The 121,896-nt window shown below is 38.5% G+C and overlaps 2 protein-coding genes across 8 annotated transcripts; both read left to right on the top strand.

Moving 5' to 3' along the window:
- The first annotated feature begins 2,812 nt into the window (after positions 1 to 2,812).
- Positions 2,813 to 17,923, top strand: NSMCE4A (NSE4 homolog A, SMC5-SMC6 complex component). Of its 2 annotated transcripts, none has more exons than XM_083364959.1 (11): positions 2,813 to 3,054; positions 4,872 to 4,952; positions 7,983 to 8,113; positions 9,026 to 9,177; positions 10,095 to 10,194; positions 13,811 to 13,901; positions 14,444 to 14,538; positions 15,124 to 15,172; positions 15,329 to 15,417; positions 16,101 to 16,186; positions 16,297 to 17,923. In XM_083364959.1, exons 1-10 carry the CDS (start codon positions 2,904 to 2,906, stop codon positions 16,164 to 16,166), a joined length of 1,005 nt encoding a protein of 334 aa, XP_083221085.1. In that variant the 5' UTR covers positions 2,813 to 2,903; the 3' UTR covers positions 16,167 to 16,186; positions 16,297 to 17,923. The 2 variants fall into 2 exon arrangements, with proteins under 2 accessions (XP_083221085.1, XP_083221084.1); XM_083364958.1 differs by having other exon boundaries at positions 16,101 to 16,189; positions 16,295 to 17,923.
- Positions 17,924 to 19,845: 1,922 nt separating this feature from the next.
- On the top strand, positions 19,846 to 99,143 carry ATE1 (arginyltransferase 1). 6 transcript variants are annotated; one of them, XM_083364408.1, is made up of 13 exons: positions 19,857 to 20,063; positions 21,999 to 22,062; positions 23,703 to 23,765; positions 25,218 to 25,321; positions 28,033 to 28,269; positions 29,568 to 29,764; positions 32,167 to 32,295; positions 35,722 to 35,850; positions 41,479 to 41,511; positions 51,660 to 51,841; positions 61,488 to 61,587; positions 81,592 to 81,712; positions 97,861 to 99,143. In XM_083364408.1, exons 1-13 carry the CDS (start codon positions 19,958 to 19,960, stop codon positions 98,037 to 98,039), a joined length of 1,644 nt encoding a protein of 547 aa, XP_083220534.1. In that variant the 5' UTR covers positions 19,857 to 19,957; the 3' UTR covers positions 98,040 to 99,143. The 6 variants fall into 6 exon arrangements, with proteins under 6 accessions (XP_083220538.1, XP_083220534.1, XP_083220533.1 ...); XM_083364407.1 differs by having other exon boundaries at positions 28,030 to 28,269; XM_083364409.1 differs by lacking the exon at positions 19,857 to 20,063 and adding an exon at positions 20,114 to 20,193 and having other exon boundaries at positions 28,030 to 28,269.
- Positions 99,144 to 121,896: the final 22,753 nt, after the last annotated feature.

The raw sequence follows: 121,896 nt of genomic DNA, 5'->3' as shown, positions 1-121,896 counted from the left end.
AGGTGTCCATCGCCCCTGCGGTGTAGGCCAGAGTCCAATCCCAGTTCTTGGCAGGAGTTGTGGACTCTACAGCCTCTGTCCCCTTCATGGAAGATTCTTTTGGGTTGCCTTGGGGCTTCCCCAGCTTTTTGGAAGATGATTCGTCTGTTTTGAGTGGGGGGGGCTTTCGAACGACATTCTGCAGCACAGTGGCCCTCTCTCCCGCAATTGAAACATCCCTTTGATTTTTTAGCCGTGGCTGGTGGGTTTTCCCCCTCACGTTTGCTCGAGTGGCAGGCGGCCCCATGGTTTTCCTCTGCGTTGTCTCTTCAATAGGTCTATTTCCACTTCTTCCGCCAGGACATACCAGTCGTCGAGATGGTAGGGGTCTCCTTGAGGCAGGCAAGGGTCATACAGGTCGTAGTTTAGACCGTCTTTGAAGTGGCTAAGGAGGTTGTCTTCTGGCCAGTTCAACTTGCTGGCAATGGTTTGGAATTCTTGGGTATATTCGGCCACTGTTCGCCTGCCCTGCCTCACCGTTTTGATTCTCTCCCGGGCCTTCTGGTCATCCAAGGGGTCCTTGAACTGCCGCCTCAAGGATGACACGAATCGGTTGAAGTTGTTGAGTTCTGGGGCATTGGAGTCATGCAGGTTCACCACCCAGTCTGCAGCTGTCCCATCCAGGGCAGATTGCACAATTCGAATGCAGGTTTTGTCACTGGGGATATCCCGTCCGTATTCTTCCATGTAGCTGAGGACTTGGGTTAGGAAAAATCCCAGTCGTGATGGCTCCCCCTTGAACTTTGCTTCCAGGGGCAGGAATCTTTGACTGGAGCGTTGTCTGCGCCGCGGAGGGTATCGCTCCTCATCTTGATCCCCATCTGTGGGTGGGGTACCACTGAGTCAGCGACTCCTGTTCCATTGGACAGCCCCGGGGTTTCAGGTACTGGATCCCCTCCGTTACCTCTCCAGTTGCAGCCCCAGGCGTTGCATCGGTTGCGGTTTCCAGCTCTCTCTCCCCTTAGTGAGCTCAGGGTTGCTTTCATCAGGTCAATAGCTTTTTCCAGAATCCGCTCTTCCTCACTGGCGTGCAGGGAGCTCTCCATCTCTTGCCTCCATTCCGGTTGGTGGTTGCTCCGTCTCAGGGTCACTTCTCCCGAAGCCTTTTCCCACTCACTTTTTCTTCCGACGCCCATCGACCACTGGGGTTTTCGGTCGTGCTGCTCCACCATTTCCTCCCAGGAGGAATATGATGCTTCAGCTTCTCACTGTTTCTGGGATTTTGGTTGGGAGGAAGACTCCTTCTCCGTGGGGCTTCCCTCCTCTCTTGCTTCGTCGTCAGACATCATGTTTATTGCAAAATCCCCCGGTAAGGTTTCTCGCTTCCAGGTTGACTGCAGATCCTGTCTACTGTCAGGACCCACCCCAAACCACATCTTAGGAAGGCAAAACTCTTGGAGCCAATTCTAGTCCAAAAAGAAATCTTTACTATGACATGCTTGGCTGTGGGAATACAAGACAGGATCTAATATTGTTCTACAAATTGAAACCTTATAAAGAGTTCCCTGTTCAACCCCCCCTTCCCTAACCCCATTTGGTCAGCCCCCCCCCATCATTTACCTCGTGTCATCCCTTTTGTGGGAAAAGGAACTTTGGATTTTTATGGTTATTGCTCTTTCCCTTACAAATTCAAAAGGAGACACAAGCCAGATGCCTTTTACCCTAACCCTCCCTTTTGTTCTCCCAGTTCAAAAGGCTTCTCTGAATCTTTGAAATGCCTAAGGCAGGCTGAATCCACATTCGTTCCTTCTTCCTCGGGAGATGGCAGAATCCACGGAATAATGTTTTAAACATACATTTATGAATATGATATAAATGGATTCTGGCAGTAGTATTTCTTGTTGAAAAGGTGACCTAAAAACCTACCACTATGTGGTGCTGTGAACCAATGCCATAAATAATTACCTTCGTTTGGAAACATAGGCATGGAAGCAACTGAACGCCACAACCCTGAAACAAAAAAGGTTTATTTATATATCCAGTGACTGTGTCATCCTCCAGCATTTGTGGAAACAACAGCCCCAAACTAGTACGTACAGAGGAACACGCTATATTTACTCGCTGGTCTTGCCGAGAAAAGACGCACAACTCCTCATTCTTCCAGGTGAGCGTTTCTCAAATTCAGCAATAAAATGTGTGGACTTCAACTCCAAGATTTCCTGAGCCAGCATATTGAAATTCACATATCTTAAAAACGGCCGAGCAACTGATAGGTGATGGGGAAAAGACCCACCGCTATCAAACTTTTCGTAAATTGCAACCTTCGCGTTCTGGCTTGAAACTTCCGACTTGCCGTCGACGTTTTCAGAAAGCTTCCGTGGATCGGATCCATAGCTTTAAGCCTTCACAACTTTACAAGTTACAGAGCCATCTTCTTTTTTTGTTAATTTAGAGCTCTCCTACCGTTTACATCTATCACTACAGCGAGATTTACAACCGAAAATTTCCGAGGGCTGTTCGCCACTTCGTTACCAATTGAAGACAGCTAAATGACTCAGCCACGTTCTAAACTCTAGTCCAGGGGTAGGCAACCTCGGCTTTTTTATGACTCATGGACTTCAACTCCCAGAATTCCTGAGCCAGCTATGCTGGCTCAGGAATTCTGGGAGTTGAAGTCCACGAGTCATAAAAGAGCCGAGGTGGCCGACCCCTGCTCTAGTCTATTGTGACAAGAGAGACTTTCCTTTTTGGCATTGAGGGTTCTCTTTTCATTCTTTTATCTCTATGTCCAACTTCGCTCTTCCCGCCTTCTCTTCCCGGCGTTCAATGCGCGAGAAGGAACAGCTGGCCCGCGAGAGCGTGTTAGGCCGAAGGCCGGGCCGGAACCCGGAGAGTTGCCTCATCTCGGCCCTCGCTGAGATACTATGCAGGGTCAGCCGGCTCCAGAGCCGGTGATTGCACCCGGAATGTCCGGCCGGAGCCATTCCGAGGAAAAATCTTCCGGGGGGGAATCGGACGAAACGACGCAGCGCTTGCTCCGCCAACAGTACCGAGAACTCATTTCTACCGTTCAACGTAGGTTCCTCCCCACCGAGCAGGAGAGAAGTGGCGCAAACTAATCCGGGATCAGGCCTCCGTCGAGGCCTTGGATCGGTCGCTGCCGCTTAACTCTTGTTTACGTGGCGGGGATGATTTGGGGTGGGGGAGATAAAAGAGGGAAACTCCTTCAGGCTGTCTTAGGATCGAGGGGGCTCCTTGTTGCCCTCTGAGCTTGGTGGTTTTCTTGCAGACGTCTCTTTGCCCAAACTAGATAACATCATCAGTGTTAAACTAAATGTGCCTTAAGATCATGCCAGACAGCGGTGCAGTATATAAATAGGTGCTCTTCTCCCGTTTTGGGATCCTTTTTCCCGTCTGCGGAGACATGGATGGATGGAGTGCATTCCAGTCGTGCATCTTTTCCATTCCCACTTTGCTGTGATCTGGAGGTGGAGTTTGAAAGCTCCCACCTTTCTGAGATTCCCCCCCCCCCAAAAAAAACCCTTCATTCTTCTAACGTCTAAATGCCTCACTGGGGGGGAGGATGTCACAATCTTTAAATATATATATATATATATAATATTTATATTTATATATTATATTTATATATAAATAAAAGGTAAAGGTTCCCCCGCACATGCGTGCTAGTCATTTCCAACTCTAGGGGCCGGTGCTCATCAACGTTTCAAAGCCGAAGAGCCAGCGCTTGTCCGAGGACGTCTCCGTGGTCATGTGGCTGGCATGACTAGATGCCAAAGGCGCACGGAACGCTGTTCCCTTCCCACCATAGTGGTCCCTATTTTTCTACTTGCATTTTTATGTGCTTTCGAACTGCTAGGTTGGCAGAAGCTGGGACGAGTAACAGGCGCTCACTCTGTTGGGCGGCACTTGGGATTTGACCTGCCAAACTGCTGACCTTCTCATCGACAAGTTCAGCATCCTAACCCACTGAGCCACCGTGTCTATCTATATCTATATCTATAATATATATATCTATATATATATATATATATAATGTATCTATCTATCTATCTATCATCTATCTATCTATCTATCTATCTATCTATCTATCTATCTATCTATCTATCTATCTATCTATCTATATGACAAATGCTTGTTAACTCTTAGATTACCTTGCTAGGCCCCAAACATGGGACAAATCTTTATCTCCTGTGTCAGGCTATCTTGAAGGCCATCGACAGGTATTAGTCACACCGGTGACAGCTCATATTTGTGTAATTTTTTTTTTAAATTGCTAACAAAGAATTAAGGGAGACTAATATGCATTTCAAACTTATTAGTTTTCATCAGTCAGCCATACCCTTCTGAGATTCGGGATTATCAGATGGTCGGCAGTTTGGCGGGTCGAATCCCGAGTGCCGCGTAACAGAGTGAGCGCCTGTTACTCGTCCCAGCTTCTGCCAACCTAGCAGTTCGAAAGCACGTAAAAATGCAAGTAGAAAAATAGGGACCACTACGGTGGGAAGGTAACAGTGTTCCGTGCGCCTTTGGCGTCTAGTCATGCTGGCCACATGACCACGGAGACGTCCTCGGACAAGCGCTGGCTCTTCGGCTTTGAAACGGAGATGAGCACCGGCCCCTAGAGTCGGCAACGACTAGCACGCATGTGCGGGGGAACCTTTACCTTTACCTTTATACATATACACACACACATATAAAAAACAAAAAACATGTTTTTTTAAATCTAAATCTTAATTGGAATCTTTGGGCATGTTGTGCTTCAAGAAGTGGAATTCTGCCCTGCAAATTAGCGTGTATTCTAGTTTTAACAGGGCGGGCTTTTTGGTTTAGGTATCTCAATGATTAAATATGTTTTTTCCCTGTTTTCCTAGAGAACCATGAGCTGATGCTGAGCACCAGTAATGATAAATTGACAGAAGCTCTAGAAGATGCTAATAAACTATTTATTGGAGGTAAGAATTGCTCCAAATACTTGCCATTTCTTCAGTGCTTGATTTCTTTCTAGAAATCGCTTCAATCAAAAAAAGAATACGTGTCACATCATCACTTTTATTTAATCAACTTATTCTAGTGAGAAAAATATAAACCATTTTGTTTACTAAGAGTAGCCTTTTGTATTTTTCAGAAAGCGTGAAGAGTAACTTTCTATCAGCCTGAAGGAATTAGTAGAGGCAAGCAGAGAGGAAAATTACTTTATTTCCTTTTGTAATTAAAGTAATTGAAAATCCAATCTCTTCTCTCTTGTCTTAATGATACACTACTTTCTTTTTGATTGATAGGCATCCGTGTCATTTTTATTAATACTTCATGTTCAGTGGGCAGTATATGTTACATCAAGTGATATAACATGAATATAAAGTGATAAAGTATGAAACTCAGCAGTAAGAACAGTTCTTGTTTTAAGTATTTAGAAAAACCCAGAGCATGCTTTTACAAGACAATAATGTAATAATAAACATAAGTAATCACACATAGGATAAGCAAGCAATATGCTAAGTGATATAAATGAAAAAATGTTACCAGGTAATATCAATAAAGAAATAATCTTTGTTGCCTTTTCAGTTACAAATGGCTATATAGTTCTGACTGATAGTGGGCTTTGTTTTGGTCCCTTTTGTAATGACACTAGTGTACTTTGGAGACAACCTTTGATTGGTAAACCTCAAAGCTTAAGCTTCAAGGCAGGATTTTTATTACTTTCCAAAATATGTGAGGGTAAGGGAATTTAATCTTATTTCTTTTAAAATCCAGTACTGAGAATAGCTAGCCTTATTAATGTTTGGAAATAAAGTGTCAGAGACACAAATCTGTAATTTTTCAGAGGCTATTGAGGCTCTGTTCTATCTCTAACATTTATTTCATTTGGAGAAAAATGGCAGTTTCTAGTACACCTGCATGCTGTTGTTTTTAGCCAGTAGAAAACACTTGTGTTGCTGATAAAATATTATAAACTTAATTGTGAAATGTAATTGTCATTCTTGACACTGCTCTCCATCGATTCACTTTGTTATCTTGAAAGGTTTTAAAATTAAATTTCTGAAGTTTAGGACATTTTCAAAAAATATAGAGCTTGGTATTTGTGAATCTAAGGCCTTATTCTAATCTTATCAAAGATTTTTTAAACAAAACTTGGTAGAGAGTCATTGCCACATTATCATTCCCATTGTCATTAAATCATGATTTAAATCACTAGTAAAAAGGCTTGATTTAAATCAAATTGATTTAAATCATAATTTTTAAAGAGCAACTGTCATCTCTGTCCTGCAGCGGCTTCTCTGACCTGCTGTTGACTCACCAACAGTCCCATTCATTTTAATGGGATGGCTGGTGATGTGGCAGTGACACAACAAGGTGAGGGATGTGACGGGCAGCAGGTGAGTGGATGCCCGCAAACAGGCGCTGCCATGATGGATCTGAAATGACAGGCGCTTTTTAAATGTAAGGACTCATTCTTGCTGGTAGTTAGAATCTTTAATATTATTATTTGCAAACAAAATGAAGGTTTACTATTTAGAATAATAAGCTGGTTAGTAAAACAGAGATACCAGAACCGATTTTAGGTTAATAGGTTAATCACACATACCGTGTTTCCCCAAAAATTAGACCTACCCCAAAAATAAAAGACTGATTTTTTGGGGGGGTGGGCCAAATATAGGCCCTATCCCAAAAAAGTCCTAATTAGGACCCTGCCCACTCCATCCCACCTCGTTGCAGCAATGGGTCAGGAGAGCGCATGTTGCGCCGCTGCCGCCACGAAGCAAAGCAGGTGGAGGGGTGGAGCTGCCCCATGTGCCCTGCACCTGCTTACTTCAGCCCCTCCCCCCCCCCCAGCCAGACCATTCCTTGATCGGCGACCTTCCCTTTCATTCCCCCTCCGAGTCAGACTACCATGCTACGGAGGATGGGCGAGATAGACCCGGTCCCCCTCTGCCATTTTGGAGCTAGGGGGAGTGATGGTGAAAGGCTCTGCTGCTGCTGTTTGCTGCTGGAGGGGCTTTCTTCATGCTTCTCCCCATAGCTCACTTGCCCAGTGGCAGCTGCTGCCTCCTCCACTAACTCTCCTGTGGCTTGCGCTGTGACAGGGCAGCGCAAGCCTCCCCTGCTACCTCCCTCTGCCAGCCCTCCATCACTGCTACTGGAGAGAATGGGGAGGGGAGCGGCTCTGCGCAGCGATGCAGAGCAGAGAAGAGCACTTGCTTGCCGCCCTGCATTGCCTGCATATCCCTTCTTCGTTCTGGAAATGGCAGCCCTGTTTCCTGCAGCTTCTCCTCCTGGCGCTGCTGTAGAGTTTGGTGCACCACCACCCAGCTCCTCTCTCTTCCTGGAAGTATTTCTTCACTAACCTGCTTTTCAGCTCTGGCGCGTTTCTCTTCTGCTGCGGGGAAATGGAGTTTCTGGGACTAAAAAAACTTCAATCAGACTTTCCAACTTCTCGCAAAAAAAAAAAAAGATCTCATGAGAAGTTAGAAGGGTCTGACTGAACTTTTTTCTTCAAACAATCATACAGTTTGTAGTGTACATAGATTTGCAAAACAACGGGATAAAAGAATATTCCTGAACTTTGTTTTATGATTCATCTCATGGTTACTGTGAAATTGTGTAAGGCATCAATGCAGTGCATGTTATCTCAGGTTGCAAAGCTGAGTTGGAAACGACTAGCACGCATGTGCGGGGGAACCTTTACCTTTACCTTATATTAAGATAGATTTTTACTCCAAAAGCATTTTATTAAAATAAATTTGATAAAAATAAATCCATTTAATATTTTTTTTAAAAAATCGATTATTATCCACCCTGTATACACAACATATTTCTCTTCACAAAAATGCACTTTTTCTTCTAGCCCATTACATTGAATTTTTAATCTTATTTAGTTAACTTAAATTACAGGCATCCATCAGAAGTTGAATATTAATGAAAATTATATTATTGTGTTCAATTCCCTTTGAATCTAACAAAATATTTTTCTTCTTTCAAAACAGTGTCCCGGGCAAGGGAGGCCGCTTTGGATGCCCATTTCCTAGTTTTGGCATCAAATCTAGGAAAAGAAAAAGCAAGTCAGTTACACTCAGATATGACAGTATTTGATCCATCTGCATTTGCTGAAGATTTAGTAAGTTTGCAATGATGAGCTGTATCGTAATATAAGGTTTTTCTGTTTTATTAAATGGAACTTTATATGTATGTATGTATGTATGTTTAAATCTTTCACTCATATAAGCTGAAATATAAGTTTTAGAGTCTGAAGCCAAAACAAGTATGCAGTGCACTTGAGGTCCTTGAGTTCATGAGAACCAGACTATTAGCTTGCTGTTGCATTAATCATATATTTTAATAGGAGTTAGAACCCCTTTGCTTATTTTAAATATAGGCTGTAACTCTTGGGCTATCACGCTCTATAACCTCTTCCCTGGTTTTTTCACTAACTTCAAATTAGTAAATTCTTGCATTATTGAAAATTAAACTATTTTGTATCAAAAATGTAGTAATCTAGATATGTTTTTTTGATCCTGCAGAATTATTTTGCTGTACTGAGTAGTTAGAATTGTAACTACTGTTAATAATTCATTTTTGTTCCATCAGCAGTCATGAGGCAAAGAAAATTAAAAATTACTGCTCAGGATTCTTTAGAGTTAGACTTTCATTTTTTTAGCTGGCATCACAGACTTGGGTTTGAAAAAAACGTATTTGTCTGCTCGTCTTGTCTGGAATCACATATTATAGTAGCTAAGACAATTCAAATAGTTCTTTGTATCACTGCAAAGAGAGAATTGGCTGCCTCCTCAGTTTAAGTTATGTAAATAGTTCTGCATTTTTGGAGAGGATGGTGAGAGAGGAATGGTTTGTGCAAAGGGATAACATATGCCATATATTTTAAACTGAATTTCCTGTTTAAAAAAAACAAGATAATTCCCTAAACAGGATGTTGTGCACCTTAATCTATTTCTTACTGAATTCTAAATTAATATTGTCATGCGTTTTGTATAAAAATGCAAATTGATATCATAATATATTTCTTCTACAGTTATCACTTATGGGTCTAAATCGTTTGGAAACAGAAGAAAGTGATAGTGAAGAAGAACAGGTTGCTAGTGGATTCTTACCTCATAATGCTTGGCATAAACTTGGTGAAGAAGCAAAAAAATACTTTAGGAGGGCACCAGTTTTCCATTTCATGTGAGTTTATTTGTGGTACCCTTCCATTCAGTCTAGTGTGATATATTTCACAGGAATTATGCTATAGATTTATTGTAGCTTGGGACTTGAATAGCACAATTAAAGCAGCTTGCACAATGTACTTTGAGATGTGTTTCTCTACTGCTGTCTTTGAGCTTTGATAGCAGCACTTGCACTTTGGGAAGCCTCATATATGTTTTCTGAGGACGTTGAAGTGAGCAAAATAAACTAAAGACCTTTTATTAAGTTATCATCCCTATATGAGGACCCAGATTGTTGGGGGCAATAAGCTGACTTTGTAATAATGCCGCTTGTGGGGGCGAAAGCCCTAATAAGCAGGCATATGCATAGAATGAAGGCTATTGCTAAGCACATTGATTGTAAGCTGCCCTGAGTCTTCGGAGAAGGGCAGGATATAAATGAAATTAAAAATAAATAAATAAATAAAAAGTATTCCATGTGACATACATCAAATGGGTTTGGGGCAAGAAGGTTTCTGAATAGAAAATGCTATTGACCCTAATTTATTCTGTAATTGGAACAAGTTATTCTTTCCAACAGTGCTTTAGAGGTCTTCTATAAATGTTTCCTTTTATTGCTCTTAGATAATAGCGTTTTAAAATTTGAAATAAGAGCAAGAAATGTGTATAATTGAGAACAACCAGACTAGGATTTTGCATTCATATGCATTAGTCTGACATGACTCTAAAATTAAAACATTATTAGGTCTGAAGGCATGAAGCTGAAAGAAATTCTAATCTCTCAGCAGTTCAAACACCAGGGTGTTTTTTTTTGAGGCTTATGTCGCTATATCCTTCTAGTTTGTTAGCCGTGTTTGCAAAATAGAACTACAGTGTTACATTTTCAGATTATTTGGAATGTTACATAAGAAATTTACAATGTTTTCATTGGCTTAGGTTGGGCACATTTACTCCTGATCCTCCTGTTGAAAGGCCACGCATTGAAAGGCAACGAAAGAAGGCAACTTCAGATGGAAACAGAGTAATGCCTGCACAAGTGAGTTACCTGTGATAAAGCCTAATATTACTTTGGGATGAGAAACTTTCAACTGAAGGGGGCTTCCAGTTTGCCACCATGGACGGCTGGGAGACTTGCTCTCTTTCTCCCGTTCAGTTTTGGATCACTGGGGCCCCCTGAAAAGGGCTGAAAGTTGACCCGAAGAGGCAATCAGCAAGGAGGGGGTCTTGCTGGATCACGGGAGAGCAGCAACTCTCTGGTTGGAGCTGGCGATCCCTCAAAATCAGTGGACGAAAGGACAGGCCATAGAAATATGGCTCGTCCCTAGGCTGCAAACAGCCGAAGTCACACTCACCATCTGGCAACTTCAAAGCAGTGTGAAAAGGACTGGGTGAGATCTTAAATCCTAATTGCTCTTTTGTACCTATTCAAAAAAGCAATTAGGATTTAAGATCTCACCCAGTCCTTTCCACACTGCTTTGAAGTTGCCAGATGGTGAGTGTGACTTTGGCTGTTTGCAGCCTAGAGAGAAGCCATATTTTTGTACCTATTCAAAAAGGGACGCAGTGGCTCAGGACGCTGAGCTTGTCAATCAGAAGGTTGGCAGTTTGGCGGGTCCCAGCTTCTGCCACCTAGCAGTTCGAAAGCACGTAAAAATGCAAGTAGAAAAATAGGGACCACTACGGTGGGAAGGTAACAGCGTTCCGTGCGCCTTTGGCGTCTAGTCATGCCAGCCACATGACTACGGAGACGTCCTCGGTCAAGCGCTGGCTCTTTGGCTTTGAAACAGAGATGAGCACCGGCCCCTAGAGTCAGAAACAACTAGCATGGATGTGCGGGGGAACCTTTACCTTTACCTATTCAAACTGCTAAGTACTTTCCCCCCTGTGGAGAGGGAATGGGGATTTTAGCCCTTCCTCTAAAAACAGCAGCGACTGAATATACAGGGGATCTTTTTTGAAAACGTTGAAAAAATGATTGGATCCCAATTGGAACTTTATTTCCTAAAGCTTGTGGTTTAAAAGATTTTTATTATTTACTTTTTACTTCCTATTTTTAGTTGAAAGTCTGAGTTTTTCCTCTTAAAATAGAAGAAAAACTCCGAAAGGATTGAAATAACTGATATTTAAAGGAATTCCTTAAACTGTGGAGTGACATCTTGTGGCTAAACCTGAAATTGCAATTTATTATTCTTAAAGAAAAGAGACTTGGATGATAGTTCAAATAATAAGATAAGTTTTATGTGACCAGCTGTGAGAGTTTTAGTTCTGTTTTTTATTTACTGGGAGGAAAAAACTGTAAAAGTTTTCAATTCAACTCATCACTATTGAAGACCAGATCTTTTTTATGGAAGAAATGCAAAAACGAATTTCTGCTATATTGAAAATAACTTACCAAACTCTTCTTACAGCTGATGATGAAATAAGAGCTTTTGGGAAAAAATCAAAGCGTCTTAGATATGAAAACTCAAACTTTGACTATAACTAAAACCTATCTATACAGAATACAACAGAAAAAAATGAACAATTAAATATTATCACAGAAGACCTAACTGCCCAACAAGTACAGACAATAGAAAATTCAGGAAAAAATCTGATAACTTGGATGGAGGAAAAAACCTGCTATATAAATCAGAAGGAATTTGTAGATCAAGAAGAGAAACAGATAGAAGGAAAGATAAACAGTTCAGGACAACTATGTCAAGAGGAGAAAATAAAGAGACGATTTGGTAGTCCTGCCAGATCTCTCAGCCTTTCAAAAATGGCGACTGGATGGTCATCTCAGTATGACATAATATATACAATAATACAAGAATTCTTTGAGGACCCTGAAGCAAGGACAAGGAAGATGATTTGGCAAAGGAAAAAAGCCAGAATAAGACTGAAGAAGAATGGAGTGTGGACATATTTAGGAGGTTTAAAATAGAACATACTTAAGTAGACAAGACCCTTATTTTGAATATGAGATATTGTTATGATGTGAAGATAAAGAAAAATGTTGGCTAATTAAAACCTAGATGCATAAATATCAACAGTTAAATTGAAATATTGAGTTGTGTATAAAGATAAGATAAAGGTGATTAATTTTGGCTATCAAATCTATAATATTTGGAAATTATAATGAAAACAAGAATATCATATTGTATTATTAATCTGTTGATATAGAAGTGAGATAAAATATGTATCTGGAATACTAGATGGGGGAATTGCAACAAAGGGAATTGGGGTCATTTAAAAAATTGGAAATGATAAATATTACATGTTTAATTTAAATATCAATAAAAAATTAAAGCTGGGAAAATTTATAAGGTTATTGATGGTCCAAAAGATGAAATGTCAAAATAAATAAGACATATAAAATTATTAAGTAGCTGATAGAATAAAAAATATACTAATTTAAACAAGAGACAGTATGTATTAAGGGGAAAAAGAGAGGAAATATTTAATTTAATTTAATTTAATTTAATATTTCTATACCGCCCTTCTCCCGAAGGACTCAGGGCGGTGAACAGGGCAAGAATAAAAATACAGGATTACAAAAGTTAAAAAATAAATACATGCCCATATACTAAAAATACATCTTAAAACCCCAATAAAATGACAATAACAAGCCCCCCCGTCCCCTCATAAGGCCAGGCCAGCTTGTTCAAAAAAGTATGTTTTTAGCTCGTGGCGAAAGGAGCGAAGATTGGGCGCCGTCCGGAGCTCCACCGGTAGCTGATTCCATAGCTCCGGGGTGCCCACAGAGAAGGATCTCCCCCCGGGGGCCACCAATCGACATTCTCTGACCGGTGGCACCCTGAGGAGACCCTCTCTGTGGGAACGCACAGGGCGGAGGGAAGTTGATGCCGGCAGCAGGTGTTCCCTAAGGTACTCCGGACCCCTGCCATGTAGGGCTTTGAACACCATTACTAGTACCTTGAATCTCACCCAGAAGACAACTGGTAACCAATGCAGCTCACGGAGCAGAGGTGTGACATGGGAGTATCGGGAGACTCCCAACACAACTCTCGCGGCTGCATTCTGTACCATTGGCTGTAATAGTTGGAGATGTGTATTAATAATATTTGTATATAATGGAATTATTGTAACTCAAGACACCACACCACGTTGCTTTTCAAAGATAATTGTAATATTGGAAAATTAATAAAACATTTTTTTTAAAAAAAACTTTCAACTTAAATTCATAGCACAGTAACAGAAGAGGAAACGTAAATAGATTTTTTTTGTCATAAAGCACTATGGTGAAAAATGATTTTTATGCAGATGTTTGGTTCTGGCTTAATAATCTAATATAAATACATGGAAAAATATTTATTGAATCAGCTGATTCTTGTAATTTGTAAATGGTGCATAAAGCTTTAAATTCAATTTTAAAAGCTTGTTTTATATATCAGTAGAATTATTTCAGGTCAGTTCTATTTTTGCACATTCTCCTATCTTTTTAAAAATACAATTCATTTATCCCAGAAATCAAGTTTATGTTGATAAAAGTATTGCTGATTATGAGGCACCACAATAAAATACACTTTAAGGAACCACAATATTTTTTAAAAAAAATTCAGAATATTATAAGGGAACAGGAAAAGTGCTATAATATTATCATAAAATATAGCTATATTAATAATAGCTTGTTAAATTAATTCCTTTTTTAGTTAAAGAAAATGGAAGAATCTCATCAAGAAGCTACTGAAAAAGAAGTAGAAAGGATTTTGGGATTCTTACAAGCCTATTACTCAGAAGAGCGTAAGTTAATGGATTTCAGCATTCTCACAGTTGCGTCTCTTTATTGTTATGGGGGCTAGGACAGAAAAAGTATGATATTGAGAATGCTATGTAAGGACAAAAATATTTGAGCAGAAAAGATCAGTTGAAATTATAAAGAGGTTGTGTGCTTCAAATATTTAGCTGTATTTTTTCTGTAATTAGCTTTAATTTTCAAGGTGATATTTTTACTGCAAATGCTCATTTATATTAATTTGACTCCATATGCACATTTCTCAATCTGATATTATGATAATACCTTTCTCTAGGAAGTATCATTCAGACAGCATATAACATTTGTTAAGAAAATTCAGTTTACATTTCTCATTCTGCTGCAAACCATAATTAAATGTCTTTAAATAACAAACATTGAATACTGAAATATTAAATGTGGGCTTAGGATTTTTTTCCATTCATAGATAAATGATAGCTAAATGATATTGAACATAGAAAGTAAACTAGAAATAGACTGAATAGCTAAATGAACTTATCAATATCAAAAGCATGTTGTTTTTACATTATAGCTGATACACCAATATCTTTCCTTGAGTTTGTGACAGACCCAACTTCTTTTGCACGAACTGTGGAAAACATGTTTCATGTCTCATTCTTAATAAGGGTAAGGAGAAACAATTTGCTCCCTTAATTATAAGCAAAATGTATTGTGCCACAAATATAAGCACAGGATCTCAACCATCCATGTTGAAGGGCTACTATTGACTAATCCTTATTTCATCAGTTACGTAATACAAAGCTTGGTGTATGTTTATAATTTACTAACCCCTTCCCCCTTTTATATACTATTTTTGTCCTTTTGACAGTTGTAATAAATTGATTTTGAAACAAGCTTGATAATTATAAAGAATTTAATATATTTAGGCACTTGAAATATGGATCATGCTGTTTTCGTTAAAAAAATGATTGTTTTTTTTCATAATGGAAATAAGTTGGTTTTAAGTCTTATATCTATCTGTTTAAAAGATTAAAACTGGAAAATGAATTCCTGAATGACTGATTTTTGTACTAAATCATAGCAATCATGGTTTGTTTCATATACCATAACTGGCTGTAATCATACAATCCACTTAATCAAAACCAAACAAATAATTGGTGGCTAAATTTGTTTACCATTCTTATCACTGTTGAATTAAGCTCGGTAAAAGGGTTTGCTATCTTAGAAGTAAATTGAACTTTTTTTTTCTAGGATGGACTTGCAAGAATAAAACTGGATCAAGATAAGCTTCCTATAATAGGTAATGTTGGAATATTTCTAATACTAGGAATTGTTTTAAATAAATGTCTTTATGTCTCTTAATTTGATATATAATTGAATTTATATTGTTTTAGTGAAATGGCATTTTTGTTTTTTAAATATAACACTGTGTCCCCAAAATACAATATTTTATTAGAACCTTTACGTCCAGAAGGAGTAGAAAATTATGAGGATACTCACGCACGAAAGCAAGCAGTCATATCAATGAGCTATCAAGAGTGGAAGGTATAATTAAATATTTTATTTCCTGAAGTTATTTTAACAATCCCTGAATTGCATTTCTGTGCCTAAAATGCTATAACTAGGATTAGCGCATCTATATTATTTAGATCTTAAAAATATGGAAAGGCAAGTTCCTGATTCTGTAATTTGGAAGGGAAAAATATATATTCTTCCTTCACAGTTGGTTAAAGTAGCAATGTAATTCATTCATGAATTTTGTACAGTCTCCCATCTGAAAAAAAATTGCAGCACTTTACCAGAATTTACATTGTAAAAGTATGATAAAAATAAATGGTACTCAGAAGTTCTGTTAACGCGTAATATACATAACTGCCCCCGACCTTCGTTCATTTCGCTGGGACCTAAAAACCTGGCTCTTTGAGCTATCTGGTCTGGACTGAGGGGTTTAATGTTTTTAAATTGTGATTTAATTTTTGTGGCTAGATTTAATTTAATTTATTTTAATTTTATATTGGATTGTTTTTAAATTTTGCCTTGTAAACCGCCCTGAGTCCTTTGGGAATAGGGTGGTATATAAACCGAATAAAATAAATAAATAAATAACTTTGCATTTAACAGCTTAATATTTTAACTAATAGTGGTTGAAAAGGTAGATGTGTTTATTAATGCATGTTTTTATCTATAATACTATGAATTAAAGACATTAAATTTTTATTTTCACATAGAATATTGTGGAGATATTTGAAATTTCACACGCAATGATTCCACCTGCTTCACAGTCACAGACATGAGATGAAGCTCATCTGAATATAAGGTACTATTTTTTGTTTAATTTCTCTGATATCATTTTTGTTGTTGATATTCAAGCATAATAAATGCTAGTTTGGGCTGACTTGAATTCTATCTATTTTTTTTGCAGATTTCAGTCTCATTCTTTTACACAGGTATCCATAATTCTGTAGGAACCAGCCTGATCTTGGAAGGAGAATGGAAACGAGCAAAACTTGCCTGTTTAAGTATTGCATATTTGCTTGAATAAGGGGAGTGCTTCCAGGTTTTCTAAATAACAATGTTGTATTATACAACATACTGTACATTGTTTATTTGCTGTAACAGCAGATTAGTCTCACGTTGTAGCTTACATGTTCTGAATGTGCTTTGTCTTGTTATAATTCATTTGGTCAACATTATGTTGTTTCACTTTGTATTTCACCTTTCCACAAAGCAAAAAGAAGTTAGCTAACAATAAAAACAAAGTATGATTCTCAGTAAAATAAGACATTTGATCAGTCTTCAGAGGTGGAAAGAGAGGTGGCTTGCCACCGCTCCCAAGGGTGTTTGCTCTGTATTTTTGGAGTGACACAGAACGTGCCTTCTTTTATGTGCCTGACAAAGACCACTTTAAAGGTCCTTTAATGTCCAAGCAGATTCATACTGAGAGACACAAACAGTTGTGCCTGAAACCATTTAGATGTTAAAGGAGTAGAATAGCACTATCCCAGTTCCTTTTGTGTTGCAGCAGTATGTGTTAATTATATTTTAGTTTAGGAGAATATGCACTTTTATAAAGCTTATTTATAGTTCCATAGCTAGATTAGCTTTTGAACCTCATTACTTGTGAATGATGTTACAGAGAAGAAAAAATGGGGAGTGGAAATGCAAGACCGAGAAGAAAAGTACATCAGGCTCTCTACATCATAGAATGTACTTAACTCATTGAAATACTTTGCTTTCCTCCATCACACTATTTTGGTGTAATTCTGCATTTAACATAAGCATTCAAATGTTTATGGTAGAATGCCTTTGAGAAATGGCTTATAAAAACAAAATAGCTTCTATCGTGGAAGTCATTCCATGTTATAGACTATTGAAACTTGGGCAGAAGCATCCATTTATAATTAAAACACTTTGAAACACTTTTGCAATGGTTATGTTTCAGGATTAATAATTTCAAATGTTTCTGTAGTCATTTTTGAGTTATGCAAACCTGTTAATCTTTAAATAATAATATAAATATTAAATATAGATAACATGGAAGCTTTGGCTTCAAAAAGACTATTTTTTGGACTAAAAATGCAATCTAGTAGATCCTGGGAAGCTGCCCTGCACCTTATAAATTACTCTTTGTAAGTATTTTCTTGGAAAGTTGCATGAGATAACAAAGTTTAGTGCTATTATAGCTGATACAAAAAATATGTGGAACTGTAAACTTAGTTGTTAACTTATAAAGTTCTATGGTGTTCTTCTACTCCTAGCATATATTATTCTGTCACTAGATTTCTAACAGTAATATGCATATGGGCATCATACAAATCATACATAAAATAAATGCATCAAAGAGATTTGGTTTTGAATCCAAATGAGTTTAGACAATTGTAGCCCGATTGTATTAATAAGTGCAAAGAATGTAATCTTGTCAAACTAAACTACTCAGCTATATAAGGCAATAATGTAGGATTAATGGGAAAAAATAGGAATGATCCCTCCTACATGCATGTATACCTACTACAATTATTGTCAACGCTGCTGACATCGGATGTTCTTGCTTTGACAAATGTCCTCTCAGCTTCAATACATGACATCAATAACTGAATCCTACTGCTCTGATTGGCTCATTGCCAAAACAAGATGACACCTAATTGGCTCTCTAAACACTCAACCTCTTTGGCTACAATCAGATGAAGGAAAGCTACCTGATATCAACCTAAGTGTTGTGCTTCCTTTTTCGGGTTATTTGGCTACAACTTTTCATAGAATACAGTACAGATAACAAACAAACTTTGTTGCATTACATCCTTGATTAAATTATCTTTCCATTGATAAATAATTTTATGGTACTACTCCCCCAAAGTGTTATTAGCCATCAAACCTCAAAAATACATTTCCCAAAAGGTTTCCACAATTTTGGCCACTAATGTACATGCAAGGTATTCTGGTTTCTTCATTACTTTTATATGAACAGATATGCTCTGAAAGGATGAAAAACAAGTTTAGTGGAAACCATCAGACAGTGCCATTTGTTGTGGTTTATTGCTGCTGTACTGAAATTGATAATATTGTTAAATTTAAAACAGCAGCAGCAGCACATGTCCCATCAAAGATAATTCATTGTCCTGAAAAGATCTTAAGAAATATATTTAGTGCTGGGTGATTTCCCACCACCACCAAAAAAATAAAATAAAAAATCACTTGTACAACAAGGCAAGTGAATCCTCGACTGTGAGCTGAAGCAGGATGAAGGTTGAGGAATGAAGCACATTTACTTTCCTGGATCTGTTGAAAATACATAGAAAGTATGGGAAAGCACTTCCTCTGAAGACAGAGAATTAGGCAGTTGGAAGGCAATGACTGTTTATTTCCTAATGCTGAGGGAACCTCCGCACTGGATCTATTTTATAAGGGTGCAAAAAAGAACCTCCAAATGGCCATTGTTTGTTCTCTCCTATGTAACAATCAGCAGTGACTATTTGAGCACATACCAAGCAATTGTCTCTTGGTTAGCAAATGTAGCCCAAAAGAAAGATGGAAAAAGGGTACATTAATTGTCCATCTGTTAGCCAAATTTCTCCTCCAAGGCTTCATTAAAAAAGCCACCCAATGCCCAATAAGACGATCAGCCTTATCAATAAAGAGTGAGTTTAGAGATGTGTGCTACCAATCCAAGGGCAGATAAGTTAATATTACAAAAGCACAAACATTATCGCAATATGCACTGGCTTTATTAATTTAAAATTAGGCTAACAGGGCCTAGGGTGCCTTCCTGAAGCAACTGGCAAGCGTTTTCAAATGTTCACAAAAAAATTGCACCCCTTCAGAGCATCTTGGCACCTGAAGGAGAAAAGGCCTCAAGTTCTTCCTGGTCTTTAGCAGTAGAACAGAAACATTACCTTTCATTATATTTACTTAGCTGAAGATAAAGTTGACCTACCACAAGCCTGCAACATTTTACTTTATGCTCTTTTGGATAGAGCAAAGTGTTGTTTCTAAAACACTGCAAAGAAGAGGTAGAAGAACTAGTGGTTCCTGAACTTCTAATATGTATACATATATAAAACTCCTAAATAGATAAAGACACATTTGAACGTCACATTTTTAAAAAATAACCTGCACTTGTTTCTGTGGAATTCTGCCTGTCGGAACGTTTTTGAAGCCAAAGCCCAGTAAGGCAGCCGTGGCTAACGCTTTTATTATAGCTTTATCTTGCGGCGAGATGAGCGACAAACAAATTTAATAAATTAATAAATAAAATCTGCCTGGTTATCTTGAACGAGGATGCGAGCCTTCTGGAGGCTTCTCACATCGAAGCATAGGGATAAAAATCAATCAGCCTTTGATGAGTTTTCCCCCTTTCTAGCTTCAGGTTTGGCCCCGCAAATGGAAGCTCCGTGCTTTCCCTTTGGCAACCGGAAGATGGGCTCGCAAGCGGAGGCTCTCCCCTTCGCTCGATCGAGCCGCCTTCTGCCCTTCGTTAAAATGGCGGCCGCAGACGCCGCTGCTTAGGGCGGCCGAGAGGTCCCTGGCTGGACGGGTTAGGCACGGCCGGGTTAATCGAAAAGCGGAGGCAGCCGGCCGGCCGACTAAGATGGCGATGATGGGAGGAGGATTCTTGAGCATCGTGGAGTACTTGGGGGGAGACGGCGGCTACCGCTGCGGCTATTGCAAGAACGACACCGGCAACTTCTCCCACGGTAGGAGTCGGACACGGGAACAGAGCAGAGCGCAGCGCCGGAGAGGCGAGGAGAGCCGAGCCTTGCCATCATTTGCCTCAATGGCGAGTCTCTCGGTTGCCGTTTGAGGCTGCGATATTCCTTTAAAAGGGTAGGCCGTGCTTAAAGTGAAGGCGAGGAGTCGGAGCGGGACAGCTGCAGGCCATGTTAGGCTTTCAGCCGAGGGCAAAAGGCAGCCGGCGCTCGGTGCTTCCTATAGCCCGTTTCTCCAGGCGCCTCTCGAAGCTATCCTTTTAAAAAAAGTTCACGGAGCGATGTCACCACTCGCAAAAGGTGCCGGGCCCTGCCTGGCCCATTTCTGGTTGGAGCCCTTGGCTGCAATTTAAGTTATCAGAGTGAGAATGAAAAACAGAACGAGGGAAACGAAGCACCTGTTTGCTTCTGGCAAGGACCATGGTGTCCGTTTTCAGGCCGCGAGCTACAAGTTATCTGATGCTTTTCTGGTCTTAATTTTGTGCCCTGTTCCTTGACTACCAAAGGACATTCCTGCCCCTGAATTGGAAGAAACTGCCTTGCCTTAATAAGAATCGCAGGGGTGGGAGCCAATAGAGTTAGTCCTCAACTTGCAACCATAGTTGAGCCCAAACTTTCTGTTGTTGAGTGAGACATTTGTTAAGTGAGTTATGCCCTGTTTTTACGACCTTTCTGGTCATAGTTGTTAAGTGAATCACTGCAGTTGTTAAGTGAATCTGGCTTCCCCATTGATCTTGCTTGTCACAAATGACTCTGGGACACTGCAGCCGTCACAAATATGAGTCAGTTGCCAAGCGTCTGAATTTTGATCATGTGGCCATGGGGATGATTCAATGGTCATATGTTAAAGAAACAGTCATAAGTCACTTTTTTCAGTGGCCACTATAACTTTGAATTGTTACTAAATGAACTGTTGTAAGTGGAGGACTACCTATATGAGTCTAAAAGCAGATGTTATAAAAACCGATAAGCCTTTGTAAGCCCCAGCATATTTTCTCAGGAACATGGGTACAGATATAGAATGGGTTGGGTATGTGTGTGAAATATTTGTTGTTATTAATGTAAAGATGCACAACAGAGAGAGGGGCAAGAAACCAGTGGAAATTAATAGAAATGTTTAGCATTCCCACCATACATGGAACTAAACTAACCAATCACTATATACACTCAGATTGTGTTTATTATACTTTTATGCATCATTGTTTTGTGCAAACTCCAATTATTAAAGAGAATAATAGATTTTAAAGAAAGAAATAGAGTTGTATGAATTTGTTGTATGGGAAACAAGGTAACAGTAGAATAGAGGATAACAGAATAAATAAACCAATGACAGATATTTACAGTAATATTGTTTTAAATTAAATTTAAAGGAGTCAAAGGAGGTCTTGTGGGAAATACTGTTGAAGTAGATGGGGTATTGAGCTGAACTGCATTGTCAGATCCACTGACAGTGTCTTCTGCTACATAAGTACTCTTCAGAAATAAGAGCATTAACCCAGATTTTGTAGCAATGTTCATGCTGGTTGGCAAATTATGGGAGTTAAAACTATCATATCCGGAAAGTGCTCAGATTCAAGAAGGCTTATTTGAGAACTGTATTTTTGTAGCACACCAATCCATGGCTCATTTAATAGACCCAATTGTTTGGGTCATCTAATCATAGAAGTAATCTAATGAATAAAAATAAGTACAATGTGTTGAGGAAGCCATATATGCTTATAGCAGAATATAAGGACACATTTCTTTAATGTTAATTATGTATTTTACTTAATGATTTTGAAAAGTTTCAGTCATACTTTTAAACATTGGGTTATTAAGACATGTATGTGGGGAGGTTTCTACAGGGGCAGATTTTTTCATGATTCAAAGCAAAATTCTTTCTATATTTTGTATGAATATTTTCTATATGAATATTTGTACCAGGCATGTGGGCTCATTCACTGACTGTTCAAGACTATCAGAATCTTATAGATCGAGGATGGCGAAGGTAAGTGATTAATTGAATATTCCTGTTCTGATCTTTATTTTGGTCCCAGACTAGTATAAATAACATGGAATCATAACCAATCAAATATTATTTATATCCTATAAAATATATAAAATCACTAAGTACCCCCATATATTTAGACATTACTTGCTACCAATTGCCATCTTGCTATATGAAGTAACTTTCCAAATATTATCTGTGTAATTAAAAGAATTTTAGAAGTGCAGTGTAAAATGGAGAGTAAGAAGTTATACCAGCATGTATTTTAAGTATTAACAGTAATACGTATAAACAATTAGCACTCTGGCTAGATCCACATGTAATCTACTGCTTCTTATTTGTAGTGTGTTCTAACAGAATGAATATTGGAAGAGGGAATGCTTTATAGATCAACCTGCCCCAACTCCATAGGCATGGGTATTCCAAATACCGGATCTTCTTAATTGCTGGTTAAACATTTAATCACAAGTGGGAGACCAGATTCAGGTGTACCTCAGCTATGGAAAATGGACATTCTCTCTGAGCTGAAAAACTTACAAGGTTGTGGTTGGGTTAAAATTGGAGAAGACAATACTTGTAGATTCCTTTTAGCCACAGCAGGAATGTTGTGATATACATCAACCAATAAAATAAAATTTGGGGACTTTTTAAGGTATGGTACACGGGAACTTTCTCTCTTTGTTTATCAGGGAATTGAACTTTGGAATGGAATCCTATCTAGATTACGAAGTTTACCTCTCTGTATCATATATTTATTGCTTCATTAGAGAGGAAATCTTAAATTCCAAGAAATTTAAGTAAAAGGGAGATAGAATTTGAATATGCTGAACCTATCATCCACATCTTTATAAATAGGTAGTCCTTGACTTACAACAGTGACTGTTCAAAGTTACAGTGGCACTGAAAAAAGTGATTTATGACCGTTTTTCTTCTTACGATTGTTGCCACATCCCTATGGTCACATGATACTTGGCAATTGGTTCATATTAATGACGGTTGCAGTATCCTGGGGTCATGGACAAGCTTTTGTGACCTGATAAGCAAAGTCAATGAGGAATCCAGATTCACTTAAAAACCACATTACTAACTAAACAAACGCAATGGTTCACTTAACAGCTGTGGCAAGAAACTTCATAAAATGGGGCAAAATTCACTTAACAAATGATTCACTTGGCATTCACTTGGCATTTTGGGCTCAATTGCAGTCGTAACTCAAAGTCTATCTGTAGTTTGGAAAATGTGCATTAAAGTTATAGGAGCTAAATTGCTGGGGTCTAGGATAACTAGCCAATATTTGTATAGCCGTCCAAAATATTATAATATTGTAGAAATATCAGAAAATGAAGACATTGTTTTTAGCAGCATCATTTCATCGAAGGGATGATGAGATTGCTTAATATTTTAAAGCTCAAAAGATTTATGTGATGTATATTCATGCATGAAAGATTTGAATGGCTTCTGTAAAGCTTATAAATTTCTTGTATAATTAATTATGTAATTGTGATTGTTTATATAAAGCTTTTTCATCTCGTAAGTATGATGTATATATTTTATTAATATTTATTTATTGAGTATATATTTTACCTTAAGAACAATGTAAGAATTCATTAAAATATGTTCATCATCTTTTAAATTCACAGGAGTGGAAAGTATGTTTATAAACCCACTATGAATCGGACATGTTGTCCTCAATATACAATAAGGTAAGACATGCACAATACTTAATATTTTTTCTAATTTACTGCCTGTGTTGTGCAATTGATAGATTCAAATATCCATTTAGCATTACATGTTTAGCATGTCCCAGCCTAATTTGTCTTCTAAGTGAGTGAGCAATTATATAGCAGAATGGTTTCTAATTAATAATTCCCATAGAATGCTGTAAGTAATCATTATAAAAAATGCCTACATGAAACTGCTTTAAGAAGCTTCAAATCTCATTATATATCAAAATCTTGCAAGATCTTAATATTTTCACTCAAAATACCTGTGAGAGTTTTGTATTCGTGACTAAATTCTTGCAAGATTTCAAAGATGACTAACTGGAATATTGTTAGATTTGGTGATGTTGTGAGATTATATTTGTTTTAATTATTAATAATAAATTTTATTTAAAATTGGGATTCCACAGATTTCATGTTAGGGCACGTGTGCCGCGTTACGCTGTAGGATAGTTAGCAAAGACTTGCTATACGATGAAAGTTTGCATTAAAATCTTTATAAAGGCAAACATCAGATACTGTTGACCTAGCTAGTCGAGAAAAAAATATGTAATTATTTATCAAACTCACATGCCTCAGAATTTTAAGACTTACATAAAATTAAATGAGTAAAACCAATGCAAAACAAACAAACTACAATAAATCAACTACCATACTAAGCAGCTAATTTAAAAAAAATAGAAATAAAAACTGGCTTCAGATGGTGCTCAATCTGTCCCCAAGGCTCTCTGGAACAGCATGATCTTTACTACTTTCCACTGAGGCCACATTGAGGGAGCTTGTCTATATATATATGGAAGATGTTTCAGAAAAATAGCATTTTTGACCCCTGGACAGAGCGCTCTTTTCCAGACTTGTTATTTGTTCATATTAATAACTTTTTTACATTTTACTCATCTTCTGGAAGATGCTGCCCTTTTCCCCCCTTCAACAGTTAATTGCATTGTGATGGTGAGAGCAGAGGAGGGTTATCCATCATCTTGAAAGATGCGTGATTTCTAGACTAAACCTAAGACAAGATTGGAATATTCTGTACCTCAAGTTTACCAGTTCATTTACTCCTGCTTGTAGTTTCTTTCTATCCACAGATAACAGATAGAGACATTTACATCAGATTATTCTGTGTATACAGTGTTAATAACGTGCTTAAGTAGCCCTTTGTCAAAATGCTGTGTAAATATTGATAATATTGTACATTAAAAAAAACATATTGAGTAACTTCACTGGATTTTAATTCCAGAAAAAATGCTGTTGTTTAAATATAATTCGTAATTCCAATTTATGCAAAGAATAATCACAAGTTTTGACGCTACTAAGCATATGGCATGTATTACTAATAACTATATCTACCTAGCTTTATCTACATAAGTATGCTTATTTACTATATTACTTAGGGCATACCTTGATTGCACTTATTCTTTTTTTTCCTTTGAGATGCCAAGCATTACACTTCCAACCTTCCAAATCACATAAAAAAGTTTTGAAGAAGGTGTTAAAATTTTTAATAAAAGGAGAACATTCTAAAGCAGATGTTGAAGGTAAATTGTTTAGTGTTATTTGTTGCTGTATTCTGGAATTTTTTGAAAAAGCAGATAGTTTTAATTGAGCCAGTAATATAAATACTGTACAATATTTCTGTATCAGTTTCAAGTTAGAATTTTGGGGAAAATTTATAGATTTTTTTCATAATTGTCATTTTTGTGACTTGTTTCTTTAAAATTTCCATCCAGTTGCAGTTTTTATGTGTTCTGTCTCTGTCATATCTGAGTAACAGTGTACACACATACAAGCCCTGATTTATTATGTCCCATTAAGTCATTTTCAACTCCTAGCAACCACATAGATAAATTTTCTCCACAATGGTCTATCCCTAATCTGTTGAACATCTTTTGTTATTATTTTATTTATTAATTTTTTTGCAGCCTATCTCACCATGGGTCTACTCTATGCAGCCTTATCCAAGGCCTTCATGGCTTTCTAGCAAGTATTAATCTCTGGCATATTTCTTGACTGTTTGTTCCTTAACTGCTCATGGTTGATCCTAAGGCAGAAGTGATCCACTATTTTGATATTTGCAGTGTGTGTTCTAAATATATATGCTTTAGTAAGTGGAATTGATTTTGTATGAGCATTTTAAATTCTATCATTTTTCTTAGAAGATCCCTGTCTTTTGGGGTCAGTTTTTATTATTCCAGCAATTTGGGTGTATAACAATCGTGGTGTAGTCCTAGCTTTAATGAAATTGTTCTTCATTTGCTTTGGTATACAACTCCATAATAATTGCCAAAATAGACAAATCATATAATGCTGAAAATGCCTTGAGACAGAAGAAACATTTTATCATGTGTGGTAGACCAGGGATCCCCAACCTATGGGCCACGGTCCACTATTGGCCACCGGGCTGGATGAGAGGCTGGCTGGTGTGTGTGTTTCTGTGTACACGAGTGTCGTCATTCACAGTCCCACTCATGCAAGCATTGCGAGCACTCCCAGCCCCACTCATGTGAGTAATAAGTAATGTGCACACGCATGCATTTACCCCCCCCCCCCAAAAAAAACCCCGTTCCTTCTTTCTCCCTTCCCCTATAGTCTGGGCCTCTAACCCCGAAAGATTGGGGAACTCTGTGGTAGACGTGTAAAAAAAATATTCCTTAAAAGTATTAGAACAAAATGCATAACATTATTCAAAACATTTTAGAAGTCAAATTACAATTGCTTTGATAGGACATAATTCCTGAAATATATTAATTAAAAGATCACATTGTATTAAAATACATATTCAAGGCCGTAAAAATAAATTTAGCACATCGTTTGCAAAGAGATATGTTACCAGTGATTGGGAATTTAAACTTGGAGAATATGCTGCAGTGTCAAAATTAACAACAGAAGTTTAACAAAGTTTAAGCAAGAACAGCTTCCAAACATTTATATATTACACAGCAAAGTGTAATATATGAAGTATTTGTAAGTATAGTTTTTAAAGAGGAAAAAGAACTGCCTAAAGGACTGAAATTAGAAATTATAAAGATTTATCAACTGTAGATTATTTGAGGTTAGAGTTAGGGTATGTTAGAAACCAGTATTATTGTATATTATTTTAATAGATTATGATTCAGATCTTTTTTCACATTGTTAAAATAATTTAATTTTGTTTTTTTATGGTTAATTTCTCATTATTGATATATTGAATACAAATCATACTATCTCGATAATTCTTCTGTCTAGCTACTGATATACGTGTAGTCCTTGACTTACAACCACAATTGAGCCCAACATTTCTTTTGTTAACTGAGACATTTGTTAAATGAGTTTTGCCCCATTTTATGACCTCTCTTGCCACCATTGTTAAATGAATCACTGCAGTTGTTAAGTTGGTAACCCGATTGTTAAGTGAAACTGCGTTCCCCACTGACTTTGGTTGTCAGAAGGTCACAGAAGATGGTCGCATGACCTTGGGACACAGTAATGGTCATAAATATGAACCGGTGGCCAAGCGTCTGAATTTCGATCACATGATCTTGGGGATGCTGCTAAGGTCATAACTGTGAAAAACGGTCATAAGTCCCGTTTTTCAGTGCCATTGTAACTAAACGGACTGTTGTAAGTTGAGGACTACCTATATTTCTTGCCAACTATTTTTTTACCTTCATAACAGAAAATATTTCCTAATGTAGAAGTTAAGATATCAGCTTATTTTTCCAATTGGGACTTAAAAAGAACTGTTACTGCTTACTGTTTTTTTTTAAAGAAAACTTGAGTCTCAGTTGCTGGATTCAAATAGTTGCCATGTTAAGAAGACATATATGTTGTTACAATTCCACTTTAAAGGTGGCTCCTTTGTTACAGCAGGTTGTTGTTCAGTCTCCTAATAAATTGTATGAGGTGTCACCTAAATCCATTCTGTGTATACACTGTGTCTACATAGCATGGGTGAAATGATTGTACAATTTCTCTTGACAATAATGTATTTTTTTAGAGTCTTGAGAGTCAGTCAAGATATAAATTGAATTTATTTTGAAAGTTCAATTATTTATTTATTTATTTATTTATTTATTTATTACATTTATATACCGCCCTTTCCCGGAGGACTCAGGGCGGTTTTTATATTGTGCGATCCTCTGTATATGCTAAAACTGAGGTGAAAATTGTAATTTGTTCGTGTTAAAGTAGAAATACTAATCTTTTATTAACATAAAATTTGAATTTTCCTACTTTGTATGTGTGTTCTCTACATTATTATTTACAGTAGATCCCATGGAGTCTCATAACAAAGAAGCTGACGACTGTAGTTTTCCCTTAAAAAATCCACCTGTCAGAAGCCAATCTGAATTGCAGCCCCTCAGCACTGACCCCATAGAAGAGGAAGAGATGACAGAAGAAATAAACGTAAAGGAAGTGGACTCAAACAATTCTGAATTTTGTAATGAAAAATTGAATGCCGATTCTAGCAGGTCATTACAGATAGCAAAGATTACTCCCAAGCCAGGTAATGATAGTGAGAAAAACAGAGGCTAATAATTGCATGATGAACCCTATCATTTGAACAATTTTTTTTGCCAGTGTTGACTGAAAGGACGGGCTTAGAAAATCCTCTTTTCCCGAAAGGACATATTGGCATTGTTATTTTACATGAGTCTTTACCCGGTATTAACTAATTTATTGTAGCTGTCTCTCAGCCAAACATAAGAAAATGTATTTCATCCTTTTACTAATTTTTTCTCCTTTTTGTTCAGGTTTTCCTTTTTGCTAGAGAAAAAGACACTAGAACTAATTGTAGCTGTTTAAACTAACTTAAGCTCTGCTTAACTAAGTTCTAACATTAAATGTGTTATGCCTCTTTTATTTATCAAGAAACTTGCTAAAGATAAAAGGTAAAAAAAATGTTACAGTATAGCTGGCTATCTTCACCAGTTCATTAACTCCCTCTGATAAGGAACTTGTCAGTTTGTTAGTTCACAATTTTCAGGTTTATTTCATTATATTGGATATATAAATTTGCATCTTCGTCTGGGTTCAGCAAATAAACTTTTGTGTTTTTTACTTGTATCCAGCAGGCATTCTGCCAGAGCAGTGTTTCTCAACTCAGCAGCTTAAAGATATGTAGACTTCAACTCCAGTGCTGATGGGAAATTCTGGGAGTATATCTTTCAAGGCCAAAATTGAGAATCGCTGTACTAGAAAAAGGAGGAAAGTTTTCATTTGCCAAATAATTTTTGCGCCTGCTAAAATATGCCCCAGATGTGCCTATTTTTCCCCCAGCTAGCATAGAATAACACTGATGCCTTTTTTTAGTTCTTCTGATGGCTGTGGTGTTGCTTCTTTCAATTCCCCCTTTTTTAGGAATATGGATTTTGTTATTCAACAATTACGTAGCTAATCTTGTATATGAGTTTTTGAATATAAACCTGACTATTTAATGAAATAACTTAGAGCAGAAAAAAATTCTCATCCTCTATCAAAGCTTAAATATAACCTTGATCACAAGGTCCTTTTTCTGTATAGAAGGCAAGTTTTCTGTTCTAAGTCATAATCATTATATAGTCCATTTTTCTGTACAGTTAGATTGCATGCAGTAGCTTGCAGATATATTAATAAGAGGATACTAGAACCTTAACATTTCAATGGGTAGTGGAATCGCAACAATCAAAACATTACAGAATGCCTAACTTCTTTTAAAGAAACACTTTCTTTGTGGACAGTCATATTAAAAGTAAAAAAAAAATAGATGACTATGGTTTCCTTTAATATATGCTTTTCCCACTGAATAATATATTGGCATTCCAGGCAGAGGAGCTGACTTGAGTAAACCACCATGTCGTAAAGCAAAAGTCATACGGAAGGAACAAAAGTTGCAGAAAAAACTTGAATCAGGATCTCAGAGTTTGACCCATCAGAACTGTCGTCCTAAAACAAACCAACCCAAATCGATCGAAGACTTCATTTTTGCCACCTTACCTTCTGAAGCTCTGCACCAGATAGAGGTAATTAAGATATTTCTATTGCTTGTGGCAAAGGATTTTTGCATTGTTTGCTAATGTGAAGCAATTCGATAAGCAAAACATGAAAGTTGTTTTGAATACAAAAGCAGGGAACACTGCAAAGTTTTGAATGAGACAAACATAAATAGTGTCACTTGTACAGGTAGTCCTCAACTTACAAAAGGGGACATTGCAACTGTCGTAGATATGAGTCAGTTGCCAAGCTTCTGAATTTTGGTCACATGACCATGGGCATGCTGAATGGTCGTAAGTGTGAAAAATGGTCATAAGTCACTTTTTTTGGTGTCTTTGTAAGTTCTAACGATTACTAAGCCAATTGTAAGTCAAGGACTACCTGTACTTGAAAAGTTTCATGTTCTTTGCAGAAACACAAGGGGGTGCTGTGGTTCCACCTAAATGAATTAAATGCTACAGAGCAAAGATATCTGTACCTATAGCTTTAATGAGAACCTAAAATGTACCATCCTTGGAACAAAATGATAAAAATGACTACAGGTGTTTTGATTTTTAAAAAGTGGAAGAAAGGAATAGAAGTATATTTTCAACCATTTGATGAAGCCCGGAATGAAACATTTGTCTATGAATGTAGGCATTTTTTAGGTGATAATGTCCTAGCTTCACTAGATGTGTAAATTTCTGTGTATTATATAACCATTACTTTTGCAACAATTGTTAATCATACTATTGATTTAATTAATTTTGGGTGATGTCCCAAGTTATAGCTAGGAGGCAATTGTTTTGATGGCAGTTTTTTTGTTATTTCTTTGAATATCAAAAAAAAATAATGCTTGTGGGAGAAGGACTTTGCTACTCAAATTAGTGATTATACCCAAACAAATATTTTTAAACTTGATAAGAAGAGAACATCTAATTGTAAAGAAAGAAATTTCTAAAGAAAGAGAGGTGACCAGTACCTTTAATAATGGAAATTCTCCATTTTTACTAACATGGCAGGCATTCATTAATGTTAAATATGCTTTACTTAAAGAACTATTTTAAATGAAGATTCCTTAGCAGTTATGCCAAAGCAGTAAAGTACATAGTTTTTAAGACCCTGGCTTAAAAAGGGTGTCTTGTTAACTTTCAGTATCAATTTAATGTTTTTTTTTAAAAAGATATATAGCCACCCATATTGTAACAGCAAACCTGGGTGGCATAAAAAATATTAAAACCAACTAATCCCCTCAAACCAGAAATTAAATCACATAAAACTCTACAAAAACTCATGGCACCATGTTCACCATGTTGACTGTCCTTTATTCCATTTCTAGTCTTCTATTCCTTCCAGGAATTTATTTCTTGCCACATTAATTTCTGACACAATTCCACTACTACGTATGCTGCTTCCTGGATTTCACCTAGTCTTGTTATTGTTTATGCTGTCTCCAAACCAAAAGGATGCTTAACCTGACTTTCTTGATTGCTACCAAGCATTAATGTGACCTCTGTGTCACTTGCTGTGTTGATTTCTATCTGCCAGGGCATTGAGACTCACTGTTCAGTGTAGCACATGGCAACAACAACATGTTTGCTTGATCTTTTGAATCTTCATTGTCCATAGCCAATGCCATGTTTTCCAGTATCAAAACATTGCTTTTGATAGAGTGAAGGGCACATTAGTGAAATTTTTAAAATGATATTTAAAATTTTCAAAAATAATATTGTAGAAATAGCTGATTCCAAGCATGAGATTTTTTGTGCTTCTATGACTTGTGGACTTCAACTCCCAGAATTCTTCAGCCAGCATGCCTGGCTGAGGAATTCTGGGAGTTGAAGTCCACAAGTCATAAGGGCCAAGTTTGAAGACCCCTGTTCTAGGATAATATAAATTTATGCACATGAATTAGCTAATGCAACCCTAAACAAATTTATTTCGCTCCCCACTGAACTTCGCGACGCTTCACATTAAACATGTTAAAGAATTCACCAGTATTGTATTTTAGTACATTCAAACTTGAGTAGGTATCCTTAAAATAATCATCATAAATCTAATATACAATTAGATTTAAGAAAACCTAAAAAAAAGTTGTGTTTCAAAATAGCATGTAAATGTTAATTGACTACCAAAGTCCAAACTAATGCTAATAGGAGTGTTTGTGTGGTACGTGTGCATGAGCATATATGTTACATTTACGTTTACATTTGAACATCACATGACTGTTTCAGATCAGATTTTGTCTACAATCTTTTGAAAATGGGCAGCGTGGTTGGAACTTGAGCTTTGAATAGTGACAAAAAGTAAAGCTAAATGTTTATGAAAAATATCTATACAATGTTGGGTTAAAATATGAACAAGAATAACTTTAAATGTTATCTATATTGCTTTCAAACATTTAGATTCATGATGTATATTATTGCAACAACTGTTTTTAATTCTTTGGAAGGTGAGGCTGGTGCGATCATCTCCACAAAGTTCCCAGTTCAAAGCCACATTTCAGCAGTCTTACCTGGTTTATAAGCGTTACCAGATGATTATTCACAAGGACCCTCCTGGTAAACCAACCGTCAGTCAGGTCAGGCAGCGTACTGTTTTAGTCTACTCTGAAAAACCAAAAGCTATTTTTTTAAAGTATTTTAATCATTAAAATTATGAAAATTATCTCACTTATACTAAATTGAATATCCAGAAAACACAAGCAGCCTTTGAAACCCATGAGTGCCACAAAATACATTTAGAAGGAAAAAGAGAAGCAATTAATTTCTCATAAATATTAGTAATGCTGTCTAAAGAGGAACTCAAGTGTAGTACGCTGTAAATTTTCTAAACGGCATCTAAGATTTTCTAGACAGTATTTATGTCACTACTGTGAGCTGGAATTATATTCAAATGATATTAATACAAATGCAGAGTGCTACCATTGGAAAGTTTCTTTGGACTAAACTTGTGATGAAGGTCCTGTTCATAAAGTATATTTCACAGTAAAAGCATTAGACAAAGTGGGGAAGGAATATCTGAAATATTATCCAGATGAATGTATCCCTTTCTTTCTTTCTTTCTTTCTTTCTTTCTTTCTTTCTTTCTTTCTTTCTTTCTTTCTTTCTTTCTTTCTTTCTTTCTTTCTCTCTCTCTCTCTCTCTCCCTCCCTCCCTCCCTCCCTCCCTCCCTTCCTTCATCTCAAAGAACTGACTGAGTGGTTAACAACAGTTCGAAAAATAGCAAAAAAAACCTCCTCACAAAAATGCAAAATAAATAGTCAGCAGCTGTGATTAAAAACAGCAACGTACCCAGCCACCAATACAAATACAATACAGGTAGTCCTAGACCTAGAACAGTTTATTTAATGACTGTTCAAAGTTACAACGGCACTGAATAAAGTGACTTATGATCATTTTTTACACTTATAACCTTTGTAGCATTACCAGGGCCATTGCTGTGTCCCAAGGTCATGTGATTCCCTTCTGACAGGCAAAATCAATGGAGAAGCCAGATTCACTTAACAGTCGTGTTACTGCCTTAACAATTGGAGTGATTCGCTTAACTATGTCAAGAAAAGGTCATAAAATGGGGAAAAACTCATATAACAAATATCTCACTTAACAACAGACATTTTGGGCTCAATTGTGGTTGTAAGTTGAGGACTACCAGTGCAGATATTTCAATAAAAGTAATTCATAGGCTCCAGCAAACTCAACCCCAAGTTCAAGCCCATGTCTTGTGAAAGATTAAGCGAGTTTGGGACCATCTGATCTCCAGGGCAAGTGCTGTTGAAAGGAAAGTCTTTCTTCCTGGATCCTACCAGGTAGCCCTCTTTCATAGTATACCTCTTCGGTCAGATTTGACGGAACGGGTAGTCATGTTTGAGGACAGAAAATCCTGCCTACAACCTGTCCCCATGTCATGAAGAATTTTGTTAGATAACCACCAGGATGTTGAATTTGACTCAGAAAGATACTGGAAACAATGTAACTTATGGAGAAGCGTCTATAACTGTCCATACTGCTGCATTATGTACCAACTGAAGCTTCTAGGTATTATACAAGGGCAGCCTTGTGTAGAGCACATTGGAGTAGTCCATCTGAGAGGAGACTAAGATGTGAGTGATTATTGGGAGAGCCTTCTCATCTAGAAAAGGGTGCAATTGGTGCACCCTTGATTTTTCTGGTTGCCTACTAGGATTTTTCATTCAAATGCTGTTTTGCTAGTTCTTCAGGGGTGCTATAAATGTTTCATAAGAGTCACAGATTAAGGCAGGCAAAGAATAGAATCTACAGTTGGTATTCAGTACCTGTAGTCCCTGACTTATAACCATTCCTTTACTGACCGTTCAAAGTTAACAAAGGAACTGAAAAAGTGACTTGTAGACCAGTCCTTGCACTTATGTAGCATCGCCACAGTCACATGATCAAAATTTGGGTGTTGGCAACTGCAGTGATTTGCTTTACTAACATGACAAAAAGGTTGTAAAATCAAGTGTGACTCACTTAACAACCCCCTTGGTTAGCAGTGGAAATTCTGGTACTATTGTCATAAATTGAGGACTACCTATACAGTATTTTTTCTTAAGAATCCTACTGGTAGTAAGTGATGCTGTTTTGCCCATAATGCAGTTTATTATTGTGTTCTCTTTCATTCTTTAACTGTTTCTTCTTTCCCCATCACTTTTCTGTTCTCAGCCGATTTTCATCCTACATTATGCTGTCTGTCTCATGTGACAGAATATGTAGATTCAGTACAGGAAAAAAAAACTTAAAAAGTGACCTGGTAAAGTTTTTATAGCATGTGAAAATTAGTTGAGAAAATGTTAGTGCTTTTTAAGGTTAGTTGAATTAAAGCCCTTTTAAGGTAATGATTGGTATTGTGTTAATTGTGTGATAGGCTAGGCTAGAATGACTGGTTACTAAAGATGTGTCACAGATTATAGATAACTCCTTTGGCATTAAGAGCATTCATTATCAGCTCTTATTTTGGCACATGAATGGAATGGAATAATGGCAGAGGTTCAGAAATTACTAGAAATTGACTCTGATAATTAACATTTGGGTTGCTGCCCCAGCTACATTCCATATTTTTGCTTATAGCTTGTTCTGTAAAATAACAGATGATTATGTCTTTTGTTCTCATTTAAAATTAAAACATTCATTTACTTTTGGAAAAAGATTTTTTTTTTGAGAAACATTTATGATAGCAGCTTTGATTGTTGGAAAATTTCAGATAATATCAGTAGCTCGATATTAGCAGAGTCCTTAAAGGCAGAATCAATTCACGTGGAGAAAGTACCCTTTGTTAGACGTTATTCTGTGTGTGTGAACCGAGGATGTTCCTTAGAACACATTTATCACTCATTGACAAGTAGAGAATACTGCTCTCAGTGAATTTTTTTTTAAATTCCATTTATATCCCGCCCTTCTCCGAAGACTCAGGGCGGCTTACAAGCTTAGCAGTAGCCTTCATTCTATGTATATGCCTGCTTGTTAGGGCTTTCACACACACCCCCAAGCGGCATTATTACAAAGTCAGCTTAATTGCCCCCAACAATCTGGGTCCTCATTTTACCTACCTCGGAAGGATGGAAGGCTGAGTCAACCTTGAGCCTGGTGGGATGCGAACCTGCACTAATTGCAGGCAGCTGGTCTTACTTCAGGAGGCATTAGCATTCACATCCCAACTTGAAAACTGAAGTATAAAAGTTAACTGTCACAAAGCTTTACCATTTCATCTGTGTACAAATTGCGTTTGATCATTTCTGCGTAGTATTTATGTACATTTATAGAGATACTGTACTTGTATGCTGCCTGTTCTATGGAGTCTAGGCGTGGACTGTATTAACACGGTGGAAACAAGTTAGCATGTAAAATGGGAGGGGGATTTGTGGTCATTGAGGGTTCCTTGTGTGTCTCCGTGGTAGAGGCTTTGAAATGGATCTGAGGAGATGATAGCCTGGCCTACCCTTCAGGAGGACAACTTTAAATAAAATGTTGTACTTTCCATTGCTCTGAAGGTGAGGTTAGTACCAGTTTCTTTTGAGGACCCACAGTTCAGTTCAACTTTTACTCAGTCCGCCACTTTATTTGCCAAGTATCAGATGACCATACACAAGGACACTCCTCTTGAATGTGACGAGGACCAGGTACAGTTTACTGCATGTATTTTTTTTGTCCATATTATTAATATTGTCATCAATAAACATAAATGGACTTATTTCCAGTCATTTGGATCGATCCAATCTTTCAAACCAATATTTTTTCCCAATCTTGCTTAAACTAAAAACAGGAGCCCAAATAAATCCTGGTATGGAAAAAAAAGTCCACAGAGCTTCCAAGAGTAACAGCACCAGTTGTATCTAATCAGAAATGCTTTGGTTAATATCTGGATGGGAGATTGACGGGGAAATCCAGGGTTCAAGTTGGAAAAATAAAGAAAACGATGTCACAGTATTTTCCTTACTGTTACCAATAAAATTTATCGTCTCCGTGAAATCATTAGGAGCTGAACTCAGTTTAAGTGTTCTTTACCGAAAACAATATATGAAAATATCTGAATTATTTTTTAACAGAAACATCCAATACACGTCATACATCAACAACTGTAAACGTTGGAATCAGTTAAGTTAGATATATGCAGCCCTGAATCTGCTTGCACATGACCTAAAGAAGGAAATAAAACAAATATTCAGACTGCAGCTGGGGTGGATCTGTTCAAGAGGTACCTTGTGGTCCTATGGAATTAATAGAAATTAATTCTGAATAGACATGTAGAGGATTGAGGAAAATTGTACTGGCCCAGATGGTTAAAGCAAGCAAGAAACTTTGAATAACAATACTAATTGCAAGAAGTAGAATGGTGATTCCTGTGCTCTGTGGTTAGATTCAAATTAAATGAGATGATCTGTGAATTCAATAAAATTTATGCAATTGAAGTTACGGTAAGCTAATTTTATATTAATTTTAATGGAACTTAAATGTAATTAACTATATCACTTTTTAGTAAACTGAGACCTGGAAAAAGTAAGCTGTAAGAATATGATGATCCTATGTGGATTTCACTTGTAACTAAAACAAATTGAAAATAAATGAATTATTAAAAAAGTTCTACCAGATGGATGACAATAGATAATGGATTAATGATAATTGGCCAGCTAATGTGATCATTAGTCCCTGGTATCCTGGATCAAAATTGTTCCATACAGGATGTCCTTAGTTAATGAGCACAGGTGGGAATGGAATTGCTGTCACTAAGTGATTTGGTAGAGCGTGACATCACGTGACTATGTTATTTAGCAATGGAAATTCTGGCACTCCTGGTTGCTGTTAACAAATCATTGTGAGTCATTAAGTGAGGACACCACGTGGTCATCATTTGTGATCTCTTGCCAACTTCCTCATTGATTTTGCTTGTCGGAAGCCATCAGAGAAGATTGCAGATGGCAATCACATCACTGTGAGGATGTTGCAGAAGCCAGAACTCTGAGTACCCATTTGTTCAGCACATTGCAAGTTTGATACTGAACAAGTAGTCATTGATTGAGAACTACTTATAATGCAGTTATTTTAAGAACTGACAGCTGAAGACAGGTTAGATTGTTTTTCATAGATGTTTCATATTATTACTAGAAATTAATTGAATTAATAGAAACAGCTGCATCCAGTCGCCCTAACTCAACCCCGAATAGGGACTATAGGGTCGTAAAAAGGGAGGTAATTGAATTAATAGGAACATTTATAAAGTACACATTTAACAGCTACAGTACATCAGAATTTTGAAATAGTTCTAATATTACCTATCCAAATACCTTCCATGTTTTCTTAGGCAACCTATGCCTGTTTTAGTTACCTGCATGTTGTCCCTAGTCTTTCCCTTCATTGATCTTGGAGTTCACATACTAAGTGAGTATCAGCAAAAACCTTTAGGCTCCTTGGTCAGATCTGTTCTGCAAATAACACAGAGTTTCTCACAGGCAAACTACTAAACTTTGATATAGTACTTTAAAGGAATGGAATTTCCTCTGAGATGGTACTGTAAGCAAACCAGGGTTACTTCATGGCGGTCAGTGTTTTTACAGTTATTTACAATTTGTGTTTGAAAGGGTTGTACTGAGTGCTGGGTGCTATACATTTTACCAAAGGCAGGTGTATTGCTCTGCGGTTTACTACTTTACTACTCTGAATGGTTCATTAACACCATAGAGATCCTTGATAGTATAAAAAGAACATTAAGGTTGCACTGCTAGTGTATCATCTCTGATGGATCTCTAGATCAGGCATGTCAAACTGCCAGCCCATGGGCTGGATGCGTCACACCAAAACCATGCCCACCCCATTGCCGGTAATGGGGAAAAAGTCCCGATACGTTGCGTGACATCACATGACGTCGCGAGTTTGACAAGCCTGCTCTAGATGATGATAATTCATCATAGGCTTTCAAAAGGAAAATGTGTTTAAAGTATTTTTGTGCAAATATTGAAGATTTCGGGTATATGAAATGAGCTCACCTTTCATTCTCTTTCTCCCTGCCCTTTTACTTTTTCAATGAAAATATGATCAAGGAAATAACATTAAAGGGATTGGGTATGTAGAAAGCTTGAATTCTTACAAGTTTGGATTACTGCCTTGTTTCCATCTTCGCCACATTTGTTAATTTTAATATTTATGATTTTAATATTTTAATTTTAACATTTTGCTGTTTTTATTATGTTTTAAGCTGCCTAGAGTTGCCTCTAGGCCAGTGATGGTGAACCTTTTAGAGACCGAGTGCCCACACTGCAACCTTAAACCCACTTATGTATCATCGGGTGCTGGGTGGGTGTGGCCCATTGGGTGGGTGTAGCCAATTGGGTGGGCGTGGCCCATTGGGTGGGCGTGGCTGCAGTGGTAACGGCAGAGTGAGTGGGACTAAAAAGTTCAATCAATTCCTACTTTGCAAGATCTTTTTTTTTCCCCGCGAGAAGTTGAAATTGATTGATGGATTGAACCTTTTTTTTTTTTTTTTGCACAGGGCGGTGGATGCCTAAAGCGTAAAGGTTTCATAAAACCCAGCTGAAGGCCTAGGACTGGGGCAACGGCGCATGTGCCCACAGAGAGGGCTCTGTGTGCCACCTGTGGCACACGTGCCATAGGTTCGCCACCACGGCTCTAGCCAATACGGGTGGCATATAAGTTTAATAAAAAATAATAAAGATATTCCCTTGCAGCTGGACAGTGTGACCTTAATTTTAAACGTCGTTTGCTTCATTCTGTCAAGTAAATTGAAAGTTCTGACACCACCAACCACGATTGTTCCCAGAAAGCCTGACTTCTTATTAAAGAATACTCTACAATTTGCTATGACTGAATTGTTTGTAATTCTGTCTTCAGAAAAAAACTTTAGCTGGAGCATGTAAACAGAATACATTTAGTATCCATGATGCTATATTGTAGTGCTGCTTCTTAATGAAACTTATAATGTGGGATGAAAGTTGTGCTACTGCTTGAGTTGATTAAGTGTGTATCTGATTACAGATTTTTAAAAAAACCTTAAAATATATTTCTGTCTTTTTAAACTGCATTTGATAATACAGTGTTACTATTTTGGGGCTACCATGCACAGCTTCTGTGATATTTCTGGTTATTAAGACCCTTTATGGTGCTCTATGTCTTCTTAATAAACAGGGTAACCAAAGCAAATCAAATGGCAATTGCACCAGTTAGAAAACATTTCCAGACATGATCATAAGTTGGTGGATAGTTCTCTTAAATAGCCACAGCAAACGATTTTATTGCAATACTTACTTAATGGAGCAAGCATTTTCACCACTACTTTGGGTATATTTCATAATGACAGGTTTATAGAAAAAAAATACTACGTAGCTCAGTTTCCATTGCAAAACTGGACAAGCTCCTTACCTTGAGCTTAGTCAAATATTTGTTTTGGAGGGAAATTTATTTAAAGACCTGCAAAATATTCTCTGTCCAAAACGCTGTACCAGTGTGACTGAACTGGTTATGAATAGTCCTTTCCTTTCTTCGTTACTCTTACCCCACCCCTAACATACAGTTGAGTTTAAAAATGTTTAAAATGGGAAATGGAACGTAAAGGAAAAGAAAGCAGTTGGGAGTATGCCGCTCTGCGTAAGAACATATTTTCCCCCCCTTCCCCCTTAGGATAGAAATATCTGAAACAAATGTGCATTTTAAAACATGCTTTCTTTGTAAACCATTAGCAATTGGTCCAGATATTTATTTACTATACTTCGATTCTGCTGCATTCACACCAGGTTAATGATGGTATATAAGATACAGTTATATGACAAAACCAATTAATAGGCATTTAGATAAGTAGTTGTAGTTAAGGGATCTCTAATTATAGTATTAAATAATTTGTGTGCTCTCAAGAACCCAGAACCATGATTAGATGTTATAACTGTCATCTAGTTATCTTAACAATAAATAGGTCTTCAGGACTATTTCTGCATTCTAGTGAAATGTGAAACTCCATCCTTTTTAAAAAGTATGCTTCTGAGTGGATTATATTGCTTCTTCTGTCTTGCTTCTGTGTAGAGAGCCACTTGGGTTTAGAGATTAAGGCACCAGGTTAGAGAGCAGGAGACTGTGAGTTCAAGTTCCCTGTTACCCATGAAAGCCATCTGGGAGACTGTAGGCCAATCACTTTCTTTCAGCCCAACCCACCTCACAGGGTTGTTGTGGGGAAAATAGGAGGAAAAACGTATGTTGGATATATTCACCGCCTTGAGTTATTTGTGAAAGTAATAAAGGTGGGATAAAAATAAATAAAAACAAGGAAAGCAGGAGCGATAAGCTGTTGAGATCAAGGGAAGAGCATGTTAATTAGTACAGGTAGTCTTCAACTTATGGCCAGTTCTTTAACAACCTTCCAAAGTTATGATGGACTTTTTAAAGTGCTACTTATGATCCATCTCAAAGTTACAACTGTCCCGCCTATGGTCATGTGATCATGTTTTGGGCAACTAGCTTGCATTTATGACTGATTTCAGTGTTCCGTGCTCATATGACAATGGTTTGTGGATCATAAGTAGTATTTTAAGAATGAGGAAAGGGCATGTTATAAATTCCAGGCGCTATTGTGGTGGTAAGTCAAGGCCTATCCATAACACCAGAACTTTGTCTTTCAAGCAAAATATTAAAGCTCATTTTCAGCATTACTGGACTATAATAGAAGCCCACACAGCATTTCATAGAGGATATCTAATAAATATCCTGTCTTGACAATAGTCCTTACAGGTTTTATGTGGTCCCAGTTTGTCCATCTGATTGCCTCACAGTTTTGAATTTGTAATAATATCATAAAATATTCTTCTGTGCACTGAATGAAATAAAAACCACTTGAGTGCTTTTAAATGCATTTGTTAAAGTAGAAATACCAAAATATAATCTAATTCATTGTACATGAATAAGACAGCAGGCAGCAGTTCCAAAACAGCATAGCAAAAGTTATATATTTTCAAGACCTAAATTTACAAAAATATTTGTTTGTTTATTTAGCTGCTCATCTCAACAAGTGACTTGTTAATATTCAGACAAGAACTATCTGTCTGTATTGATAGAAAACTTTGAAATAAATTGTTGATTTATTCTATCAATTCACACAGTTAATAACAGTAGTGCTAGGCATCTTTTCAATGATATATAACAATGCATTGCAGATAATATTAACTTATTTTATTCTCTTTGTGTCTTTCATTGTTTCATGTTGATATGACTCTTCTGGTGATTTGGACTTCGGATAAATACACCAATGACAGTTTACGCGATTTCTCTGTGATTCACCACTTGAGGTATGGAATCACCTTTAACACTAAATCTTTATATTATTTAAATACAATAAATAGTTTCTTTTCACTCTCTAATGTTTGCTACTATATTTATAATAGAGAAATGAAATGTTCCCAATTCCATTAATTTAGCATTAAATTAATTTTCTTAATTTTGTTATTGTTGATTTAATTCTTTGAGTTTCACTTGAAAGAAATTGATGAATTTTACTTTATTTTTGTTTTTTTGATGAATATATTACTTAAGGTTGAAGTGCACATTCTTTAGCTTCGTATTTCTGTCTATCTGTAAACAGTTGAGCTTTTTAATACTTGATTGACTATTTTATTTTATTTTATTTATTTTACGTCTTGCTGAACAGGTCACAAACATAAACTAGTCATGTGTTAGTCCGACTTCAAAGTTAAGCAACATTTGTGGGTTTTTTTACAATAGGTGATATAGGTGTATAGGTGATTCCTTAGGAACTGTAAACAGAATCTATGACATGCATAAGGGAGGGAATGTCAAAATGAGTATTATATCAGTGCAATGTGACTTCTGCCCCTTTTGCATTTATATCATAAAATCACAAGCACATTGTCAGATTCTGCAGATTCCTCCAACTGAGGAATCTGATGAATACATGTTCAATAAATTTTATTTACCTGGAGCTATAATTTAATATAGTCATAATATAAAAGATTACAAATTAGCAACAATGGTATATTAGAAGATCTGCAAGAAACACCATTTGCCTGGAAGCAAGAATTGGTGGAATCATAAAACAGACAAAGTAATACAAATATAGAAACCAAAGTGCTCTGGGACTTTAGAATATAACAATTACCTGCCACATAATACTCCAGACTTAACAGTTATTGCAAAGAAGGACAAAAAAGTTTGAATAGTGGACATTGCAATACTTGGAGGGAGTAGAATAGAAGAGAAAGAACTGGAGAAAATCACAAAATACAAAGATCTACAAATAGAAGTAGAATGAAAGTGGCTAAGTAAAGCAAAAATAGTACCAGTAGGCACCATTTTGAATATCATCGGCATTGACAAAATCACCATCACTCAAATGCAAAAAGCAATTTGCACCTTTAAACAACAATATTTGTCTGTCCCAGTTCCTTAGATGCACACACACAGACACACACTTGTCTTCTTTGATCAAATTTAGTCTGTTGTATCTCCACAAATAACTCTAACATGGGTTTGATTGATGTCAGTTTGCTGATCAATTCTTATCTACATAACATTCCTATACAATTATAAGTGGCCAATTTAAAGTTTGAGAATAAATTGAGCTGAACAAGACGTTTCTACTGAAGTCCTACTAATGATGTTACCTACTCTGGTAATGCAATATTTGGGAGCTAAATGGCAAGCTGTAAACCAGTGCCTAAGTTGAGCTTCTTTCAGCATCAAGACCGTTAATTATTTTTTTCAGATATCATTGAATTTTATTTATTTGTTTATTTGTTTGTTTCCATTTGACTGCCTCTTGAATCCATCCAACTCTGGCCAGTTCACAACAATAAAAGCATAAAAAGGAGAAAAATATAGAAAATTAGCCAAAACAAGTATAAATATTACAAAATGATCACAATCCAGCAATAAAACAAAATGTACATAAAACATCACAAATGTCCCATTCAGCCTAGCCCAATGACTGGATAAAAAGTTAGATTAGTAAGGCTTTCCAGAATACCACTATAATGGGAGTTGAAAGGATATTGGGGACCTCATTCCAGAGGGTCACATCACTAAGAGAGAGAGAGAGAGAGAGTGAGAGAGAGAGAGAGAGAGAGAGAGGGGGGGGGGAGAGAGGGAGAGAGAGGGAGGGAGAGGGAGGGAGGGAGAGGGAGAGAGAGAGGATCTCCCCAAATTCTTAAAATTCTGGCTGCATTTTCACTCTGCCAACTGCAGTATCAGCAGCCAAAACTACTAAAATGCAATTCCCCAGGCATTAAAAGGCTGTCTGGCTCTGCTTCAAGGGCAAGTATTGGACTCTGTTTAAAAAGCATTGTAACTGCTTTTACAATACTGTATTGTGACCAAAATACGCGGAGGCAAAGAGTAAAGCAAAGAATAAAGAATAAATAGATTTAGTTTGTTCTATTTTGGAAAAGATAAATCTGATGTTCACAAAGCAGAACGGAGTCTAAAAGAAGTCTTATGCTTGAGCACTTTTCTTTCTTTTTAAAAAAACACAAATATATAAATCAAAGAAGGCTAACACTTTCAACGTTGTTTTTTGCTTCTTGAAAACAGAGAGCCCAGCCTGGAGAGTTAATGCTAGTTTAAGGTCAAGGCTCCTGATGACTTATCTAGTGGTTAAAAGAACTTTTTTTTATTAAAGAGTTTTACAGATACATTTTAAACATAAAACCCCATCCCCCCCACCCCCACCCAATTCCCCCTCCCTCCTCCCCCAACTTCCCAGAGCAAATACAGGGTATTGACCATAACAGTCTTAAACTATAATATGCAAACTAACTATAATAACACTTTGAGTCCTATCACACTTTAACTCTCCTTAAAAATAGCTAAATAATAACAAATCTTCTAAATCTAATACTCATTCAAATGCTAAATGAAACTTTTTGGTCCCATATTTATTCTGGATATAATCAATCCATCTTCTCCATTCCAAAATATATCTTTGTTGCGAATGGTCTTTCAAATATGCTGAGATTTTCGCCATTTCTGCCAGGTTCGAAACTTTTAAAGTCCATTCTTCTATAGTAGGCAAATCCTCCTTCTTCCAATATTGCGCTACCAAAAGTCTTGCTGCCGTTATTAAATTCAACATCAATTTAGTTTCTATAGCAGTAGAGTCAATAGTAAAAGGGATGCGGTGGCTCAGTGGGTTAGGACGCTGAGCTTGTCGATCAGAAGGTCGGCAGTTTGGCGGGTCGAATCCCGAGTGCCGCGTAACAGAGTGAGCGCCTGTTACTCGTCCCAGCTTCTGCCAACCTAGCAGTTCGAAAGCACGTAAAAATGCAAGTAGAAAAATAGGGACCACTATGGTGGGAAGGTAACAGCGTTCCATGCGCCTTTGGCGTCTAGTCATGCTGGCCACATGACCACGGAGATGTCTTTGGACAAGCGCTGGCTCTTCGGCTTTGAAACGGAGATGAGCACCGGCCCCTAGAGTCGGAAACGACTAGCATGCATGTGCGGGGGAACCTTTACCTTTACCTTTACAGTCAATAGTAATACCCAGCAAAAATAATTGTGGAGAAAATTTTATCTTTTTCTTAAATATCTTCTGCATATTCCACCAAATTTTAATCCAAAAAGGTTTAACTTTTTTTACAAGTCCACCATATATGGTAATACGTTGCATCATCACAACCACACCTCCAGCATTTAGGCTGATAATTTGAATACATAGATGCCAATTTCTTAGGATCTAAATGCCATCTATAAAACATCTTATAAAAATTCTCTGTTAAATTTTGTGCCTGTGTAAATTTTACATTTCTGACCCATATTGTTTCCCAAGTATCCATCGTTATTGGTTCTTGAATATTCTGGGCCCATTTTATCATACAATCTTTAACAAGTTCCGTTTCTGAATCTAATTCTATCAATGCATTATATATCCTTCTTATATGTGCAGGACTTTGATCTCTAATTTGTTTAACCAAATTTTCATCTACTATAGAAATACCAATCTTCTGATCCTGTTTCCATATAGCTTGTAACTGCCCATACTGAAACCAAGTTTGTACTATCTTTTCTTCTTTTAAAATATTAAATGGCTTTAATTGCCACACATTTCTTTCCAATCTAAGAATTTCTTTATATGTAGTCACATCATGCTTAAATCCCACATTTATATTTTCTATCGCATGTTTAGGTATTACCCAAATTGGTATTTTAAGGTTCAACTTATAACAATATTTTTTCCAAACTCGCAACAGGGCATATCTTAATATATGTGTCTTAAAAAATTATCCACTTTTTTATCATACAATAAATAAGCATGCCAACCATATAACAAATATCCTTCAATATTCAATAATCTCTTTTGTGTTAAATTGAACCAATTACCAATTGATGATAATACGGCAGCTTCATAGTATAATTTAAAATTGGGCATTTTAAGACCACCTCTCTCACGTGCATCTTGCATTATCTTAAGTTTAACTCTCGGTCTCTTCCCTGCCCAAACAAATTTATTAATACCTCTCTGCCAATCCTCCAAATTTAAATCTTTTTTAAGTATAGGTATCATTTGAAACAAAAATAAGAATTTAGGTAAAACATTCATTTTCACAGCTGCAATTCTTCCCAATAAAGACAGTTGTAATTTTTTCCAACTATTTAATTCTTTCTGTATTTTTAACCATAACAATTCATAATTATTTTTATATAATTTCACAAAAGAACTTTTTTGTAGACCGTAAAGAGTTAACTACCGCATGAGTATAATGAAATTGTCAAGTTACAGTAATTGCACCAGTAACTTGAGATGTTGCATTTTGAATGAAGCCATGTGTGGAGAGTTTGTTGTTTTCCTTTGCTGAATCTATCCTTACCTTTTTTTTTCTTTTACATTTCTCCAAGTTATGAAGGCTAGTCAGAATCTTTAGACTTAATAGGAAAAGAGCTTTTATCACCTCCTCAAGTAAAACAACAGATCCCCATTATTTTCCTTCTTTTGTATAGCTGTGGGGTTGCTTATTTATACTTGGTTCTATGTGTATTTTTAACTTATGAATCTTGAATTGAATTTTGTGTGGCACTTCTTGCATGTGTTTCTGATTAGATGAAGCTAAATAAAAAAAGGCTTGCATATTCAAGGCCATAAAACTTTTGAACAAACTACATATGCCACTTAAAAAGGGTACATCTCCGTCTTTTTCAGTATAATACATGCACGCAAACACAAAAACAGCTCTGAAAATTTTGGGAGGTACAGAGTCTAAATGTTAATTTGAGCCTCCTTTATATACATCCTATTTTCTTATTGCATTCTCTGTTAGGATCATTGTTTTCAATTGTGAGTAGCCCAATTTCAACAGTTAGTTTTCTTACCTTTAATGGGGAAAAAAAGGTGACTTCGTGATCATTTCACATTCTGATCTTCTCCAAGTGTGACATTCAGGGCAGTTTCACATTAGCATTGTTTGGCATGTATAGTTGTATCAATTACATGTTTATGGGACAGGAAAGGTTCAAAGTGTAATTAACTGAAGGGTATTTTTGTTATCCCCCTTTCTTCCAAATTTAAATGAAAGCTATTCCAAATAGTTTTAAATGAACACATATTACCGTCTTAAAAATTGTCAAGTGGCCAATATAATGCCATTTATTATAGTCTTAGAAGTAAGTTCTTCAGGATTTCTTAGAGCTTGCATCCAAAGGAAGGTTCACAAAATTTTAGTTAGGACAGGCTAGACCTTCATTGTTCTGATCGAGATGTAAACATACTTTAATAGGACACCAAAGAAAAATAATATCAAAAGAAAGGCAGAAACCTTCTGAGATTAGTGGAGGAAAGGAAGGTTTTGGGTGGACTGTGGACTGGTAGGATATGCTTATGTCAGTGACTAAGAGTAGGGAGGAAAGGGGCAGAGAAGATTGTATATACTGTGCTAATCAGTTGACAGTTGCTGAGGGAAGGGGAAAAAGCTACTTGGAAGATTGGATGTGGGTAAGCTGCTGGAATATACTGCACTGGAAACACATACCAGCCTTGGTTTACATGCCCTGTCCAGATTTTATTTTGTATGAAACCTCAATCAGAACGTTCCCAAGTTTTCCAACAAACTGGCTGACCTGAATGGTTTCTCCAGATTTTGAAAGAAACAATTTTCTCAAGTCATAAAGAGTTATAAAAAGGCAGATTTCAGTTGAATGTTAGGGAAATGTTCTAATGTTCAAAGCAGTTTGACAGTGAAATCAATTTCCAAGAGAAACTGGTGAGCTCCTCAATAGCTGGATGCATTCGAAGAAATACTGGCCACCCATTTGCTGAAGATGCCTTAACCTGGACTACTTTGCTAAATGTGGAGTTGGACTCAGTGAGTTGGGACTCAGTAGCTTAACTGCCTCTAGTAACTTAACCAGATATAATTTAAATTGTAAAGATATTGCCTGATATAACAAATTAAGGGATTTTGGGGTAGAATAATGGCTAAGTGTAATTGGATTTTTAAAAGTTGGAATGGCTTGCAGACTTACTGGTGGTTCTTAAGGGTTCTCTAAAGGCAGTGACTCTCTGCAATAAGTAATAGGGGAGGGATAGAGGAATTCAAAGGGGAACTTGAGTTTTTTTTAAAAAAATTCTCATTGTGTCTTAGTTGGAGGTCTGCAAGAAGCAAGAATCTGGAGAAAAGAATTTCATGTGTTTGTGCCCAAAAATCCCCAGGGGAACTGGAACTAGTACAGTTGTCAGGGTTCATTTAGCCATGTGAGGGATCATTTATTTCTTTTATGTGCTGTTGGCTCAGTAGTGGGTGTTTTTTTTTATCTGTTCCAATTCTGCAATTCTTACCTCTTTGTTTCCTCAGACTGCTTATGGATTTCTGAGGGCTAGCTTTGGGGCAGATTTGAACCTTATGGAACTTGTTACAACTAAATTCTCTCCAATCCTTAATTTTGTTACCTTTTTTAAAAAGCGCCATTTTTCTACTCTAGTACTGAGCGAAGTATCTAGGCTATATAATCCAAGACCACTTAGACCACAAGACCACTTAAAATTGGAGCCATCTACTTATTTATTTATTTTATTTTATTACATTTATATACCGCCCTTTCCCGAAGGACTCAGGGCGGTTTACAGGGTGATTAAAAACAAAAATACAAAAGTTAAAAACAGATTAAAAAAATTATATTCGTCCCTGCATAAGTAAAACCCCAGTTAAAATTAAAATTAAAACTAAAATTAAAATTCTCAGCCTGGGCCAGAGAGCTCGAAGAGCCAGGTCTTCAGGTCCCAGCGAAATGAACGGAGGTCGGGGGCAGTCCTAAGCTCCACTGGCAGCTGGTTCCAAAGGGCAGGCACACCCACTGAGAAGGCCCTATCCCTGGGTGTCGTCTGCCGGCAATCTCTTACCGGTGGCACCCTGAGAAGACCCTCCCTGTGGGAGCGCACTGGACGAAGGGAGCTTGATGCCGGCAGCAGGTGTTCCCTCAGATATCCCGGACCCAAGCCATTTAGGGCTTTATAGGTCATCACCAGCACCTTGAATCTCACCCAGAGGGCAACCGGGAGCCAATGCAGCTCGCGGAGTAGAGGTGTTACATGGGAGTTTCGGGAACCCCCCATCACAACTCGCACGGCCGCATTCTGCACCAGCTGAAGCCTTAAAAGTTTGTTCCTATGGAAGGAGGACGTCCCATTCTGATACATCCAGATTGTAGATAAAGGGGCATCTCCTCAGATGAGAACAGGCAGTAGTAATGTAACTATCTAAGTGAAACATTTTTACCTGAAGAAGAGCCACATCCAAATACCCCAGACATGAGGGCAGTGAGTGTGATTCCTACGGTGGTTTAGTGTAGGCATCTCTTCTCTTCAACTGGTTTAATTGGCATAATAAACTAAAAGATTATTGTGAATACATTTTCCTGGATTGCTAGCTGCCTTCGAATAAACACATACTTGCCTTGGGATGCTTCTTTAAGGAGGAGCCAATAGGTACAATAAGTGTGTACCCATACATACCCAGAAGTATGGTTTCTGAAGAACTGCTAATCACTATTTGGTGACAACCTGAAGCTAAGAAAATTACTTGAATATACTTGCTAAGTTAATTAAATCCAATTAATTAAATGAGCATACTGACTTTTCAACAAGGGTCCAATCACAGTATACTCAAAACAGTTTACATAAGCATAATTATTGTATAAATTGGATTCATCGCGTTAGACTCATCAAGTCCATTTAAGCCATCAAATCCAACCTCAGTACATAAAGTGATTGCCTTGAATGTTGTTTTTTTAAAACAAATGAGAAGTAGCAAAGAAAAGTCAAAAATTGATTCACAAAAACTGCATCAATGCAGGTTCTTCAGTTTTGCCATGTTTATTGTGTGGGGCTCAGTATCAGTGAGCAAAACTTGTATGGGATCTTCACATAAATATCCACAGAGGTATAATAGTCCAAGGCTTGACTGGCATTAAAGAATGGATTGGTTTAGCTTCATACCAATTCATATTTTTAACTTTCAGTTAAAATGTGAGGAAAATTACAATTAATGATAATATTTTGAACAGATGTTTAGATAGCTAAAATTGTGTTCTAGACAACATAAAAGAGCATTTAATCATGCCATTAATTTTTGACAGGTGTTAACAAGTTCAAATTATTTTTTTGAAGTGAAATATTTGATTAAATCTAGTTTTAATAATTCTGTTGTAACTAGTTGAAAATCTTTCAGATCTGTTGGGTGAAAAGCTGCTTGTGACAAGATACATACAGTAAAACAACTGATTTGAATACAATTAATTTGTGATGAATACTATAAGATGTAAAGAGTCCATGTGGTCTTATAGTATCATAGTTTTGTCCTGTATCTTATAGTTACTTTCCCATTTTACAAGAACAAATTATTTGTGAATAGTACCTGTTTTTTTACTGATCTATTCTCCCAAATCTATGGGTAATCAATTCCCATACAATTCTTATAACAACAGTATTTATTTAAGCACTTCTACTCCACTTTTCATTGTTCAAGTTCCAAAGATGGGCTAAGCAGTATCAGCAAATAATGCATAATCCCTTCATTTAAACTTACAAACTGAAAACACAAGAAATGTAAGGAAATCAGAATGCAAAGGGAAGAAGAAGAAGGAAACCATTTAGTGTAGAAATGAAATTTCAAAATGTGAATCCCTCAGCACCAAAAGCCAGGGGGGCTTTTGCTCAGGTTCACCTGGTGCGCCAGTTACGGCCCTATCTGGACCGAGATGCCCTACGCACAGTCACCCATGCCCTCGTGACCTCCCGGCTAGACTACTGCAATGCTCTCTACATGGGGCTGCCCCTGAGGACCACCTGGAGGCTTCAGCTGGTGCAGAATGCAGCTGCGCGAGTTGTGATGGGAGTCTCCCGATACTCCGATGTAACACCTCTTCTCCGCGAGCTGCATTGGCTTCCAGTTGCCCTCTGGGTGAGATTCAAGGTGCTGGTGATGACCTATAAAGCCCTAAATGGCATGGGTCCAGATTATCTGAGGGAGCACCTGCTGCCAGCGTCAATTTCCCATTGTCCTGTGCGCTCCCACAGGGAGGGCCTCCTCAGGGTACCGCTGGTCAAGGATTGCCGACGGGCGATCCCCAGGGGGAGGGCGTTCTCTGTGGGCGCGCCTGCCCTATGGAATCAACTGCCAATGGAACTCCGGACTGCCCCCGACCTTCGTTCATTTCGCCGGGACCTAAAAACCTGGCTCTTTGAGCTATCTGGTCTGGACTGAGGGGTTTTAATGTTTTTAAATTGTGATTTTAAGTTTTTGGGGCTAGACTTAATTTTATTTTATTTTTATTTTATATTGTATTGTTTTTAAAATTTGCCTTGTAAACCGCCCTGAGTCCTTCGGGAGTAGGGTGGTATATAAACCGAATAAATAAATAAATAATAAATATATAAAAGACGCTAACCATTTTGCTATGAACAAATTGGCAGGAGAGAAAGTAAAATGTTAATAAGTTCATACTGGTAAACATACTGAATATGTTGTGATCTTTATAACTACAGTATTTCTAGATACATTGTTTAAAAATAATGTTTCATCCAGTTGTTATTTATCATAAGACTAGCTACTTATGATAGAACACATTCTCTTCTGCAGCCCCCATTTCTCCTTCAAATCTGCTCTGGAATGTTGAAAGCCCTTTAAAGCATATGTAGGAAAAATGAGAACAAGGACAGCTTGGGAAAATCCTGTTGTGTGAATGTAAACCATTTGCACAATATTGAATACTGCCTCCATCTCACTATTTCAAATTTTTATCATTTTGCTCTTTGTGGAAGAACTCACTGTTGCCTTTAGTGTTGATTAGGAACTTTTTCTCAATATTTATGTATTTGCCTCATTGTATCATTGTTTTGTTGTGTGATAATTCTTTTTTCTCCTTACTAACACCAATTTTAAAAAGTCATACTGAATAAAAACAAGATTTTTCTATTTTGATCTTAACTTCCTAGGCAGAACATTTACCAAACGGTCCAGATTGTGGCTATGGTTCTTTCCACCAACAATATTGGCTCAAGGCAAAACTAATTGCTGTTGGTGTAATTGACATTCTTCCCAAGTGTGTGTCCTCTGTGTATCTCTACTATGATCCCGATTTTTCTTTTCTGTCTTTGGGTGTCTACTCTGCTTTAAGGTAAGGTAATACGTTCAAAATCCTTCTCATATTTTTGCACTTAAAAGTATTCAAGTCTAATCTAATCTAATGACATTTATAATGCAGGTAGCGTTCATTTAATGACAATGGATATCAGCAAATCAGTCGCTAAGTGATGTAGTCACAAAGTGGAAAATCATGTCTAGTGACTATGCTGATAGTTTTACTTCAGCTTTCCTTTGTTTTACGGTGTTAGAAGGATACAACCTGAAGCAGTATCCTTGAGTCCAAATGGCAGGAAGGTTTCTTGAATTCAACTCAGAGCAAACTGGGTAAAAGGGCACACAACATTTTTCCCTACTACCCCAGCCTTTGTAATGTTCATCCCAGTGCTGGGAAAATTAAGAAGAGAGCAAGAAAAATAATAATAATGTTTGTATTTATTTTCATTAGAGAGGAAAGGATTACAAGAGAGTAAGCAGGCATACAGTGGGGAGTACACTTCAGGAGGAATGAAAGATGTGCAGGACAGAGGGGTTGCAGAAGAAGAGCAGGTCAGGTGGATGTGCAAGACATAGATTGGGAAAGGTACAAGAAGGTTGTGAAACACATAGGTTGGATAGAATGTGCAAGAGCACAGGTTGGGGGAAGAGGCATGAAGAAGCAAGGGAGGCTTGGGGAAGGTACGTGGAGATATTGTATATTCAAGGTGTGTGTGTTTGACTCAGTTATTTTCCTAAAGAAGAAGATACAGCAGAGTGTGCCATTCTCCCGTTAGAAACTCAAGACAAAATACCGTATATACTTGAGTATAAGCCGAATTTTTCAGCCCACTTTTTGGGCTGAAAAATTCCACTTCGGCTTATACTCCAGTCAACAAAAAAACTTACCGAGGACTTGTGCGCGGCCGAGGCTTTGGTGCTTCCGGGATCGCGCGCACCTCTCCCAAGCCACCGCCATCCGGAGACCTGCCGAAGTTTGGGGAGGTTTGGGGAGGTGCGCGCGCACCTCCCCAAACCTCCCCAGGTCTCCGGACCTCCGCGCCTTGCCTGCCTGCTTCTTTCCGCAGCGGAAAGAAGCAGGCAGGCAGGGCGCGGAGGAACGGAGACCTGCCGACGTTTGGGGAGGTTTGGGCGCCTCCCCAAACCTCCCCAAACGTCGGCAGGTCTCCGTTCCTCCGCGCAGACCTGCCGACGTTTGGGGAGGTTTGGGCGCCTCCCCAAACCTCCCCAAACGTCGGCAGGTCTCCGTTCCTCTGCGCAGACCTGCCGACGTTTGGGGAGGTTTGGGCGCCTCCCCAAACCTCCCCAAACGTCGGCAGGTCTCCGTTCCTCCTGCCGACGTTTGGGGATGTTTGGGCGCCTCCCCAAACGTCGGCAGGTCTCCGTTCCTCCGCGCAGACCTGCCGACGTTTGGGGAGGTTTGGGCGCCTCCCCAAACCTCCCCAAACGTCGGCAGGTCTCCGTTCCTCCGCGCAGACCTGCCGACGTTTGGGGAGGTTTGGGCGCCTCCCCAAACGTTGGCAGGTCTCCGTTCCTCCGCGCAGACCTGCCGACGTTTGGGGAGGTTTGGGCGCCTCCCCAAACCTCCCCAAACGTCGGCAGGTCTCCGGACCTCCGCGCCTTGCCTGCCTGCTTCTTTCCGCAGCGGAAAGAAGCAGGCAGGCAGGGCGCGGAGGAACGGAGACCTGCCGACGTTTGGGGAGGTTTGGGTGCCTCCCCAAACCTCCCCAAACGTCGGCAGGTCTCCGTTCCTCCTGCCGACGTTTGGGGATGTTTGGGCGCCTCCCCAAACGTCGGCAGGTCTCCGTTCCTCCGCGCAGACCTGCCGACGTTTGGGGATGTTTGGGCGCCTCCCCAAACCTCCCCAAAAGTCGGCAGGTCTCCGTTCCTCCGCGCAGACCTGCCGACGTTTGGGGAGGTTTGGGCGCCTCCCCAAACCTCCCCAAATGTCGGCAGGTCTCCGTCCCTCCTGCCGACGTTTGGGGAGGTTTGGGCGCCTCCCCAAACCTCCCCAAACGTCGGCAGGTCTCCGTTCCTCCGCGCAGACCTGCCGACGTTTGGGGAGGTTTGGGCGCCTCCCCAAACCTCCCCAAGCGTCGGCAGGTCTCCGTTCCTCCTGCCGACGTTTGGGGAGGTTTGGGCGCCTCCCCAAACCTCCCCAAACGTCGGCAGGTCTCCGTTCCTCCGCGCAGACCTGCCGACGTTTGGGGAGGTTTGGGCGCCTCCCCAAACCTCCCCAAACGTTGGCAGGTCTCCGTTCCTCCGTGCAGACCTGCCGACGTTTGGGGAGGTTTGGGCGCCTCCCCAAACCTCCCCAAACGTCGGCAGGTCTCCGTTCCTCCCCAAACGTCGGCAGGTCTGCGCGGAGGAACGGAGACCTGCCGACGTTTGGGGAGGTTTGGGCGCCTCCCCAAACCTCCCCAAACGTCGGCAGGTCTCCGTTCCTCCCCAAACGTCGGCAGGTCTGCGCGGAGGAACGGAGACCTGCCGACGTTTGGGGAGGCACCCAAACCTCCCCAAACGTCGGCAGGAGGAACGGAGACCTGCCGACGTTTGGGGAGGTTTGGGGAGGCGCCCAAACCTCCCCAAACGTCGGCAGGTCTGCGCGGAGGAACGGAGACCTGCCGACGTTTGGGGAGGTTTGGGGAGGCGCCCAAACCTCCCCAAACGTCGGCAGGTCTGCGCGGAGGAACGGAGACCTGCCGACGTTTGGGGAGGTTTGGGGAGGCGCCCAAACCTCCCCAAACGTCGGCAGGTCTGCGCGGAGGAACGGAGACCTGCCGACGTTTGGGGAGGTTTGGGGAGGCGCCCAAACCTCCCCAAACGTCGGCAGGAGGAACGGAGACCTGCCGACGTTTGGGGAGGTTTGGGGCGGCGCCCAAACCTCCCCAAACGTCGGCAGGTCTGCGCGGAGGAACGGAGACCTGCCGACGTTTGGGGAGGTTTGGGGAGGCGCCCAAACCTCCCCAAACGTCGGCAGGTCTGCGCGGAGGAACGGAGACCTGCCGACGTTTGGGGAGGTTTGGGGAGGCGCCCAAACCTCCCTAAACGTCGGCAGGAGGAACGGAGACCTGCCGACATTTGGGGAGGTTTGGGGAGGTGCCCAAACCTCCCCAAACGTCGGCAGGTCTGCGCGGAGGAACGGAGACCTGCCGACGTTTGGGGAGGTTTGGGGAGGCGCCCAAACCTCCCCAAACGTCGGCAGGAGGAACGGAGACCTGCCGACGTTTGGGGAGGTTTGGGGCGGCGCCCAAACCTCCCCAAACGTCGGCAGGTCTGCGCGGAGGAACGGAGACCTGCCGACGTTTGGGGAGGTTTGGGGAGGCTCCCAAACCTCCCCAAACGTCGGCAGGTCTGCGCGGAGGAACGGAGACCTGCCGACGTTTGGGGAGGTTTGGGGAGGCGCCCAAACCTCCCTAAACGTCGGCAGGAGGAACGGAGACCTGCCGACATTTGGGGAGGTTTGGGGAGGTGCCCAAACCTCCCCAAACGTCGGCAGGTCTGCGCGGAGGAACGGAGACCTGCCGACGTTTGGGGAGGTTTGGGTAGGCGCCCAAACCTCCCCAAACGTCGGCAGGTCTGCGCGGAGGAACGGAGACCTGCCGACGTTTGGGGAGGTTTGGGGAGGCGCCCAAACCTCCCCAAACGTCGGCAGGTCTGCGCGGATGAACAGAGACCTGCCGACGTTTGGGGAGGCGCCCAAACCTCCCCAAACGTCGGCAGGAGGAACGGAGACCTGCCGACGTTTGGGGAGGTTTGGGGAGGCGCCCAAACCTCCCCAAACATCGGCAGGTCTCCGTTCCTCCGCGCCCTGCCTGCCTGCTTCTTTCCGCTGCGGAAAGAAGCAGGCAGGCAGGGCGCGGAGGTCCGGAGACCTGCCGACGTTTGGGGAGGTTTGGGGAGGTGCGCGCGCACCTCCCCAAACCTCCCCAAACTTCGGCAGGTCTCCGGACGGCGGCGGCTTGGGAGAGGTGCGCGCGATCCTGGAAGCACCGAAGCCTCGGCCGCGCGCAAGTCCTCGGTAAGCTCCGGGCGGTCACTTGCTTCGCGTCTCCTGAGGGAAGGGTGGGCGACTGGAGCGGGCGTGTTTCCTCGCCTGCTGGGCGCTGCGATTTGCCCGGGGAACGCGCGGGCCCCGAATGGCAGCGTGGAGCGAGGAAGCGGACAGCCAGGGCTTCCCCGAGAGCCGCGGCCACACAGGGTATTCCTGTGTATTCAGGCTTGCAAAATGGCGGATCGAGCCTCTGCTGGCGTCAGAGGCTTGCAGAACGGCGGATCGGCTTATACTCGAGTCAGTAACTTTTTCCAGTTTTGGGGGTGAAATTGGGGGTCTCGGCTTATACTCGAGTCGGCTTATACTCAAGTATATACGGTAGTCTAGTGAAAAAATGGAATTACTGGGCTGTTATAATCATGCATTTTGGGTTTTTTTGTACTTTCATAAGTAGGCAAAAATGGTGTAATATGAAGACTCAAGCAAACATTTTGCATGTCTTACTGCTTCTAGATGAAAAAGTATGTCTCTGAACACAGCAGTTTTTTAAGCCCCTGATTGATTTCCACAAAGGACAGGATCAGAGGAGTACTATATTCAAATAAACACAAGATCGAGATTTTAATATGTACCTTCAGTGAGGAAGGAGGGACAACCCCAAGACATTATTGAAGGTGCAAGCAGCTTGTTGGCCTCTAGATATTTCGAGCTAAAAATCCTACAGCCCTTTACTACTGACTACATTGGCAAAAACTAACACAGTTCTGGGGTTATCTGTAGGGAAGCAGGAGGGGGAAGTGGTTGAAAAAGTTAACTTGGTGTTCATGACTGCACAATCAAATCCATTTTCTTTTCTATTTGTATATGATGTTGACACATATATGAAAGGGTAAGACTTTGATTTCCATAGTTTTATTTTACTTTTTTATTTTAATTCCATTTATATCCCGCCCTTCTCCGAAGACTCAGGGCGGCTTACAAGCTTAGCAGTAGCCTTCATTCTATGTATATGCCTGCTTATTAGGGCTTTCACACAGTTGTGGCTGTCATCTTAACTTTTCTGACCAGCTGTCTTCCACAGATGCAGAGGGGGTTTTTTCCTTGAAAAATGCTCCTCTGTTTTAGTTTCTCATTTTAAAAAAATCAGATGTGTTCATACATATAGATAATATCACAGGTTACTCATTGATACAACAAATGAGGACATGTTAGGTGACTATTTAGGCAGAGTTATAAATAAATAAATAAATAAATAAATAAATAAATAAATAAATAAATAATAAATAAATAAAACTGCAATATCAAGTTCATTTAATGTAGCTAGTAATTGTTAGTCCTTTTTTCTAATGGAAAAAATCTATTATTTGCTGATAAGCAGTATTTTGAGTATCTGGTGTCTTTCTATGTTTAATAATAAAGTATAAAGTTTAGGTTTGTATGTTTTTATGTCCAAGTTACTTAAAAAGTCAGCTTGTTAAACCATAAATATATAGGGGTGAATTCATTTGAGCATTAGTAATTCTTATGTAGAATTGCTGCACATAATCTAACTAAAGTTGCTAGGACTAGCAAACTCTTAGGAAGCAATGAAAGCATTGGATACACATGAGTTGTTACCAGCTTTATTCTGTGATTTTTGAATGAGTCTTAATTCTATATTGGCATAAGCATTTAAAGAATTACTATATGAAAATATCAGTACACTTTTAAATATTAATATGGTCTGTCAAAGACTGGCAGATTCTTGATCAGTAATCAAATAAGGAGTCAATTCATATCTTACTTCTTCCTATATGCTTAGTTTTAAAGTCTCTTGTGCATCTGAGAATGGCATCTATGTATTTTCTTTTTCTAGGGACACTGTATAAAAGACAATGTGGGCTAAATGAGTTGTTTATTTTTTGAACTGTGTTCTTGAAACAGAAATGACACTATTTCAGGAATACATGAAAGCTTATAACCTTGACATATTTGATCCAAGAGTAATAATTTTACCTCCTGCACAACCATCTCACAGATTCTTACTGTTACTGTTTTTCTTTGATGCAACTGTTGAACTCAATATAGGTCTACCAAAGTTTTCCAACCAGACCCACATCTTTGTACAATATTGGACATGTTAATAGTAGCTTTCCTTGTACTGCTGTGTTCAATAACTACATTGAACATGTTTTACTAGTGAAGAGCAACATAGCCTCTCCATAATATTATAACACAGAGGCTGTGTAATTACAAATAAAACTTCTCCAATCCGATCTATATATAGTAGCACTAAGAAAGAGCTAGTATCTCCAGTTCTTTGTAGGATGCTATATTAATGGACCTATTGTTTGATCAAGCTTTCATTATATCTCACTCCAGGCCATTATAGTTAACTGTGGCTTCATGTGGCTTTCTGCTCCTGCCCTTGCTACTAATTAGCTTGAAAGCATGATCTGATTTATAATATGGTAGTATTGAATTTTAAGTTATTTTTCAATACAGGAAAACAGGGCAAAAGAAATAGTGAACTAGATTAACTAGTTTTATGGCACTCTAAAATGTACATTAGTCCTTGAATACTATAAGAAGTTGTATATAGTACAATAACTCAGACTGCATAGTTAAAAGCTATTATTTGAATTTGATGTGTAACATTCAGTATTGGTACCTAATTGATTGTTCAGAATATTTGTGAAACATTACTCATTCCTTGATGTGAATTTTAGTTTGGGCCTTGGACTGAACTTTTGCCAAATCTGTATGTAAATTTCCCTTACTTTTAAACATAAAGCACAATAGTCTATATCTACCGTATTTTCCGGCGTATAAGACGACCCGGCGTATAAGACGACCCCCTACTTTTAAGAAGTTTTTCAAGGTTTTTTTGTCTTATACGCCGGAAAATACTTACATGCCCTGCCCTCCCTGTCCGTCGCAGAGGAGGCGAAGGCCCGACTGGCCCCGTTGGCCCTCCCACTGCTCCCGCGCTTCTGCTGGCCCCCGAGACGCAGCGTTTCCCGGGTGGCAGGCAGCGCTGGAGGGCAGCCGCCACCCCGCCACTGCCGGCGCCCCTCCTGCTTTCCCCCCCAGGCCTTGAACTTCTCCCATTCGGCGCAGGGCGGGGCAGCTCCGCCCGCAGCCTCTTTTTCATGTGCCGCTTCCCTCTCACCGTCGGCCGAGGCGCGCTCGGCCCGGGCTCCCGGTCCCTCTTCCCGGCCGGCTTCCCGCCCTGCCCCTCATGGAGCTGGACTGGGCGTGCAGCCTCTCGGTGTGGCTGCTTTTCCTGGGCAGCCTGGCGGTGCGGCTCCTGCGCTCGGACCTGTTGCTGAGCCGGCTGCTGCTGCTGCGCGTGGGGCTGCTGCCCCTCAGCGCCGCGCTCACGGCGGCTGCCTGCTGGCTCGTCTCGGCCAGCACCGCCCGGCGGAAGCGCAGCATCAGACGGGAGCAGGACTTCCCTGCCGGCTCCCGTCCGACGCTCTTCCCTCTTGAGGCAGCTGCTGCCTCAAGAGGGAACAGCGAGCCGGCAGGGAAGTCCTGCAAACGCATGCGCACGCAGGACTTCCCTGCCAGCTCCACGCTCTTCCCTCTTGAGGCAGCTGCTGCCTCAAGAGGAAACAGCGAGCCGGCTCTTCCCTCCTGAGGCAGCAGCTGCCTCAAGAGGGAAGAGCGTCGGACGGGAGTCAGCAGGGCAGTCCTGCACACGCACGCACTCCCCAGCTGCTAAGGAGCAGCCGGGGAGTGCGCACGTGCGCAGGACTGCCCTGACGGCTCCCGCCAGACGCCACCCACTGATTTTCCGACGTATAAGGCGACTGGGCGTATAAGACGACCCCCCAACTTTTGAGGTGATTTTCATGGGTTAAAAAGTCGTCTTATACGCCGGAAAATACGGTACAACAGATTACATATCTATGTCTTCTAAGTAGTCAGTTGGAATCAGTATAAGAAAATACACTGTAACACATAGCTATGGGAGGGAAATGCTGTTTCCCTTGCCTTTTTTCCTGTAGTTTTCTAAACTTTTGTTTGAAAACCCTGTAGAGAATTGCTAAGGCCCTCAAGATGAATGGCTAGAGGGCCTGCTCTCCTTTCCAAGAAGCCCTCTGAGGCCTTATATATTGGTTCTGCCTTCTACTTTGGGAATGTGGTTGGTAGTTCCTGCTGCTACCACTTTTCTTTTAGGAGACTTCAACTGATGTCCACCCCCTAATCTTAATGTGTAAAAAAAAAAAGGTTTTCCTATCCAATGCTGCCTCTTAAGGAGATTAAAAATTCAAAATAAAGTCAATGTAGCTGCTTCTGATTATGTAACATCAAACTTCTTTTTTTAAAAAAACCTCCCTAATTACTCCATCTCCTTGGACTTGAATTATAAAAAAATAAATATTCAATGGAGAGGAAGATAAATTACAGAGTTTAGCAGATCACTGTATATAGCAACTCAAAAATTTCAGTGGAGATAAGAGAAGAGCAGAAGGTAGAGAGCTGATCTGCTACAGATGAAGAGCTAGTCTACCTGCATTATAGATCACAAGAATATAGATCACTTAGTTGAAAACAGAAATAAAAAAAACTAGCGAAATTATGTATGTTAGACTTTCTGAAGCAAAGAACTTTTTCCTTTAGGGTTCTCAGACTTCTCCAGCTTCTTGAGAGTTCCATGCTTTTCTCAGAGGATCTAACATGGAAAGCCTCTGTTTCTTACTCGACCTCTTTCCAGAATTTTCTCTTTTGTTTTAAAACATCAAGCCTTTTTTCTCTCCAGCAGAGGGTGAGGCTGGATAATCTGAGCCTGCCTGTGATAAAGAACTGTATTTCGTGGCAATGTGGTTGAGCCTCCAGTCTAATATTCAGGAACATTTATAACACCTCTGTAAAATGTTTATCATCTTGCCATTTGATTCTTATTTCCCTTAGGAGATACCATTTATATCAACTTACTTTCATAATCTCTTCAGTTCTCCATTTCTTTATAGTGCCTGTATGAGGATTTGTAGATTCTTAACAGTCCTTATGTTTGTTGGAACAATTTTAGATAAAGGTTAGAAAGCTAAATGGCTTTCTAGTACAAAGAGAACAGAATTTGGCAATTGTGCATCTTTCTTCCTTCTAAGCAGTATAAAAGGAGCTCTCTGCAAGTGGCTAGTGCAATTGGCAAAACTGCCGAATGGCCTCCACTTTGAATAAGAAAAAAAAGGAAATACTGCATATTTTTTGATCAAATAAAAGGGATGAAAATTGAGTTAATAGAGACAATAGTTTTTTTCTGCTCATATGTAGATATTTGAATAAATTCGATAACTAACTAAAAACGTTCTTTAAAATCATCTTGATGATTGCATTTAAATTATTTAAATCTTATTGAATACAAGTTAAACATCCATTGTTTTATGAATAAAAGTAACTTTTGTTGTTATTATTTTATTATTTTTTTAAACTTTTAAACATTTCCTATTAATTACTTAATATTTGAATTTCGTACTAGCATCTTGCCAGGACGACATGCAAAACTTTTTTTTTAAAAGTAAAATATTTGGAATTTTTGTGTAAAATTCCTTATTTAAATGTAATAAGTTCTCAACATAAGGCAAATGTTAGGTCATTTTATTTTATTGTATGTATGTTTATTGTAGATCTGTTTGCATGTCTGAAAACAATTTTTCTGGTATTATATTTTGATACACTTTGGATTATTTTTATTTTAAAGGGAAATTGCTTTTACCAGGCAACTTCATGAAAAGGCCTCTGATCTAATTTATTATTACATGGGATTTTATATTCATTCATGTCCTAAAATGCGATATAAGGTAAGAGACAATTTTAATTATTAGAATTCAGCCTAATTGATTTTTCATTACGATTAGGACAGATTTGCATATTCTCAATGTCTTCTGCTTTGCTTGGTCAAAAAGAACTACTGTTTGCTTAGTTGTCTATAAATTGGCTGGTGCTGGGTAAATGGAGAATAAAGAGTTAGGTTTCCCAAATAGTTGTCCCATGCCATCTATCAAATATTTTTTTATAAAAAAAATGAAGGAACTTTCAAAACAGGTCATAATAATGGATAAGGATATCCTGTTCAAATGAAAAAGAAAAGTCATGAACATTAGATATATCTAAACCTTGAGCATACTTAAAATAATTATTTGGATTCTGGATTTGATAGTCCTCAGCCTAATCTAACAAGGACATGTTTTTATAAGTAACATTTGAATGTTGAATAAAGTAAGAATGGCAATTACACTCTTTTATTAGTGTAGACTCTATTTTCTTTCCCAGATCCTAGTGTTAATGTCCTGTGAGAGCTCTTTGGTTTGGCTAAGTAAACCCACATCCTTTTAGTGTTGACTGAGCTTTTCTTCAGATGCTAAAATGCAGTGCTGTTTAAAAATGGGTTAGCATCTGCTGACCAAGACAGAATGTGGCCTGACAAAATGGATTTTTAGTGTTCTCTATTCTTTCCATTTACAAATATAATTTTGTAATTTTGTGAAGATCTGATGATCCAGTTTTTGGCAAATATTGTTAGTTTGAATACAGTCTTCCTAGTTTTGATATCCATGAGTCTACTGAAATTATTTAAACCAATAAAATGTATAATTCTGTAATTTTGTGAAGATCTGATGATCCAGTTTTTGGCAAATATTGTTAGTTTGAATACAGTCTTCCTAGTTTTGATATCCATGAGTCTACTGAAATTATTTAAACCAATAAAATGTTGGTAAGGAATTATAATATGGAGCTTTTGAAGTCCAAGGAATTTCTGTTGGATTCCTTACTCTGTAGGACGTTGCTTTTAGTAGATTAAACTATTTAACTAGCTCCACATTGACTACTATGTTCTTTAATTCTCATATTCATACATATCCTTCCTCAAGTTTTTTTTAAAACGTATTTATGACATACCATTCTAGTTCTCAACCTAATTCAGGAATACAATTTTTTCTTTAGTGCTTTTTTGTCTTCTTAAATTTTATTTTGTTAATATAATTCAAAAGATTTAAAGTATTTTAAAACATAAATACTTTCTTGACTTTTTGAAGAACAAATTTTGGGAATTTAAATATTTTGTATTAATAGAAATAATCCATAAACCCGTAATAGAGAAGTGGGCAGGTAACAGCCTCCAGTAATTTTCACTTTTGTTCATTTATTTTGATTAGTTATAAAGCAACTTTTGTAAATTAAAAGCCATTTTAAGGACATAAAATTAGATCTGTAGACAATGACAGTGTAGAATAACATCTACCACACTAAAGATTTTTAAGGTCAAGGAATTTTCCACGATTTATTGGCATTTTGTATATTTTCATGCAAATACATTTCAGTTTCATTCCCAGTATTGCTTTTGTTTAACCAACTGTTTAACTTCTTGAAAACTTTTACATTAGGTTTGTATTTTTAGAACAAATGATAGCTTACATGAATATATTTCAGCATTCTTTAAAAAAAGCAGATTATTTCAATAGAATCTTTTAAGGGAGCTTAATTTAGAATGGCAGAAAGACAATGTAATTAGCTTAACAGATAAGCCCAGGTTATTGTCATGAGATAGCTTGATATCAGATGGAGAGAATGGATTCCAAAAGGTTAACAAAGAAATAAAAGGCCAATTCATCTGTGATTAATTATTATATTACTTTGGATAGGCTGTTGTCATAACCAGAATGTACTTTTTGAACCAATTTTGATCATTTGGGCTTTGAGAGATTCAGCAGCTTGAAAACTTGTACAAAGGAATTTTAGCAGTTTTAATCTCATGAGCCCTGGCTCCTTCATAGTTCCATGACTGTGGAATTTAGTTAACCTTTTTCAGTAAATTAGCTTTGCTGCCTAAGCAGAAATGGAAAACCACAGCTGAACAGAATCCCTACAGGATGTTGTTTACCTACGACCTCCTGCTCAAACCTATAATTGTGAGCTTGCCATTGTAACACTGAAAAGATTGCAAATCTTTTGCAAGCCCTAACACAATACAGCTTTCACTATGTATCTTCCCGAAGGATTATTTGGTCAGCATAATTGCATTTTATATTTTAGCTGATTTAAGATGAAAATCAAATGCTTGGCTCATGCACTGATACTTACTAGCAGTGCCAGAGTCCTGTGGCAGCAATGACCTATTACTGGACTGCACAAGCATTTTTTAATGAAAAGCTACAATAATTGTTTTGGAATCCTTCTTGATCACATAATTGGGTAGTTGGGGACACTCTACAAATGTTCTGTTGCACAAACATTACAGACTTAAAAATTACAATTATAAAAAATAAAATGTTAATTACAGCAAAGGAACAATATATCAGTGTCCAACTAACTGAAAATCTGGGTGTGGGGAAAATGAGTGTGGCCCTGGGGTTTGCCAAAAGTCATTGTTATGAACAGGAAATTATTTTGATAATGCAATAAAGTCTGTATTTTGTAATATTTCTCATATGGATTTTTAGTTAAATGGTTATAATCTGTCCAACTGTAGGAATGCAAGATGAGTCTCATATAAATTGAATAAATAGGTTAAGAAACTGTAATCCCAAAGATGCTGTTCAAAAGGCAACAGTTGGAATCTCTTGATTCCCCCCCCCCTTTTTCCCTTAAAAACATTTGGCTTCTCATCCAAGAAGTTTCTTGAATGAGAAGCAAAATGTTTTCAATGAAAAAAAACCCCAAGCCCCCCAAAAAGTCCTGTTGCTTTTTCAATGGCACCTTGTCTCACCTTGAGACAACCATGAGCTGGATGACTGAGAATATCCATCCATGAGCTGGATGGCTGAGAATCTCTTCCAATCAAGAATTAAACGAACATACAAACTGCAGGGTAAGTACAGTAGAAATTTTGCCTGACCTTAAACTGACATGGCTTGAATTCTTTACATATGAGGAGTAAATGAAAAGTGATGCTTTCATCTCATAACTTTAGATACAATTGACATATTTTAATACATGAACCAGGAAAAAAAATCCTTGAAATTAGACCTTTTGTTATCTGTATTTACTTATCACAGTCTGCCATTAATTACACAATTCTGCAAATCATGGACAAGCTTCTAAATCCCGAATGAGACAACTTTGTCTCTTTAGTCAGATCCTGACAGTCATTTTTGCTTATTTGAGACAAACATATGCCCTTCTCAGAGTATTCTGTTTTGAGAAAAGGTGGAAGTTGCATGTAACAATGTATATATGTATGTTGCCTGTTAGATGGCATGTAAGGTGTAGCATTTCCATGTGACAGTGAAATTTCCTCTTGTGCTTCTGATCTCAGCTTATTGTTAATTTGAGTGTTGCAGTCTACTCTAATAGTAGTGCAAGATTTAATTTCATGCGAATAACACCATATGTCTCAAAAAAGCAAGCAAACCTATAACGATAACTTCTCTTGCCAAAGCCAGACCATTGCATATTTTCCTCAGATTTAATTAATTAATGTGACCTCCATCTTCTAATCAGTATTGCGTGGCTTCCAATCAAGAGTTAAATGAACATATAAAATCATATTAAACTATAAAACTAAACAGAAACAGCCATGCCAAACCCTGTTCCCAAAGGACTGTGCTGCTGGGATGTCTGGCTATGATGCAAGCCTTGAGGCAACACTTGAGAATGGCAGCACCAGTGTCACTGGGATTGAAGTAGAAGCTGGGATAGTAGCAGCCGGCTGAGACTGCAGTGAGTGGGTGGAGTTCAAAAGTAGTCAGTCCCTTACATTACTAAAGCTTGGATCTGGAAGGATTAGGTCACGATTGATTTGGATTGGGCTAGGTCCTCACCTAACCAGCTAATGAGAATCGGTTAACAGTGGCAACGGACTGCTGGGATTGCTGTTGTTAAGCAATGTGGTCACATGACATTGTGCTTAACACCTGCATCACTTTTGACACCTGCATCACTTTGACAGAAAGTCTAGTCCCAATTACTATTGTTAATTGAAAGCTACTTGTATGTATCAGAACTTCTAACATGATAATATTGATTTCTGTCAGAGAATTACAGCATTGGAAGAAGTATTATATTCTATTCAAGGCTCATATGTTATTGTTGGATCCTTGAGGATAATAATGCTATTCCTTACTGCATGGGCCATAAGAAACAGCAACTAGACATTGCATTTGGAAGAGTCCATTGTTTTGTAATCATGGCTAATAAAATATCTTGTTACAATATGGAAGAATTCTCAGATATCTGTCATAATTTCATTGTTGAAAATGTGATGAAGTCAAATTTTAAATATTTGCTTTCTTAAATATCACCATTAAACTCATGTAAGATTCCTTATGTAAGATTTCTTAGATACAGGTTCTATATATAATATATAATTCGTGATATTCTAATACAGTAGTCATACTTCTGCCTTCGGACTGTTGCTTATTGTCACCCACATATCATCCCCTAAGGATTCAGAGTTCCCTGGGTAATAGCCACCGTGAGAGGGTGGCTTGAACTTACATCTGCTGCCCCTAGAGTTGAGAGCTCTAGGGGACATGCTATACCCAGGATGGGTGTTTCAGACCACCCCCCCAGGAATAGGCCTTGCGACTGTCGTGAGAGGACGGTGGTTGGCCTGTCCTGGGGGTGCACCCAGCTGAGTGGCAGTGGCTGGGTGGAGGGTCGGGACACCTATTTGTCCTCTGTTTAGTCCCTCCTTCTGACTATGGACTGCCTGCATCTGGACTGCTCTTATGCCTTATCTTAGGTATTCCTCTACGGACTTGCTCGCCCTCAGGGGTGCTCCCCCTTCCTGGGGGCGACCCGCCTTTCCAGCCGCGTACAATCTCGAGGAAGGGCCCACTTATTGGGACCCTGAGAGATGGCTGGGCACGGGTAGGGGCCTCCGACGTAAACCTAACAAGAGGCCCCTGGTTTGTTTTTTGTCAAAAATTTTTTGGGGGTTAGGGAGGAGGGAGGGTACTTCTTTTGGTTGTTTGGACGAGGGGGACAGTCCAACAACCTCTGTTCAGGCCAGTGCCGAGGCGGATCGCGGGGGGGAGGAGCGGGGGTCAGTTGCTTCTGGGGCTCCAGGGCCAGTCGTGGGATTACCTATTCCCACGACGTTAGGGAATGGCAGCAGGTGTAGGAACAGAGGGCCGTATCGATCTCAGGGAAGGTCTCTCCGCTGCTTACAAGCGGTGAGGCACTCCGACCCTCTGGCTCCGCCCCAAGGTCCCGGGAGTGAGGATGTGCAGCCTCCTGAGCTCCGGCTGGTGTACTTGAATGCCAGGTCTGTCGTTAATAAAGCTCCTCTCGTCCGTGACCTGGTCGAGGGTGAGCAGGCGGACCTGGCTTGCATCACGGAAACTTGGTTGGGCCCAGAGGGCGGTATTCCTCTGGTTGATCTTTGCCCACCAGGTTTCCGGGTGCTACACCGGCCTCGGGCTCAGGGTAGGGGTGGGGGAGTGGCTGTTGTTATGAGGGAGACCTTGTGCCCACGGGAGGCCACCGTTCCCCAGATAGTCGGGTGTGAGTCTCTCTTTTTGAGATGCGGCCCTGGTGCGCAGTTGGGCTTGCTGCTGGTGTACCTTTCGCCTAGTCACGCAGCAGCAGCCCTGCTTGACCTTCTCGATGTCCTCTCTGGGTTGGTGATTGAGTTCCCGAAACTTATAGTTTTGGGGGACTTCAATCTACCATCTCTGGGAGGATCATCTGAGTTGGCTCGGGAGTTCATGGCTTCCATGACGGCCATGGACCTGACGCAAGTAACTTCGGGGCCGACTCATGAGGGAGGCCACACACTTGACCTAGTTTTCTTATCTGGACGGTGGTTAGATGATCTTGGTGGGGGCTCCCCAATTGTTATGCCCCTGTCATGGACCGATCATCATCTCCTGCGGCTGGTCTTCCGTTTTGCCACCCCCCGCCGTGGGTGTGTGGAACCTATCAAATGGTACCGCCCCAGACGCTTAATGGATCCCCAGAGGTTCCAGGCAGTGCTGGGGTCCCCACCTGCCTCCCCCACTCATAGCTCGGCAGATGCCTTAGTGGAAGCCTGGGAAAGGGCAGCCACTGAGGCTCTTGACCGAGTTGTACCCCTGCGGCCCCTGACCCGGTGCAGATCCCGTCGAGCCCCATGGTTCTCCGTGGAGCTCTGGGAGATGAAGCGTCGGAGACGGGGCCTAGAGAGCGGTTGGAGATCCAGCCGATCCGAATCCGATCGATTGCGACTAAGAACCTACACTAGGTCTTATCTCGCTGCAATAAGGGAGGCGAGGTCTAACCACTTCGCCACCCTTATCGCATCCGCAGATAATCGCCCGGCCGCCCTGTTTAGGGTGACTCGCTCCCTCCTGAATCAGGAGGTGAGGGAGGATCCCTTGCAGGGTCGTGCCGAGGAGTTTAACCAGCATCTGTCGGACAAAATCGCTCGGATTCGGACCGGTCTGGACTCTGACTGGGCAGAGTCTGTCGAGCAGGACACGGGTGGTCTTGTCGATATCACCTGGGAGGAGTTTGATTCTGTGACTCCGGAGGAAGTGGAGAGGATCATGGGGAGGCTGAGCACCACCACATGTTTATTGGACCCGTGCCCTTCCTGGCTGGTCTATGCAGCCCGGGAGAGGACACACAGCTGGTTCCAGGTAGTTATATCGGCTTCTTTGAGTGAGGGTAGCTTCCCCGCCGTCTTGAAAGAGGCGGTGGTGAGGCCTCTCCTCAAGAAGCCTGCCTTGGACCCAGCTGTATTGAACAACTTTCGTCCTGTCTCCAACCTTCGCTTTCTTGCGAAGGTTGTTGAGAGTGTGGTGGCACATCAGCTCCCTCTGGTCCTGGATGAAGCGGATTATCTAGACCCGTACCAATCGGGTTTCAGGGCCGGGTACAGCACGGAGACGGCATTGGTCGCGCTGGTGAATGATCTCTGGAGGGCTCGGGACAGGGGGCATTCCTCTGTTCTGGTCCTATTAGACCTCTCAGCGGCTTTCGATACCATCGACCATGGTATCTTGCTGCGGCGTCTCGGGGGACTGGGAGTGGGAGGCACGGTTTTACAGTGGTTCTCCTCCTATCTCCAGGGACGCTCGCAGTCGGTGTTGGCAGGAGGGCAGAGGTCGACCGCAAGGTCTCTTCTCTCATTTGTGGAGTTCCTCAGGGGTCGGTCCTCTCGCCTCTCCTGTTCAACATCTATATGAAACCGCTGGGTGAGATCATTCGTGGTTTTGGAGTGGGGTATCATCAGTATGCTGATGATACCCAGCTTTTCTTTTTGACCCCAAACCACCCCAGTGATGCCCTCACCATGATGTCCCGTTGCCTGGAGGCGGTTCGGGTCTGGATGGGGAGGAACAGACTTCAACTCAACCCCGACAAGACCGAGTGGCTTTGCATACCTTCATCCCGGGTTTATTCGGACATTCCACCTCTTGCTATGGGGGGCGAATTATTACCCCCCGTAGATAGGGCTCGCAACTTGGGAGTCCTCCTAGATTCACGGCTCACCCTGGAAGACCACATAGGAGCTGTGACTAGGGGGGCTTTCGCCCAGGTTCGCCTGGTGCGCCAGTTGCGGCCCTATCTAAGCCGGGATGATCTATGCACAGTCACTCACGCGCTCGTGACCTCTCGACTAGACTACTGCAACGCTCTCTACATGGGGCTGCCCTTGAGGACCACCCGGAAGCTCCAACTGGCACAGAATGCAGCCGCGAGAGTTGTGTTGGGAGTTTCCCGATACTGCCATGTCACACCTCTGCTCCGTGAGCTGCATTGGTTGCCAGTTGTCTTCCGGGTGAGATTCAAGGTACTAGTTATGGTGTTTAAAGCCCTACATGGCAGGGGTCCGGAGTACCTTAGGGAACACCTGCTGCCGGCGTCAACTTCCCTCCGCCCTGTGCGTTCCCACAGAGAGGGCCTCCTCAGGGTGCCACCAGTCAGAGAATGTAGATTGGTGGCCCCCAGGGGGAGATCTTTCTCTGTGGGCGCCCCGGAGCTATGGAACCTGTTACCGGTTGAGCTCCAGATGGCGCCCGATCTTCGCTCCTTTCGCCGCGATCTGAAAACATACCTGTTCGAACAAGCCGGCCTGGCCTGAGGGGGGATTGGTGGGGTTTTTATTATCATTTTATTGGTGTTTTATTAATGTACTTATTGTTTTTTATGGGCATGTATTTAATTACTTTTTAATTTTTGTAGCTTTGTGTTTTATTCTTGCCCTGTACACCGCCCTGAGTCCTTCGGGAGAAGGGCGGTATAGAAATATTAATAAATTAAATTAAATTAAATTAAATTGTTCCTATACATGTTCCTTTTCCTATGTAAAGTTTTCTACAAGTTGATTACTGGTGACTACATATTGTTTACATCAACAATAGTTAATGGTTGCTGCCTTCTGATATTTAGGGCTTCTCAATCAGACCAACTAATGCGCTAAGAAAATCTTCAGAGGGTTTTCTATATGTGCTCATTATAGGTTTGATGTGGCATCCCAAGAATGGATTTTTTTCAGTGTTAGCCTCCAAATTCTGGAACGCCCTCCCTAGTGAAATATGCTTGGAACCAACATTGTCTTTTCGGTATGAAGAAAATATCTATATAGATTATGACACTTGCAATCTATAACTTTGAAAGGATTAGGTTGAATACACCTGTCTTAAAAGATGACATATCCTCTGGGCTGTTGTAATGAATTCTATGTATGTCCTACATAAGCCCTCTATAATCATATTTCTAAGAGCATATGGAGCAGTGAGGGGGGGAAATGTAATACATAGTGTTTTGAACTAGGACTTTATGGAAGCCTAATGAGTCACTCAGGATCATTCATTATTTTTTAGCCAAACTTATCTCTACAATTGCTGCTTCTGGTTTAATTGTAGAAGTACACGTAAAGCATCTTAATGACCCTTGGAGATATATATATGTGTGTGTGTGTGTGTGTGTGTGTGTGTGTGTTTGTGTGTGTATGTAAAGGTAAAGGTTCCCCTGCACATGTGTGCTAGTCGTTTCCGACTCTAGGGGCCGGTGCTCATCTCCGTTTCAAAGCCGAAGAGCCAGCGCTTGTCCGAGGACGTCTCTGTGGTCATGTGGCCGGCATGACTAGATGCCAAAGGCACACGGAACACTGTTACCTTCCCACCATAGTGGTCCCTATTTTTCTACTTGCATTTTTACGTGCTTTCGAACTGCTAGGTTGGCAGAAGCTGGGACGAGTAACAGGCGCTCACTCAGTTATGCGGCACTCGGGATTCGATCCGCCAAACTGCTGACCTTCTGATCGACAAGCTCAGCGTCCTAACCCACTGAGCCACCGCGTATCTATCTATCTATCTATCTATCTATCTATCTATCTATCTATCTATCTATCTATCTACATATCTATCTATATGCAGTTATGTATATCTGTAAGAACAAAGATCTTGAAATCTGATTCTTGCTTGCATGAAAAATCTGTGACCATACTACGGTATTTTTCATGTTTTCTATGTGAATGTTCTGAGGGTAATAATATCACTTATGATGAAAGATAAAGTTAATTGAGAGTGTTTGTATGATGAATATTTCTGGTCTGTGAATGCCTGAACCAAATTCTTGGCAGGTTTGTGTAATATAAGACAAAATATTAAGTCAGAATTGCTTAAGATGGCTTGTTTGGTTGACCTGGAATTATAGAATGAAAACTTTAGTTTTCTGACATTTAGGAATAGAATCTGCACTATCTTGGGCTAGCTGTAAAGAAGACAGAAGTATTTGTCTTCCTTAGAAATATGTCAACATGTACTTCTGATTAACCTCAGGAATGTAAATGCTGTTTCTATTTTTTCAGCAGACAATACCTGTTTAGGTTAGATTGGACACATCCTTATACAAGTTTACACAATTTACCAAACATCTTTCATTTCAACTGTATAATATTTTCTTAATAAGATAACATAAAATATAGAAATAATAAATTGGCCTTTTATTTTGATCGCTTAAATATTATTTATTTCAAAGTTTGAATTTCAGGGCAATTGAGAGAAAAGCAAAGGAAGTTAACAGCCCCTGATTTGTTATGGGAAATTTGACTACTGCTGTCAAAAAGAGCTGCCAGAAAGATTAATTCCAGATTCACATAACATACTAGAAATGAACTATTCTAGAATGACACACTAGGGAGACATTTATCACGACTAATTCTTGCCCTACTAAGCTAAGCTAATCAAGGCAAAATGCAAAGAAGTTAGTTGTGAATTATATCAAAATAGTGAAGACCTGCTATAATGCTTGTGATTGGTATGATTTACATTACTAAAACATGAATAGAGATGATTTCTGGAAACTTGTCATATAGACTACTTTAGCTTTTTTGGAACATCAATTCTGTATGAATGCATGTTTCATTATAGAATCTATTTTGTAAGAAAATGCAAAAAAGATGCAATTCCATTATTTACTGAGAACTAAACTAATTCTTCATGCTTTCAAATATCTATATATTTTTTTTAGTTGATCCATGATCTTGTAGTTAGTATACAGCTTTTATTAAAGCTGTAGTGCGCTTCCTTATGAATCTGTTCATCTAAACATTCCCCCTACTTTTATGAAGTAATACTGAGATCAGTTATTTCCAGGCATTGAATGCTTATTGTACTATACCATTGTGCATAATGAAAAAGGTTCCATAATGAAAATAGAGATGGTCCTGCCTAAAATATACAGACCTTTGTTTACAGAGAAAATGATCCTCGCTGAGTTTTACTAATAAGCAGCCTGTAGATTTGGTTTTGAGTTTGTGGGACATCCTAAAGTAGAATATAGTATCAGATTTTTCTCCAACTGCAGCTTATTAGTCAGATAGCTGAGATCAGTTCTGTTGTCTGGTTATTACAGATGTGTCGTTAATATTGGCCAAACTATACCAAGAAGGCATTGTCCTTTAGAGTACTTTCTAGTAGTTCATAGTATAAACATTTAAATTAGATGAAAAAAATTACATTTTTTTGAAATAACATAGAAAGTAGGAAAAAAAGATAATTCTGATATTTTCTACTTCTCAAATATTAAATGTCAAACATTATAGCATTTGAATTTTTACAGTGATTTGTCATAAATATAAGCAGTTGCTTTCTTATTGTTTCTCAGTGAAGCCATATATCACATGGGAGAATGGGATAAAGCCAGCTTTTTTGGCAATTTAAATTGGGCCACATGCTGAAGTATTTAATAAGAAAAAGATACTGTTATTTTGATTTACTAATGCATAGTCTTAATTTAAGATAAAAGTATGATGTTTATCTTAGGGAAAGCTGTAGTTAGGAATGAGAATATATAGTGAGCCAGCAGTATCTATTCTGGCAAAGTAAAACATAGAATTTGTTCTTTACAATTTGGAGTAGTTTTACAAATTTCAAAACACTTATTGTATTGATGTTTCCCTTTCGTAGTTTCACATCATTCATATAAGAAATTTGTTATATAATACAAATTAATTTTATTACCTTAGATAAAATGGAAATGATGCAGCACATAGAAAGTATAAATGTAAGGAGAAGTACTAAAAAGGAGACATGGGAGACAAAATTTAGCATTTTTTTTTTTGCTAAAAATGTGTTTGCCAGTGTTTTTAAAAGCTCTATTTTTCAGAGTTATTAGATCAATTTTGCAAAAATGAAAAAATAAATAAAAGCAGTTAAAGGTAATAAACATGCAAAATGTTTAGAGTAATGCTGATTATTTTCCTTTATTTTTGTTATCCATATTTTTTACTATTTGACTGTTTAGAACTGCGTCTATACATGAAATCACTGGCATATTATTATTTTAGTTATAAATAAACATTCAGAGATATTACCTCAGTAGAAAAACGGTAAAACATACTTCTGTCATCAGCAGTCTGGAGCCAAAGTACAAAAACTGCTGTAGACTAAATAGTATTTATTGGTCTTGAAAGGCTAATTACATAATCATTTTATTACATTGTTTTAGCATAGGATGAAATGCTAAAGAGTCTTCTGAGAGCTCTGACCCCTTTCAGGGCCTTGTAATTCATTCAGTAATGTTTTATGATCATATGATGTGCTGTTTATTATTCTTCCCCAGTGAAATTGCTGAACAATGTTGATAAATTCTCACATTGGAAAATTTTGGAGCATTGAATGAATACTCTTGTCTAAAAAAGTGTGAATCTTCTTGATAGCCAAAAATGCAGTAATAGTTTAGGATTGCTTTCTTCATACCATCGCAGACTTGTAGTTGGAAGGTGTCTTCTGAATTGAACAAACCTAAAACTCAACTGTAGTTAATTATTTCCAACCAGTCCGTGTAGAACTTAGATAAAAGAACTGAAATGTTCACATGAATTGTCACTGTAATAATTTCATTAACTGGCTATGAATTTTTTCCGTTATTCCTATTAAGAATTATGGGATTTGTTCATAGCTAGTTACCTGTTCTTATCTATTACCTAAGGTAAGTTGTTCTGCTACTTACTTGAGTAATGTAATGTCTACAACCAAACAGATAAGCTCATTGAGTTCAACCCTGAGCTACATATATATTCTCTTCTATGGGAGTTGTATTGAATTCATGCATATGCTGCCTGAGGATTCACTCCTGCAGTTAAATATGCATCTGTAATAAATGAATTATTTATTTTTATACAGAATATAATAGCCTGCAGCCAATTTTGGTCCATCCTTGGTTCCATGCTGATTTTCTAGTGTAGAAAATATGTTTCTGACACTAGAAAATCAGTGCCAAAATAATATAAAAGTTGTTTTAAGTGGCACAAAATTAGAAGACATTTTGAAAAATACAATCACCATATGAGAGGTAATTCTTGTACTGTTAATTAAAAATAAGAATTTTTACAGAACGTTGAACAAATTCTGTACACATCATTGCAGTGTCATTTGATTGTTTCAAACTGTCCTGAAACTTATTTTTTAATCTCTCGAACTCTTCAAACTCTTCAGGTCCATATGTTCCATAGCTATTTCTTTTTCTTGGGCACAGGTTTGTTAGAGTCTCTAAGAGAGCCAGTTTAATGGAGCAGTTAAGGGTGTAAGTTCTAGCCCTGTCTTGGGCACGAAGCCAGCTGGGTGATCTTGGGCCAGTCACTTTCTCTCAGCCTCACGAAGGGAGCAATGGCAAAACCACTTCTGGAAACTTGCCAAGAAAATTGCAGAAACTTGCCTAGGCAGTCTCTGAGAATCAGACACAAATGAGTGGATGAAAACAAAACACCCCTGCCCCCAAATTTACTGAGATATTGAAAAGAGAAAATGAGAATTTCATTATTACATTTCCATCAAGAAGAGGCCAGTTTATACAGAATCAAAATTAATACCATCTTCTTCAGAATAATAGGTAATCAGTGCTGGGAGCAAAGTGTACCTTTAAAAAAAAGGAATTCAAAGATGCATAATAATTTCTCTGGTTCCTAGTTGATAGCCTCTCAATTAACATAACCCATTTATAATATTATATATACCGTAGTATACTATTTTTGTTTTTCTTTCTTTAAAAGATCTGTAATTAAATCTTATCTCTTATCTACTCTTTCCGCATTTTTAAATATAATCCTTTATCAACTCAATGCTCCTATCACAAAGTTTAAAAAATATTTTTGACTGATTTGTGGATTAGCGAGTGGATGTGTAGGTTAGACTTTTAAAAGTAAATGATCTGAGTAAGGCAAGATTGTAATGTAATACTGAACAAATGTCCATATTAATTGTGATAGATTTATTTCACATTAGACTATATTTTATGTGTGAAATCATTTTTAGCAATAGTTCATTGTACAACTGCATAAATTTCCATTTCTAGCAGATTGGACTTGATAATTTACCACCACCACATTCTGAGCCCTTTTACTCACTGCATGGCGGATTGGAAGTGTGAAGTGTGAAAGAAAACGTAATCAAAGAGAGCAGCGGGTTGGACTAGAAGACCTCCAAGGTCTCTCCCAACTCTGTTATTCTATTATATCTGTTATAACTGTTAGGGACTAGAAATAGACTGGAAGAGAGTAGGCTGAATATTTTTGTCTGCCACTTTTCAAGCTTCCACTCTCTTGTGTAGCCATCTGACAACTTGAATTATTCATGCTTTAAAAAGAACTTACCACTTAAAATATTTGAGGTTTTTGAAACAGGAGCTTAGAAAATACCAGAATGTACTAGAAATCTGACTTATAGGTTGATGAAGTAGGAATATAGTCCAAGTTGGCTATTTGGAACTGTACAAAGGGCTGTCTTCTCTTCCCTTTCAAATGTGTCCTTTTCTTTAGTTGAATTCAGACATTAATGTTAACCAAAGATTAAAGACGGTTTAATCTTTAAAGATGGGACTGAGAAGGAACATATATACCTGGGGGGAAGGAAAAAAGGTTTCCTATAGATTTCAGCTATCATTTTTAATAAATGTTGATCAATAAGATCTTACAATAGGGAGCATGAAAGCTTGTTATGTCATATCCAATGGTTCTGAAGAATTGCACTGCAATGAATTACTTGGTCCTATAAGCACTAATGATCAAAATAAAGAAAATGTTTATACACTCTTTTAACAGAGATTGGCAAAATGGTTCCCAGTGCCACAATAATCTCAGGATTCCTGCATGGTGCTCAGAGGAATCTTTTGATAAGGTGTTGGTTTTTAGTGATTTGTTGTCAAGCTTACTCTTTGAAGTAGTTGTTGGCCTCTGTCTTAATGACAAGTATGTATCTGTACATATGGGTTTGTATAGAAGTCTATTCTGAAATATTTCACTGGAATGAATATAGTGCTAGCTTTCCAAATCAAAATGGATCAGCAAAAGAATCTGTTCTCATTCCTGATATTTTGAAACAATAAAAAACATCCTAAGTCATCAAAATAGAAATATTAGACAGGGGTTTTTTTTGCTGTTCTAGGCCCAAGTTTAAATGTGCCCGGGCTTTCCAAAAATATATGTTCTTGAATGTTGAATGTGAAGCCAGATACCGTAGCTCTTTTGCTCTTTGACATGTGAGAATAAATTGTATGTAAAATGAGGCTGCAGAATCATACTGGGCCTTGTCCTTAAGACTGCCTAGCACTGTTTCCTAGCATCACTGTTCAAGGCGTGGGCATCCACAAAGAAGGTCCAGTGCATGCAAACTCTCTGCATTCTGGAACCTTGATCATGCAACAGCCAAGATATACCCAAAATAGTTGGATTTTTTCCCCCCGTTCCTACTTAAACACCGCTTTACTCTGTGTGAACTAAGCAGAGTTTGTGAAAACAGAGTTGCTGAACTTAGTTGCAAAGACCTCTCTTGGGGTGGATAATGCGTATCTCTGTTTATGTAATTAAATCAGGGAGCAAGGGTCTGCTGTTGTATTGTGCTGATGGGATTCTGCTGGTGTCCTCTTTCAAGGAAAAGGCTGAATTTAATAAATCTTTGGATTGGCTCACATTTTCTCATGCCTTTGCCTTATTAAATTGCTGTTGATAATTTTAGGGTATTTTGTTTATGTAATGTTAAAATTCCTCTTTAAAGCAGCTGTCTGGAAACTGAGATGGAGGCCTTAATTCGCTTTTAATAAAAGATCAATGGGTTTATTGTGGAAAAATAGAACACAGATGTACACAGTACCTGATAAAAGAATTAAATGTGTCTTTAACCTTCTCTGTTTGTTCTGTGCTACTGGTACTTGACCCTCTTTGTTTTTTTCTAACTATTATCTTTCTCTGGAGCTTTTATTTTTCATATTTGGCTTAGTCTGTAAAAACAAACCCCACTAACATACCCTAATCTCGTATACTCCCTTAGATTTTCCAAAATATTTTAAAAGTAAATCTTCAGACTTAAGTTTCATTAAAAACTTTGGCCTTGCCTTGGAACAGAAGTCCAGCGATGCTTTTAGCATAGAAAGTCGAATGCAAAGGCTGGCAAAGTGAGAATACTTCAATTAAAGACTCCTTAAGGCAGAACTGCCAAGTTTGCTTCCAGAAGTTTCCAATTAAATATCCAGTCATGTCTGAATGAATGTCATATGTAAGATTTTCTTTTCTTTCAGTGTATCTTTTACAAAAGAAAACTAGGTTGGTTGAATGTCTTTTTAGATGAAGACTAAAAAAGAGAAATAACGGAGAGACCAACTAATTACTATAGCTGAAATTTGCCTCTAGAATAAATCTGTGTGAGATATTCTCCATCTTCAGGAATATTTTGCCTTCTTTGTCCCATCATAGTGGAATGTGTGGGATGAAACAAAATGTAATACAAATGCTTTGTCTACTTCAAAAGAGCCATTTAGAAAGAGACAACTTTATAGTCAGAGGATATCTCATAAACAGTAAGATGCACACATTATGCCAGATAATTGTGGAGACATGGTGTTCTGTTTCTGTTCTGCTGCTTGGCCACATGATAAGCTGTTCCTTCTGCCAAGAGCAGAATTGTGATTTGATGCACCGCTATGATTTTCTCTGAGTGAATACATATGGCCTGAGTGGCACATAAAGAGGAGTTTTATGATTGTCATCGCATATTGAAACCATGGCAATGGGCCTTCAGGGTAACATGACTTTATTTTCTATCCTGAAGGAAAAGAATAGCATTATGTGGCTGAGCTGTTGTCAGCAAGGCTTCTGTTCCGGCCTCTTCCTACAACTTGGTTCAGAGAAGAGGGTTTCATACCTATATGAATTACAGTTCATTGATGCTGAATGTCAGGCAAACTAATTTTTACTAACTGTGGTTTGTTGAAATAAGCCAGCTGCATAAGCTATTTTTTTTTACCTCATAGTTGGATGTAATAAGGAGCTATGGTTAATCAAAGGCATGAATGAGAATTTTCATACTCATTATGGTTTTGTGGGGATAATGACTATATTTAATAGTAAAACATTGTTTAAATGCTAGCCTTCATGTGAAACTACCTGAAAAAAAAATCTAAAATGTAGAATGTGAAGTTTTTATTGATCAGATAAAAATATAATATACATTACTGATATTTTTCTTTGAGAAAATAATTTAACAGTTTAATGGGTTTTACATGTGTTAAGTCCACATGATCTTAATATGAAAATCTTAATATAAAAATAGGATGACTGGTAGGTGATAGTTTTCTTCAATTCTTTTTCTTGTTTCTTTTCTTTCCTACTAGATATGTGGATATGGAATTCAAACCATATGTTAGATCATTGCTTAATGTTTGTTTGCATCTGCTGTAAAAATAGCCAGTTCTCCAGGGACAAACTTAAATTAAAACTGTTATAAAATACAGATAGTACTTGACTTATGACTACAGTGGACCCTGGAATTTTGGTCACAAGTCATTGTAGTCAGTAGTTGGGTCATCACATGCCCATACTCAATTCTGCATGTGTTTTTACGATGGTTGTAAAGTGAGTCACTGCTTTTGTAAAGTGAATTATGATTTATTTTTTATTTTTTATTTTAATTCCATTTATATCCTGCCCTTCTCCGAAGACTCAGGGCGGCTTACAAGCTTAGCAGTAGCCTTCATTCTATGTATGTGCCTGCTTATTAGGGCTTTCACCCCCCCCAAGCGGCATTATTACAAAGTCAGCTTATTGCCCCCAACAATCTGGGTCCTCATTTTACCTACCTCGGAAGGATGGAAGGCTGAGTCAGCCTTGAGCCTGGTGGGATGCGAACCTGCACTAATTGCAGGCAGCTGGTGTTACTTAAGGAGGCATTAGCCCACTGCTCCACCAAGGCTCTTAAATGAATATATGCAGTGGGCATTTCCTGCCAGAAAATGGCAAAATAGTTGCAAATCATGGTTACATAACCTCAGAACTCTGCAACTGATCATAAATGCAAGCTGGTTGCCAAATGCCTGAAATGCAATTGTTATGGCAGTGTTGTGGTGGCAGACATAACTTCAAGGATAGATTGTAAGCTTTTTAAAAAAAACTCTACACTCATTAAATGACTAGTCGTAAGTCAAGGATTACCTGTAAGTAAAGGTTGTCTTTGATTCACTATACAATCATGAGGTTGGTATTTATTCCATATTTATAGTTCTTGTTATAGTTAAGTTTGCTTGCCTGATTTGTCTAGTTTCAGCATCAGTTAGGCTTTTCTGTGCCTAAAGTTGAAATCTTCTGTGCTGAAAGGATGTAATATCACCTAAAATTTGGCATTATTATGGGTAGTTTGATTTTCTTTAAAATAGTTTTTCATACATTCTGTATAAATGATTATCCTGAAGATAGTTATTTGGCTCAAAAATTACCTCTTCCACATTCGGATGACTAACCTGATTGGTAAAATATGGGCTATTTCAGATTTTATTTTATACAAAGAAAAATGCTCCAAATATTTAACATTGAGATTGTGTTATAGAAAGAGAGCCATTTTGGTCTATGGTAGAAAAAAAATCAGGAGCAAGAGCTTCTTTTCCAGCTAACAAATTTTATTAAAAGGTATAAGCTTTCATGAGCAAATTTTATTAAAAGGTGCCAAGTTTCATGAGCTTCACCCATTGGTGGGATTCAAATATATGAACAACCAGTTCTCTGTGTGGATGCCACTTCCGGAAGTCCATTCTGGGCCTGGGCAACAAAAAAAAATAGCTACCGGTTCTGCCAAAGTGGTGCGAACTGGCTGAATCCCACCACTGGCTTCACCTTGTTTCACGCACTTCATGGAGTAGATAGTGCTTTTAATAAAATATGTTAATCAGAAAAGCTGCTACTTCATTTTGATTAAAGTGGCACTATCTGTGGTGAAACAGATGTGTCAGGAAAGATTTAATTTTACAGAACTGCTTTTAAGATTTACTTCAATTGATGGATTATATACCAGTGAGGATGCTGGTTTGCTTCTAGTTTTGGGCTTTAGTTTTGAAGGGAAAGAGTGGTTTTGGAACAAATAGTCCAGATGTGGCATTTCTCAGCAACTCCTTTCAAAGAAGCTTCCACTTTTCCTAGACATGGTTGTCCTCCACTATTGCAGCATCATCCTCAGAGCATTTGAGTTAATAAATTCCTTACAGGTGCTAAATCTGGACCCTTGTGCACTCTTAAAACACCCTTTTGCTTTTAAATCCAAAGCAGTACCCATCCTATTAACTTCATTATCTTTACACATCATGTAAATGACTATGGTTGAAGTAACATTGACATAAGCGATCACTATTTTCATTTTATATAAATATCCTGATTTTTTTTGTTTTTTAGCCTTTCAGCTAGAATTAATTTCCATTTGGTTAAGACAGATGAAGTGAAAGAGAAGATTTGAGAGTTCATTCTCCAGATTTGCTTTCCCCAACTTGATACCCTCCAGTTGGGTTGGGGTTGCAAATGCTAGAATTCTCAGCCAGTATGGTGAAATGGCAGAAATTCTGGGACTTGTAGCTTCAAGGTGACAGCTCAATGTGTATTTTATTTAGTATTGGGTTCATTCTGTTTTATCTTCTCAAAACAATAAACTATCAGACAAATTGTTCTTAATGTGCAGTATATTTTTGTTACAGCAGCAGCCAGCCAAATTAAGATAATTGTAATTACTATTACCTTTGCAATATCAATTTTTTTTTAAAAAAAGAGATGCAGTAAAAGATAAAGAGACCCTCCAATATTCATATAGATATGTCCATTTTGTCTTCTTTCCAATGTACATTGCAGTCTTCTAAATGGTCTCCTAAGCTCCTCAGTCAAATTTCCCAGGGGATTCCTTGTGTTTTCATATCCAAGCACAAGCCAAGTATTTTTTTTTAGATTGGCCAAAGTTGGACATCCCAGCAGAAAAGCTACATGCTTAATAGTAATTTACATTTGTCTACACGTACTATAACAGGATTGTTTTATTAAGTTTTCATATCTATATTACGCAGGAGACATCTTGGACAAAGAGATATTTGAATTTGATAAATGGCATGCTATTGTTTGCTTGATTTTTCAGGGACAGTATAGACCTTCTGATTTACTATGTCCAGAGACATATACTTGGATATCCCTTGAGCAATGTCTACCTTCCCTTGAACGTTCAAAATATTCTCGCCTCAATCAAGACTTAAAAATAGGTATGTGCATAACTTTAGATCATTGGATCCTTTGCATTTTTAAAAAAGGTTGTTTAACTAAATAGATCACCTTCAGAGTGTTATCAATTTATAATGTATAAGGTGACTGTATTCCTTTAGTGTCTTTCCCAAGCTACCTAAGAAAGGTAGCTTGGGAAGGTAGCTTTCCCAAGCTACCTACCAAGTTACCTAAGAAAGAATCCTATGGTCCATTTCATATATTCACCAGTGTCAAGTGCTGAAATAACTTGATGGTGATGGAATAATGAAAACACACATACATGTACATATAGCTTCATTGAGCGAACCGTTCCATAAGAAAGCCCTGTTAAATATTTGTACCCTGTGCAGTGTGACATTTTGTGTAAAGGTAAAATGTTTGTAAGAGGTAATGTGAAGAAGTAGGAAGAACATATGCTTTCCACTATTCCACTATTTCATTATCTATTCCTGAGGAATGTATGAATTAGGCACAGTCTCACATTATATGATATTATAGATCTGAAGAAAAAATAGCCTTCTCTTTGAAAAGCCCTATTTGTGTCCCACACAATATTTTTATGCTTCTTTAAAATTTGAAGCTTTTCCTGGCATTGACCTTTAGGCAAAATCTATTTTTTTCTAAATTATTTGGTTACAGAAATAAATGATTCTTTATATAAATATGAAAGTGCTTGTTTGTTTCTGAATACTTTATCCAGAAGAAAGTAAATCAATTTATAGTTGGTCAGAGTTGTTTATCATGCTGTTTTCCTTGAACAGTACAGGATATAATGAGGAGTTTTCTGACTTTGGCTGATCTGTAAAGCCTGAATTAATTCTGAGATTAAAACAATGCCAAAACAGGCATTGCATGTAACAAGAAGATTACACCGCATTATAAATTGAATTCAAGTGAAACCATTTGACTATGAGACAGACAAAATGCTGCCTTGAATAGGTGGTCTAGAAAAGATTGCTAAGATGAAGGAACTAATACCCAAATAACAACAATGATCTTAGCTTAAAGAATTTGAACATTCGTACCAATTCTACTTCAAAATAATAAATATAAAAGTCTGCCTCTTTATCCATAATGAATACATAAGTCCAGACACAATGTGAATTCATGCTTGGATCCTGTGGCTTAAGGAAATTAAAACATAATGCCTTCTATGAACAAGAGTCATCAAGATTTGTGCAGCTACTGGCATGAAGGAAGCAGTCCACCATTCCAGAGCTTGTCTCCTGCAGAATACCTCCTCCTTTACAGTCATCAGATAAAAAAGGCTTTAATTACTGTTTAGTGAATATAAATATCAGGTTAGACAGTGGTATGCTCTGTTTCACATGCTATACTTTGCCATAATGATGTGCGTTATGCAGTTGAATTCATAACAGAGTTTGTTAGATCACCCAATTCATAAAATAGTTGTCAGAATTGAGCAACTAAGAGGACAGAATTTATATTTTCCTATTACCAATATCTATAAATGACCACCAGATTACTTTGTTTCAGAAATAATGTATCATTCACTGAATATGGTGAGATAAAAATATTATTTATTCTAATATTGATACTTGTTAGCTAACTTTGGAAGAATTCATTTATTGGTGGTCAGTTCTTCAAACCAATAACACCATAATCTATCATGCCAAAAATTGATTCTACAGATGTGTAACCGTATAGCAATTAGTGATGAACACCTATTGCTATAATGGCTATCACGAATATTTGACTTTTTTCAGATTGGGAGCTGAGTTGGCTTTTTAATAGCACAGAAGAGCTAGTGAGTGAAACCAAAGTCTCTCTGTCTCTCTGCGTTTCTCTTTCTCTCTTAAATTAAACCTTTTTAAAATTAAAGAGAATTAATATGATAATTCTTCAAGTTCATATTGAATAATTTGCTCCATCTTTCAAACCAAAACCAACCATCTGGGAATACATTTTAGAGAGTTCTACTTACTTATAATTTTCAGACGTATCGTGCAACCTTGGTCTCAGTATACTTCTTGTTTAAGCAGTTCAAATGCACTTTACTTTTCTAGTATTAAAATGCCTTTTAAACAGCTACAGTGCTAGGAAAAAATGGAAAGGAGTCTAACAAAGCAAGCATCATCTTCACTGGTTTGGATTTAAACACTAGTTATATTAACACACGTAGCCAATTGTGGACAGTAATTAATATTTATATGTTACTTATATGGAAGGGTATAGGTCTATACTTATGTTTTATATAATATGTTTAAATGTGTTATGTATGTATACACTTTGAGAGCAAGCAACTAAATTTCATTTTTAATGTGTGTCATTATGTCCACAGTAAAAAAATGACAGTAAAGGTTATCTATCTATCAATTGGTACCGATTGTATTTTGCTCTTTACTTTGCAAACTGCAAGACACAGATGCATAGAAGCCAAATAAATAAAATAACCATAATAAAATAAATAAAATAGTCCTGAATACCAATGCAATGTTCCTCAGACTTTTACGATGGAAAGAATTATCATAAAGAGGTACTTGACCTTTTAAAGCTTATGTAATTTTGAAACGGACATGATCGCAGGAATAAGATATACTGAACAAACTGTTCTATATGCTTATAAAAGATTGGTTAGGATTTTCTAGCATTGTTTTATTTGCTTCCTTTTTATAAAGAAGCAAATTACACTTTGTCCATTGAAAAGACAATATAGGCTGCATGGTTATTGTAGTTATTGCCAAATAATAAAACATGTGTTTATATATATATTGATGTAAGCAGCAAAATTTTACATAGCCTCTAATAAGGCAAGCCCATATCCCAAATTTCTTAAGAATATATTGTAAATAAATTTTATTTTTTAATAAACAAAAAGAATGGTTGGATACATAAATAATTTTAATGTATGTTGATGCTGCCTTTGTGATGGAGAGGTTTAAAAGAACCCTTTGAAAGTTGTGAAACAGACTTATTTTCTCATAGTTCTTAGCAAAACCTAGAAGGTTATTGTTCCATGAGTTACAGAAGAGGAAAAATGTGTTGATGTATTCCCAGAATTGCTGTAGCTTCTTACATTTTGGATCTTGCATCTGTTCTTAATCAACTTTATAAACACTTGAAGGCATTTAAAGTTCACAATCCAACATGATCCTTGATTGTAAAATATGTTTAAACAGTACCGATAGTGCTAATGAGCTGTATCCAAATTTGTCAACTGAATTTTAGTATATGCAAGGAAACCCTAATAAGTAGATGGATCACTGATGGCTAAATAATTCTAGCTATGCTGTGATATTAAGAAAAGAGAACATTTTTTTCTCAACAAAGGATTGTTATGTAAGCAATGTTAATGTTTGCTAATAAATAATAATTCTCCAAATGAATGGAAGCATGTTTATGCTGATTATAATTTTGTAAGATTTCAGTTTCCCATCAGCTAGAAGACTAAAAAGGAAAAATGGAACTAGTGTTAGAATAACATTTATTGTGTTCATAGGATGAAGTCTAAAGCTATGTCTTAGGAAACAAACTATGTGGAAAGTCTAAATATCACTTCAACATTACAGTGCTATATATTCCATGGGGATGATAGATGACTGACTTCAGCCTAATGCTTCTAATGTGTATGCCTGAAAAGGGATTGTTTAAAGACACGTTATACAGAAGTGGTGCTGGAACTACCTACATTGTTGTGTTTTGCATACCCATTGCTTATGATTGTGTGGGATGGAATTCCCAGCAGTGCTCTATATATTGCTCCTTGCTGACTTGTTAGAAGCCTAATCTGCTGTCCAGAGGCTATATTCAATAATGCAGTGCTTGTTATATATCTATATTTATTAGTTATCCTTTACTTCCAACCATATTTAAATAGAAGGGATTATGTACCGTATTTTCCGGCGTATAAGACCCGGCGTATAAGACGACCCCCTACTTTTAAGAAGTTTTTCAAGGTTTTTTGTCTTATACGCCGGAAAATACTTACATGCCCTGCCCTCCCTGTCCGTCGCAGAGGAGGCGAAGGCCCGACTGGCCCCGCCGGCCCTCCCACTGCTCCCGCGCTTCTGCTGGCCCCCGAGACACAGCGTTTCCCAGGCGGCAGGCAGCGCCGGAGGGCAGCCGCCACCCGCCACGGCTGGCGCCCCTCCTGCTTTCCCCCCCAGGCCTTGAACTTCTCCCACTCGGCGCAGGGCGGGGCAGCTCTGCCCACAGCCTCTTTTTCATGTGCCGCTTCCCTCTCACCGTCGGCCGAGGCGTGCTTGGCCCGGGCTCCCGGTTCCTCTTCCCGACCGGCTTCCCGCCCTGCCCCTCATGGAGCTGGACTGGGCGTGTAGCCTCTCGGTGTGGCTGCTTTTCCTGGGCAGCCTGGTGGTGTGGCTCCTGCGCTCGGACCTGTTGGTGAGCCGGCGGCTGCTGCTGCGCGTGGGGCTGCTGCCCCTCAGCGCCGCGCTCACGGCAGCTGCCTGCTGGCTCGTCTCGGCCAGCACCGCCCGGCGGAAGCGCAGCATTGGACGGGAGCAGGACTTCCCTGCCGGCTCCCGTCCGATGCTCTTAGGGAAGAGCGAGCCGGCAAATGCACGCGCACGCAGGACTTCCCTGCCGGCTCCACGCTCTTCGCTCTTGAGGCAGCTGCTGCCTCAAGAGGGAAGAGCGAGCCTCAAGAGCGAAGAACGTCGGACGGGAGTCGGCAGGGCAGTCCTGCACACGCGCGCACTCCCCAGCTGCTAAGGAGCAGCCGGGGAGTGCGCGCGTGCGCAGGACTGCCCTGCCGGCTCCACGCTCTTCGCTCTTGAGGCAGCTGCTGCCTCAAGAGGGACGAGCGAGCCGGCTCTTCCCTCTTGAGGCAGCAGCTGCCTCAAGAGTGAAGAACGTCGGACGGGAGTCGGCAGGGTAGTCCTGCACACGCGCGCACTCCCCAGCTGCTAAGGAGCAGCCGGGGAGTGCGCGCGTGCGCAGGACTGCCCTGCCGGCTCCACGCTCTTCCCTCTTGAGGCAGCAGCTGCCTCAAGAGCGAAGAGCGTCGGACGGGAGTCGGCAGGGCAGTCCTGCACACGCGCGCACTCCCCAGCTGCTAAGGAGCAGCCGGGGAGTGCGCGTGTGCCCAGGACTGCCCTGCCGGCTCCCGCCAGACGCCACCCACTGATTTTCCGGCGTATAAGGCGACTGGGCGTATAAGACGACCCCCCCCAACTTTTGAGAAGATTTTCAGGGGTTCAAAAGTAGTCTTATATGCCGGAAAATACGGTATTATAGGAAATCAAGACTTAGCACTCATTGGAAGCAAAGATAATGAAACAAAAACTCATATTTTGGACACATCATTTGGGCTGATATATCTGAAAAATATAATACTGGACAAGGTAGAAGGAAGTAAAGAAGCTGACAGTTGCAAGAATTGTGTAATGCAGCAAGAGACAGCACAACTTGAAGAACCTATATCCACAGAGTCACCACAAATTTACTATAACCTGACAAAACATAACAGCAAGCATACTTTTCTTCATCCAATCTCCTTTCAAAATGGCCACAAATATCTTAAGTCCCTTAGCAGCCAGCAAATTGGAATCTCTTACATTATATCCTATCCTAAGTCCACATAGTAAGGCAAGAGGCATGAACCAACAACCGAAATAAAAAAATCAGCTGAGAATACTTAAAAGCAGACAACAGCATAGCTTAGAGTCTGGTCAACAAAGTGAAATACACAAACTGGTTAGGCCCAGAGAAGAGTCCAGTGTTTGAAACAAAATTAAATACGATTTGGAATCAAGGAACAAAATTGTTTCAGGATTTGACTGCCTCCAGACAGAGGCTTAATTGCTGCTAGTTAAAATATTGGACTCTTCAGGAGTTACATCCTATAGTACCTTGATCCAAAGGCGTTCTTCCAAGCAGTTAAGCATTTCTTTGTTTCTACCCTTTGGCTCTGTATATAGTAGTGTTGAGGTTTGCCCAAATTGGGGAAACCTTCCTTTACTGTCCCAGCTTGGTAACCTTGGACTATAACTTCTCCAGGATTGGAGAGATGAGGATAGTGGAAGATGATTCTACTGATATCTCAGTGGCACCAAATTTTAAGATTCCTTACTCTTTCCCTGTTCTAACTCTTTTTTCCTGGACAGAGATTCAACCAGGCAATGCTAACATTCGTATATTTAAAATATAAATATTGACCCAAACTTCTATCATGAAAAATGATTAATCTGAATTTAAAAAGTAGCATAGTATGCTGTATATATGCTCCATGGTATTTACTTGTAAAATTGATCCTGATGGAATCATTTATACTGTAGTCAAGAATAATATTTTTATGTGTCATTCTTTAACAGCTGTAAAAGGTTTTTAGATTCCGTTATATTCAGTTAGAGCCATTCTGTTTAAGGGTTACAATGAACAAAGTGATTTTTTTTTCTTTCGACTGGCTCTTGGCATTGGAACAATAGCTGAATTCAAACTGACTAAATAACTAGTACTGTTGCTGTGACAGGAACTCTTATTTGCTTTTTTGAGATTAGTTTATTCATAAAGCTACATTAAAAGAGTGTGGGGAGGATTGATAGTATTAATTTAACTTGAGGGGGTGGTTTGGTACTTTTGATCTCATTTATTCTAAAATTTACTGTTTTTTTAAAGACGAGCTAGATAGACTTTTAAAAATGGAATAAACTGTTAAAGTTCTGGATTATAATTATTTTGTGTATGTGTATATTGTCAACTTTGAAAATGAGCATGGCTGCAGCCATATTTCTTAATCATTTTTGGTTGACACATTGAAAGAAGGGAGAGGGGATTGCCAGGGGCTTCGCTAGTCAAAATAAACCTGTCAAGCCCCGTGGACTCGACATTAACGGGTTGGGGGACGATGATACTTGGGGAGGTCAGTGATGCTGCCGAACAGCTGAGAGGTTCCTCGGCTTGGCGCCAGGTCGGTGATGAAGCTGAACGCCAAAGGCGTCTCTTGGTTTGGCCGCCAGACAGCTGTTCGGCACAGGAAACCCCGACGGAAACTAGAGGCAGGGATGATGCCAGGGGAGACGATGGGGATGGTCCTATCTCCTCTGCGAAACCACCAAACAGCTGAGCAGCCACGCCTCCGACAAACAGCTGATTGGTGCAGAAACGACACCCGGCAGCGAGGACTGAACAGCAGACTGGAGAGGAGAGCCAGGGGCCTGTGTTGCTGCTTTTCAAGTTAATCACCAGATGCTGGCTAGTTAGATGGGGGGTGGAGCTGAGGGGAAGGACTGTATGTAAGGCACTGGGAGAAGATCACTCCCAGCGCTGATTTTGTTTGCCGTAATTAAAGCCGGTCAGACCGTTCCAGTTTTGCCAGTCACCTTGTTGTCCACCACTTGCTTTCTGTGGGAACCAGGAGTTAGTAAGGACGCTGACACAACCTTTGTCCCGTGGGAACCAAGGTCATTGACTGCTCCCGGGACTGCGGGCTGGGCGTTTCATGAATAGCCCACCAAGAAAATGTATTGGGGAACTAAGTTGCTTGCATAGCCTTAGGGGCGGGATTTCTTAACTTTGTATCAGGGAATTGGTACATGTGTCTTCAGACTTGGTTTCACTTTTGACACGCCGATACTTTGTATTGGGGAATTGTTACATGTGTCTTCAGACTTGGTTTCACTTTTGATGCGCCAATACTTTGTAACTAATAGACATGTTCTTTGAGGAAATTCAAAGCCTTGGAGTTCTGTTTTATTTGTCTCTGTCTGTCGGAACCATGACATATATGTGTGTATCTACTGACTGCAGACATCTTCCACAACCTTCATCAACATGATTTCTATTTCTCTCTGGTTTTTTACTCTAATGGATCTCCTTGGTTCTTTTCCTGGAAATTTCAAGATCCAGTAATTAAATTCCAAATGTAACATCAAAGAGGGCAGGACTAGATCAATACCTGGGATGACATGATTATGTTTCTTTTAATTTTCTATAGCACTTTGTTTAGTATAAACAGAAAAAGCTAAAACAGGTCACCACATAGCTGTGCCTGATTTTACCATCTTTTTTGCGGCAGTGGTTAAGCGAAATCAGCAGTTTATCCAATGAGTGTTTCTTTTGCCAGAAAGAATAAATGCCAGAAACCTGCAAAAAAATATATATCATAATTCACAATCATGTACCTGCAGGATGCTGCAAACTTCCATAAATGTGAGCCGATTATCAAATGCCCAAAATGTCACATGACCACGGGAAGTGTGTGCAGCCTTTGGAACTTCAAAATTGGGTCTGAAATACCCTTTGGAGGAGGCTGTTGTATAATTTATACAGTCACTAAGTAACTGGTGGTTAAGCTAGAACTACCTGTAAGTGATATACACACATAAACAAGCAAATAAATGTTGCACAGGGTGTGTTGAATGGAGACCACCACAAATTACTTTTAGAAGTGCACATATCACTCCTGGAACTCTTCAAGGAAAATAGAATGAACTGGCACTAAATAGTTAAAGCACAAAATGTTCTGCACATCTCTATTTTTAATGTTTATTTAGGATTTTAACTATTATTCACCTATTATAATTGTTGCTTTAACAAAGGATAACTTTGTGAGAGCAGCATAAAACATTTTTTTTTAAATGAGGTGAGAAGCTATCATCGAGGACATTCTAGTGTGAACTATTTGTGGTCTTACCTACTCTCTGTATGATCTTTATTAAGTGATGGTATTGTACTCAAAAAGTGGCTGCATTTACCCGTAATGCTGACATAATCCTTTAAATTATGGTTGCTGGAACAAACCGTTTGTGCTAGTAGGGCAAACATAATGCAAAGCCACAGTGGGGAGCTATTTTAATGAAACCCAAATAAAATGCATCATATAGAAACAGGTTGTGTTGTAGTACTGACTCTTTGTGTAGCTGGCCAGTCTCAACTTGAATGGACTTTGCATTGCAGTTCTAGAATTCAGAAAGTGTATCCTGTGGACATACATGGCCTGCTAATACCTATTGTGTGACTACCGGAGCTCCCCCATAATGTGTTTTCCTATATGTTTAGAATGTATTTTATTCATGAAAGTGTATTTTACTCATGAAATAAGTACACAAAAATGAGTAATTAAAGCATGCTTCTTGACATAGTATGCAGTCTCATGCAACTCTCCAGATAATGGAAATTTTGACTCCCTTCTCAGTTTCTTATTCAATAGCAAGCCTGTTTTATCATTGATGATTATATAGTTGTTTAAGCATGGCTAGTGTGGAGCCATATGGTCAAGGTTCTGGTCTAGTCACACAGCTGTCACACACACACACACACACACACACACACACACACACACACACACACACATATCTCAGGATGGAGATGCTGGGGTGGGGAGCTTCCGTTTATACTGTTGGTGTCTGCACTGTGCTCATTAGAAGACAAGAACAACATTCACAGGTGTGGACACACATGGCTACACACAACCATGCCTTTAATCTAGCAGGGACCGAGGCAATTACCAGTGACAACACTAAAGGTGGCCGCTTGTTTAAGGAAGCTTGGTTTTCAAACCACTCCTCCATCAACCGGCATATAGACCTCCCCCCTGCATACCAGGCACTAAGAAATTGGGAAGAGGAACGACGTGCGCGACATGAAGACAAACAGCACAAGCATTCACAAATTACCTCATTGCATCAAATCCAAGATTGCACAAGCACACAACCACTCTGCAATGTCGAACACAAGGAAGAAGAGCAACAACCATTTAAGACCCCTGGCATGAGAACACGGACAATGACCAGAGTTATGGCTACAACACATGGAGTTATAAACAATTCACTTTTAACAACAGATACCCAGAGACAAATACGTCCCAAAAACGGATGCGCGACAACTCAAAGAAATACGGCAGACCTCAACAAACAGATCTGAGCATGCTCCATGAGCAGAGTGCAGACACCAACAGTATAAATGGAATCTCTCCACCCCAGCATCTCCATCCTGACGACATTGGCAGTTGGCCAACGAAAGCTTGATTTTTAGCATTAAAAACTCTTTTAGTTTTTAATTCCATCCCAGTGTTCGTTTGTTTGTTAATTTTAACATGCCTGGGATTCGTATTTTTAATCTTATCAAGGAATATACCAAAGATCCACATACAAACACCCGCGAAAACCTCAGAAAACAAATATCTTACCTCTACGGGGAGGAAATCCACCAGCTAACTAGGACCTACGAAAAACTCAAAGTACGAAGAGCTTCCATTCTGTGTGACCTCACATTCCTACGCAACTTCTGAGATCAAAATTTAATCCCCACATCCTTCCAATTGAAATTCCACTCCAACTCTGCAGCCATCAAACGCATCCTGATAAGAACCGAACTGGCCCTAATCAGAAATGAACTCCACACAAAAAGATTCCTCCTGGACCGAATCAACAGAGACCTCCTCACACTTCACCTCAAACTCAGCAACAAGATCCACCCCACACTTTGGGACAAATTCAAACAAATCGCTGTCTGGAGAGCTGAAACAGAGACTGCCTACAAAACAGACACACACACCAATAAACTCCGAAGACTAAAGGAACGCCAGAAACAAACCCCTCCTCTCTCACAGCAACACATGAAACAAACTGTGCACATCTCAGATAGGATTCTCACCAAAGCCGAAACCAACATCCTGTCTAAAGGATTTAATTTTGCAGTCGCTCCCAAACACATTCCCACGGAAACCATTATATGCGGAGTCGAATCCAGCCTGACCAAAATTAACCCTGACGACGCCAACAAAATCAGACTCGAAGTTACCAACATCCTCTGCACCAGCAAACCACCCAAAAGCAACTTACCCAAAGAGGAACAGACAGCACTACTTAACCTAAAAAAAGACACCAGCATAATCATTCTGCCAGCAGACAAAGGCAACGCCACGGTGGTAATGAACTCGTCTGACTACCATACCAAATTATCCAACCTACTCCGAGACTCCACATACAAACTCCTCAAGACAGATCCCACCACCTACCTGGAAAAAACCACAAAATCCAAAATAAAAGCCACCCCCATCAGTGAAGAGATCCAGCAAACAATCATTCCCAGAGAAAAATCATCCAGATGTCCTAAGCTCTATGGTCTGCCCAAGATATACAAAGAAGGAACCCCACTCAGACCCATAGTCAGCTCCATAGGCTCACCTCTACAAAATCTAGCCAAATTTCTTGCCAAACAACTACAGCCTTACGCAAATTCCATCACCTCACACATACAAAACTCATTCCAATTCATAGAGATCATAAGTAAACTAAACTTACAGCCCTGTGACCTACTTGTGAGCTTTGATGTCATATCCCTCTTCACCCAAGTGCCAATCAAAGAAGTCTTGACAGCTATCCTAAATAAATACAACCCCCCAAAACACATCCTAGATCTGACCAACCACTGCCTATCAAACACATACTTCATCTACAATGGACAAAGATACAAACAAATGGAAGGAGCACCCATGGGATCACCTTTTTCACCTGTCATCGCAAACCTCTACATGGAACACTTTGATACCCTCGCTCTAGAAAAATCCAACCACAAACCCAAACTCTGGCTCAGATACGTAGATGACACCTTCGTAATCTGGCCACACGGCAAAGAAAAACTGGATGACTTCCTCACACACCTCAATAGCCTACACCCCAAAATACAATTCACCATGGAAACAGAAGCTAACAATCAACTTCCCTTCCTTGATGTCTTAGTCTACAAGAAATCCAACGGCTCCCTAGGACACACCATCTACCATAAAAAACACACACAAACCGCTATCTGAACGCACTCTCACACCACCACCCAGCACAGATCAACTACGTAGCCAAGACACTCATCTCCAGAACAAAACACCTAGCCGACGAACAACACCTAAAAACCGAACTACACACTCTCACTAATGTACTAACAGCCAGTGGATTCCAAAGAAACATGATTGCCAATTTAATCCGAAGAGAGACACTCACAAAAACCCAAGACAGAGAACAAGAAAATGGCAAAGCCCTCCTCCCATACTTAAAAGGGACCACAGACAGAATCAGCAAGATCCTCCAAAAACACAACATCAAAACAGCATTCTACACAGACAGAAAAATATCCACCATCCTAAGAAACCCCAAAGACATAATTGGGTTAGAAAACCAAGGAGTATACGAAATCCCATGCACCACCTGCCCCACCACATACATCGGACAGACCAACAGAAGAATAAGTGCACGCATTGAAGAGCACAGGAACTCACTCAGAAAGGGAGAACAAACTTCATCCCTGTTCCAACACTTTAAAGCCACGGGACATGAAATTGATTTTAAAAAAACCAAAACTATGGCCAAAATTGAACATTTTAACAACAGAATAATCAGAGAAGCCATTGAGATAGAAAAACGCCCCCACAGCATGAACAAATGAGATGATACCTCTCGCCTACCAGCCATTTGGAAACCCGCCTTGATTGACAGATGAGTCCTAACCACCAAGAATGATACCAGACCCAAACTCATGATAACATCACATGACATCACCACCACACAACCATTCAAAAAGCAAATCTAACCCACAACGATAACGACACACATCCACAAAACAGAAACCTAACTACAGCTGCAACATCAGCCACTTTAAACCCCTCCAAACCACACAATAAGCAAACCGACACCCACTATAAAAACATGGCACCACCACAAACACGGAGCCGAACAAAAGCAGCACAACTCACCAGTTCAGGTCTAAGGCTGGCAGCTGAGACCAGCCCATCCACTCAAAACACACCCCCACCCAATCAGAACACAGCCCCCATTCAAAACACACACCCCCAATCAGAACACAGCTAACCCCCCACCCAATCAGAGCACACCTCCACCCACAGAACACACCCACTCTGGCAGTTTAAAAAAGAGGAACAAACAGCCACTACCACACACTTCTCTCAGAAGAACGAAGCTGAAGCCACCAGCCTGAGGATAATGGATGAGATTTCGTCGAAACGTTGCCCTGATACCTCCAATTCTACATGGGAAAAAACCCAAATGACCAAAGATCTACAAACACCCGTGAATATGTTTGTGGTGGTGCCATGTTTTTATAGTGGGTGTCAGTTTGCTTGTGTGGTTTGGAGGCGTTTAAAGTGGCTAATGTTGCAGCTGTAGTTAGGTTTCTGTTTTGTGGTTGTGTGTCGTTATCGTTGTGTGTTCGGATTTGCTTTTTGAATGGTTGTGTGGTGGTGATGTCATGTGATGTTATCATGAGTTTGGGTCTGGTATCATTCTTGGTGGTTGGGACTCGTCTGTCAATCAAGGTGGGTTTCCAAATGGCTGGTGGGCGAGAGGTATCATCTCGTTTGTTCATGCTATGGGGGCGTTTTTCTATCTCGATGGCTTCTCTGATTATTCTGTTGTTAAAATGTTCAATTTTGGCGATAGTTCTGGTTTTTTAAAAATCAATTTCCAGGGCTTTTTTTCTCATAGAACGCTCAGAACGGAGTTCCGGCACCTTTTTATTTATATATATATATGAGCGGGGTGAAGGGGAGATCTACTATTAGTCCATCAACCACCTGTGACTAAATTCCTTGCTGTTTTTATAGGTATGTTGCTCACTTGACATGGGCTACTAGTTCATATTTATACTTCTTTTTATCTTTGTTTGCCATATAAAACCTGGTGATGAAATATTAAGGTGATTCTTAATTACTTTCAGATAAGCATTTCCTGGCAAAGTCTTGCATGGTCAAATTTAAATAAGTAATTATTACTTTATGCGATTAATGTATATTCGTAATTACCTTGCACATAATCCATAAATAAGACACCTGAATTGAAACTATAATTTGTGCAATTATAATTTGACACAGTGTTCCTTAGAGGTTGTAACACACACTACAGACAGACAGACAGATACACAGACAGAGAGCTGCCTGCATCAAAAAGCATTTATTAGGGATTATGGAATGTATAAGTCAGTTTATATTTATATTAACTGTGTATAACATAAATTTAATGCATAAATCAATATAAAATTTACACCAGAAAATAGTGGAAACTAAAACAATAGCAGATGGAATTGGGTTAGAGATTTTGCAACTGTTGTGGTTTGCAGATTGAGCAATCTCAATCTTTGTTCATTTCAATGGTTTTTGTTTGTTTTCTTGATTTATTTGGTAATACCTATGTTAAAAAAATTCATTTTTGTATCATCTTTGTTCATTTCAATGGTTTTTGTTTTCTTTATTTGGTAATACTTATGTAAAAATGCTACTTATTATTCAGAGAGGTAGCTATAATTTAAAGACAGTTATGAAAATTGTATGACATAGACCATAGCTAAATCAAATTTTATTGTACTACACATATGATTTCTCTTGTTTATGATGAAAGGTGGACAGGCACAAGGTGTTATATTCAGTCAGCGACATGCAAGTTTGAAGAACACAGGCAAATTTTTAAAAATAGTTATATGGCAGCTTCAACAAAATCTCGATCTAGGAAAAGTCAAAGTCAGGTAGAAATGGTTCTCCAGTCTTAAATTTCAATGTTTAGTAAAAGAAATAGGATTGGAAAATATGAGAGTCTCTTTATGGGTGTTTGTTTAAAGATATGACTTTTGGTGCCAGAAATATTCAGGTTGCAGCTCCTACTGTATTTAAATTTAAATAACTCTTCTGTTCTTTTTTAAGAAAAATTCATTTTATGATGAACTTCTTTCCCAGAATTGAACTTGAAACTAGAATTCTTTCCCTAATGCCCCCCAGAATTTTTGACTAAGGAAGTAGAAATACATAAACCTGATAGAATGTTAGAAAAATATTGTCTACACAAATGGCTAATGGTTCTAAAAGCCACTAACAAGTTGAGTCAGTGTTGGGAATTTGATTGCATTTGTCAACATTAAAGGAAAAGTAAATTTGGGCTTGTTGAATAGCAAGCCTTCACAACATGGAGCCTTCTGTTCCTTTATGGTTTGTTATGTTTGAAACAAAATGATTAAGTAATGATTAAGGGATGCTGTGCTTTACAGATAGGTATCCATATCCTGATATTTGGAAACATTCTCAAGGAGAAAAGAGTCTCAGGTCTTTGTAATATTCTACTGTAATAATGAAGAGGCTAGAGAATGTTGGCACTGTTTTGAGACAAAGCTTTTTGTACTGATATAGGCTGCCAGTTTCCCATAGTGAACTTGTACAATACCTTGAGATTATCAAATGTTTGGATTCGTTCAACTTTCTGTTGATTTGTGTGCTTTTATAAAAAACCTGCCTTAAAAGTAGGAGGCCTTTCCATTCCTGCTTTTCATTTTTGCATCAGTTCAGCATATTTTATAAAAATGTGTCCAGATAAATTGTGAAATGGGTTTTAAAGGTCTTAAAGTCCTATCCTAGTTATAATTTGTTTAAAAATCTATTTTTTTCTTAATTGAATATATTAATATATCTTAGTAACAGATGTTTAGTGTTAAATTTAACAATGGAAAACATTATGTTTTCAGTGATTGTTTCTTGAAAGAAATTGCTTATGCAACTATTTAAATTTTGTTCTCCATTATAACCTATGCTACAAAATTGTATAATGGCACCAATACTATGATTATTTTATTCAGTAATAATAAATAATTTCTTGACATAAAAATGCAAGCCCACTATGGTTTTATAAGAAAAATAAAATGAGATTAACTTCAAATGGAAAGGTTTTATGTCACAAGGTATGGGGTATGACTCCTTTCAAGGAACTCTAGTCAAACATTTTTATATATTTTGTACATATTTTCATGATTCAATTTTTTTCATTACTCTAAACTTAATAATAATATTCTTAAAGAGCATATATCACGTTTTACTCAAGCACAATTAAACTTTTTAAACCTTACAAAATCAGTTTTGTTTCCTGATATTTATATTAAACATAGCTTGCATACTTGAAAATAGTGGTGATGAAGAAATAAAACCTTTGTATGGTTTCCTGTACTTAAAACCTGAATAGAAGTAATTCAGAGAAGTCCATAAGGCTGTGATAATGCTGCTTATGAAAATCAGGCTTGAAGCTGAAAACTAAAATAAATTCACCGCCCAATATATGATGTACTTTCTAAACATAATATTGCTGCCCTATACAGTTTGATGTTATCTCAAAAAAAAATATCTAACATGTTGTTTGTTCATTTAGCCATTGCAGTTTGTTAATATTTCTGTTTCCTTTTTCAGCTGATGAAGGGATGATGAAGGAACTTGATCAAGTTCAGGTTCTCCATAAGAGATCAGTTATGCCTTACAGGGTGTATAAGAGAAATCGAAAAGGACCAAGTGATGAAGAAATTGTTCTGCAATATGCCACTCTCGTGGGACAGGCATGCTTGGAGAGGATGTTGCTTTTTCGGAGCTGAATATTCATTCTGTAGATCAGGGGTCCTCAAACTTGGCAACTTTAAGACTTGTGGGCTTCAACTCCCAAAGCTGGCTTAGGAATTCTGGGAGTTGTAGTCCACAAGTCTTAAAGTTGCAAAGGTTGGAGACCCTTGCTGTAGATGTTCCAGAACAATGTTTTGTCACACCACTGCAAGATTCCATATCTCTGCTATTTTCTGTTGTTATGCGTATTAAAAAATATGTACTGTGTATCCTTTCCTGCCTGGGAATGAACATGTTGATAAATTTTAGCATAAAACATTGGTTTTGAGTCTTTATAATTAAGGGTTTGGCAGAATATTATAGTGACAGAGTTCATGAGATTAAAGTCCTTACATTTTCAAATAAGTGAATAGGATGAGTATAAAAGTGAGGGGAACATTTGAAGTAGCATTTTGTAGGTATTTACAGAAGAGAATATTTAAAATCAGCTGGGTGATGAAATATAAGTTGTGAAATGTATAAATATTTCAGAAATTTTATATTTTCTTTAACTACTATCAGATAATTAAATATTTTGTTCTAGTGTTATTTCAGAATTCAGTTAGTCAGATACTTGGAAGTAAGCCAATGTTTTGCACTATGCTTCAGTGTCAAAAACCAACCACTAACTAGTAGAATTGGTGCCTAGGATTGCTATTATATCAGAGGTCCCCAACCTTTTGGGCATCAGGGACCGGTTTCATGGAGAGAAGTTTTTCTACAGACCAGATGGTGCGTGGTTTTAAATGCTGCCTGCATCCCACAGATGGGACTTTGCTTGTCTGTGCGGACTAGTTGCTGGCATGCCGTGGCCCGGTACCGGTCCACAGACCAGGGTTTGGGGACTCCTGTATTATATGACATAATATAAAGCCATCTAATGTGTATCTATGCACTGCATCCTTCAAATTATTCACTGCAATCTTTTAAATGTTTGCTTTAAATAACATAATTGTATTGAAATAACCAAGAAGTTTGCTGATTTAAGTTTTTTTTTTTGTAATTAAATTGACACTTCGGGAAATGTTGGAATTAAAATGTTTATCAAATTACCAAAGAAATTAATTTAAATATGTAGATTAAAAGTATATTGAAGTACATCCCATTTTTCTTTTGTTTTATATTCTTAATGTTTATGTCAATTGTAGCATTCAGAGAATTAGTTTTCAACACACCATTAAAAGATATCTTATTTGACACAGAACAATGTTTTAACTGAGTATTCAGAACTTTTAATGCTAGCTATTCTGTATTTTAAGCTGTAAAATACAAGGCTATGAAATGCAACATTCTGCGGTCAGTTTATATTTTTCAGACAACTTTGATTAGTCCACAGGTCTGCAACCCGCGGCTCCAGAGCCGCTTGCGGCTCTTTCAGCTGTCTCCTGCGGCTCCCAGTCCTCTGCCATGTGCAGTCCAAAAAAAAAAAAAAGTGGGACTAAAAAAGTTCAACCAATCAATTCAAATATGCAGGGTAGGTGCACATCTTGCCTTGGCTCCACTGTTCAGTCAAACCCTGTTCTGCGCATGCGGGCATGTACGCACATGCGCACACATTTTTTGCGGCTCCCAGCTTTTCCTTTTGTGAGGGAACCAGTTCCGAGTGGCTCTTTCACTTTTTCAGGTTGCTGACCCCTGGATTAGTCTTTCTCTCGTTGACTAATACAGCAGGATACCAGAACATAAAAACCCAGTTATGCATCTAGAGTTTGGGATGAAATAATAGTACGCATGGAAATAGCCTTCATTCAGAAATTCTTAGATGCATGTAGTAGTGCATATTGTAAGTTCATTGAAATGCATACATGTTTAGTTAAATATGCTGATATGTTGTCAGTGTTGTAATTTTGACATTATCAGCCGTTGTTAAAGGGCAAGGGGAAATCACAAATTTTCTTAATTAGTTCTTAATTTTAGTTCTGCGTCCACACTTGTTTGGCATGACCATTAAACATAGTACCAGCCAGTAGCAGTGTGATCCATGAAAGTATGGCTGTCCTATGCCTTTGAAAGTAACATTTCTTTTTTTTTTCTACATAGTTATTTTTATATGTGCAGATTTTACCCAGAATGAATTCCTTTTTCTCAAAATGATATTTCTAAGCAATATTTCTTATAATTATTTTGAACGTTTTTCAGTTGTGGCTAAAATAAGATTTTTTAAAAAGTTGGGTCAGATTTAGTCATATGTAGAATAAATTCACCGAAATCAGTGCAACATTAATCCCATTGCAGTTTTATTTATACATCACACAATGCAATCTGATAGTATTTGTTCTAGCGTATAGAGTTTAAATAACATTCTAAACGTAAAATATAGGAAGTAAAATACATATTATTAAGCCTTTAAGGTAGTAACCTCACCTGAATTAATTTTGCATGGATTTCCTACTCAGAATTTCTAGTTGGAAGATTGGCTGTGTCTTTATTTCTCCTCAAACAACCAAAGGACCCATGTTTTGGAGCAATTATATAATTAAAATTAGACTATGTGTTCATTGGCTGGTTTTTTTTAATCCAATAAAAATAAGTAATATTCGATTGCCACTAGGGGGCACATTCCAACTTGAAAATCATTAATGAACTGTTTGTCATTTCAACAATATTCATTATTATTCTACATCTGGTTTCCCTACAGTTTTTTTTTTTAAAAATCCTGGAAATCCTGATAAAGAAACCATTATTAGAGTCAACATGTAGAGTCATAAAATAGTGGAGAGATGGTTGAATAAAAGTATACAATTGATATAAAAGCTAAACATTATTTTGTTTAAAACAAAATAACAAAAGTATTTGAGCCACCAAAAGAACATTGAATAAAGCATGTCAATGTATCTAGGATTCAATGAATATAGTACTTCCATTCTCTTGCTTTGTGTGAGCTTGTTCATTCAAGTATTTGAATTTTGTGCCACAGTAGTTCCCATTGATTAAAAAGGAAAGCTGGTTATTTTTGTGACATCTCTCTTCTGCTATTAGAGAAATAATACTGAAATGGGAAAAGTGTATCTTCAGTAGTATCTTTATAAACAGAGATTATACATTAATGTGTTTTGGGTCATTGTTGGTAATTTGGAATTGCTTCTGTAAACATGGAGTGATGATTTTAAAAAACTGCTCCTTACCTATATGAGGGATTCATGCTGGCTGGGGGTGATAGAAGCTAGTTATAAAGTCATAATATAGAACAAAATTTTTCTGTTCCAGTCTCCAAATAAATAGGCCTGAGGGATTATTTCCACCACTAAGCTGCTGACAACACATACATTTACATCTTATACTATTTGGAAACTAAAATGAAATAAAGAACTGCTTAATAAACAGGAGTATGTTGGACTGGAGCCAGAATATCTGAAAGACTGCTAATTCTTGTATGAGCCTGCTTGTAAAGTATGTAACACAGGATTATGATTATGCTACTATGAAACTTTCCCAAGAAAAAGTCAAGAGTTCCTTTTTCCAATATGTTGTAGACATGTAGCTTTACCCCCTTCCCAAAATCAGATTTTTATTTAGTTGGTGAGGTACTTTAATTATTACTGTCCATGTTTTAATTAAATTTTTATTTCACTTTAAGTTTATTATATTAAAACTGTGTGAGAGCATGTGTGTTTATGTGAAGAGATAGTATGTGGTTGAGGGTCAGTTTAAACAAAATCTATTTTTATCGAACGTTAACAAAAGATACAGAACCTGTCAAGACTTTTAAAGAGAAGCTATTTATTTTTCCTTCACTTGACAGAAAGATGAGAACTGTCAGCTAAGTAGTAATTTAATATATAAGGTCACCAATAAATGTTATTTTCCAAAAAGGTGGAGAATTGGAAATATCATTTGTGTTTCATCATTTCCATTAATGTTTTTCAAACAAGATAGATTACACATTACCCATTAATCAAAGCTGTTGCTCAAGTTGCAGTATAACCTTTGTCCATTCTTGCTCTTAAATAGAAAGCTACCCAGTAGACTCAGTATTTTCGTGAAATTCCAAATATTAAGGAGCCATTAATTTGAAATTTTTTCATAAGCATTTGGTGTTGTGGGCAGCTGTTGATTATGACTATCATCATTTCCAAATAGGTAAACCTCGAGAGTGAGGATGCCACAATACGTTAAAGAAGGTTGCTTCCTTCAATGCACAACACACCTTTGAATTCTTTGCCCAATCCGATTTCATGTTTTGTTATATGTTATGAAAAGTAAGATAAGAGCCTTGGTGGAGCAGTGGGCTAATGCCTCCTTAAGTAACACCAGCTGCCTGCAATTAGTGCAGGTTCGCATCCCACCAGGCTCAAGGTTGACTCAGCCTTCCATCCTTCCGAGGTAGGTAAAATGAGGACCCAGATTGTTGGGGGCAATTAAGCTGACTTTGTAATAATGCCGCTTGGGGTGTGTGTGAAAGCCCTAACAAGCAGGCATATACATAGAATGAAGGCTACTGCTAAGCTTGTAAGCCGCCCTGAGTCTTCGGAGAAGGGCGGGATATAAATGGAATTAAAATTAAAAAATTAAATTAAAAGTATTTTATTATAAGTGGGACAGATAAGAAAGCAGAGTACATCATATCCCCAACTTTTAAAATCAAGTAAATATAACTGCTTTACATTTTTTTCTTAATCCTTTCCCTAAAACTACTTATTTGTTTGAAGGACTGTGAGTGTAAAACAAGATTCAACAATGAAATATTCCTTACATACACTACTAATAGAGCAAAACAAGAAATGAAAAAGAAAAAGTTCAAACAGCTCAGTGAGAATTGAGCAAATGCTAACAATTATGGTAGGCCTGCAACAAGGCATATGCTATAATAGTTCCTGAAAGCACCCTTTCCAAACTTTGTTTACAAAAATCAAGCATTTTTTTTTTTAAAAAAGAAACCTTGTAGGAGAATTAGGGAAAATTATGAATTAATAAAATTAAAAAAGAATTCTCAATAAAACTACCTTCTGTGATACTGAATTAAAAACCTGAAGTATTGGGGGCATTTTGCTATTTTTCCTATGTGATATTATGAATCCTACATTTCCAAAAGTAAGAAAATCCTTATGTGAATTATTTTGATGTTCAGGAATAAATAATAATACTTTAAAATAAGGGATGCAGTTTCACTTGAGGAAGAATGGAATATCTGGGGCCTGGTGATATTAAAACTGGTGGGCACATTATAATGTTTTGTGGCATTTGACCGAGTAATATACATAACAAGACTGATTCCTGTTTTGAAATTATTTTAACATAACTGTCATCATTGGATGAAATAACATATGGTAGAAAAAGCAGAGAAGCAATAGTAAGAACAAATGTATCTTGCAGTAGACTTGTAGCTTGTAAGGAATTTGTTAGACGTTTTTGCAGGTAAAAGGACCCTGCAAATTATTTAACGAGAAGAGGACATAGTCTCATTTGTGTCAGATGAAAAATGGGGCATCGGGTGCTGCTATTTATTGTTCATGCTCTAGAGCAGACATGTCAAACACAAGGCCCGGGGGCCAGATCCGGCCCGCGAAGTGGTTTCATGTGGCCCGCGAAGCCATCCTGGAAACAGTGAGGGAACAGCCCCCACTGCCTTGGCCCTGGCCCTGGCCCAGAGACCCTCCTTCTGCCAGAGACCCTCAGATCTGTCCCACTCCTGCCCGGGCCCCCATAGGCACCCTTGATGCGAACGATGTAGAGCTGGCCACGCCCACCCAGTAGGCCATACGCACTCTAGCCACGCCCACCAAGTAGGCCACGCCCACCCAGGCCATACGCACCCGGCCTCCCGAGGGCAACCGCAATGCTGATGCGGCCCTCAATGAAATTGAGTTTGACACCCCTGCTCTAGAGTTAACTGATCTCTCATATCTTATAATTAAAAATCTATTCCTTATCAGAATTCATACTAAGAAAGGTGAATGATCACTGTAACACTGTATGATGAAAAAAGAATCACCACCCCTCTGTTCTGCAGTCTTGCATTTGCATCCTGCAAATTCTATGCCATCAGTGATTGAAGTCTTCTTCAGGCATTCAAAAGGTAAAAGGTTTTTACTGCAGAGAAAGGATATTCCAGGATAAGAACAAGCATTTTATGTCCATCTTCAATCCCCATGCTTATTGCTTATTTTGCACACATAAATAACTGAAACTGAGAGAGACTGTCTCAGGAGACTCAGCGAAAGCAAATTTTGTTATTTAAAAATAAACTATTGGAATCTAAATCTTTCTCTTTACAGGACCAAAGTGTTCCTGCAATGGTACTTCGTAGCATTTCCTGTCTAGATGCCCTTCTTTTTTCTATTTTTATAGTCCCAGACCAATAAAACAAGAGTTATAAAAGTTAAAAATACATAAAAACCAAAGCCAAAATGAAGACAACACAGACTCCTTTCTCCATGCCATAGCTGTTGATAAAAACATGGAAGGACACCCTATTAGGTACTTAGGAAGTTGGCTAATATGCAAGTAAAGATCAAAAGTAAATATAATAGAGACTCCATCAAGACATTGAAACCTCTAAAACGTCTCTATAAATAAGGAGCATCTATTTGGTGTAAGGAGAGAAAGCCAAGCATAAGCACAAACTCATATTTTAATGTTTAGGTTTCATAAGAGAACATTTGGCAATGTTGAAGTCTTTGCTTGAGTTTGGAAGACAAGCTAGGAAATGCAGTGTTTAATTTTTTTTAATGTAGATTTCTCAGTGGGCAGATACAATTTTAGTTGGGATTATTCCTCTTCCCTTTCTCCTTATTTATACAGCTACTCCTCAACTTACAACCACAATTGAACCCAAAATTTCTGTTGTTAAGTGAGGTATTTGTTAAGTGAGTTTTGCCCCATTTTACAATCTTTCTTGTCACAGTTGTTAAGTGTATCACTGCGGCTGTTAAGTTAGTAACCTGGTTGTTAAGTGAATCTGGTTTTCCCATTGGCTTTGCTTGTCAGAAGGTCACAAAAGGGGATCATGTGACCCTGGGACACGGCAACTGCCATAAATATGAACCAGTTACCAAGCATCCAAATTTTGATCATGTGACTGTTGCAATGGCCATATGTGTGAAAAATGGTCATAAGTCACTTTTTTCAAAGCTGTTGTAATTTCGAACAGTCATTAAATGAACTGTTGTAAATCAAGGATTATCTGTGTATAGCAGACATGTCAAACACAAGGCCTGGGGGCCAGATCCGGCCTGCGAAGTGGTTTCTTGCGGCCCGCGAAACCATCCTAGAAAGAGTGAGGTAACAGCCCCCATTGCCTTGGCCCTGGCCCAGAGACCCTCCTTCTGCCAGAGACTCTCAGATCTGTCCCACTCCTGCCCAGCCCCCCATGGGCACCCTTGATGCGAACAATGTAGAGCTGGCCATGCCCACCCAGTAGGCCATACACACTATAGCCACGCCCACCCAGCAGGCCACGCCCACCCAGGCCACACCCACCCAGCCCCCTGAGGGCAACCGCAATGCTGATGCGGCCCTCAATTAAATTGAGTTTCACACCACTGGTGTATAGTAATCTTATAGGTGAATTACAAAATCAATAGTTGCTTTTTAGACACTAACATCAGGTTTCTACTACTTCAGGGAACTATCAGTACTTCGTTATGTCAGAAATTATTATACCAATGCTCAGTGTCATTTTTAGCTTTGAATTGCAGCAGACACAAAATGAAGACTGTCCGTGAATTGTGTAAGGTATTATAGATTCCATGAGGTATGACAGGCAAAGAATCCTGCATTTTTAGTTATTATCACTATATACTAACTAGACTATAGTCTTTGTCAGTAGAATCTTGAATAGCTTACAATTAAAACACTTCCAAAATGGAATGTGAACATATCTTATTCTGACATTCTCCACTTTGCCCCAATACTTTGTACGTTTTCAGTGATAATTTTTTTCTGCCAAATTTCATATAAATACCCAGGTAAGGCTCTTTGTTAGAAGTTATGAATTATTAGCAAAATTATACTATCTATGTAAAACATGACTCCTTTTGCTGAAAACAGATCAGCATATTAGACTATCTACAGATGTAAACGTTAGCAAATCAAATCCAGTATGTCTACGGTCTTTTTACTGAGGTAGTACACAAAGCTGCCAAAGTTTATGTTATCTTTTTATTGGGCCACACAGTTAAAAATTATAGTTAAGCGGTACTTCATACAAAGAGATGCAACTAAAACCATGAAGGATTTGTTGATATTTATGGGTTGCTTTCCTTATTCCCCCCTTGGGGAAGTTCTCTAGGCTAAGTCATTAAATTGAAGCCAAATTATTTCATTGCTGTGTTTACTTTTATAAACAAAGAACACATGTAATGTGTACTTGGCTGTTATCAAGACATTCCCTCTTATTTGGAGGAGAGAGCAATTTGTATTTGCAGAGCCCTTTCTTTCTAATGGCGGTTTTGGAGGATTGGCTTTAATGAACCTTTAATAAAGGTATGAAAACCTGTACAACTAGTTATTTTATTTCATATTTTTTTTAAAAAAAATCTTTTCTATGGCTTCCCATCTTAAAATTGACTCTGAGTGGCTTATGATCCATAAGCAATAAATACTATTTGAAATGAAAAAACTAAAAAAACAGAAAAAACCTTGGTGCATTTTCCTGACACAGTCACATTTTATCTTGATTGCACTGTATCTTAATGCCTGGGAGAAGAGCCTTGAGTGCTCTCCAGAAGGATAAAATGGTAAAGGTGTATCTGATCTTAGGGAGAGGGGAAGGTGTTGAAAAGGCTACAAATAATACACAATGTAGATTTGGGCAAAGCCCCCTCTGCCCCACCGTAGCTACTACCTCCTCATCTAGAAATAGCCATGAGTCCAGGAGGGCTCCAAATTGATTGGAGATTGATTGGTGGATGCTTTTTCTGATGGCATGGGATCAACCAGGCCCTTGTCTTAACTTGTCATTAAAACTGGCAGGACAACACCATCTGTTAGCCTCATTACTGAAGCAGGATAGAAACAGGCTACTGGGCAGAGCAAATTATGCCGCATGCTTTGGTGCTCCGTCATGGACTACAGAGTAAAGACATAGAGTTTGGTCAGAATGTGCCTAACCTGGATCCAAATCATTGCTAACAATCTTGCAGATCCTAAGGGACTATAGCGTGTCACAAGAAATCAGATAAAATATGATTTTTGCTTCATAATTGAACATGCAAGGTGTGTCAAGTAGCCTTGGAATCACTTTGGTGTGCAACACAAATGCCTGAAAGGAGAGGATCTTCATATATACATTAAACATAAGCAGCCTCTTTTCAACAGCTATGAATGAAACTTACACATGATGATGATAGTGTATTGCTGTCTATAAATAGGAAAGACTACCTGATATGAAGAATAACAGAATAACAGAGTTGGAAGGGAACTTGGAGATCTTCCACCCTACACCATTTCAGACAAATGGTTGTTCAGTCTCTTCTGAAAAACTTCCACTGTTGGAGCATTCACAACTTCTGGAGGCAGGTTTTTCCATTGATTACCGGTAATTGTTCTAAGTGTCAGGAAATTTCTCCTTAGTCGTAGGTTGCTTGTTTCTTTGATTAGTTTCCATCCATTGCTTCTTGTCCTGCCTTCAGGACAAGAAAATGAGTTGACTCTCTCTTTTTTGTGGCAGATCTTGGAACATATCATCATATGTTATCATATCATCTCTAGTTTTTCTTTTTATTAAACTAGACATACTCAACTCCTGCAACCATTCTTCGTATGTTTTGGCCTCCAGTCCCCTAATCATCTTTGTTGCTCTTCTCTGCACTCTTTCTAGATTGCTTCCAGTTCATTTGTATATTATAAACTAACCAGGGCTAAGTTTGTTATGCAAAGTGTTATAGCATTCTGTGTAGTTTTGTACAATAGCATCTAGTTCTCCATTTATTTATGCTGAGAACTTTTCCTTTATGCATCTGCAGATACATTTTTGACATGTTTCCTATTGGTCTTTTCATCTCGGATATTCATTGGGCTAAGTGCCTTAGTGGTGCAGTGGTTAGAATGCATTACTGCAGGCTAACTCTGCCCACAATTAGGAATTTGATCCTGACCGGCTCAAGGTTGACTCAGCCTTCCATCCTTCCGAAGTCAATAAAATGTGGACCTAGATTGTTGGGAACAATATGCTGACATTGTAAATTGCCCAGAGAGTGCTGTAAAGCACAATGGAGCGGTATATAAATGTAAGTGCTATTGCTATTGCTAAGTGCACTTTCGCTTTCATATGCTAACACTTGATTGAGTTTTATCCTCTATCTTTTAACTTCTTCCTTTCTAACTCCAGTTTTGACTATGATAATGGAGTCCTCAGAAGCAACCTTGGACTAGATACAGATGAGAGATTAGTCCCCAAGGCAAGAGTGTGCCTATTTCTGCCAAGCCAAAGAATAAGGGAAAGCACAATGTGAAATGTTTGCAACGTGTCCCTCATGCCAAAATAACCAAACCCAAATCAAAATACAGTCCAAATGAAGTCAATCCAATAAATTCTTAAGTCTGTTAAGAAAACATGGGATCGTCTTATGGTTTTGTATCAATATTTATTGTGGTTTGAGACAGAAACTATAAATTAGGGGAGTGGTGAGAATAGAAAAATACATTGCAATGGTTTTACACCTTAGGGTTTGAAGCCAAAAATAATAGGATTAATTTATGTTTTCTCTCTCATCTTCATGCTTTTTTGTAGACTTGTATTAATATCATGTCATTCTTTCTTATTCTCCCTACCCAATGCTTTCTCTCTACCCCTGCCCCCAGCCCATTTCTTCCTTCCACAATCCCAAGTTTCTTTCACTAAAGACTTTGTCCCTAACATCTGTTCTCTTGAAAGCTTGGGAAATGGAAAGGTAAAAACTATAAATAAGCAAACGTCTCCAGTTCCAACAAGAGCATAATTTTCTAAACCTACAGTAATCCTTTCCTTATGTCCTACAAACTATTTCACACATTATTTTACATCTTATTTTACACATTATTTTACATCTTAAGGCTGAATTAACTCTGAATGTGTGCACTTGCAATCCATAGCTACTACCTGAGTGATGCTACTTTGTTCAAGATTAACTACATTGTCTGGCTATAACCACTCATAACTTACTGGAAAACATAGCATGAACCGTGGCGGTGCAATGGTTAGAATGCAGTACTGCAGGCTACTTCTGCTGACTGCCGGCTGCCTGCAGTTTAGCAGTTCAATTTGCACCAGCTCATGGTTGACTCAGCCTTCCATCCTTCCAAGGTCAATAAAATGAGAACACAGATTGTTGGGGGCAATATGCTGACTCTGTACACCGCTTAGGGAGGACTGTAAAGCATTGTGAAGTGGTATATAAGTGCTATTGTTATGACTTGTTTTGACTTAGTTTATGGCTATATGCTCTAGTCTTTCTAGAACAGCCTGTATCTTGCATCCAGGAAGCAAAATTAATGCTCACCTTTTTTTTTGGAAAGAGAAATTCTTTTAGAATTTATTTCAAAAGACAAGTGAATTTCAGAGAACTTTTCATCAGTGGAATATGGGATGCCTGCACTTACTTAGATAAAAGAATATAGTTGAATGGCCAATTTTGTGCTGTGTTCCCTGGCTACTCTCGTTTCAGTTAAATTCCAAGAGAAGAAGAGGAAGTCTGTCTTTCATGGTGGTGCTACTGTCACTGCTAAATAGAACACAAGTGATTATTGGAGTATTTTTAAGCCCACTGAGCTCAAACAAACTTTGCAGGAGGAATTCATTTGTTAAGTCTACCCTTGGATGTCATTGAAATGTGTTGAATTAGGGAAAATCTTTATGACTAATATTAAGTGCAAGAAATCTGACATTTTCTTTTCTGGTGTGAAAAAGTGGCAGTAAGTTTTTTTTAAAAGCTGTTTTTCTTTTGGAGAAAAAAAAGCAGCACCTCTATTCATAAGAACGCTTGCTTTTCATACTATTGTCCTGCAAATATTCTCTGTTGCTATCTGTCAAATGTATTTGACAAGATGTAAAGCAAAGGTGTGTGCATCATACCATACCAGCAGAAGGCACCATCCTGTGCTGGAAAATTTGCTTAAAATCCAAGTGATGGAATTTATCTAGTTTAAGCAGGATACCAAAGTGATCAAATGAAAGACTTGGTCTTTCTTTGGTTAAACATGTAGCACACCTCGGGCTTTTTAAGAGTGATGTCCAGAACTGCCCTACTGTAGGGATGTCACCATGGTAACAGGCAGCTGGTCTGTTGAAAATCCCTATGTGATGCCAGGGGGGTAGCCAACATGACTAGTGGGGATGTGTCTGAGATTCCCCCTTCATTGTTTTGCTGGCATTAATATTCTCAATAGGATTAGCATCCTGAAGAGGCTAAAAACTTTGTGGGAAAACATTTGTGGGCCGTGGTTATCATTCTTACTCCTCTCTCAGTGCTTCCACTGGGTAAAATAAAATGGCTTTTGGCGAGCACAGTGTGTGTGTGTGTTGTGTTGTGAGAAACACACAAGATATAAATGTATAAATGTAAGATTCTATTTATTGGTTTTTCCTCAGAAGCACCTACAGGGTAGGTGGGTGAGCAAAAAGAAAGAAAGAAAGAAAGAAAGAAAAAGAAAAAAACCAAGTTAAAAAACCTGGGAGGGATATTAAGGCCTCATTAAGTGATCTTCTTGACAACTGACAAAGCAGCAAGGAGATTTTCATGCCTGCTTGCACACAACCCCCAGAGAAACAAGTTTCTACTTGAGGCCACCTTGCGGGAGAAAAGTTGTCTCGTCTCTCTTTTTCTTACTCTTTCTTTTAATTACTCCCAAGTTTTGTTGATTACATTCCATTTTGTGCCTGATTGGCTTGGTTTGGTTTTCATGCATGTACTTAAACTGCATCTGTACAATAATCCCACACACAGTTGAGTCTTTTCTGCTTTTCTTAGACTGCAGATTTTTGAACCTGCCTGTCATGAAAAGAGGGAAGGAGATTGCTGACATGGCTAGCTTAACCAAACCATTTAGATGCTGAGCTGTCAGTGGAAGTGCCTCAAAGCTTTCCTGGCTCTCATCCTACCCCAAGGCCTGTACCTCTCACTGACTCAACTCTTCCATTTTCTGTTGAAGAAGGGAAGTGGAATGATCCATCAAAATCCCAGCCTCATGAAGTCATTTCATCAATTTAGTAGGGGCTTGATTTGAAAAATACAAAAGCAACACCCAGGCATGCCTTTACCTCCCACTGTTTCACCAGGAAATTTACAGAAAGGATTGAGGTTAAGACCCCAAGAATAAATCTAAGTTATGTTATCAATAAGTTAGTTTGTCTGCTTAGAGAAAAAAGGAAACTTGTTACATAGGCATTGCTTTTACTATAAGGATCCTGAATTCAAAACTTTTATACACTTGGAAAATTAGCTGCATTTATAAGAGTAGTGTGCTTACTGCATTGTAATATTAATTAATATTATTTTTAAAAATCTTCATTTATTCTAAAAGAAGACTTTATTTATAACCTAATGGTCTTCGCTACATTATAGTTCTTTTAAAAATCAACTTATTTTCAATCCCTGGAAAACATGATAGTATATTATATTATTTTACTAATAAAAGTACAAAAACAGAATAACTTATATTTGATGGCATAGATTTCTCTAAATTTTTACTTTATTACTATTCATGGAAATGAATAAGTAAAGTTTGTTTACATATTAGTTTTTGATAGCTTGCTGCATAGAATAGAAAGAACTCAGAATGACCATAGGGCTGGCATTTATCATTCAGAAATATGCAATCTATATTTATAGTTGTTAATAATCAAAATATTTTTTCCTTTTACAGATTTAATCATTAGTACCATTCCAGTATTGATTAAGAGAGCCAGTTTGGTGTAGTGGTTAAGGCATCAGGTTAGAAATTGGACAACTGTAACTTTTAGTCCTGAGTTAGGAATGAAGCCAACTTGCTAAATCTGAGCCAGTTTGCAATGGCAAAACCACTTCTGAACAGTCATGCCAAGAAATCTCAGAGTCCAGGCTGTCTCTGAAAACAGAGACGACTGAACGGAAGTGGGGAAAAAACTTCCTAGGGCCACATCTTCTATGTGTAAGAAATGAGTTCATCAAATAAATTGGCTGTGTCAAATCCTATTGAAGTGAATAGCTGTTGTGACATCCCAGATTTAAAGTAATGGGATTTGGAGGGAAGATGAAAACCAGGCTGTGTGTAAAACTATGTGCAACATACAGCTTCAGCCAAATTGTATTTTACATGGCTATGGGAAAATGGCAAGAATTTATGTATTTTTAAAACACAGTTGTGAGATTCAACAGTATGTGTTCAATTGTCACATTTTACCATGCTCTTTGGAAATCTATATCATTGGATTTTAAAAAAGTGGAATAAATTTTCTTTCTTTAAAAAATTTAAGGTCCTTACTGATTTTTTGTATATTTCAATGTATTTTATTAATGTTTCACTTTTGTGTAGGTTTTACCAAATATGTCCTGATCCATGGTCAAAATAATAAATAAATTGATGGATTGTTAAATACAGTTTAGTTGTTCAAAATAATGGCAAATAAATTTCATGATGTAAATTATATTTTTGAAAGTAGAGGAATTACAGACATGGAATAGAGTATGCATTATATATCTATAGACTTCATTCCTGCATCAGATTAAAACCACATTTGCTATATACTAACATCTTATGAGCATGATAGATAAGTAAATTATAATCAGTAGCCAGGAAACAACAGGTGCCAATTACTACCAGATTGAACGACTCTTCTCCAAAGTGAGCAATTATGCTGTATATTACTTTACTCATTATTCTATTTCCAAAAACTTCAGAAAAGAAAATTTTATGACCTCACGGCTTACTCTCTAATTGACAACTCAGTGTCTAAATTTTTCCTCTAAAATATTGCCAAGGAAAAGTAGTCATAATTTTTTCCAAAGAGCACATTTTGTGCATTTCCTGGTGAATAGATTCAATACTAGTTCAGCAAAAAATAATACTGAAGTCTGCCTAAAAAATATCCTAAGTCTCATAAACATCTAGAAATACATCCTCTGGGAGAAGTCAACATTTTTAAATATCTCATCTTCCTCATCCATCTTTGAAAATTGTTTCCAGGTAACATCACTGAAAATCCATTTGTGTTGTCATGTATTTTTGTGTAATCTCTGAATATGCCACTTAAGAATCATGACTCGTTGGTAAAAAGAATACAGCAGAACAATATGGTTACCATTAGTTTGTCGTCTTTCATATTTCAATGAAGCAAGGGTTCTACAACTTCCTATTCAGCACCCAAACCAACAATCAATAGATTGAAAGGAGGAAAAGATTGGATAGCCAGTATTAGATATGTAGTCTTTTCCAGTTCTTCTGCAATTTATAAACTCTGCTTTCCTCCATGGAGGGTTGTCAGCAAGTTAAAGAGAAAGAAGCATATTATTCAATTAATTATTTTATTCTACCTCCTGATGCGAAGTGGCTGTGGTATCTGTCACCGTTCTGACAGCTAGAGTTGATTCTCTCTCCTCCCTTCATTTGTTTTTCTTACATTCTAAGGATTAAGGACATAAGGGTCCTAGAATCTTTTTAATTTGTTCAATCTCATTTGAGTTACCAGCTTCTTCTTTTTTAAAATTGCAATTATGAATACTTTGGGGTTATGTCTATTGCAGCAGTGGGTAAATTTGCTTTTGTCCTGTTAGTCCAGTTAGCATATAGTATTTGCATTTGTCGCTGTGCTAATGACTATGACAATGTCATTTTTCTTCCAATATGGCCTATTTCATCTTCACAAGAGCCCAGTGTGGAAGTTTGGATTGACTGCTGTAACTTGTTACATGGAGGCTTGTCTTTTGTCTAGTTTGGAAATATCTGAGGCTACAGAAATTACAGCAGCTAAATCTGAAAGACATCTGTATTAAAGCCAGTGCATGGATGCAGAACTGTATAGAGCAAAGGCCCCCAACCTTTTAGGCACCAGGGACCAGTTCTGTGGGGAGAGGTTTTTCCACGGACCGGAGGGAATGTGGTTTCATGTGCTGCCTACATCTCATGTATGGGGCTTCGTTTGTTTGCGCTGACCGGTTTCTGGCATGTTGTGGACTAGTGCCAATCCACAGACTGGGGGTTGGGGACTTCTGGTATAGAGAGTAAGGAAGATCACCTTAATGGAAATATTCAAGAAACATTGCCTAGACGAGGGGCTACAACATTTTTAAGTCATGAAAAATGAGACCATATTTAGAAGTGGCTGAGACAGATGTCTCCCCGATTCACTGGAGTATAAGGAGGGCTGAGGAGAATCTGACTTGCAATATTATAGTCAATATCAATTAAAAATAATATCAGAATTCCTGTGGAATTGATTTCTTCATCTGGTCTACCCAGTGCTTTTTTTGTAAAAGAAAAAGGTGCCGGAACTCACACATGTCATACAACCCGCCTTGCCTACCCTACAAGGTTCCATCCAAAAAAGGTGCCAGAACTCCGTTCTGAGCGTTCTATGAGAAAAAAAGCCCTGGGTCTACCTAGTGAGTCTGTCTTCTATTAGATGAAATACGGGACACTGTGTAACTATTAAGCCTTTATAGCTTGATCCAAGCTACTTGAGGAACCCTCTTTCCACTCTCTTTCACTGAGATCATCTGAGAGTATTTGTTTATAGTTACTATCAGCTGATCTCATCTTCAGTGTGTAGACAAGCCTTCTTTGTAGCCATAGTTGAAATGGCCAAATTCTTTGCTCACTTTTGAAAAGATACACACATGCGCACACACACAAACAACTCCTTACATAAATTTAAGCCGTCTTATTTTACTTTTAAAACTATTGTTTTAATTGTTTTGTAATATCTCTTTTGGGACATGGTGGCTCAGTGGGTTAGGACTCTGAGCTTGTCGGTCAGAAGGTCGGCAGTTTGGTGGGTTGAATCCTGAGTGCCGTGTAACAGAGTGAGCGCCTGTTACTAATCCCAGCTTCTGCCAACCTAGCAGTTCGAAAGCACGTAAAAATGAAAGTAGAAAAATAGGGACCACTCCGGTAGGAAGGTAACAGCATTCCGTGCGCCTTTGGCATCTAGTCATGCTGGCCACATGACCACGGAGACATCCTCGGACAAGCGCTGGCTCTTTGGCTTTGAAATGGAAATGACTAGAGTCGGAAATGACTAGCACGCATGTGCGGGGGAACCTTTACCTTTTGCCTTTAATATCTCTTTTAATTTGGATTTTACATTCTAGTGCAAGCCATTAAGTGTTTGATAACATCACAACTTCAATAATTAAATAGCCACCTCAAACTAAGAAGCTTATATGATACAAAAAAGTAAAGCTTCAATTTAAAGAAAGGGATGGCTTTGTTTGTACAGTAATTCTAATAAAAACACTCCTTATCTTATGACTACCCTATTGGAGAATTATATTCACAAGTACATACTTTCTTCCTTGGAAATAAAACTTTCTTTAGGGGAGCTGTGAATTTAAGGCGAACGTTAAGCTGTGAATTTAAGCTAAGAATTCTTCTGAACTTTAAAAAAAAGGAATAAACATGGAACGACATACAATATAAAATTCCACCCTTAAAACTGGTAATCTTGTTGCGATGATTTAAAATACTCAGGATCATATATTCCATTAATCAACATGCAACATTCTTACCTAGAATTATTACCTTAAGAGGCAGAATCCAGTTAAAAACACATAATAAAGTAAATATAATATTCATATAAAACAGTATTAGCACATACTGTATATTTTAATTCTTGGACCATTCTAATATATTTTTAAAATGAAAATATACACAATTAAATGAACGATATGCAAAAGAACATTAGGTGGAAGGGAAGTTAATTTTGCCATCCCTGTTGGCTGAACTTATAGAAGCTAACTATGATCAGATCAGGTGAGGCCTTCTAGAAAAATCAGATTTGTAATTTAGATGTGGAGGTTAGAAAAAATCAAAAAGGTGGCAATGACAAACCACCACTCTACTGTTGCCAACAAAAGTTCATGTCTATGACATCATCAGGAGTTTAAAGCAACTTGAGTCTTTATTTTGCTTGTCTGGTGCAGAACACATGCAGATTTAGCATTATATTTGGGTTTACAATTTTGTTGCCCTGTTTTGTTATATAGATTCCAACTACATACTGGCAAGATTTGAGCTATTCACTATTATGCGTTCCCTGTAAATTTGTGGTGAATATAGGGAGAAATTGGATGACGATTTGTTCAGAGATTTGTTCTGCTTTTAAAGAAACCAGAGAATTCAAATACCTGTTGAAAACATTATTATGCAATGAAAGGCAGGAAATCTAGCACCCTTTTAGGCCATTCTATTTGTGAAAACCTCTCTGAAATTCTTTTGTTATTTCATATAGTGTTGAAACAAATTCTCTATTAAAAAAAATGAAAGAAAAATGCCAGAAAAATACATAGAATTTTAAGAAAGCACTCAAGAAGACTAATGATTCAGGGATGTCTAAGAGTTAAGCTGAGGTTCCTTGTAAAAGCCAAGATCTTCTAAGAAATAGAATTGGTGCTGGTAAGATATAACTTAAGGGTTTGATATTCTGCTGTTAATATACAACCATTATTCTGGGCTAAACATGAAAACAAATTAACAAAATAAAGCAATAGATAACAGAATCAAATACAAATTAAGGACAAAAGTAAAACATTTCTTTCCAGTGTTTAACATCCTTTCAAGATTTCAATGCCTGTGAGATTTGTTCAAGAAAACACTTAACCGGATGTCCTCTGCTCTAGTTACATGCATGCCAATAAGTCTTCTTGACATACTCTTACATCACTTGCAGTTGTGCTTAGAATCACTAGAAATCCAACAAAATCATGTTTGGAAATAGAGTTAGGGTGCATTAATCCGAACATCTTAATCTTAAATAACATTATTGTGGAAAATTTGTTGGGTTGTTGTTGTTGGAAGTTCAGAAACATATATAGTCAGGATTCAAACTTGTCTGTAATACAGAAAAGCATTAGGAATTAATCATTTGTAAAGACTGTTTAAGCAGCTGGAAGAAATGTAAATTGTCAGAGAATTAGGATAATCTAGTCTAGACAAGACCAGTGCCTACACACACTTTTCAATTCCAGGCAAGCAAACAGTTGTTGTCACTCAGAAATATTCCTTAGATGCATATAGGTGTTTTCATTCCAGATCTTTTATAAGAAAAGTAATCCTTTAATAATGCTAAAGAGTCAATGTAGAAATTATTGGCTTCCCTGAATTTGATGTCCAAGCATTAATTTCCTACTCATTTAAACATTCTGTTTTCTATGTCAAAAAAAAACCCCAAACCAAATGAAAGAAATTCAGACGTGCATTAGAAAGAAACAAAGAGTAAACAGAGACATCACCTCATTAGGTTTTACATAAGCAGACAGGCCGAGCCAAAGGATGGACTATATAAATGTAACCATCAAAGTCAGTTAAATTATCTTTGGTGTATTTATTTTTTTCTCACCATTTTTTTTTTAAATGAAATCATTCCGCCTGACAGGGTCAATGGAAGAGTCTCTGGGAATGCTTTAAGATACCACATTTATTATCTCAGGCTGTCAGCCATTTTCTTAGGGTCAATACAGCTGAAAAGGGGAGCCACTGCTTAGCTTTGTGGAATACTCTCTGGAAGAAGTTCAGTTGCCTTGGCTGTATTTTATTTACAATAAGGCATGTGCTAAAAATAGGTATATTTGGGCGTGCTTCTATCAAGTTTTTATCTTTTTTAACGCCTGCCTTATGAACAAAGTGAAATAATATTCTTGGTGAAGACATAATGGATGGTTGATACTTGGCTGTAACTTTGACATTGTGTGAAGCTATCAGAGATTTTAATTTAGCTGGATTTAACTGGATGAAAATATTACAGACTTTGGGGTCCTTATATAAACAGAAAGCAAACCGCACTCCTTTCTAGCACTGATGATGTTATCTAGTTTGGTAAGGAAACATCTGCAAGAAAACAGTACCAGGGATCCCTCATTTCTATCCTGAGCTACAAATACTCTGTTCCATTAATATTACAGACTTTAATAATGGGAAGTTTGATAATCTCAAAAAATTATGTCTGTCCCTGATGATACAGTGTGTAGATTCAGTAAGTTTATAGTAACAAAATAAACATACAGAATTAATATCAGGATGACATTATTTGATTAAAATAGTTATTTTGACAATATTGAGACTATTTCCATGTTCTTATAAGTTTAGTTAAAAGAACCATATGAAAATATCTCACTTAAATGATTTTAAAAATTTTAAAATACTATATTTTTATTTTAATTTATTTTAATTCCATTTATATCCCACCCTTCTCCAAAGACTCAGAGTGGCTTACAAGCTTAGCAGTAGCCTTCATTCTATGTATATGCCTGCTTATTAGGGCTTTCACACACACACCCAAGCGGCATTATTACAAAGTCAGCTTAATTGCCCCCAACAATCTGCGTCCTCATTTTACCTACCTCGGAAGGATGGAAGGCTGAGTCAACCTTGAGCCTGGTGGGATGTATTTTTTTTACTAGAGATAATTTTATGCAACTGATCAAATATTTAAAATTACAGTTTAAGAATTGTAATTCTTGATTTTCCAAGTTATTGTCAATATAAAAGTTGATTTGGGGCTCAGAGGAATAAGAAAGTAGGGCTTTAAAACAAAGAAAATGAAGGGGGGTATTTTCTATGGTTTTCACACTTAAAAAATCATTTGGAAGATGACCGTGCACAAATACAGCACTTCTCTGCTACTTATTAATGCAACCCTCATTTTGCTCCAATTTCTTCCCAAGATTGATATAAGGTACGACAATGTTAAGAATCATCTTAACTTTAATGAGTGGATTCCTCAAAGAATAGTATCATTTTAGGCTCACACAAAAGCCTGAAAAAAGTGCAGCTACTTGAATGCCCAGCAAAGACATGCACTTGTGGCTTTATTTATTTATTTTTTTGTTTATTTATTTTCATACTTTTTAACCACCCATCTCCCTTCAAGATGGTTGCATGAGAACTAAAGCATTTCTTTCAAATCATTTTTGAAGCATGTACACCCTGACTTTTTTGCACATTACAAAATTCTGAAATTTACAACATAATTCAATGGTCTTAGAATGGCCCCCAAAATTTGACAGCATTGTACCTACTTAGGTATTAATTTGTTTGAAGTGGTAAGATATATAAATTTACAATATTTACTTGAGAATTCCAATAATAAGAGGGTCACTTTAGAAAAACAGTGCATACCCTCAGCTTCCTTTTGTCTACCTGTCCCGAATTTCATAATGAACTTCTTACACTAGAAGTTGGAAGATGTGGATGGACCACTTTTATTGATCTCCGGGCTAGCAGAAGTGGATGGCAAAACTCCAGAAGTCCAGTAGATGGCAGCAGAAAGATGCAGAAAATTGTACCTTTGTCTCTAGAGGCAACCCTGATTTTACATTCCTAGTCTGATAGACATATCAATATTAGAAAGGGAAAGAGAGAGGAGTAAGTTGCATAGTTTAAAATTCCCCATAGATTGCCTAATTTCCTTGACATGTTAGTAGAACATTTTCAGGAGCTGTTTCCTGTTGTAAGAGCTTGATTCACTGCTTTGTGTCATAACACTAACTTCCTTACTTTTTAATAGGATATTTTTAGTTTATGAATTGAAGCATGTGTTGCTAAATAATACTTTATTAAGAGACTATACTCATATGAACAAAATGATAAAGGCTAATTAATTGAGGCAGTATAAGTAAATGTGACTTTCCTTTCTCCTAGTTAGCTTAAACTTCTGTTAAAAGCATACACAACAATCTAATTAGATGAACCAAACTTGATATTTTGCTTGATTGACATGTTCACATTTTTCTGTTACCTGTGCTTGACTACAAACAAGGCAAAAGAATCTGAGTATTCTAAGTTAGCATAGCTCAGTATTTCTTGTAGTGCAAAAGCATCTTACATTGAGTTGATAGTAGAATACTCAACCACCATCATTTCAGCATTGAAATCAACTGTGTGAATTCTACGTAAAGACCTTTCGTAGACCGAATGTTTCGAAACAGATGATATTAAAGGCCAAAACACACATAACTTGGGAGGCCTAAGATAACCATCCTGCCCCCCTCAACTAAAACAAAAACAGTTAATCACACTTTATTAAAATATAGGCATGATTCATTCTTGTTTCCCCATGTGACAAGGTTAACAGCAGCTCCAAGAGAGTGTTTTTGATTGGAGAAATGCCATGCACGTCTACTCAGTATTCCCATGGTACTGCTTTGGCGTCTGGAAGTAAGAAAAACAGTGTGATGTAGTGATTATGTTGTTGGACTAAAGTAGGGAGAATCTCAGCCACAGAAGCTCACTGGGTAACTTTGGGCCAATCACTTCCTCTCAGCTATCTACCTCACGGGGTTACTGTTAGGGGAAAACGTTATGGACCTGGACTGCTTGGAGCCAGAGACTGACCCTAAGGCTGATCTGTTTAGGTATCAGACTCAGGAGTTTGAAAACAATCCACCATTGGGGGCTGATTTGGCAGAAAATCAATAGGAAAAGGTGGGAAGGAATCAGGTGATGAGGGCCCCCAATCCTGACAGAGCATCTAGTCTAGATATAATGTCAGCTTTGGAGAGTTAAGCAGAGATGCTTGTTCTGTTCCTCAAGAAGCAAGAGGGAGCAAGAATGGTAAATGAGCCCAACCTTCACTTGGTCTATATAGGAACTAACACCACAACTTGCCAGCCTCACATCTGCATTCCTGCGTCTTGCTTCCAGCTCTGCTTCCTTATCCTTGGCTCTTTAACTCACACCAGCTGACCAAATTTTTTGACCTTTGACTCTTTGGACAATTGTAGTCTATGTTTGTCTCCCTGAACTTGTGCTATGTGACTTTGGATTGAACTCTTATGCAAGGCTTCGCTCTTTTTTATATTCAACAAGACATGTGTGCACTTGTATGCCAACTCTTTGCCTGCAGTTGTGTTGGATTCACTAGCAAAGCCTTTGTAAATCAAACTGACATTTGTGTGCTTAATTTGAAATAGGGCAGGAAAAATAAGTCTTGCTTAAACATAAGTACATAGGAAAGAAAATGCTAAAAGCAATAATGGAGAAATGGAGACTGAGTCACAGATCTTTTGCATTGTATTTGTTTTAGTTCTTTTGTCAGTTCTGAAATTTACCCCTGTGAAATATGGTATAGACGCAGGGGTCTTCAAACTTGGCCCTTTTATGACTTGTGGACTTCAACTCCCAGAATTCCTCAGCCAGCGTGCCTGGCTGAGGAATTCTGGGAGTTGAAGTCCACAAGTCATAAAAGGGCCAAGTTTGAAGACCCCTGGTACAGAGATTATTGTATACATGGAAAACCGGGTAGCCCACTTCAAGGATATAATGTTATGTTACCTTTCCTGGAATTTTTTTTAAAGCTGCATCTGAGGAGAATTAGAGGTTATCTCAAGCTGTCACATACTTGAGAGAATAAGACTTTTCTGACAGATTAGTTTTTCTTCCCATTTTTCATGCCCGACATTCCTTTCAGTTTAGCATCATTTGATACATACTTCTTAGGTGCATGATTTTATATGTCAATAACATTTTTAACCAAGCCCGAGAAACTTAGTGGGATTGTAGGACTGGGGTGTTTATTAAATGGATTCTTATGAAACTGGCAGCACTATCCAGCAGCTGGGCAAGCACTTGTGAACCCACAGGGCTTCAAAGGATGTGATAAGCCCTGAATGTCACATGTACGAGAGCTCTCATACTGCTAGTTTGTGAGGGGCAAAAAAATCCAGAACAAAGCTAAGGAACTCCTGTTTCCCTTTAAGCAGGGAAACACAGCCACCTCTATCGCTCTGGAATGAATGGACGATT

Source organism: Vipera ursinii (genome assembly GCF_947247035.1).
Source record: "Vipera ursinii genome assembly, chromosome: 5".
In the NCBI taxonomy this organism is placed as follows: Eukaryota; Metazoa; Chordata; class Lepidosauria; order Squamata; family Viperidae; genus Vipera; species Vipera ursinii.
The sequence above is the reverse complement of the archived record's forward strand: the minus strand, read 5'-3'. Positions and strand labels throughout refer to the sequence as shown.

Coding starts and splice junctions, on each gene's coding strand:
- NSMCE4A (XM_083364959.1), top strand. CDS start 2,904: ATGCAGGGTCAGCCGGCTCCAGAGCCGGTGATTGCACCCGGAATGTCC. Junction 14,539..15,123: donor ATGTCTCATTCTTAATAAGG/GTAAGGAGAAAC, acceptor TTTTTTTTCTAG/GATGGACTTGCAAGAATAAA. Junction 15,418..16,100: donor TGAGCTATCAAGAGTGGAAG/GTATAATTAAAT, acceptor ATTTTCACATAG/AATATTGTGGAGATATTTGA.
- ATE1 (XM_083364407.1), top strand. CDS start 19,958: ATGGCGATGATGGGAGGAGGATTCTTGAGCATCGTGGAGTACTTGGGG. Junction 23,766..25,217: donor TGTCCTCAATATACAATAAG/GTAAGACATGCA, acceptor TTTTCCTTTGAG/ATGCCAAGCATTACACTTCC. Junction 61,588..81,591: donor GTCCTAAAATGCGATATAAG/GTAAGAGACAAT, acceptor TTGATTTTTCAG/GGACAGTATAGACCTTCTGA.